General features: G+C 35.7%; 1 protein-coding gene across 4 annotated transcripts; it reads left to right on the top strand.

Annotated features, from left to right (window-relative positions):
- Nucleotides 1-65,247: 65,247 nt before the first annotated feature.
- LOC125053584 (rho guanine nucleotide exchange factor 10-like protein) lies at nucleotides 65,248-131,507 on the top strand. Of its 4 annotated transcripts, XM_047654994.1 has the most exons (14): nucleotides 65,248-65,713; nucleotides 67,763-67,866; nucleotides 90,167-90,269; nucleotides 109,219-109,429; nucleotides 117,723-117,899; nucleotides 121,331-121,490; nucleotides 121,966-122,195; nucleotides 122,722-122,844; nucleotides 123,229-123,375; nucleotides 123,693-123,891; nucleotides 124,446-124,654; nucleotides 125,419-125,676; nucleotides 126,552-126,728; nucleotides 127,897-131,507. In XM_047654994.1, exons 2-14 carry the CDS (start codon nucleotides 67,812-67,814, stop codon nucleotides 129,496-129,498), a joined length of 3,651 nt encoding a protein of 1,216 aa, XP_047510950.1. In that variant the 5' UTR covers nucleotides 65,248-65,713; nucleotides 67,763-67,811; the 3' UTR covers nucleotides 129,499-131,507. The 4 variants fall into 4 exon arrangements, with proteins under 4 accessions (XP_047510950.1, XP_047510948.1, XP_047510949.1 ...); XM_047654992.1 differs by lacking the exons at nucleotides 65,248-65,713; nucleotides 67,763-67,866 and adding an exon at nucleotides 69,876-69,990; XM_047654993.1 differs by lacking the exons at nucleotides 65,248-65,713; nucleotides 67,763-67,866 and adding an exon at nucleotides 87,696-87,838.
- Nucleotides 131,508-144,179: the final 12,672 nt, after the last annotated feature.

The raw sequence follows: 144,179 nt of genomic DNA, 5'->3' as shown, positions 1-144,179 counted from the left end.
AATTGTTACTAAGATAGTATCTGTATGATTGTTTTTACAATATTAAAAACTTTAAGTTAGGTGGGTATAAGGCATATTAGTTGTAAAAATATTCAAATTTTAAATACAATAATTTACCTAAATGTATATTAATCTCCACACAAAAAAACACTTAAAATTGACTTCATTATAAATTTATAGCACACTATTTTAACGCTTTGAATAATTATAATCAGTGCGATCTAGTCCCTGTGATTAAAAATCGCAGTGAAATTCACAGTTAAATCACTGTGAAAATTATTTGCCCGGCTGTGGTCACGGTAATTCGTTAATAGGCGTGACCGCCGCAATTTTAACCCGTTAAAATAGTTTTATTTTCCCTAACAATCGTGTTAATGTCATAACTGTTTCAACGTTGAAAATTAAACAATATTAAGGAAATGCTATATACAAGTTTAGCCTGTATATATGCATGTGTTCCTGAAACACAAACTAAAACTCCGAATTCATGAATGAGAAAACATGCAAACAAACAAATCATGACTTTAGTAAAAGATTTACTCAAAGATAGATTCAGTATTTTTAGCAATTTTCGCGTAAAGAGTCTTGTAAAATTGGTTCTTACGAAAATTATTTACTATTATTATACTTTATATTCAAGCTTTGTATTAAAAAGAAGGTAGTGTAGAAATAGTGTAAAAAACATACCCCATTTAAGTGGGTCTATTATCTGTGGGATACCTAATGATCCTTTGTTCATTATCTCTTGACACTACCGAGAAATGCAATAAAAAATAATTAATGGTTCTCTTATCTATGCCTGTTCACCGACTGTTATCTCGAATTGTCTGGTGCAAGCTTTGATGCCTCATCAATACAGAAAGATGCATTTATTTATTTATTTTTATCACCTTGCCAACGCTCGGCAATATAATACAATATATATAATCAAAAATCGGAATAAGGAAATCGATTTCAAAGTAAGGGGAGCAACTATGTATATCCAGACTTAGTTCGTTTCGTTCGAGGGACAAATGGGATGGCTGGGGTATCTAGAGGGTACAAGAAATTTAAATTTAGTTAAAGGGTGGGGCAATCAACCTGATTGTTAAATAAATTAAATGCAAACGATAATATATCAATTCATTTTCTACGATTCTCCAATGACAACATCTTAAATAGGGTTAGTCTGGTTTCGTATGTTGGCAACTCAACAAGCCGGCAACGCACTCGCGAGCTCTCTGGCATTGAGAGTCTCTATGGGCAGCGGTATCGCGTAACATCAGGTGAGCCTCCTGCTCGTTTGCCCTTTATAAAAAAAGTGCGTGCGAACAAAGTACACATGTCAGAAGTGAAACTTCTTTGGCAAACTAATTATAAGTCTTGTTCATATTTATATAAATCTAAAACTTTAGATTTCCGAGACTTAGAGGGAGGGAAAAGGGAAGATCTATTAGGAATTTAAACAATTTCATTATACATAATTAAAATATTAAAAGTGTCAAAAATTAATACAAATTATAAATATAGTTATATATTTTTATCTCCATGGCTATTTGCTTCATGCTACGTTTGCCCTTTCTCACTCTTTCTCAATCGGTCTCAATTTTACCCTCACCGAATCAACGCGACTGAATTCATCCTAGTGTGTAATGAATGGTCATGTTTTTCAAAGATACAAACACGACAATACACAAATTATAAAAAAAAAAACTTGCTTCTAATTCTTGTAAGCTTAATTAGCTTTTTACAACATCTATCAATCAATCGAAATCAATTTGTATGTTTCTGTTCTGGGCCATTGGCTTTCATCAACTAAATTATGTCAAACACATTTTAGGTTAAGTGCATCAGTCATTTCGTTTAATTCCGAGCATTAATCATAATTGACAGCGACTGCACTTTTACTCGATATAACTGGAAATGCTAATTAGAGCTAATCAACAATAATTAAATACTAAAAAAGTTCGATATTTTTGTATTCACAATGACATCGTAAATCTACGTGTAGGTACATATATTAATAATAATCGAGTAGCGCTACAACCCTCCAGTACCACATACTAGTATTACCAGTTAATAAAAACTAAACATTTTAAGGAGAATAATTTGAAGTCATTCAAACTCAAACTCAAAATATCTTTATTCATGTAGGTAAACAAGTACACTTATGAATTGTCAGAAAGAAGTTAAATTAATTGTAAATTTACATTTACTACCAGTTCGCAAGTCAAGGGCGTAGAGCGGGTAAGAAGAACTGGCAAGAAACTTTCCGCCACTATTTTTAATCGCCAAGTATTGTCACACAAATTGTTTGAACTGGAGCAAATCAATCCCAAGGATTAGGATCATTTGGTAGCATTTCATTATGTATTCAGACATGAGCTGCCGATTAAAGAGAGAGTGTCAAGGAGTAGTAATAACATTTTACTATTAACTTCTCGCAACAAAAAAAATTGTTCGTTAATATTATGATGACATTGAATTGCAAAATATATAGTGTGCAGGACAACCCACCCACAGGTAACCTTAGACAAAATTTACAAGTTAGCCATGAGTGGACACGATATCTTTTCTATCAGCTTCCGATGGCCAACACCCACTACATGACTCACAACTCACTGATATATTTTTGCATAGTTTGACCTTATAATAAGCATTTTATTATAAATGTCGACGGACATAGGAGGAATGGAGACCCACCCAATAACGAATATCTTAAACAGGAGAACTTGATTAATGCCTGATGATTAGTTCGCGGAACACAGATAAAAACTAATTTAGCTTCCAATTGGATCTGTGGTAAACTTTGTATATCTTCACTTATCGATATTCAAAATTTAAAAAAAACACTTTTTTACCGGATTGAAGTTATATACGTATATTAGAGAAAAATGGAGGGTTTTGGCAAAAATGGCTCACGGTGTCCTCTATTTTCGCGGATTGTTTTAGTCGATACCAACTCCGGGGAAATAAATATAGATAATGCAACTTTCTCTACAGCTGTGATACTTTTTGACATCCAACACCTTTTGTCTTCAGTCACCGTGACCACGCACGCTGTAAAGCACGCGAAACGTCGGATAAATTTAAAATCATGTTAAATAGTTGTAAATTTATAATAATACATAACTTCAATCCGGTCAAAAAGTTTTTTCTTTAAATGTGTAAAGGTTATGTCAATCAAAGACAATGTTATATATTAGTATAAATTTAAAATTATATAACCGACGTTTCGCGTGCTTTACAGCGTCCGATGCAATTTTTTAAGTATGCTCCAAAAATTTGCCTTTATCTTCATACATCACACACTTAATTCTCTGAGAGTAGGAATCAAAACATTCAATTTTCTTAAATAGGAGGCATACGGGCATGAGGCTCATCTGATGTTAAGAGATACCGCCCATGGTTACATTGCCAGAAGGGTCGCAAGTGCGTTGCCGGCTTTTTAAAAATTGGTAATTACTTATATTAACTAATTATTTATAATAATACAATGATGCACATAGACAACACTAATTATATTTGTACATTGACCTCAATAGCTTAATAACTATAACCCATGACACAATTAAGTGTATATCTCACACATATATATATGTACGTCCGGTAGTTCAGTCAGCACGTGCGAACCAAAATAACCGCCGCGATGCTGTTCACGTCACGCGCCCATTCATGTTGACGTGATGTTAATGTTTTTATATAGCTTATTAAAATTCGTGAACCTTTAACGGCTTTTTAGGCTGACGTAATGCCTTGACTTTGATCTTTAAGCGTACATTTCTGTGCAGGGGAAGCAAGAAGAAAGCATGAAGAAATAATGATTTTCGTGCTCAATAAAACACTCTATAGTATGTTTAAAGAGATAGACCACAACTTAACTATAAAAAAATCAATCATAATTTAAAGGGCTAACATTGTGACACAGTGGTATCGGAAGGATCACAAGGACGGCAATTGAGAGGACGATTTTAGTGTCATTATGTTATATATGGGATAGGCTTGAAAATGTATAAATGAAAGTAGTATATTCCGCGTGTAAATTTAATACATTTTTACAAAAACGATTCGTAGATAAAATCTGATAAAAGCCAATAGGCTGATTGCAGATGGTTAAAATTAAAAAAAAAACATGTGTGTTAGTTATATAATATATTGCTTGAAACAAAGGTTTTTTACTATTACGGTAACTATTAAATATTACGGGCTTATTACATGACGCTAAATTGTTTGGTCAAGAAAATAATAAGCTAAATTACTTTTTCGATATTTTAATAATCCAGTGTCAACACAAGTGTTCCTTAATAATTAAAGTTTATACCCACTCTCCTTTAGGTAAATTTAATTAATCTATTGTTTTCGTGGCCTACAACCTGCATGACAAAAGTTCCCATCTTTTCACTCAAAGTGAATGAACTGAACGTAACTCTAGTTTACGAAGGCTTAAGAGGGGCAGGGGACAGGGGGAATGATTCACCGAATAACGAATTTCATGTCAATGGAACAGGTCGCCCACTTTATACAGGTTATAGGTACTTATTTTTTGATTGCTGCGGTGTCTGTGGAAAATGGTTTTTGAATGTACTATAAGCAAAATTACTCTATTGCTTTATGTACTACAAAATAAAGGCTTAAGTTTTTGAATTTGTTAGCAATAATGCCCATTGCAGGACCTTTAAAAGAGTAAAGAAAAGAAACATATATTATTAAATAAAGTCCCCTATCTACTACATATATATGAACGCAATAAACTCAAAAACTACTACTACTATTTTTGTATGTTTTTCTCATTGGTCTCACTACAAGTACATATATGTATTGATATAAAATAAATCAGTGGCGCTACAACCTCGTTTAGGTCTGGGCCTCAGATTTCTGTATCTGTTTCATGATCATTTTTCAATCTAATAGGCAAGTAGTTGATCAGCCTGACACACACCGTCGACTTTTTGGGTCTAAGGCAAGCCGGGTTTCCTCACGATTTTTCCTTCACCGTTCGTTCGAATGTTAAATGCGCACATAGAAAGAAAGTCCATTGGTGCACAGCCAAGGATCGAACCTACGACCTCAGGGATGAGAGTCGCACGCTGAAGCCACTAGGCCAACACTGCTCACATGAGGAAGGTTTAAGTATATAGTTTATTATGATTTTAAATAAATTGCCTGAAATATAACTATTTTTATAGCAATAATAAGGTTGTTCCATAACAATCGCTCTGAATACGTCACTCAATTTTGTTTGCTGTATCGAGACAGTCCGATTTGATTCGGTGAACAACTGGGTAATTGAAATAGATTATAAAATTTTACTTTTACCTGTCATCTGATAATTAAAATAAAAGTAATCGATTAATATCAACGATGAAATGAAAGTTGTATTAAAGGTGTTAAAAGTATTTAAGTGGTAACTCATGTAAAAAATTACAATATAGAAGTAAGCTAATATTTGCACCGGTGACGTAAAGTAAAAAAAACGTCGTGAAATAAGCCTTTGACCCACAAATTGGAGCGTCAGGAACAGAAATCTGTTTATAACCTATTAATAAAACTAATCATGATAAAATCTACTGAAGTGTGATGTGTAAATTATGTTATGTGTAAAAAATATACCAATATTTTTCTGAGCAAAACATATTCTTCCGAATACCGAATACACACTAATATTTGCTCGCGTTTATCTCATCTTTTAGTTACTTTATTAAAGTGTGTATGTTTATTTAATGTACATTTTGACGCATACGGCCGATGATAAAATCAAAAATACAACCAAATAATTCATATTTATTTATCAAAAGTTTTTAAAGGAACATATATTATACATAACATACATCAATTCTTAATATGAGCGTTAGTTGTGTTTTTAGCGGTCTAGTAATGTATGGACCCTTGTAGGGTAAAAGCCTCCTCCATATTTTTCCATTTCTCTTTCTTTTTCTTTTTGTTCTGTTCTTCGTTTTTCATACGAAATAGTAGACATAATTCATATTAAACCTCTTCAAAGCGTCGTGACAAATCAATCACAACTTTCTAAAGTCAATACAAGCCCAACCCTCCGTGTGATTGTTCAATAATGTCCCATTTCCCGTCCTAAAATAGCTTTCCAGAAAGATGGGGTTATAACTAACAGTAAAAACAAACTGTCTGAGAGATTCTTAAAACTATTACGGATGTAGACATAACGATCGGACACTTGTTTGTATTGTACATTTTAATGGAGCAGTGTCAATGTTGTTACGCGATTTTCAACCCTGTGTTCTCCACCCCTTATGGTTAAGAGACACATCGTGGCAGCCATGAATTAGACTAGCGTGTCAAGCGTAAATCAAAAATATCAATGTAACTCTTAGAAAGCTGGTGTCTTGATGATGAATGGTTTACAGCGCGTTCATAATTCAATTGTTTACATTGTACAATTTATATTTGTTTTCTTACTATCTACTTGTTGTCTTCTTCATTGATCGGAACCACATCTTGGGTAAAGGCCTCCTCTTTCTCCTTCTTCCCCTTGGTCATCTCTATATAGTTGTCTGTGAAGTCTATTTTTTATGTGTACTTCTAATATTTATTATTAATAGATTAGTAATATATAGTAAACTAATATAGTAAACTCTATTGAGTTGTTAGGACTTTCTGACAGAACTAATTACCAATGTTCTCATTCCATTCCATTGCCCATTCATCTCATTCCAACATACCAGGGTCCTTCAAGAAAAGAGTACCTAGTCTTCAAAAGCCTCTGATAAGTGAATGCCTATAGGCGGTGGTATCTTAACATAAAAAAAACATTTAAACATACCATACGAGAATACGATTATTTTATTACTATAAACGCAGAAGAATTATTTATAAAATAGACACGGAGCTTCGTGTACACGTTCATTTTTATTAAGGTTTATGCTCGGCGTTGTTGTTAACTTTTACAATACATCTAATATATAAAATTCTCGTGTCACAGTTTTCGTTGCCATACTACTCCGAAACGGCTTGACCGATTTTGATGAAATTTTTTGTGCTTATCCGGTATCTATGAATATCGGCCAACATCTATTTTTCATCCCCCTAAATGTTAGGGGTAGTCCACCCCTAAATTTTATTTTTTATTTTTTAGACAAAATTTTTAATTTCTATTTTTTTATGATACAACAATAAAAAATACATACAACCCTTAACTTTCACCCTTCTACGATCAACCCCTATTTTTTAATTATAAATGATATACATAGCAAAACGACGTTTGCTGGGTCAGCTAGTTTTATATATAAATTTAGAAAATGTAGACATGTTTCCTAAATAGTGCTGCACAGCGTGGGTAGCAGGACCTTGATATGAGAGAGAATGTATGAATGAGCTTACCGCATCAGTTACTTAGTTGTTCCTGTGATTTATATCAGACTTAGTGATATATATTTCAGCTTGGTAGGAAGAAGCCTGGAAGATTACACAAGGGGATACCTACTTGCCTTTAACGTTCCATGTATGACCAATTCGGACTGTGACTTCAGACTGGAATTAATATACACGCTACACGCTCAATAACAAAGAAGTTTTTATATTTTTAAGACTAGGTCCCGTGTGTTGGAGACATTAAAAAAATATTATATACTAATTACCAACACACAAATAAACAGTATTTAAAATATTTTAACCTAAACTCAAACTCAAAATATCTTTATTCAAGTGGGTAACCAAGTACACTTTTGAATCGTCAAGTTAAATTAACCTTCAAGCGGGCGCGCGGTCATTTGTAACGGGAGCGGGCGCGCGTAACCGAAAAGACCCATCGGATGAATAAGAGAAAGAAAGCACTAATTACTCAATATTTATTTACTTATTTGTCCTTAGATATTTTATCATTGTCTTTAAACTCTAATTTGGCAAAAAAAGTAATTAAAAGTATGAAAAAGAAACAAATATTTCGAGTACTATCGGAAAGGTCATTTTCCTCGAAAGCCAACCATCATCTTATAAATTACAACGTTCTCTGCCACTGAATATGGCAATAGACAGTTTTGTGGAAACATATCTAAAATTTCTCATATTGGCGCAGCTTTGTCGACAGTACGACGAGCTTGTCGCGTAGTAGCATCATCAAACCGCAATGACTTCAGTAGAAATTATATTCTTTGCACTGACATAGTAGTAGGAAAAATAGGTCAAAGTATAAAATCTTCTAAATTGACGTGTGATGTCTGCAACAATTCGGAAAGTACTCGAATTTTCACCGCATCAGAAGTTTCAGAGCATTGGTCGCTGAGCTCTTATTTACTTTCTTCTTCGTCTTCTCTTAGTAATTCCTCGAGTATTGCACGTTGTGGTAACCGTCTGAATCATTTTATATAAAAAAATCCAAGCTTTATTCGATATTATTGAATGATGGGCAAAAAACTACTACGAGCGTGAACGAGGGTATGTGTCGTTGAGCGTCGCGCGTAACCTTTTCGACGACAGGCGCGTGTAGTCTTTTCGACGACTGCACTGGGACGAAAACAATTGAGATCTATGGAGTAGGGGGAGAGCCCCGAGCAACGGTTTATTCTTTATTTTACTCCCAATGATATAGCGACAGGCTACTATAAATGAGAAATAAATGTGATAGGTAATAATAATAATATCAACGAAAATGTACTAAGCGCGGTCGATTCGACTACGCGCGCCCGCTTGAAGGTTAATCGTAAATTTACATTTACTACCACTTCGCAAGTCAAGGGCGTAGAGCGGGTAAGAAGAACTGGCAAGAAACTTTCCGCCACTCTTTTTAATCGCCAAGTATTGTCATACAAATTGTTTGAACTGGAGCAAATCAATCCCAAGGATTAGGATCATTTAAGTAGTCCTCAAATTTATAAAAAGCTTTGTTGATTAATTTTCGTTTAACGAGGGCTTTGAATTTATTTAGTGATAATTCTCTAATTTCGCTTGGGAGTTTGTTGTAAAAACGAATACAATTTCCATATAAGGAGTGGTTTATCTTTTGGAGCCTGGTTGGTCGTACACTCAAATTAGTTCTATTTCGCGTATTATACTGGTGAAAGTCACCATTTGTTTTAAAATCGTTTATATTTTTTTGGACATACAACAAGGCTTCAAGAATATATTGACCAGATAGTGTCATAATATTTAATTCCTTAAACTTATTCCGTACTGACTCCCTCGGAGAAACACAACAAATACCCCGAACAGCCCGCTTCTGCAGCATAAATATGGATTGAACCTCTGCAGCAGCATATAACATATCAATCTACATATAACATATCAATTAAAAATTAAAAACAAATTTAAAAAGTTCCTTGTGGCAATGTACCTTTAACGCTGGCAGCATTTCCTCGATGTATTGTGATACTTATTCGTTGAGCGAGGAAAGCACCAGCTCTTAGGTCACCGGTACTATCTACCAGGCGCCATCTTAATTTTTTAATTACCGCCAGTGCACTTGAACTCCACGGGCCAAGTCTACTCCAAAGGGAATATTCAAAGATAAGAATACCGCCTGATCTGTGGATTTAAATTAAGTGATTATTACGATTAAGTCTTATTTGGTATTGTGTATACTTAATTCCTTAAGTCCAATGCTAACATCTTAATTACATTATCATGTTATTTTTTAATTAATGTACATAGCAAAATGATCCGCATTGCGTGCATATTTATAAATGCGGATAAAATTCTTTCGTGGTCTAGTGGTCGAACATGCAATATTATTAAAAACGTATTAATTTGTGAATTTCTTTGACGCTAAACGTTCCTGTAACCCCCTAATAAAAGCTATCAGTGTAATTGCATCATTTTCAATAAAATACTTTTTTGTCTCTTTCTGTCAAATTGTCTTTAAGCTGCAATAAGAAGGGACAAGGCCCTTTAGTACGGTGCTATGAGACTGGTTAGAATGGTTTAATTAATTAATTAGAATCCATTCATTTTGTTTTTAAATTTTTATTTTAGAGATTTTATCTAATTCAACGACATCATCCTAAGGTGACAGTAATTTATATATTTATTTCAATGTTTATTAATTTGCTTATGAGTATTTCTTACTTATTTTGTACCTTACTTGTTTTCATGACATGTAATGAACATAAGACATGCTTGAGTAATGTCGTTTCTAAATAGGCTAAAGATGATTACCTCACGACAACGAATTACAACAATGTTACCGTTGGAACAACAAAATTTATTTTTAACGATGGAAACACGAATTGCCTATGAGTTTAATAGTATTTACTATTATTATTAATAATCCAGTGGCGATACAATCCTATCCTATCCTTTTACAGATGCATCCGTTTCTTCGATAATTTTTTACACAACCATTGAACAGCCTGCATGTCGTTGGTTCCTCACGGCACCAAGAACGACAATTCCAGGCTCCAGCTGTGATTCGAACGGACGACCTCAGGGTTGAGGCTAAAGCCACTAGGTTTATACTGCTCAACTTACATTAACCCATTTTATAACGTAAAACATGCGCTTACGCAGGCCCGCGCCAGGGATGTGGGCGTGGAGCGAGACCCTACCCACTACCAAAACACCTCATACGCCCTTAAGATTGGCCCTCAAGGTTTGCCAAGGCATTCTTCCCAAGGAACTTACATTATCCCTAAATAAAATAATAGGCCACTAATTGTATGATTTTGACTGAATGTAAGCCATTTGAGAAGTGTATCCCCCATACGCTATTATACTATGATTTAAGAACTTACTTAGAGAGGATTTAATGGTTAGCAAAAGGATTTTGTAAAAGGGCTGTAAATAAAAAAAAATATGAATCAACAAAGCGCTCTGAGCGCAACAATTGTAACAAAATTGAAAATGATTCAAAAAATATAAAACATTGTGAAGCTTGTCAAGATAAATATAGAGAAAATCCGAAAATACATTTCGTTTAAAAATACTTACACTTTTATGAATCATATTTCTAAAGATGTCAACTGCGCAATTCTTAAAAGGCACATTCGTTTCCCCTCTTCCTATGGACAGGTACTTACAAACATGAATGGCGTGTGTCGGTCACGAAGTCCCCGGAACAAGGAGACAAGGGGACATGGCCGACACAGCAAAATAAAATGAAAACTGTAGATAATACAGTAGATATGATGTTTCCACCAATTACCTATTTTTTATTCTCTTTTGTAGAAGTTTTGGGATTTCTATTTGATTTTTTTCTGTTGATTTTCCGTAAGTTTTTGCCATTTATATTATGTTTTGCAATTTATTACTTATTTTGAAACATCTTTATACAAGTTTTAGATACGCGGATGTAGATACTTTGATTGTCATCTGTTTATACTTTAGTCTCCAATTTGAAACTGCCAAACAATGGAAGACAGTACATATATTTATCAGTTTTTACCCCACGTATTGATCACTTAAATTATTCTTCATACAAAATACTATTCTACACTTACTGGTCCCAACCTTGTCAAATTGTCTTTTGATCCAATTTAATAAGCAGTAGTTTCTATATAAATCGGTATCTACTGTTATAACAGTAAGTTCCACAGGCACTGGTCTTGACCGACAAACCACGAATCCGACAAAGCTCTCTATGGCCACGATTACTCACGCCGTTCAACGTACACAGAATAATAATGACAATTTACAATGACTGCTAGTTATACAAATTTTTGAAAAGAGAACATCCACAGCCATAAGAAAATTTTGACCTACCCTCTCTGTGATTTAAAATTAGATGAATCTTACTAAACTGTTTAGAAGGCCTTTAGTATTACAATAGTATTTTCTAGATATATTAATAATGAGTGTGGCCTTAAAATCTAATTAGGTATTTCATGAAAAGAGGGTACCAATTCTTAAAAGGCCGGGAACGCACTCGCGATGTAAATGGCCATCAATCAACATCACAGCCGTTTGCCCACTGTTCTATAAAAAAATAAAAATAAAAATTAATGGAATCCTCTTTCTAGGTGAGCAAAGAATACTTGTTCGTACGGTAGACATCGACATACATGTCTGCTGTACACAAAGTGTCAACGGTTGGGCAAATCTCGGATCTGTTTATACATCGCACTAATAATTCTGCATTGGAATTTCGATCCTTTGATCTGTACGAAATGCGACAATAGATTGTTGGCCTGCCACTGTTGTCTTCGTCTTCTTTTGATAACGCAACTGCCTTGTGGTGGTGGATTGTGTGGGACCCACTAAAACCTCACGCCACCAGCATTCTTCCAGCAGGACACTGTAACAACGTAGCCTTGTACGCATCCCGCCACGTGCAAAGCCAATTCAGTTGGCCCAACGGGTACCGCGGGCATAATGCCCAAGAGTTGAAGACAGAGTTTTCAGAGAAAAGGTTGCATGTAAGAGTACCTATTTTGATTACGTTATAAAGTTTCTAAGTAAACTGTTATAGTAGTTATTAATGAATTAAGTAATAAATCTCCAAAAAGGGCTTATAATTTAAAGCCATCAACTTTCTTTTTTACAAGCGTATAATAAACATTATATAGTAAGTAGTTTCACTTGCTAATAAATTATAATCGAACGTGTCAAATCGTAAATTGATTGGAAAATTATTTTTATAATCTATCATTTGTTTAATGTCGTTTAATTCAGTTTCTAAAATTTTCACACTTTTACATGTAAACGTACATATTTTAAATATACAATATCCAGGAGAAATTCGTGTGCTCGGGATACATTTTGTTTCGTTATAATTTTTCTTCTGCCTGGATCTCAAGGTCAAAAACGCTTTATGTAGTTTATTTATTTTATAAATATACCGTTATTATTGGACTAGTATTTTAATGGAAAACCAGATTTTTGTAACAACATACTAATAACATACATTTAAAACCAGTGACTCAAGTTTTAAACAGCTGATCGAATAAAGATACGAATTATGCAAAATACGTTTTCTAGTTCGCGTCTTCCCACATAATTAAAGTTATGACTCAGAGCTGAGGTCAAGAGCACGCCAACCTACCTGTTTGCGTGTGCCTTACAAAAATACCAACGCATGAGTATTCCTGGCAAGACGCCTAAAGAATGTCGAAAAGTCCTTCGTTCCGTTGGAAATACATAATTTCCCTAATTAAAAAACATTTCTATATCACTTTTTAAAAATGGTAAAAAAATTGTAATGTCAAGTCGATTACGTTTTATTTATTTACAGTTCATTGCAGTAATTCAGTAATACAATACAATCAAAATAATTAAATAAAAGTTAGTACTACTGGCGGTTTTATCGCTTTCAAGCGATTGCAGGCAACCAATGTAAGAAAACAAGAATTATATAATGTGAGTGCAAGAAGTACATACATAAGACATACAATTACTTAGACAAAGCTAATGAAACAAAGCAAAGCAATTAAAACATATTTAAACAGTGAAAGGGCCTATAATAAAAAATCACGTGAAAAAGAAAAAGGTTTTTTTTAAAGATACAATTGAATTGCTCCATTGGTTGGCAAACTACCAATAACTCGATTTGATATTACTACGCTTATAAGACCGTGAGAACTGAAAAGAACTGGAACGATTTCGCTGGATTTCTGATGTTAAGAGTGATGCGGCCTATAAGAAGACATACCGTTCAGGAGCCACCGCTTGAAACCCGTGTCATTCTCTAGGGAAGAAGGTGGCAAGGGGTTCCACTCCTTCACTGTACTTCACAAATTATTGTCTAGTCTAGGCCAAAGATAAGAGAAAAGACTTGTATATTTCTAGATTTAAGATATTATGATTAATTCCTCATTGTTTTCAAGCACATTGAAAGAAAATTCCTTATGTTAAATGGGTTCAAGAAATCAACTCTAGGATTGAGAAGCGCGCTAAACACTAGCTTGATACTGATGAAAAACGTAAAATTATAATAATATAAACTATTGGTAGACGTCCAAGTTTTTAAGGCTTTCTAGCTAAAATCGAGTTTTACCCGCTAAAACAGTGTCGTTCTAGTTATTTTAAGTGCAATACATTGTTAACTATCAGTAACGGTAACAGCATTAATTAACTTTAAAACTAAAATAATGATTCATTAAAATTTAATTGTATTAATTTCGTTTTTGTTTTAAAGTATATGTACAATTTTAATATACATCATTAAAATCATGGCATATTAGATAAGAACATACACGAAACTTTGTGTAACTTCTTTGTGTAAATTACTAGTAAAAACGGCTCAAATATCGTCTTTCCTCCAACTTCGATTTCGTTCCCTTTGGAGTAGAGACTCTTGGGCCGTGGAGTTCAAGTGCACAGGCGCTAATTACAGATTTAGGTTGGCGTCTGGTAGATATCACTGGTGACCCCAGAGCTGGTGCTTTCTTCGCTCAACGAATAAGTATCGCAATACAGCGAGGAAATGCTGTGAATTTAAAAATAAACTAAATTAATTTGTAAGAGGCATGAGGGTATCCCGGGATGGGCTATCCGACATGTTGAGCACGGAGACGCCCGGGCCCGGAGACGCCATGCTCACGCAAATAAAGTCCCTTTTTAGGTCAAAGATAGGCCTGATTGCGAGCCTGATGGATTACTTTGTTGAACAGAAAAAAATATTAATATTTTTAAAATATTTTTTATTTAATTTCAAGTTACGTACGTAGTAATAGAAAAAGTATGTTATCTATTTAATCAGTAATGGATATAATAAATTCCAAATTCCTCTGTTAATTAAGCGGCAATTAGTATGTCCACAAAATTAAATAACGTTCGATTAATTTCGTTCATAAGCGATGTCAATTCTCACGGTATTTCGGCGGTCACCCACGCATCAACTTTCATCTCGGGCCCAAAGCTCTACGTGAGTAGGAACACTGTAACACTGAAGGGCTACTTTGTAAAGACATCAATGTTCTTACAAAGCAACTAGTCGAGTCCTTTTTGTCGTTGTAGGTTGTGGAAAATTGATTCCAGAGCCTTTGAGCAATGGGCACTTAACATCAAATGACCGTTGCATTTTGTCCTGTTCGATAAAAGCCGATTCTAATAATAATCAATTAATTTAATGAGAAGGAAAATTTAAATCGGAATCGCTATTGAAATTAGGCCGATGGCTGGCCATGCATCATACTCGTGAACGGGTGCTACTTGTGGTGACTGGTCGGACTTGAATTCGTGTTGTTCCCACGAGAATGTAAGTGCGTGCTCCTATTTCACCATGCCTCCTGCTGATAGAGGACAAATCTTTGTTTTTAATTTATTTTATTATTATTAATTACTTAAGACGTCATGTGGAACATGATGTAAAAGTTGCAGCGCCTTACAAACATTGTGTAAAAAAACTTGGCGATTAAAAAAAGTGGCGGAGAGTTTATTGCCAGTTCTTCTCTGCTGTTCTACGCCCTTGATTTGAGAACTGACAGTAAGTAAGTGTAAAATTACAAGCATTTCATATATTTTTTTTTGACATTTTGTTACTTATATGAATAAATGATTTTATATAATTATGGAGGAATTCACAATTCCTGGTGGTGATTTGTTTTACGATAATATGATGTTGTTTTGTTCCCTTGAGTGACCAGTGAATACGTGAGAATCTTCAAAAGGATATGTGTAACTGCCACAATACATGCAGAAATGTATACCTCAAATAAAATATATGTACCTGTCTAACAGGGATATACCATTTTCCTTTGTATCCGATAACAGTTCACCTAAAGTATGAATTAGCTGTTCAGGTACTACAACGCACTAGACTACACGTCCACAAATGTATCTACAATTTGCGCTGGTAATCGAACCCGATACCCTTAGCTCCGGGCGTCGGCACGTTCTATGCACGTGTATTTACAGTTCAAATGGAGGTGATTGCGAGAATCAGGGGTGAACCTCCGAAACTGGAGCGCCGAAGATTACTTCGCAAGATAATCAAATGTCGAAAGATTACTATGAAACACTGTTACAAATACCACATACATGTGACATTATGAAACATAAATTATGTGACAAAATTGTGAGCTAGATTTTTATTTTATAACTGAATAGTTTCAACAATCTCTTTTCCGTATTTCAAGATACTAGGCTCTTACTGCATCTTTATTAATCACTTAACTATTATTAGATACAGAGAGACGGTTGAAGGACTAGCTTATGACCACACCTTACGCAGAGTTGGAGGTCTAGCATAAAGTTACATTACGCTCACTCATTCACTCACATGCACCCACACAGTCACGGGTGTTATGCGTCACGTACTAATGCTTTTTGTTAAAATTGGGAAAATATGTTGTAGTGTAATTGAAAAGACAAACAAAAATTTGTTATGGAATTAAGTATTAAGTTAGTTATGGAAGAGCGGGGAACCCTGACAGTTAGTTTCAAGAAAAGAGCGTACCAATTCTTGAAAGGCCGGCAACGCACTTGCGAGCCTTCTGGCATTGTGAGTGTCCATGGGCGGCGGTATCACTTAACATCAGGTGAGCCTCCTGCCCGTTTGCCTCCTATTACATAAAAAAAAAAAAACCTGTATCTTTATTTTACTAATAAGTCTCAGTTTTCCCTTTTTCGTTTTTAGTCGATTGGTAACGATTGTTAAGTTAAAATTCCATTCACCGTTGGATGAGCGGAGTACCCTGATGTAATGCCCCTGAATTAATTCCAAGGTGACCTGTGTCTCCCTTTTTTTTTATCCGAGGTGGAAATGCATTTGCGTATCCCCTGAACAGCGGTATGTGGGACTCGATCCACGCCAAAATCTCTGCTATTCAGAGACTGGGTGAGCAATACCCACTAAAACCACCTCGAGTAGTTCCGATAAAGCCGCGTTACAGAGGCTTCGGGGTCGCTGTCGCATTCTACCGGGACCAAACCTGTGTCTCCCTAGAACTGGTTCAGGGTCTCCAATATCTGCTAAAACAATGTATCTTGTTATTGAACAAAGTTATTCTAATATGTTTACAGTTGGTTTAGCAGTAAAAATTAATAAATATACTTAAATTGACTAATTTTTTCGGTCTATTAATAAAACGCCGTAAATCTAAAGTAGATATGAAAAAGTTGGTCAAAAAATTTCTATATAATAAATAATATTTAATTAATTACCATTTCTCAGGAGTATTTTAGGCACGTGCTATACTTTAAAAAACTTTCTCGCTTAAAATACTATTTGTGTAATCGATATTTATTGTTGACATAATCATTAATTACATGAATAAATTTAAATAAATTCTCGATCGTAAATTAGTATCAATTTGATAAAATTATCGCATCGTTTAAAATAAAATAAGATGTTTTTTTAAATGACTGGGCTGCGCTTCGCGGCTACTTCCGTGTTAATTTTATGAAAATGCTTTACGACCTAAGTATATATATAAATATCGGTTGTACCATTTAGAAGAAGGTCGAGCGTCGTTGAGTATTTAGTGACGCGAATACTAAAAAATATAAAATTTGATGATTCATACATTTCGTATATTTATGATGAAATGATAACTAGTATACAACTATACTTGACTTGACTTGTTATATTAAACATTTCTTTTTAACTACACTAAGGGTTATAATATAAAATAATATACATTGAAATAAATAACTAAACTTAACATAAACTAAAATATATCATTAAAAGGAGTCCCTTTAGGCAAGGTTCCGAAGATACTGGCAGCGTTCCCCCTTTGAATTGCTAGACTAATTCTTTGTCCGAGGTAGCTGCCAGATCTTCGGTCTCCTGTGATGTCGACTAACCTTTTTGAAATTTCTTTAAAAAGCCTTAAAGCGCTAGGACCCCACGGACCAAGGGTCTCGACACCGAATGGGACAAAATCATATTCAGAGCCCAGACCCCTGTATTTGCATGCTTTATTTTTTTCTGCCGCTTCACAAGCCGCACCAGCTCTGTAGTTGGTTCCATGTAGATGGGAAGGGGCCAGCGTGTCTGAACAGGTTGCATCCCATACCAGTACCCGACCCAACTTCCATGGAATCAAACTCATACCGTCCGGTCTCTTGCCATCGTCTCTTGCAATAAATATATAAAATAAATACATCACAGGAGACCGAAGATCTGGCAGCTACCTCGGACAAAGAATTAGTCTAGCAATTCAAAGGGGGAACGCTGCCAGTATCTTCGGAACCTTGCCTAAAGGGACTCCTTTTAATGATATATTTTAGTTTATGTTAAGTTTCGTTATTTATTTCAATGTATATTATTTTATTATTATTAGTTTATGTTTATAAGTTTAATTTTATTAATATTGTTGCTAATTACAAATTAGAAGTATTGAATATATAATATCTAATTATATATTACCTAAAATTTTCTAAAAATATCAATTTTAATTCATCTCAAAAATCCATTGAATAAAGTTTGTAATATTTTTGAATGGCTTTCTTGTAAGGGCAACGTGAAACCAGTTCGGCCACACATCTCGTCTCGAGATATTTATACAATAACTAGTTTGAAGGACATTGATCACTTTTATTGAGATGGTATGTTTGTTTTCGTTTTTTACTATGTTATTGTGGTCGAGACAAGTATTTCTTTGTTCACTTTCATCGAGCTTCCTGTGTAGATTATTACATTTTATTTAATGGTGTATTTATAGAACGCTGCAAAGTAGAATTTTGGCCTGTTAATTTGGAACTTCATGGAGCCAGTGCCGGATTAAGCCAGCGCGGGGCCTGTAGCAAATTCTGCCTAGGGGCCCTTGGTTTGGTTATAGGCTTATAGGTTTTTAAGTTAAGGGTATTTAATAAAACAAAACTGTTTCAAATAAACTTTTCTGGGTTTAATATGGGCAAATTTAGAGATAACACTATCAATATCGACTTCTTCAAGCAAATCATTCTCTATATTGAACAAAGTGAGATGATTAAGACGTTCTTGGCCCATCGAGTTCCTTAATTCATTTTTAATACCATTTAATCTTGAAAAAAAAAACGCTCGCCACTAAATTAATACTTGTTTTATTACGGTCAGACAGGCGTTGGAGCGCGGGGCCCCTAAATTCGCGGGGCCCGTAGCATTTGCTACTCTTGCTATATGGCTAATCCGACACTGGATGGAGCAGTGATGGTCTAGTGGCTTCAGCGTGCGACTCTCATCCCTGAGGTCGTAGATTCCCAGCTTTGCAGCAACGGACTGTCTATGTGCGCACTAAAGATTCGCTCGAACGGTGAAGAAAAACATCGTGAGGAAACCGGCTTGCCTTAGACCCAAACAGTCGACGGCGTGTATCAGGCACAGGAGTCTATTAGATTGATTCTAACAGATACAGAAATCTGAGGCCCAGACATAAAAAGGTTATAGATTTGGGACTTGAGGAAACGTTTTACTCAGGGAAACTTTCTGAGTAGGATATGATAATATGTTATATCCATGTCTTCAAATATAGGACGTAAATTTTACTTAGGGAAACTTAACATCACTTCTGATTAGGTTCCATTTCTATGTTATATCCATGTCTTCAAATATAGAACGTAAATATTATGGTAATTTATTACGTGCTATCGTCATCAAAATTCAGGTCAGGTTGTATGTATCTATTGCTTCATGTAGAATATGTTCTGAGTATTTCTCTTGTAAAATATTGAAATATATACCTAACTGTGAGCAATTTATATTATGTTAAGCTTACGCAATGCCTCCCACGTGTTATTAAAGTCATTGTAAAAGCACAGGTGTATCCAAAACAATGATGATAAGGTTATATTATATAAAAGTTATGAATTCACACGTAAGACCTAAAGAAGAGTGACTGATTAAGTGATTAATTTTACCTACAAGCATTGTTAAAAAGCCACTAATATTCGCTGTATTCGTAAACTGGATGCTGACGCAATCAGATTCCTGTAGTAAAATAACAGTAAATTAGAATTAACAGACACAAAAGGCCAAAAAATTAATAACAGAAATATATCTGACCCTATTTATGGATTCCGGCCTTCACCGATCTAGAAACGTACGATTTACAAGGATTCATAGGCGGTATAGACGTTAACTTGGCCTGTTTAAGCAAGTCTCTCAAGGCCTAAAGACAAAAGACTGTCTCTAGACAGTCCTTTTCTATATGCTCTCAATTCGCGAACTGTTGAGTCATCATAGAACAGATGGTACTCTCCCTTTATGACACACACATCCAGCCCAACAAAACCTTTCTAGATATATACTTTTGATGATGAGATGGATAGAATCTTTTCTAAACCATGTTCGTGGAAATATGAAATTTGCTTCGTAAACAATAATACTTCAAAGATATATCTGTACGAATTGATATCACTGCATAAGTAAATACCTTATTTTATTTCAGTTGCTTAGCTTTAAAAAATATACACAGAACTTATTGTTATCTGATAAGTCCAGTTGATTGACCACGAAAATCTAACCTTTGGGTGATAATTTATTATCAGTTTCATTATTTGAATTGTGTCTTTTATAAAGTGTTATATTGTATGAATTACAAATGTAATTTTTTTTTTGTATCTCACACACTGTTTTGTTGTGTTTTTTTTAATATTTTTATTACTCTTTAATGTTAATATTCTACGGTTTCGATATTTGTAAATATGTGAGAAACATGTATTCTAACTTTTTTAGTATAGTAGTTTATTCTAAGAGTACATTGTCTTCACATATAATTATTTAACAAATGTAACAAAATATTGTAAACCTATTTTAAAAGAGTAAGTGTGGAGTTTCTTGCCCATTCTTCTCCACACGAAACTACCTTTTGGAAGGGGCAACTACTGACGTTCAAAAGTGCCATTTTAGATGGTCTAATTGAAATAAATGATTTGACTTTGACTTTATGACACGGCAAGCAAAAACGCGGCACGTACATACCATTCTTTTCTCGAAACAGTTTAGGCCATTTTCGGCCCTAAAATTCCCCAGAAATATACTGGAAGTATTAAATTAATTCTTTTTCTTTTGGCGCCTGTCAATTACTGGAGGTTGGCCATCAGTGTCGTGAAGCGTGTCTTGTCTTGTACCAGATGCAGCAACTCTTCCGCAGTGGTAATACCTTTACGCTACGAAGCCATGATTTTTTACTTCTACCAACACACCAGGTACCCCATCGGTAAAATTTTGTACAGTAATCCTCCCGATCGCGGTATAGGAAATCCTGCATCCCGATTTCCTATAGAATCGTAAAACCGTTTTTTGAACAATTTAACAACTACAAACACTAATTTTGTAAAGTTATTAAGTTTAATTTATAACACAATTCAAACAGGTGCAAAGGTGCGCAAAACTAATTATGGACTTGACAAATCATTATACATTTCACACTACAGAAATCCCCATATAACTTGAGAAATCTCCGCGTTATATGGGAATTTACTGTATATTGTCACAATTCTCATTCACTTTCCTATTCGTTAAACGAGAATCATCTCTTAAATTAAGAATACGAAAGTCCATAAGTGGAATTCCTCACTGCAATCTCCACAACAAGGACATATCGTACCAGTAATGTATTAGAAATTTTTCTCACAAAACCTCCCACCGGCTGATCGTTTGATAAAATAAACTTGATGAATCGCCAGAAATTATGCAAACAGCGAGTAGGTTTAGTTCGCACACTTTCGCTGAGACAGTTTGTAGTTTCGTCATCACATGTGATACGCGACCAGTTTCAAAGAGCCTTCATCTCGCCATGTTTGATAGAGTTGTATGTTAAATAGACATGAGACACGGGTCTGTTTATTATGGTCGGATGTTCGACCACCCAGAGCGGTCAACTCTACAATTTTAAATCAACTTACTTATTGAATCTTCTTTGTTTGGGCACTTTCGTTTAAAGATAATCGTGGTTAATGAATCGCTATTATGTATTCTTGAATAAATTCTAGTTGAAGACGACATTGGTTCAATTTGTATAAGCATAATATAATCTATTGTATTTTATTTAGGAAATAACATGCATCATATCTCGGTTGTAAATTTATTCTATTTGTTTATTAAAAACTATTTCGGATTCGCGGTTCGAATTGTCATTATCGTCAACGAAACCAGTCACTTTCCAAGCGGCTTGATCCCTTGGCGTTGCGTAGAGATGTGGGGTATCTCTGCATCTTCTACTGCATTTAGAACAGTCAGAGGAGTTGATCAGATCAATACCTGCAGCTGAGTTTCATCATCGGACGTCAAGGCAGAATACAAAATACCATCCGTATCACCATGACGTCCGTCGTTCCACAACTGAGCGTTTGTTAAGGGAGTTTTGCTGCGTTCCACCATGTGGAGCCAGCTGCCCACTGAATTACCAATTCGACTTAGGGTCCTTCAAGAAAAGAGCGTACCAATTCTTGAAAGGCCGGCAACGCACATGCAGTGTGAGTTTCCATGGGCGGTGGTATCACTTAACATCAGGTTGCCTCCTATTACATAAAAAATGCCGGCAACGCACTTGCGAGCCTCGTGGCAATGTCACTTAACATCAGATGAACCTCCTGCCTAGTTAACCCCTGATAAATTAAAAAAAAGGATATAAAATACTCGAAAATCCGTACGGTTATTTATTAATATACCTAATAGATAAATATTCCTATACGTATTTCATTATTAAAATAAAAGACCACACAAAAACGTCAATGTTACACGGCGATGTCAATAAACATTCATCATTTAGCTTCACAGCGTTCAAGATCACGATTTTATCATTTATTTTGACACGCAAGTGTTTGTATACGATGTTAAAATGTTTGTAAAACGCTTTGCGAATATTCTGCTGTGCTAATGTTGATATACAATGTGTTTGATAAAGCTGCTTGTTCGGGTTCTTATTTTAAATACACTTAATAAAAAAGTGTATCTTTATCCAAATACTAGCTGACCCGACAGACGTTGTCCTGTCTTAACTATGAATATTGATTTCAAATTGGTATAATAATTGAAAAGTCCCATCGAAGCATTTGTTTTAAACGATATTCATTTTACTGACGATATTTGCAGCACGCATTCTATCAATGTTATGTCAAACGCCATAAGGTTATCAAAAAAGTTTCAATTGTAAAAGCACGAAACAAAAGTCAGGATGACTTAAAATGGTGATCAAGTATTCTTAAATTTTCTAATTTTCCAGGCAATTTTCTTAATTTCCATAAGAACCTTCTCCTGACAATAACAAACACGACAAAAAAAGAATTAGCAAAATCGGTCCAGCCGTTCACGCGTGATGACCAAGGGAAATAGGGATTCATTTTTATATATAAAGATAAATGTGTGACCTAGACGATATAGGACAAAAAAAGGTCAAGTAGCTTTTTTCATTTGTTATATTAATTAACTTATACCTTCCCTAAAATGGAAGAGAATTTATTATAGACATACTAGCTGACCCGGCAAACGTTTTTTGCCTATTATTTCTAGGATTTTTTTTAATAATAAAAAATAATGGTTGATCGTAGAGGGGTGAAAATTAGGGGTTGTATGTATTTTTGTATCATATTTGTTGTATCATAAAAAATAAATCATTTTTACTAAAAAAATTTTTTTTGGGATGGACACCCACTTAGGAGTTTGAAAGGTAGATAGTAGCCGATTTTCAGACTTACTAAATATGCATAAAAAATTTCATAAGAATCGGTCGAGCCGTTTCGAAGGAGTATGGGAACGAACATTGTATATACTTCAATGTTATGGGACTACATTCCATGAGACGCAAAACCACCTGATGTTGCCGCAGGCTGAAAACCGTTTCATTTATTTCTTATTAGAAATAGATGAACAGTTCGCAATGATTCTCCATGAACATTATGCGTTCGGAGTGTGACATTCAACTGGGACAAAGAATCTTTTGTTTGAGCCACGTTTGTTTTCTTCTCTAGCTCGTACCCATACACCGGATAGTCTACCAGCATTTACAGCGATGTTATTTCAGATTTGAGATGTTGCCCTGGCCGAAGTTTAAATCAGTGTAGATAACGTGCAAAAGGACCGTGACCTGTGATCATTTGAAACATACTAACCAAATATATATGTAGCAGCCAACTAGCTTAATTAGCCGTTCAATTAAAAGCCTAGCCTTTTAACTAAACGTCGCCGTTTAACTAGTTGCCTGAAACATATTCAGCCATAGCGTTTGTTACAACATTTAACAAACTGGCTGGCTAATGCTTAGGTCATTCGTACGATAGTCATTATTTGGCAAAAATAGAAAAGATGAAACATATGACATAAAAAATATTTCTTTTAAAATTAAATAGCTTGAGTCAAATTCACATTATTGTCACTACACACTTACTTTCATTGTACTTGAGAGTGGCAGAAAGTGGAATTAAATTTAAATTAACAGTCAATAGGCTAGGCAAGTAATGAAACGTCATCGATCCAAGTCATTTGCCTAGCTGTTTGATCTACTGGCTGAACATCTTTCAGGCCGCTAGTTAAACGGCTAGGCTGTTAAATGAATGCCTAATTAAGCTAGTTGGCTGCGACATATATACATAGTCAAAACAAAATACGTTACGGGCTTTAGGCTTTAATTGGAGTCTCTACCAATTAAAGCCTCATCTATCTCTTTCTCTACAGTAAAATCAATAAAAACAAGGCCAAGGTCAAAGCGTAACAAACTCATTTTCGCATGAATAATGCAAAGATTAATAGTTTAATAAAATATTGTTACATAAAACTTGTCGAAATACGAATACAGCCGTTCACAAATGATCGTGGGAAAGTATTGAAACATGGACAAATAAATTCGAATAGAAAGTAATGTTTTATGAAAAAAACATTTAAATGTTAATTTTATATGTGGATTTGTTGCCTGTGTCCTGTTATATTTTGTGTTACCGAAAAAAATATGATGTTTTTAATAATAAGAATTTATTTGCAAGAATATGGTACGAAAATGTTTTGGTGGTACAATCTAAAGTTCGCATATTCTGCCACACATAATGGCGTGCAAATCTTAAAAGGTAGAATAGAAGTAACATAATAGTCATATTATAATAGTCAATTCTTATATAAATAAGTATTTATTTAATGCTTCACGCAAATAATCATTAATAGAAACGTTACGAAAATTATAACCAATTCATGGTAAACTATGCATAATTTAAACAATAATATCTCAACTTACTGGTGACAATCGTGAAACAAGAAATAAATATAATTGCAGTTTAATATTAGCTAAGCTGACGTCATATCCGCGCTCGCTTCATTAATTTAAAACAAAGGTATCATTCAACTAATTCCGGCGTCGACTAATATCTACAAACGCAAAATATAAAATTCCATTATTTGGTAAAACATCCTGAGTTTCCTCAGAAGTTAGATCTAAAAATTTACAGCGAATGCGCAGAGCAGTGTCCTACCTGAGCTTAAGAAAAACCTTAAGGATGTCATGTGGAACATGGTGTAATGGTTGCAGCTCCTTACAAACATTTTGTAAAACAAAAAAAAGAGTGGCGGGGAGTTTATCGCCAGTTCTTCCCGTCTGTTCTACGCCCTTGATTTGAGAACTGGCAGTAAATGTAAAATTAGAAGCGTTTAATATGTAATTCTTTATTGACTTTCATAAGTGTACATTATGTCCAAGATGTCATGTGGAACAAGGTGTAATGGTTGCAGCTCCTTACAAACGTTGTGTAAAACAAAAAACTTGGCGATTAAAAAGAGTGGCGGAGAGTTTATTACCAGTTCTTCTCTTACATTCTACGCCGCTGATTTGAGAACTGGTAGTAAATGTAATATTAGAAGCATTTAATGTATATTTCTTTTTTGACGTTCATAAGTGTACATTGTGTTACCTAATGAATTAATGGTATTTGACTTTGACATTGTGTTACCTCAGTGATTTTGAATTTCGCCGGGTCGTTTTAGAAACCTTGCTGTGTTAATTTTTTGGCATTATTTATATTTTCTTCCTACTTAATTTTGTATTTACAGTGTATATTCGCAGATGCTTGGCGGACCCATGCGACTTCTTCATTACAAAGAGATCCCTCGTGAGTTGTGTGCTGCGATATTGCAGCTACTCGATTGAGAGGAAGCTGCATGGATCTGGTTAGCGATGTCTTAAGTTCTCGTGTCATATTCACACGTGTATATCCTTTCTATAACATATTTTCATAATCTGATTGTCCTCATTTTAATGTGTGATGTTTGTGAGCAAAAATAACCTTTAAATTTTAAACTCGTACGCGATTTTGAGTGCGGAGTCGAGATTTCCTTTTACTGTGTAGAGATTTTATGGATAATAGCTAGCTGGTTATGGTAATGGAATGCAGTAATCAAGTTTTGTACCATATAACGCCCGCAGGTGAGTTGCGTCAGTCGTAAGACGTATGCGCCGGCGCACTACCTCTCACTTAGGGCCCATTCAACATTTAGAACATAATTATATGACGTATACAGTATTTCCTATCTTCATAATTATGTTTTCAAACTATATTTTCTGTAAGGCTGTCTTAATGATTGACGTTACTTTTTTGTCCTTCGTAATAAAATCACGCTAAAGGATAAATGTTTCTAGTTAAATTGCAGTCAAGACTGATTACCTTGAAATTAGTTTTTTTTTATTTTGAACTTCTTAATTTTTATATTTCAGTGGGCAGCTGGTTCCAAATAGTGGTGATGCACGGAAAAAACTGCCTTAAGAATCAGCCAGTTGTGGAACGACGGACGTCGAGATGATACGGATGGTATATCTGTATTCTGCTTGACGTCCGATGATGAAACTCAACTGCCTAACATGAACAACACCTTTGAACCCTCATGGAAAATTTGGTATAAGATGCAGAGTTGATGTTAAACATTCTAAAACTACGTTTTAAGGTTTAAAAGTAATTATGCTTTCTTGCCTTTCACCGAAAAATAGTTTTTTATTGAAGGTCACAAGGTTATGTAAAATTGTAAAATGTAAATTGGTAAATGTAAAATTAGAAGCATTAATATGTATTTCTTTACTGACAAGTCATAAGTGTACATTATATTACCTATGTGATTAAATGATTTTTTACTTTTACTTTTATGCGTTCAATGGGACTCACTTATGTGACTAGGGTCTTTCAAGAAAAGAGTGTACCAATTTTAAAAGGCCGGCAACGCTCCTGCGAGCCCTCAGGGATTAAGAGTGTCCATGGGCGGCGGTATTACAAAACATCAGGTGAGCCTCCTTTCCCATTTGCCCCCTGTTCTATAAAAAATACTTAATTGTCTTTGTACAAACCGCAATTTCCGCTGTACATTAATTAAATTTTTATTTCATATATTGTTGTACTTAAATTATTGAGTCAAGGCCTATGCTTCCTCTGTACAAACTTTACGTTGTTTAATTTCAAAATTTGTTTACTCGACTTTCTAAATAACAGTTAATGATAAAGTACAATAAACACTATTGGGGAGAACAATTGAGTTTTTTAAATAAATGTTTGCGGCAGAAATATGTTACGTTAGTGCTTACTACTTTGTAAATCATAATTGCAAATCAGTTGACCAATCAGCAGAAAACGTGTTTAGGTTTTTCTTCAAAATGTATGAGCGCGAATTATCCTTCATTACGCAAAATCTGGCTGAGTTGCGTGCCTTATTATTGTATTATTATTCAATCAACAGCACAATGAAGAACAATATAAGGTGTTGCTGCAAAATTTCCCCGTGGTTTCCGTTATACTATATAATAGGTCATTACCACAAATGAAGAAATCACAGAATGACAGGTGTAGAACATATACAGTAGATAAATATTTATCTTTCAGTACTCGCTTGGCATCATTTAGCACATACGAAATTGTTTGCAAAGCTTCTTATACGTATCTCATGTTCATTCAATTAATGCTAAGAAACGATTGTTTCTTGCTAGTGTTGTTGAAGTTTCTTGACAGCTCTCCGTCCGTTCTACCCCCTTGATTTGATAACTTACATTGTTTTTTCAGATGTTTATGATTATACCTAGTCCAGCCACGAGTTCTGTCATAAATGAAAATGCATATTTTATAAAAGAAGTTATGTAATATTATTAAAATGTGTACCTACATATTTACTCATCTAAAAATTAAAAAAAAATATGTATTCGAAATATTAATAAATATTCTTTTATAATCTGTTTGGCCACGAATCTATGGATTTACGCACTGTTTCCAAGGGAAATTACGAGACTGCCTGCCTGAATTTGAAGTCTAAAGGGTTGCGATCTGGGATAGATGAGGGCCAGTCATCAGCTCTTATAAAGTCCGGAACGTTAATTTCAAGCCAGGCTTGGGTAGTTCGTGCCTTATGACCAGGTGCAGAATCCTACTGAAAGTTAATAAGTTGAAAAAAATAAAAGTTTTTATGTAACAGTATATATGGCTAGTCTAGTAGGTGGTCTAGTTACACACATATATTTTTATTTTTACAGCACACATACTCTAAATAAGTAGTAAAACATTTATTACTATTATTATGTAAAAGTAATTTAGATATGTCAATAAAAAACTTTTCCTAAACAAGTGAAGAAATTTAGTTGTCTTTGGTTTTACGCGAGTACTCAATTTAAATAAAACTGTATTTACAGATATTAATGCGAATTTTTGACCTTGTTTTAATAGACTTCCGCTACAACCGTGGTAAAGCATTTGAACATCCAATTTAAATTAAAAAAAAACACATTTATCAAGAGATACTAAAAAACGCTTAGGGTCGCTTAGGATTCGGCCGGGGTTTATCATCAGGCTTTAAGACTTTAAGTGATGAGTATACCGTCTCTTCTTACTCGTAGTATGGCATTCCCAAAGGAATTTGAAACATTTATAATTTTGTTAAAAATCAAACCACAGTTTGAGCTTGAAATCCGAGGCATCCATGAATAAAGTCAATAAATTCATCTGTCCATGACACAAAAAGTCAATTTGCGTAGTATTAATGTCATATGCACGACAAAAGTCACTTAAGTAGGCTTACACGCCTTTTACCGTTACCTGACACAGTGCAATAGACAATAGACAGAAGTCTAATTAAAAATGTAAGTGTTACCTCGAAATAAACAATAGCTTGAGATTCGGCAAATATGTTGACAAGAGTCGTAGAAAGCAATTGTTTTTGTAAATCTTTTGTACTAAACTTAGCAACCTAAGAATACCTAACCTAACCTAACCTAACCTGTTAAGAATATTGGCAATAAGGGCGGCGGCCATCTTTGTTTGATAGTCATTTGTCAAGAGCTTTTATTGAATCACAGACACACGATATTTCTTTGTTATAAGTTTTTGCCGCGCACCACCACTATGTGGAACCAGCTCCCCACTGAAATATTTTTGAACCAATTCGATTTAGGGTCCTCGAAGAAAATGAGCGTACCAATTCTTAAAAGCCGGCAACGCACTCGCGAGCCCTCTGGGATTGAGAGTGTCCATGGGCGGCGGTATCACTTAGCATCAGATGAGCCTCCTGCACATTAAAATAACCGGGATTTATTATTATTACTGTGTAAGCTCTTTATAACGAATTTCAAGGGACCGAGCATTTTTATACGTTATAGAGAAGTTTCGTTACAGGAAGGGAATTATTAATGTATGGGTATTGGGTTAAACCAAATAAATTTAAATTATTTTTACATTACAGAGTTGTTCCTTATAACGAAACTCTCTTTATAACGAAAATTCGGTATAAAGAGTTTATACTGTATAAATGTATTTTTTACCGATCTATATGATCACAGACTGATCAAAAACTAGTTTGGGACTCAGGCTGTCAAATAAAAAGTTTCACAATAAGGCGGTTCTGGTGAGATTTCATCTGTGTGACATTGGTGGGATTATTTATTTGTAACCTTGACCTTGGCGGCAGGTTTGCGCATTGCGAAAAGTAAATCCACCATTTCGATGCACCCACTGATTGCGCGGGCGCCATTTTGATCGCGAATTGGGACACGCCTGACCTTTTTAGTGGCCTCTTTAAATTCAAAGGTACTATGATTTTATTACGGAATTACGAAGTCGAATTTAAAGTAAATTGTTTTCCTGTTACAGAATAAGCGAGATTAAGAAAAATATTCATGGACAAGTTACTTTACATATAAAAAATTATTTATATTTCTATGAGTTATACCTGCTGTTTCATTTTATCAAAATTATTTCTGAACATATATATTTTCATTAAATACTTGTATAAGAAGTAAGAACTGAACGGAGCTGAGGCGATCATTATAATAGATCACGTGTTGCGCCATGACCTCTAACACCTCCTTCAATTAATTATAATAAGTAAAATCCAGGGTAAACGGCGTGTAGGAGGAAAAATCCATGGCTTCGCAACGTGGACGGGTATTGCAACTGCGGAAGAGTTGCTGCATCTGGCACAGGACAAGACTCGCTTCACCAGACAGACAGTAATGGAGAGGCACCAAAATAAGAAGGGATAGATCATAAACATTTGCTTTTTACTAAACAAATCATATAAAATAAATCATATGACCTTTTTTTGGTAATCAGCATGTCCTGTGGCACATAGGCCTCTTTCAGCTGCTTCCATTCTTTTCTGATGTTAGCTCTTCTTGTCCAAAGTGTGCCTCCTATTCCCTTTATATCTGCCCATCTTTTGCTCTGTCTTCCTCTTTCCATTGCGTGGGTGCCATTCTGCAATAGTTTTTGTCTATCCTGCTATCTCTCGTCATGTGCTCGGTCCAGCGCCGTTTCAACAAATTAAAAAAATATAATTGGCGATTAAATTTATTGCCATTCTAATTAGAATCAAGAACTGGCATTTTAGAGACATTTATGACTTTTATTAGCGTACTCGGTTAAGTTGGCTACTTTATTATGACATTTTCTTTCAAATAACAAAAAACAATAACTAACCTAAATTATAATAACTAAAATATATTATTAAAAGGGATCCTTTTATGCAAGGTTCGGAAGATAGTGGCAGCGTTCCCCCTTTGATTAGTGTACACATTTAAAGTTTTATATTTACTTGTAATAACGACTGCGTACTAAACTATTTCGTATTCAATAATTAATTTGACCCTGATTACACAACCCAAACGTTCACTGTATTCAATTGATTGATAAATTGACACGATTTAATAAACAAAATCAATCAAGATAACATGATAGTGCTAACTGTTTAATAGTAACATATTTGAATTACCTAATTGTCTGTAATTGTGCCAAGGTCAGACATGATCCTATACTGTATCGTGCCAAATGTTTAATTGATATTTGTCTGGTGGCCTTGTGTTCCATTTCCCGAAAAAGTTAACTGTAATAGCGTTTTAAGAGCTACTGTATTAATACCGTACAAAATCTCGGATTACTATTACTTGCTTTACAAAGCGACTTTGAAAATGAAAAAAAAAACAATTTTTCATAGACATAACATTTATTAGTCACGAAACACAAGCACAGTAACACACAAAATAATAATAATCAAAAAAGAAAGAAAATAAAAAACAATTTCTTTCACAAGGAAACAGGTACATTTTAAGTGTGTAATGTATACGTGTGTCGTGGTTGTAATTGGCCCTGGCTCAGCATTATGGTGTGGAGCAGACGTGTTCCGCAGCGCCGGTCATTCTGGCAGAGACCACAACAGTTAGTTGGCGCCTCAGACGTAAAAAAAATTTAGTAAAATTTTCATTACAATATTTAACCATATGTATAAAATTAGCGCTTTTTGTCTTCTGAGATTCAGGAACGAAACAGTGCGAACTATGATTCCCGTAGGTTTTAATACATTTTGGACGTACGGGAGGTTCGTTTCTAAATCTTAGGATGAAGCTGTTGAAGGTATTCTTCTCCATCGATCGATCGAAGAACGGGGATCAAACGGGCAGGAGGTTCAACTGATGTTAAATGATACCATGGACAATCTCAATGCCAGAGGACTCGCGAGTACTTGTTTGTTCTTGGACGATAAATCGATAAGTATTGGTATTGCAATTAAATCACAATTTTAATAAGCTTTATGTTATACTATATGTATATAATTTCATAAAATATAAGTTTTACTTTAAAAAAATATATAATAATATGTGAAGAGGAAGAATTGGTAGGCTCTTATTCGAAGGATATTAAATTAAAAATGTTTGTTTTAATTTAAAGAAAAAACTTTTTACCGGATTAAAGTTATGTATTATTATAAATTTACAATTATTTGACATAATTTTAAATTTATCCGACGTTTCGCGTGCTTTACAGCGTGCGTGGTCACGGTGAAAAGTTATTTCTTTAAATGTGTACAGGTTATGTTAGTCAAAGACAATACTTTGTTTTAATTTGTAAGACTGTTTGGATAAACTTCGTGCACCCTTAACACTTTAGTGTAACCATTGCCAATACAATATTAAGTGTCAAATCAATTTTATTGCAATTAAGTCCATAATGTTAAACGAACATTCGTTAATTAAGGTCCCTTTCATTACAGCACCCTCCAACCAATAAAACAATAATATTACCATATCTTACATAATAGTCGAAAGTGGTCCCATTCTTATAGGCACTTGTTGTTTATCAAGATTCCGATTGAGAATGTAAAAAGCTGTCTCGATTCTCCTAATTTAACTTCGATTACATTTGGCAATGCTTCAATGAAAACTGAACAGTATATTGTTTAAATAACGGTTCATATTCGCTTATAACAAGGTGCTATCCAACGACTTTTTTATCAGCCTGTAGGACATGGTTAATTTGAAATATAAAGCTTTAAAATCTGTGTTTTAAAAATCAATTTCTTTAGTTATTTATTTATAAGCAATCTTACAGCTAACACATATCCTTATAAGAAAAAAACTTAGACATAATATATGAAACACATATACATCTTAAGTTTGATACATCTCCCGTACCATCAACGAAATAATTGATGGTTAACACACTCTGAACTTAACGACAAGGTAACGAGTATATCCGCAAATATGAAGAGTGCTATCCAATATTAAGTGCACTAACCAAGGAACAATAGCAATGCTAACTAAAAAATTAGTTGTAGAAACAGTCAAGAACATAACACGCTTGTTAGAAAAACTTCATAAGTTCTTCATGGGACTAAATAAACGTGTATGTACTTATGTACACGTGTTAGAAGTTATAGTTTTTTGGCGTAACAAGATAAAAATCTTTCGCCTTATTCTACGTGTGTAGAAAACGACACTAACAATAGAAAAAAGGTATATAAATCATTGAAAGTTGTATTATAACGCATTATCTAGTTACATAAACAATTCTACATAATAAAATAAATGGTCACTTTTTATTTTAAAACGTTGACTATGCTAACTTTAAGGTGTCGGTTTTTTGTGACGCGCCAAAAGAAGTATGTACTTATAACTTCAAAAATGTTAAAAATTTGATTTATGTTTTAGAAAACGAAATAATTTGATTTATGAAGGACAGCTGCTAACCACTGCTGTCGCCGCACCCAGCCTGCACCACGTGACGCCTTGTTTAGCAAAACAAGAGCCGAATTCGCTTTCAATCAACAATGATCGAAAGTTCGTCCTGACCTTGAAGTAACGAGAGTCAAACGTGACTAGATCATAAAAGTACACAATGAAACCATTCGCGAATATGTAGTGAATAAATAGTGAAAGTTAATTGCAATACAACGCCCACATTTTCTTATCACATATATGCATAAATAAAATAAATTGCCGACATTTTATATCGCGATAACCACGGTCTAATCAAAAAGTAAAAGTGACATTAAATTGATTAACACTTTCGGTAGGTATCTATTAACTTTGTCAAAGTTTAGTAAATGAAATAACCGGGTCTCAAATTAACCTCTGTGGTCACGTCTTGAATTTTAGATGATTAACGACGAATAATCTATCGCTGACTAAGGAAGCGATCTATCTATTTAGCTTAAGTTTATTTATTAACTTTTGTTTGAAATTGCCAAAAAACATAACTTGTTTATAGCTAAGAACATTTTCGAGATAACCCCAGTAAGAAAAGAAGTTCTATTTTTTTATTTAATTAAACAAAAAATTTAAATTATTAACATTAATTAAAAAATATTTTTTGATTATTATTATTATATTTTGATAAACAAAGGTAGAGGCCATTACTAACGACTTTGTTTTTGTCTTAATTGTATACAATATTTGCCTTTTATTTTAGTTATAAATGGGCTCCATCCCTGAAGTCAGTAGTTCTGGCAGATACACATCATTTTGTTGTGTAAACCCCTTCTGATTCCCGAACATTACAGGTTAAGAACATTGTATATTCTTAGATATATAAACAAATTAGAGCAGTGTCGGCCTAGTGGCTTCATCGTGCGAAGGTTCGATCCCCTGCTGTGCTCTAATGGACTTTCTTTCTAAGTGCGCATTTAACATTCGGTCGAACGGTGAAGGAAAACATCGTGAGGCAACTTGCCTTAAACCCAAAAGTCGACAACGTGCGTCAGGCACAGGAGGGGAAGTACCCCATTAGATTTAAAACAGATACAGAAATCTGAGGCCCAGAGCTAAAGAGGTTGTAGTGCCACTGATTTATTTTATATAAACAAATTACACTATACAATAAACCTAATGTTTCGCAAAAATAATCTATTTCAATCTAAAATTTAATTAACTCAAAATGTGGCTGTCATTCTTTGTAGTTTCGCTACGAAGCTCCTGAACCAATGAAGCCATATGAAGTGATTTTCATCACCAAATTAAAAGCTCTCTACTAATTGAATACGATAGGTCTAGGGGGAGGTTAAAAGACAAGCGTTATTTGATATTATTTATATTTACAATATGAGAAAGTAGTATAAACTGATGACACTAGGTGGAGTTATATAAACTATTAGAAGCCTAGAATTTTCGATATATGTCAACTTTTTGAAATGATAAACACAAAATACAGCTATGAGGAAAATCGCTGTTGTTTTACTAAACGGTTACTCTAGCCTCGTTTAGTTATAATGCTAGTTCTTGATGAGAAACGTCTATCTGGACTTTGCCCTCAAAGCCAAGTTGTCACCGATTTGTAATCATGTATTCAATGCGAAATTTCATCACCATGTAAATTGTGAACTTTACACATCTTTGGCAAGAAGCAACAATAGCTAACACTTAGGTATTACGAACAATGGATAATATGTATGTGTAGATTGAAATTGCATACAAAATGCAATTATAAGCATTTGTTTTTCTTGTAATTATCTGCTATTCAATAGAATAGGACTTTTTGCAATCTCGATTAAATAAATAAAGTATTTGTTGTTAGTTTCTTTTGTACCAATTCACCAACGAAGATTTAATGCAAATTACGTTAATAATAAGCTGTATGAACTTAATTAATTGTTTGTAAAATATAATGGATTAAATGTAGTAAAAATTATAAATTCTAATTAATAATAAGACTAATGTTATAATAAAATTTACAGCTGTTTCAATACAATTACTGCTAAATTACTTATTGTATATTTAATTTCCTATAAAAATGCTAGTTTTATCCAGTGACCGCTTATTTTTCGTATTAGCAATTTATTTAACAATATAATATTTTATAATAGTGATCTCTATGACTATCTATGCCAAAATTTATAATGATCGATTCAGGTTAGATGAAAAACGAATTTATAATCTAGAGACCAGTCTTGGCACGGGTTTATTTTTTAAATAATTTGAAAATAAATATAGCCTAGTATGTTACTAACGGATAATTTTACATTTTGATGGTGACAGAACTCAAACAACGCTCATGTAGAAGTACGCTGGAGTTTCTCCCCTTCGTCGATCGTCGTTTCTTGTGAAAGCAGCAAAAGAGTGGAACTCTTTACCTGCTTCCATCGTCCCTCGAAATTTTAATATGGGTTCATTTATCGACTGTTAAATAGCCATCTTCTGGTGAGCGTGCCTTCCCGATGTTACATGAGGTGTGCCCAACATCTCACAAGGCAATATCTTACTTTACACCGGGTGGGATTTTGGCTAAAAAAAAGGAATTTTTGAAGTAGTTCCAGAAATTTTGAGCTTATTACAAACAAAAAAAACTAATCATTCTTTTTTATAGTATTATTCAAAGGCGATTCCAAGGCATCTCCCTATCCAATGTTCTCACGATGTATTCAACTTTTAAATTAGACAATTTTAATCTTACAGCTAACTTAAATTATATCTAACAAAAAACAAGTGTACTAAAGATAAAGCCAAATATATATAATATATACAAAAAGGTTCAAACAGGATTTTCGGATATAAACATAAAAGAATAAAGTTAGTATATAAGTCCAATTTTGCCTTAATTATTGCAGTGATTAAAGCATTTAAAACGCCGAAATTGGTCAAATTTGTGGAGCGTTAACTCCGTCGTGTTTTCACACAAAATTCGTTTGATGATTTCTCATGGATCTATGACTATTAAGATCGATTTAATCAATTACGTGAGTAATAAAATAAATTGAGGTCGTTGACCGATGTGTACATATACGTCGATCCTCGTAATCGAAAGAAAAACGCTCGGAGCCTTTTACCGCCTAAAGGCATATAGATAGAAATGATTTCTCCGTAACTTATTACGTAACATCATTTCAATTACGTTTTTAATAGAAACAGATAAATACCAATTTGCTATTCTTTAAATTCGGTAACTTTTACAATTCACGTACTTATTGTCGAAAGTGAAATACTGAATATGTAATGAGGAAAGTGAATGAGCTAATTTGAACGACTAAATGAAATTAGATAAAAGATTCATATTCATTGTCCGTTTAATGTTGTTATTAGTGTTTACATGGCAGAGAGTGGCACAATGCAGAGAGGAATGGTGGCATTTGGAGGCGGCCTTTCCCAAAAAAGGGCACACATATATCTAAAAGGAATTAGATAAAGATATAAAAGTGAAAAAGTACCTGAAATAAAATACTATTATTAGTATTAGTGTATAGGGAAGCTTTTGTCATAAAAGGGAAGAGATAGACATTTAGGAATAAATGTGATGATAGAAATATAAATGTATTTAAATGTAAAGTATCTGAGTAAAAGGATTTTAATATTATTATTAGTGTTTTAACAAATTATTCGTCTTTATGTCAAATTGTTTTCATGTAGTGATTGAAAGAGATAGATTTGTGCCTTAAGTAAGGTTTACAATTTAAAACTGTATCTATATTTTAAGCCCTCGTGATCGCATCATGAAATTAACTCTAACCCTGGTAAATGTAATACATATTAATAATGAAAAGAGCGTATTAATTCTTAAAATGCCGTCAACGTACTTGCGAACCTTCAGTGTGTGTCCATGGGCGGCGGTATTACTTAGCATCAAATTAGCTTACTGCGCTTTAGCCCTTTAAGTATAAAATATATCAAAATTGTTTATTTTACCCTTTGTCGAGTCTAGGAGCAGTTTTACCCATATTGCTCTTTTGAGGGTAGACCAATCAAAAGGTTTTTGAAATGAAACTTCTTTAAATAAACGCAATAATAATAATGTTAGCGTCACGAAAGTGTGCAGCGTTTATTTCGAAAAGAGGAAGAGAGCGATTGAGACCGATTGAGAGAGATTGAGAAGGCCGAATTACCTGATAGAAATTCTATTTTAAAAATTAAAATTTCGTTAAGAGAATTTATGAAATATATTTTATGCAAAATAATTTATTGTAATGTCAAATGACGAGATGTAAATTAAAATGCCTAAAGTAAAGTTTCAGATTTGTATAACTATGAACACGACTTAAAAATTAGTTTGCCAAAGCAGTTTCACTTCTGATATGTATACTTTGTACGTACGCACTTTTTTATTAGTGGCGGGGGCAAACGAGCTACGGTAGTCATTGCCTATTTTAGTCGGTGCGATGTCGGCCTTTGAGGGAGGAGTATTCATCCGAGGGAAGACTCCCACTGGGAGCACACAGCTCGCTAGTTCGCAAAAGAAGTTTGCTTTCTCTATAGTTGCAAAAGCATTTGAAACTTGTCACTTCCTTGGGTCCAGCCAGGACATACTCTTTCGTCAGAATAGCAATTTATCTCAAGCCATCAACGTGAAGTCTATTTATCAACGCTGCCATGTCGACATGCCTGTATTCAAATTAGCGGATCGTGACCATCCTTAACAATAAATGTTGCGGCTTGAACTTTCACCTCAGACCTATAATATACTATTGGTATATCGGACCTATTTGCCTGGATGGTGCCAAGATAGCCCTTACGTAAGTTCTGGTTTGGTAAATGAAAAGTTTAAGTGAACAGTGTTTTTTATAGAACGCTCAGGCAGGAGGCTCACCTGATAATAAGTGATACCGCGAATGTACACTCTCAATGCCAGAGGGCTCACGAGTGCGTTGCCGGCCGTTTAATAATTGGTACGTTTTTTTTTTAAAGAACCCTAAGTCTAATTGATTCGGAAATACTTGGATTTATCTTGGTTTTAATTTTTTTATTATTATTAATTACTTGATGTCATGTAGAATATGGTGTAATGGTTGCAGTTCCTTACAAACGTTGTGTAAAACAAAAACTTAGCGAATAAAAAGAGTGGCGGAGAGTTTATTCCCAGTTCTCCTCTTCCGTTCTACGCCCTTGATATGAGAACTGGCAGTAAATGTAAAATTAGAAGCATTTCATACATATTTATTTTTTGTCGTTCATAATAGTCTAGTCGACAAGTTGAAAATGGAACAAAATAGAGATACTACTCTTAAAATTATGTGCGATAGCTCATTGTAAAAAATCAATGCATCATAAAAAATTAATTATAGTGTTCAGAACACACCATAATTTTTTCAAATTTAAAAAAAAATATTCAATACCTTAAATAAATTAATTAATGTGCCGTAGTCGCTTTTGACGCCACGCGCGAATCCTAAAAATGTCACCCGCAGACCTATTTTCAGCGTTAAATTAACATTATACATAAATAATGGAGATAGAGTTCCGGGAGTCAGGAGTTTTTTATTGGAAATTTCCTCCTCTTTCAGAATCTTTATTTAAAATTTCTTAAATATTAATAGTTTATTAAATATTGGCAAAAAACTAAATGCCATTTTTTTTTCATCTTTAATTGTCTATAACTTTTGCAATTTTTTATGTGCTAATACACGCTTTTAGCACATTTTTCTAGACGTGATTCCGGATCCAATGAGCTATCGCACATAATTTTAAGAGTAGTATCTCTATTTTGTTCCATTTTCAACTTGTCGACTAGACTATTAGTGTTCATTGTGTTACCTATATGAATAAATGATTTTAATTTTAGCAAAATTCCTATAAGCTACCAAGTACTTTCATCACCATGGGCTTGAGACAAAATCACTCTGTGACGTGACCCACTAACCAAAGGAATTTGTATGGTCGCGTGAGGTAATGTCGTTCCCATACAAATTAGATTGTCGTTAGTGAGTCCTGCCTGTCGTTAACTTTGTCTCAGGTCTCAACTAAAATAAATAAATCAGTGGCGCTACAACCATCTTTAAGCCTGGGCCTCAGATTTCTGTATCTGTTTTTGTCAATCTAATCGGCAAGTAGGTGGATCAGCCGCTTGCTTACGATATTTTCCTTCACCGTTCGAGCGAATGTTAAATACGCACATAGAAAGTCCATTGGCACAGCCGAGGATCGAACCTACGACTTCAGGGATGAGAGTCACACGCTGAAGCCACTAATCCAATACTGTTCTCCTCAAAAACTATGGAACGCATAAAAACAGTTAAATTCTCTTGTGGTACTCTACTCATATTTTTCCCCTCATTCATAAAACCTAAGTAGAAAAGAAAACATCGTAAGGAAACTAGCGAAGGCTGAAGATCAGAAAAATTGTCTATTAGAAAAAACAAATGAACACGAAATCTGGGACCCATACCTAAAAAGACAGCGCTATTGTTTTTTTCTATAACTACATCACTTAATACAACTTACAAAAGCTTTCAGTCAACCATTACTCGTATACACAATTCGTATTTCGTTGTAGAGTACAAATCTGATAGTCAAATATCCGAACAGCTTGATCCCAGGTGAAAGTATTCTTGTTTAAGCTTGCAAGTTCAATGGCTTGATTATGGTTATGATGTATTCTTTGCTTTCAAGCGGCGCAGGTCAGTTGCGGTAATCGACGTAAGACAATTTTTTGCTCATTGCGATTTCCAAAAGCGGTTCTTATGTTTACAGCATATCCGGTTTTAATTAAAAGTCTTCTAAAACTCATGTAAGTGCAACCGTGGTTTTACATTTATATATTCCGTTATGTATATTTAAAAAAACGTGTGTGTACTTATGTACACGCGTTAGTTGATATACTTCTATGGCGTAACAATATAAAAATCTTTAAAAAAAAATTATTCTACATTTGTAGAAAAAACGACACTAACAATAGAAAAAAGGTATTTAATACATTTAATTATTATAAAGCATTATCCAGTTAAATAAACTTTATTTAAATATCACAAAAAAATTATTATGCCACTTATATATACATATTTACTATTTCAATCACGTTCAGTAACTAACTTATAGCTAACTTCAGGATGTCGGTTTGTGGCAGTATGCGCGCGCATTGTAAAAATATACTCTCATCATTTTTCCCTAACGCGCTAAAAGAAGTATAAGTTCAAAAACGTCGAAATCCATGGAGGTCATTAATTATTTCGATACATTGTGTCACGAGTGCCCTTTTCAAGCGGTTAACCTCCTGACCATATGACACATTTTTTTTATAAAACAAACGGGAAAAACGCTCATCTGATGGAGACTTTGTTCAGACTTTCTAAGAACAGAAGAAGAAAAATCTTTATTACACATAATAAAATATTAAAGAAGAGAAAGTGCCCCCCCCCACACATACACACACTAAGATTCCCTGTGTCATCGGCAGCTAGTCTCTTCCATTTGACATATCAATGACTAGGTACCAGGTCCAGTGGGGGGAAAAAGCGTTGGGCGAAGAGAGTGTACATATATGAAGCTTTGCGTTAGGGGGCGTCCATAAATTACGTGAGGTGTTTTTTTAAATTTTCTGTGACCCTCTCCCCCCCTGGTGAGATGTCGTGAGATTTTATTCAACCCCCTCCCCCATCCCCCAATCTCACGTGAGATTTTTCAAAATGTGGGTTTCTTACGTTAACGCGTTGGATTGTTATTGTAAAAAGAAGAAAAAAATTGCTTCGTGCTTTTATTTACGACTAAAACAAAATAAGTGAAATGTTGAGCGTTAAGGTATGGAGTTAGCGGGAAGTTGCAGAGATGGCCTTTAGGGTCAACCGTTTTCCAAATTTTTTTTTCAATCAGAAAAAAATTGCGTGATATTTGCCGAGACCCCCCCTCTCTCCAACGTGAGATTAAATGAGATTTGACTCTACCCCCTCCCCCCCTTAAACACCTCACGTAATTTATGGACGCCCCCTTATGTATGGTGTGGTCGGTGTTTGTATTGCACCTCAATATTAGACTTACGTACGACAGTAACTCTTGTTTAAAACCAAGTATGCGGTATTAAGAAACTACATATAAAATGCATAATTAATTTCAGTGCACTTAAATGTATGGAGAAAATAATGAAAGCTGAATGCAATTATTTGTACTTGTATTTTGACAAGTGAAACAAAAATCGGATGATTGAACGATCCGATAAGGTCAGAGAAAGATTTCATAAATAGCAGAGCAATACAATCTTTGTCTTTCGAATGTCTGCACAGGATCCGAATCGTAACGTGAGTTAATTTTGGTGGCGGTTGTTGTAGGGATATTTAAATTTTAAAGGAAACTTTTTGTTTGAAGCTGGTTGTTAACTGGCTTTAATCGTTTAAAACTTGAGCTAATACATACATACAGGTGCTAATTAAAGATTTAAAGCTGGTGATTTCCTCGCTCAAGGAATAAATATCGCAATAAAGCGAGGAAATGCTACCAGCGTTAAAGGTACACTACCACATGGGGGACCAACTTTTAATTATTTTTATTATTACTATGTAGGTTAAGAAAATTTTAAATACCTTATATTTGATTGTTATGTTCAGGTTTTAATAAACAATAGTACATAATATTAGGGGTAGTGGGGTTGTGACGCTAGACTAACAAAAAACTAACTTGACTTAAGAACATAAGTGTAGTCAACCTATTGGACATTATCGGAAACGAGAATGTCATATTACAATTTATGAGGGTAGAAAAAACTAAAGGCTCATTTTGGCTTCAAGTGTGCGATAATTGCTGACTGGTTTGGGCTTCTAATTATTAACTAAAATATATATATATATATATATATATATATATATATATATATACATATATGTAACTTAACTAATGTTAGGTTACATAACTCTTGGCACGTGCTAAAAATACTTTCTACACCTGTTAAAGTGCTTTTGAGTGTTACTACTTACTAAAAGATAAATAAAAAAACGGTTTCTAAGGCACAGCATACGTATGTACATTTATTTTATTTCTTTATTCTCTTAACAAACGGTTTATATAGTCGGAGTCACACCAGCACTTATAAAAAAATATTTTTTGATCGGACGTTGAGGCAAAATACGAAATTCCACCGTATCACCTCCACGTCCGTCCACAACAGAGCGTTTTCGGCAGTTTTTGCCGCGCTCTATTACTATGTGGAACCAGCTAACCACTGAAGTATTTACTAACTCTTAAAAGGCCGGCAACGCAACCGCGCCCTCTGGCATTGAGTGTCCATTAGCGGCGGTATCATTTAAGATCAGGTGAGCCTCCTGCCCGTTTGCTGCCTGTTCTATAAAAAAAACACCTTTTATATAGCTGTTTTGTGATGTCTTCTATAACAGCTGTAGTAATTACAGTCATAATGTTTGGTGCGTTTGATGTGCTGAATCTATTGGATATTTTGTGCGTATCAAAGTATTCCTAGAAAGGAATGCGAGGCATGCCACACACGTCGTCAGATATACGTTTTTAAAGTACCGGCTGTCAACGTTCAGATTAGATGGTAACACTGATCACAGACCCTAACGGTCCTAGTTACGGCAAGTGTTTTTTGATGGTCGAAACGAAAAGTTCGTATGGAAACGCAATTCTGAGAAGACATTGTCAAGCTAGCATTCGATATTTGAATTTCACAATCACTGAGAATTCAGCAGCTTACACAAGACTGAAGGACGTAGAGGGATTAATAATATTATATTGACTTACTGACTTAACTGCCTACGTAGGTTTACCACTAAGAGTGTTCAAAGGAGTTGATAGGATTAATATAGTTTGATTTTACTCTGTTTGTTTCGGTAATCTTCTAGTTTCAAGCGAGTGACAGGCTTGTTCGGTTCTGGTCTAGAGCGTTCAGATCTGATTTTCGTCACAGAATGCCTTTTCTCTACATTCTCAGATCAGCCGCAGCTTGGTTCTGGCAGTTTCCAGGAGTACCACGTGGACGTAAATGACTTGATTATATTATACAGACATAATTGTTTGTTAAAGTTCGTTTCTGTCATATACTGATATTTTATGGTAGAAATTAGAAGTTGAAATGTGATTCCCGGGTAATATCTAGTTGGTGTACATATGTTACTGTAAAAGCTCGTACTACGGTTAATCTTAAGATTTAAGTGTAAGTCTTAGGATTTACCGACATGAGTTGGTAAATGTAAGTATTTCGAACCATTCGAATTCAGTATATGCTAGGTTTTACCACTGTCAGCCGGTAGATGTTGGTTTTAGGTATAAAACAATGAGTAATTATACATTACAAGTATATATACATATACTTAGGCAAGCTGACGATAATGTTGTATGCTTTTGAAACTTGCCTCATGTTTAATTAGGCAGACATTAAACGAAGTAAAAACATTAGTTGTGTGTTTAATAGTAGTAAAATTGTACTGTTACTGCGTAATGTAACGATAGTACGGTATCTCACTGTCGTATTAATAGCTTAGTGGTTATGTAAATGGCATAAAAGTGGAAGGTATTCAATTCACTTACAATACTTTTGGGAACAGAACGCTAATCACCTATTTACCCTATATATATAACCATTGACAGACCTAATGAGATCCATGCGTTTGGAATTTGAATTAACAATAGAGTACCTTACTGTTTGATTCAGTCGTGAACAAAAAGGAAATTTTAAACACAGATACTGACATCAAACTTGTGCTGAAGTCAAAAATAATTATTGACATGATTGTTGTCTAAAAAGTTGGGTGTGAAATACACATTTTATTATTCCTACTAAGTACCTGTTCAACCTCACTTACACCGCTAGCTCTGCAACCCAAAAAGTGTGTTCGCCTCCGAAATGAGAAACTTACAGCGCCTGTCCTTCGGTCTGAATACAAATAACCCTGACCCCACTGACTTCATATTACGTCAAAGTAACATCAGCGTTACGCTCTTGTTTATTTTAACTTCTAAATTATGTATTTATGAGTTGAACAAATCGGTAATTCTCAGGCAATCTGTTCTAATGACGTAATTTTACGTTTATTTCTGATAATAGTGTTGTCCTATTGGCTTAAACGTGTGGACCAGAACCCGGCAGTGAACCAAAAGACCCTTCTTTCTATGTACGCATTGAAAGGACCAAGGGGAAGAAGAAGAAGAGGGCCCCCTAGAAAAAGGTGGATAGAACCTTAGTCGAATTGATTCGGAAATACTTCAGTGGGCAGTTGATTCTACATAGGGGTGGTGCGCAAAAACTGGCTTAAGAAACGCTCAGTTGTAGAACGGACGTCGAGGTGATACGGATAGTATTTCGTATCCTGCCTTGACATCTGATGCTGGAGAAAATCTGGTGGAGGCATTTATAAGTAAAGGGGTTCCGATCAATGGTACTGAAGGATGTTAGGATATCGAGAAACATGAAAAAAATTTATAACAAACTAGCAGACCGGCCAAGCGTTGCTGTGGCTAAGGTTTTTGTTATATAACATAGTAGCAAACTATTCAAGGGAAACGGTAGGAGAACACCAGTCATGGGGTCCACCATGCTTTTTGGTGGTTATGCCATTAAATGGTAGCTTATAACGTTTCACACGTTGGTACTTTCAACACAGCGCCATCTGTTAGAATTGTGACTATCAAACAATAAACAAATATTTTGCAATAAAATAATATTGCGGGTATAATTTGAGATGTAAGCTATTGAATCAAACTACACACGTTGTGCAAATTTGATTGATATCGGTTCGGTAGTTTAGGAGTCCATAGCGGACAAACAACGTGAAACGTAATTTATATATATTAAGATTTAAACTGTAGATTGTATAAGGCCAAGGGTTTTAACGCCACTGTATAATAAGTAGGAGTAGTAGTAGTACATTAGTGTTGACGTAATCCCTACACAAGTATGTTAGACCTTTTTCGTGCTAGAAAGGAGACAACAAGGTCACAGCGCCTTTGCCGTCGAAACGCGTACAAACACAAATTACATTATTGCATTCACGTAGTTGTAAAGATAACTAGATTGATGATATTCGTCTTTTACTGTAAACAAACAGATTTAACGGTCATTGACATAACTGAAGCGATTGCGTTGCCGGCATTCAATTATCTTAATGGAATAATCTAAACTGCAAATTAGTTTCCACTTACCTATTATTCTTCGATTACCGAACAGTGATGGCCTTGTGGCTTCAGCGGGTGACTCTCTCTTTAAGGTCGAAGGTACGATCGCCTGCTGTGCACCAATGGACTTTCTATGTGCGCATTTACCTTCGCTCGTAGGAAAACATCGTGAGGAAACCTTGCCTTGCTGATCATATACTTTCCTATTAGATTGACAAATGATCATAAAACAGATACAGAAGTAAGAGGACCTAAAACGGTTGCAGCGCCACGGTTTTTTATTTTATAATTCTTCGATTACTATTACATCCTATACAAAAGCGGGAAAGAAAGTTATTTTTATCTCATTAGCAAATTACGATGGTGTTTCCGGTAAAACGTATAGTCATTGTCTTACGTTTCGTAACATCGACCCACGAACTTAAGTTATCTAATTGTTCTGACAGTGTACTTTTTTTGTTATTAGATAACATGCTAACGAGTTTGTCAGCCATTCATAAAAATTAAGCCTGTCGTCCAAACCAAAATTTCGAATCTGTAACCCGACATACTGGGGTGCATTAATTTTGATCTGTGAATCTCGTGTTAGCGAAGAGCTTAATATAGAAATATTCCGTTGAAGGAAGGTCCGACTGGTCAGACTGGCAGATTATGAGCTAAGATAGAGTCACCTGGAAAGGAGGCTTTCACCCAAGAGGGGTCCATATCCAAAGGCGACTAACATATAATAATAATAATAATAGTCTTTATTGCTGTAAAATACCTATCCTAGTAAATAACAATGTGAAGTACTATAACCGTACTATTAGAGTTGTCCTTGGACATAGGCCTCCTCTAAGAGCCTCCACTCTTCTCAGTGTCTAGCTTTACATAGCCACATAGGGCCAGATCTACTTGTATTATCTACCCCATTTTCTTTTTTTCGTAGCGAAGATGCCATTCCGTCACTTGTTTCGTCTATTTACCTTTGTCTTCACTCGGAATCTGTCCTGTGCATTTCCATGTCCATCTTTAACTAGAAGTAACAGCATTTTTAAACTTTGTCATGTCTTTTATTACTTCTAGTTATACTCTACCTTTCAATTCCAGACCTATACTCCGATACTATATTGACATAGGTACTCTTAGTTTGTTTTCTTGTTTATCAGTGAGTGACCAGGTTTGACATGCGAAAATCAGGCACGGTAATATTCAGGATTCAAATACTTTTCTCTTGTAAAACATTTTCAAGTTACAATAAATACTAACAACGCTACTAACTACATTTGAAATGGAAATTAAGGATATGGAAATAAAAAAGGCTTTATTATTATTAAACTTGTTTTTAAATGTATCACCATTTTATAATACTATAAAATTTCCATTTCAAAGACATAATACGTTGTTACATAATAAAGTTGCCATCATAAAATTATAGTAATCTATAGCCGTAGCTAGTCTATTCTACAGATTATATTTATTAACCTTTGATATTCATAAATAATATTGTTATGATACATAATTATCATTGCTTTAGAAATTTATAGTAATAAATCAATGGAAAATTATTTTTTATCGTCTTAACTTGCCGGTTTTAGAACGCTTTAAAAATCTCATCAAAATTAGTAAGTTAGTCCAGCCGACTAATATGAAAACTATTAAGATTATTTTTTTTATAGAACGGGCATACGGCTGATGTTAAGTAATACCACCGTCCATGGCCTTTCAAGAATTGGTACGCTCTTTTCTTGAAGGGCCCTAAGTCGAATTGGTTTTGAAATACTTCAGTGGGCAGCTGGTTCCGCAGTGGTGGTGCGCGGCAAAAACTGCCTTAAGACGCGCTTAGTTGTGGAAGTGAGTGGAACGACGTACGTCGAGGTGATACGGGTGGAATTTCGTATTCTGCCTCGACGTCCGATGATGAAACTCAGCTGCAGGTATTAATCCGAACAACTCCTCTGAACACTCTCCATGCTAAATGCGTTAGAAGATGCAGAGTGACCCCAGAAAATTTTAATAGTCGTAAGAGAGCTTCTAGTCAATACCATAGGGTCTCAGATCTCTGTATCTGTTTATTGATCATAAGTTTTACTAATGGGCAAGTAGATTGAACACTCAATCTTCTGTGTCTGAGGCCATGCCGGTTTCCTCGCGATGTTTTCCGCCACTGTCTGAGTAAATGCTAAATACGCACATACTAAAAGTCCATTGGTGCACGGGATTAAACCTTAACCTCAGGGGATGAGATTCTGCTGTTTAATATTACCTTTATTCCAGTTTCAAAACTTAGCGATTAAAAAGAGTGGCGGAATGTTTCTTGCCAGTTCTTCTTGCCCGCTCTACGCCCTTGACTTGCGAACTGGTAGTAAATGTAAATTTACAATTAATTTAACTTTTTTTTGACGTTCATAAGTGTACTTGTTTACCTATATGAATAAAGATATTTTGAGTTTATTATAAGGTATTTTTTAAAATGGAAAATCATTAGGAATGTCGTGTTAGCCTTTGTCCTTGAGAACACCATCTTTAAACACCCGTTCGCGAATGTTGTCGTAGATATGTAGACGGCTGGTTTTGTATTAATTGTGACTTAACTATGAATTTCATTACCGTATTAATAATTAATTGGCAATCATAATAACTTTATCTAGCTGTCTTGTTAAGCTCAACAATGCTATAAAAATTAACAGCGCGTTTTATGCTTTAATTGTACAATAATTGGTTTCTTAAAATGGTAATCTTGCTTAACATAATAAATTTTTACCGATAAGGCCTGAACATGCATACAACAATCAACAATGTTTTCGTGTTCGGTATTAACATTGTAATTAATAATATAAACTTTTTAATTTTTGTATAGTGCGGAGAATTTCATTGTTTATTAACAGTCGGAGACCGGAGACGTCAAGTAGTGTCTAACAAACTTATTCTGTTAATTATTCATATTATGACAGTTCGTCTAAACCAAAAATCTTTTATTATGTTGTAATCTTATATATTATATGGATTTCATTTATTATTTCCTTGAAAATACTATCTATGGGATGTTATAATATATTTCAATTTGGGATGGATGAAGGCAGGTTTAACCTAAAATTTAAATTTATACTAAATATGAAAATGAATCGCTATTCGAGCGAAACATTGGGCTATTTAATAACACTTAACGATAAAATAAAATTTTCATATCAGTCAGTTGTTTCTAAATGTCACATATTGATAGAATACGCTCTGAAATTATCGTTTAACACAGATTTCCTAGTGGGAGTGCCATGCTGTTGCCTTCGGGCTTCAGCCAAATGGGCAGGCACGACCGGGGCAGTACCACTGTCTCTCTCAGAAAACCGGCGTGAAGTGATGCAATAAGTTTTCCTTATTGTACTCGCGTTTCGTGCGGTGAGAGAGACTCCCGGAGCCCATTCCCCCCCCCCCCCCCCCACAAGTAATATGAAGGTGCAGAAAAAAAAACAGAATCTACCCCAGGGGGGTACCACACGCGCTCGCGGTGGAGAATCCCCCTCTGGGCGTCCAACACCGGGACACTCTGCGCCCGGTGGTGGACGCACAGGCTGCCCTTCGTATTCTGGGGGGGGCAATTCTGCGCTCAAAAAAAATTACATTAATCGTTCTCGGGGCAAACGGAGCAATCCTACAAAGGCACCCCCGTCCACACTCGCCGTGGACTTCACAAATGTTAGGGGGCTCAATACCAATATCAACGCAGTCCACTACCATTTAGAGACTGCGAAGCCGGCCTTGCTCTTTCTTACCGAGACTCAGATTTCCTCCCCGGCTGATACTTCCTACCTCTCCTACCCGGGGTACAAATTGGAACATTCGTTTGTGCCGCGGGCGGGAGTTTGCGTGTACGTCAGAGAGGATATCTGTTCTCGTCGCCTCGGGACGCTTGAAGGAAGGGACCTATCTAACCTCTGGCTGCGCGTAGACTGCGATGACCATCCGCGATTCTACGCATGCCTGTATAGGTCCCATAGCGGAAATACCGAAACTGACCGACTCATTGAGCACATTCAAATGGCTACAGATTCCCTGCTCGAAAGGGTTCCTACCGCTGAAATCGTGATACTTGGCGATTTTAACGCCCACCATGCCGATTGGCTCGGCTCTGAAACTACCGATCACGCGGGAAGATCCTTTCACGACTTTGCTTTAGCCTACGACCTGACACAAATGGTCCCTGCGATTACGCGAATACCAGATGTGGATGGTCATAAACCCTCTTTGTTGGACCTTCTGCTGACTTCACATCCGGAGAACTATCAAGTCTCTGTTGACCCGCCATTGGGTTCATCAGATCATTGTGTGGTCCGGAGTACTGTGCCATCTACGCGCCCTTCACGGCCCCGCTTTATGGGTTGTCGCCGTATTTGGCACTATAAGTCAGCAGATTGGGACGGGATGCGGTCTTTCTTTGCGTCCTACCCTTGGGGGCCTATGTGCTTTTCGCCGGAAGCTCCAGATTCCGTCGCCGCCTCTGTCGCCGAAGTGGTTCTGCAGGGCATGGAACTCTTTATTCCATTTTCTGCGGTGCCGATCGGTGGCAAGTCTCAGCCCTGGTTTAAACGTTCTTGCAAGGCGGCCTCGCGTCGAAAGCGAGAATGCTTTAAGGCATGGGCGGAAGCGGCGAAATCTCGTGATGCCAATACCAGCGAACTTAAAACAGCATATAACTCAGCCTCCAGGTCCTTCAAACGGGAAATCACTAAGGCAAAGTCAGAGCACATTGCCAGATTTGGCGAGAGATTGGCCCAACTCCCTTCAGGGACTCGAGCCTTCTGGTCTCTCGCCAAAGCTGTCCAGGGGAATTTTTGTCAGCCCTCCATTCCGCCACTGCACAGGGAGGATGACTCTCTGGCCCACACTGCGAAGGAGAAGGCCGACCTTTTGGGCTGTCTCTTCGCGTCCAACTCGACTTTGGATGACCGAGGGAGATCACCACCGACCATTTCGCGGTGTGATTCCTCGATGCCGGAAATCACATTCCGGCAACGTGCTGTCCGCAAAGCACTATCTTCCTTGGACATTCATAAGTCGAGCGGGCCGGATGGTATCCCCCCAATTGTGCTGCGTACTTGTGCTCCTGAGTTGGCTCCAGTCTTAACGCGCCTTTTCCGGTACCTGTACTCGCTCGGCACTGTCCCGAAGTGCTGGAAGACCGCTTCGATACATCCGATCCCAAAAAAAAGGGGTCGCTCTGATCCGTCCAACTATCGCCCAATAGCTATAACCTCCTTGTTCTCCAAAATAATGGAAACCATTATTAATTGCCAGCTCTTGAGTTATCTAGAAGGCCACCAGTTGATTAGCGATTCTCAGTACGGCTTTCGTCGTGGTCGCTCAGCTGGTGACCTCCTTGTATACCTTACCCATAGGTGGGCAGAGGCAATTGAGTCCAAGGGGGAGGCGCTGGCGGTAAGTTTGGACATAGCGAAAGCCTTCGATCGGGTGTGGCACAGAGCACTGCTCTCGAAGCTTCCAGCCTATGGGCTTCCCGAGAAATTATGCGATTGGATCTCCAGCTTTCTGGCCGATCGGAGCATCAAGGTCGTCATCGACGGAGCATGTTCCGACCTTAAACCCGTGAACGCTGGGGTCCCACAAGGCTGTGTTCTATCCCCGACCCTATTTCTTCTGCATATCAATGATATGTTGCAACTTAGCAACATTCACTGCTATGCGTATGACAGCACTGGGGATATTCTTTACACTGGCCGGGCAGGTATTTCTCGGGCAGGTGTTGATGAGTACCGGAACAAACTTGTGTCTGAAGTCGAAACTCTACTACGTGGAGTCTCAGACTGGGGCAGACAAAACCTAGTCCAATTTAACCCCAAGAAGACACAAGTTTGCGCGTTTTCCGCTAAAAAAACACCCTTTGTCGCTACTCCTCTTTTCGAAAACACTCTTCTTAAAGCCACAGCCAACATTGGAATACTTGGCGTTGACATATCGAACGACGTTCAGTTTCGCGGTCACTTGGAGGGAAAGGCTAAATTAGCCTCCAAAAAGCTTGGTGTGCTCAGCAAGGCGAGGCGGTACTTCACTCCGGGCCACCGCATGCAACTATATAAAGCGCAAATTCGGCCCCACATGGAATACTGCTCTCACCTCTGGGCGGGGGCTCCCCAGTACCAGCTCCTTCCACTTGACCGTATACAACGCAGAGCGGTTCGAATCGTCGACGACCAATCCCTCTCCGAGCGGCTTGATCCTTTGGCGTTGCGTAGAGATGTGGGGTCACTCTGCATCTTCTACCGCATTTACCATGGAGAGTGTTCAGAGGAGTTGTTCGGATTAATACCTGCAGCTGAATTTCATCATCGGACGTCGAGACAGAATACGAAATTCCACCCGTATCACCTCGACGTCCGCCGTTCCACAACTGAGCGTTTTTCAAGGCAGTTTTTGCCGCGCACAACCTCTATGTGGAACCAGCTGCCCACTGAAGTATTTCCGAACCAATTCGACTTAGGGTCCTTCAAGAAAAGAGCGTACCTATTCTTAAAAGGCCGGCAACGCACTCGCGAGCCCTCTGGCACTGAGAGTGTCCATGGGCGGCGGTATCACTTAACATCAGGTGAGCCTCCTGCCCGTTTGCCGCCCGTTCTATAAAAAAAAAAAAAAAAGATTATAGAACTATTTAGGACAACTTTCGGATCAGCTAGTACTGAATAAAATTGGGAAAGTTCCTTGAGAGATTTTGAGGATAGGAAAATATTGTCAAATAACGCGAGTAGGTAGACCTCTAAATAAATTTAATATTAACTAAAATGTATTACATTAATTACATACCTTCAAAGACAGTAAATAAATACCAGTATATAATAAATTTCGTCAGCAAAACCTACATACGATAAAGCAGATACAAATGTCCCCTATATATTATATACGTAATCCTAAAGTCTGGATTCGGCTTTTAAACTTCCCGATTCCCTTGCCAGGGCGATCATAATAAAATCAATACAAAATCACTAAAACAACAATGAGAAAGGTGTATTGACCTTTCAGTTGATATTGTCAGTAGTCAACATCATGTAGGGTTGCCATGATTTTATCATAATACATAGTCTGTAGTTTATATATCTATTATCTATACCGAAGGCAAACAAATATATTCTAATGAAACATTAATGTTTGAATCTATATACATTGTCTGAAGTAACTTATATCTAACTAATTATTAATTACTGAATCTATTTGCAATTTTGCTAGACTACCAAAAAATATTGTACGATAAAATTTATATAAATTTTTGTTTTTAAACCTTGACTGATCTATTATTTTATAAAGTAGTGTTATTACAGTTTAAATTAATTATTAAAAAATCACAGAAACTTGTTGCGTTCGTCTATATTTGTCCATTTTAATAAAATGTATGGCAACCCCCGATCAAATGAGCCGTATAGCCATAAACCTATAACAAATAACAATGCTCTCCCATTGATATACACCATTCAATTCGCTAAACCCCCTTTAATTGGCTCAATGATTTGTATCCGGTACAAATTGTCTGACTGAATATCATTGAATTTGAATTTATAACACTTATCGTTATCATGTAACCGTAAAATCATGTAAAAACAATAAAAAATTAAGTGACATAAACGTGGATTGAATTATAAGTTTAAAGTAATTATCGTTACTGAAAGACTACTCCATAAAATATTGTCTCACTCACTCACTCACTTCGCTGGCTGCTGCTCACCTGCTGCAGCTGAAAGCTAGCGATTGGCAGGTGGTACAGGACAGGCGTTGGAAGATTCTCATTTCGGAGGACAAGACACTTTTTGGTTCACAAAGCGAGCAGAATGAGTGTGAATAATATATTCAAGTAAAACTTAGTCTAGTAAAACTTTATCCATTAACTTGGTTTTTTTTCAATCTACATGCATACATAAGGTGTTGCCAACAAACTCTAGCTCAGAAAGTTTAAATGACCTCACAAGCCGCGTGCTTTCGAGGAGCATTCACGTAACAATTAGGAGTTACATATAGTCCAGCTCTATAGGTAATATTTACGGTGAAATTCAGAATCGAGACTTACCTAAGTTTGACTCGCGTACGTTAAGAATATATTGAATTTCCACAGTCATAGTTTGCACTAAGTTGCGTTTTCTCAAGTGTACAATTACATACGGTCTTAGCTAAATCTGACTGAAACTTAGCCTAAAGATATAGTATGACGCATACTTAAGACTAACTACAGTACAAAAACCTAAAATATTATTAATAACCTGGTTTCTATATTTCTCACGCTATATTTAAAATTCTTTAAAAAACAATAAAGGAGAAGAGAATCAAATCACAATTCGTTTTCAAAGCACTTCAGAAAGAAGCCAAAATCGCAAATTTACGATGTTCTGACACAATAAATTTGTATTATACGCGTTATGGTCAAAGCGCTTTTATGTGGTCCCTGGTTCTGATAAATATGTTTCGAACGCAATATAATAGCGACCTATTGCGGCCTCGCTAGCTGGAAAATTGTGTTTTTAATAGTTTGAAGTGAAACTTCTATAAGCGCATGAGGATATAATTTTTACGGATGAACCGCCATAATAATAATATTATCGTCACAAAGATGTGCAGCGTTTTTGTCGAAGAAAAGGGAGAGAGCGATTGAGACCGATAGAGAGAGAATGAGAAGGGCTAATTACTTTATAGAAATTCAATTAAAATTTCGAAAAGAGATTTTATGAAATATTAGTATTTTATATTTTACTAGCGACCCGCCCCGGCTTCGCACGGATGCAATGCTGATACTAAATTCAAAGTGCTATAGAGTATAGGGAGAACCGCGGCCTCCGACGCGCTGCGTCCCGCAATTATTAAATTTGTAATACCATCGCAAATATTCATTTAAATCATATGCTGTAAAGGGCCATATAAATCTATATTAAATCAACAATTTATTTAAGGTATTTAATTGGATAAGGATTTATGCTGTATTGGTTAAAATCGCTTCGAAAATTAGCCATTATTTGTCGTAAAAAGTAAATGACAAAAAAAAGTTATTGTGGGTTATCCATAAGAGATAGACATATACCATCACGGACTTTTCTGTAGACCTTTTCAATGTGTACAATACTTAGTACATTATTTTGATAAAACTCGTAGGGTTCAGCCTGCGTTTGCAATGTAAGCGGAAAAAATGTAATTATTTACGACATCACATTAGAAACCTCAAAAATAACAGTACTTCTCCACTATTTAATGGATGTTATTATACATATAAACCTTGCTCTTGAATTCATTCTTCATTCTATCTATTAAAAAAAACTGCATCAAAATCCGTTGGGTAGTTTCAAAGATTTAAGCATACAAAGGGACATAGGGACAGAGAAAGCGACTTTGTTTTATACTATGTAGTGATGCTAAATATTTTATTGAAATCTCAAATGACGAATTGAAAATTAAAATGCCACATGTTTTTATTATCGAAGAAATAAATTTAAAAATTAAATATATAATTTTCATTAATTTTCGACACTTTTAATATTTTAATGACAAATAAATTGCTAACATAATATCTTCCTTTTTCCCTCCCTCTAAGTCTAGGAAATCTGAAGTTTTAGATTTGTATAAATATGAACAAGACTTAAAAATGAGTTTGCCAAAGAAATTTCACTTCTGACATGTGTACTTTGTTTTATAATAAATATAGCCTATGATACTTATATAACTTACATTACCTCTAATGGTAACATAATTTTTGAAATCCGTCAAGTTATTTAGCAATTAGTTATCAGTTTATTTCTTACAAATGTACAGAAATATTTCCGCTTTATAATATTGTTATACTCTCAGAGCAAATGAGGCGAACGAAAAACACTAATTGCGTATTATTCGACTTAAAGTGAAGGTTAATTTCAATGTCTCTTTATCCACTAATCCGTAATTAATTGCACATAAAATGATTACATGAAATTAATGTTTCGCCAATTTTATTACGAATAAAGTTGTGAATAAATGACGTTCTAAAGTACTTAAGGGGTCAGTGAATCGGCGGAAGTTGCAGATATTTTAAGCGTGGCATTCGGTAACACTCAAAAACAAGACACAATTAGCATACAATGAGTAAATTTCGTAGAGATTCAGCAGTCTGTGGAAAATTTCAGATTGGGGAAAAATAGATGGCGTTATGGCAACATTTTAAAAGACTTCAATCATTATTATGAATTTTTTATCTGTCAACTTGACGTGGGAATCTCACTGACCATGAAAATCATTCAAAACGTCGATTTCCGTAAATACAATATATAATTAAATTCGCGTAAAATAAGTTTTTTAAACGATTTATATATAATTACAATGTTGAACCCACCTTTAGTTACCTAGACAAACCGTTTTAATTAAATAAATATGTTCTTTTAGTATGTTTAATTCTAACAAATCAAATTATAAACAATGGGTTTTGGATGTTGGCATCTTTAATCTAAGCACGTTCCCAGGAGGATATCCGTTAGAATTCTGAATACACTCGCGTGTTAACAGTAACTTAAAGCAAAATTCAAATATGGAACTTACATCGAATCGGATATTACAGTATAGAAATACAGAATAATCTGGTAATCATCAGCATCACCTTGATGGCTGGAAGTCTTCCTCGGTCCGCTTCTCAAGAAACTTTATGTGGAATCTACTCCCAGACGACATCTTCCCTGGGAGATATTATCTCCAATTATTCAAATAAAGAGTATACTCCTCCTAGCCGGCTACGCTACCCACTAAAATAGGTGTCCATGAGCGATTACTGTTTTTTGGGCGTCCCATAAGCTCGTAAAATAAAAATCAATAACAATATCCGTGCTGTATGCACAAGTTTTATAATTAGGAAAAAATACCGATAAGGTTTTGATACTACTTTGAGCTATTTAACGAAATACCTACTACTAACTGCAAGCAAATTTCGAAGTCACATTCAAAAATTAAATGAAACGTTCAGTTCTAGCTAAATAATAAACATACCTAAATAACAAATAAACTATGATTATCCCTACTAATATTATAAATGCGAAAGTAACTCTGTCTGTCTGTCTGTCTGTTACCTTTTCACGCCTAAACCGCTGAACCGATTTTGATGAATTTTGGTATAGAGATAGATGGAACCTTGGGAAAGGACATAGGGTACTTTTTATCCAGATCCTGATCCCGATCCCGGAATTATACGGGTGGAAACGCAGAGTGCAGTTGTGTATCGTATATCCCTACTAAATGAATTTTGGTATAGAGATAGATGGAACCTTGGAAAAGGACAAAGGCAACCTTTTATCCCGATCCCGATCCCGATCCCGTAATTATGCGAGTGATAGATAACGCAGGGTGCAGTTATGTATCGTATATGCCTACTAAATGAATTTTGGTATAGAGATAGATGGAACCTTGGGGAAAGACATAGACAGTCTGTCTGTTTCGTTTTCACGCCTAAACCGCTGAACCGATTTTGATGAATTTTGGTATAGAGATAGATGGAACCTTGGGAAAGGACATCTTTACTTTTTATCCCGATCCCGATCCCGGAATTATGCGGGTGAAAACGCGGGGTGCAGTTATGTATCGCATAATTCAAATACTCCTAGCCAGCTTTTAGAATACTTTCTGCCTGATATGTCCATCAGGCCCATCGGCCTATACACTATGAATGTGTGAGTGTGACGATGAATGGTGTGGTGTGGCGGGGCTGGCGGGCGCGGGCGCGCTGCGCGGCGCGGCGGCAAAGACGTGCGGGGGACGCGGATGGCTCGGTGGGAAGAGTGTAGATCACAAAGTATGCTTACCCGAACGGGCAGACACGTGAGGGCAGACGTCGTTGGCGGACGCATGCGATATCTACAATTTTGAGCTGCAACGTATTCGCTTTCTTTACGTTTTCATTGGTGTTTAGGGTTTCTTGGATAAGCATTTTGTGTTATTTACTTAGTTGTTTTGGTTGTTATTATTAGTTTAGCATAAGTTAGTAGTAGGTAGAATTATAGTTAATAGGTAAAATAAATACTTTAATTCATTTTTTAGGATAGGTATAAAATTGTAGTAATCTACTACAATTTTATACCGTAGTAGGCAGGTTTTTTTAAGTTTTTTCACATTTAGTAAGTAGTTACGGTACCTAAGAAGGTCAGCATAGTTTTTATTGAGTATTAATAGGTAAGTAATGTTGTTTTGTGAATAAAATAGTTCCAGTAGTTTCGCATATAATTTTATCGATTCATTTTGTTTTTATTCCATGTGGATAGTATATTTTTTTTAACATTTAGTTTTAGTTTAGCAATTCGTTTTGTTTTTGTTTTATTTCATGTGTATAAGTACCTACCTTAAGTATAGTTTCGTACTCAGTACCTTTAACTAAATTTTTTTGTCAGCTAAAGAATTTTTTTTTTGCATAAGTACTTACCTGTTTTTATTACTTTAGGTAGGTAACTGGTTAAGTAATATGCCTCGCAAGCGTAAATCTAATTTAGCGCGTAGCTCTAAAAGAGCTCGAACTGCGCAAGTAGCTAGATCCCAAGAATCTGAGGAGCAGACTCAGGCCCGGCAGATTTTAGATGCTGAGCGACACGCAACGCAAAGAGCTGCCGAGACCTATGAACAAACTCAGGCCCGGCAGATTTTAGATGCTGAGCGACACGCAACGCAAAGAGCTGCCCCGACCTATAAACAGACTCAGGCCCGGCAGATTTTAGATGCTGAGCGACACGCAACGCAAAGAGCTGCCGAAACCTATGAACAGACTCAGGCCCGGCAGATTATAGATGCTGAGCGACACGCAACGCAAAGAGCTGCCGAGACCTATGAACAGACTCAGGCCCGGCAGATTTTAGATGCTGAGCGACACGCATCATTGATAGCTGCAGAGATGCCAGAAGAATCCCAAAGACGACGTGTGTTAAATGCTGAACGGCAGTCAGAAAGGAGAAATGCGTTTACAATGTATACATGGGGAGCATTCCACAATGCTGCTTTTGATTATGACCCATCGATTGAGTATAATAACCATCGATTACTTCTCATAGGTGGAATGGATAAAAAATGTATACATTGTGAAGCACTCAAGTGGAAAGAAGAAACTCCGGGTATGTGTTGTTCTGGTGGCAAGGTTTCAATTCCAATACTTGGAGAACCAGAGGAACCATTGAAGTCTTTACTTTTAGGTGATAACAACGAATCGCGGCGTTTTTTAATCAAAATAAGGAAATATAATTCATGCTTTCAAATGACGTCATTTGGTGTAGAAAATGAGGTGGTTATGCCTGGGTTTTCATCTACTTTTACAATCCAAGGTCAAATCTATCATAGGATTGGTTCTTTGCTTCCTACAAATAATGAGCAACCAAAATTTTTACAGATTTATTTTATGGGAAATGAAAACGACGAGGTTGACCGCAGGTGTCAAAACATTCAATTAGTAGAAAAGGATATTGTCTTAAAGATTCAGAGAATGTTGCATGAACATAACCGCCTAATAAACACTTTCACAACAGCCTTAGAAAGAATGCCGGGAGATGATTATAAGTTGGTGATTCACCCAGATCGTACACCAAGTGGGGAACACGAAAGACGATATAATGCACCTTTAATAAATGAAGTCGCAGCCATGGTTTGTGGTGAACAGTTTGCTTCCCGTGATATAGTTTTACATGCCCGTGATAACACACTAACTAGGGTGCCGGATACACATAAATTTTACGATGCGTTACAATATCCGCTAATATTTAGCAAAGGGCAAGAAGGGTATCACTTTCAAATTCCACAAGTCGATCCTGTAACTGGCCTGCCCTTGCCTAACAAAAAGGTATCATGTATGGACTTTTATGCCTTTCATATCATGATTAGAGAAAATGATTTTAATATTATATCACGATGCAGGCAACTGGCCAATCAGTTTTATGTTGATATGTACGTTAAGGTAGAAAGTGAACGATTACGATACATAACATTAAATCAAACTAAATTAAGAGCAGAAAATTATATCCACCTTCAAGACGCAGTAGCGAATGACGCTAATCTAAATCCAAATGATATTGGTAGAATGATAATTTTACCGTCTTCATTTGTAAATAGTCCGAGGTACTTACACGAATATACTCAGGATGCGTTTGCTTATGTACGTACATATGGTCGCCCTGACTTATTCGTTACGTTTACTTGCAACCCAGCATGGCCGGAAATAGTAAATGAATTAATGCCGGGTCAAAGCGCGATTGATAGGCATGATGTAGTCGCAAGAGTTTTTAGGTTGAAAGTTAAAAAACTTATGTCTGTTATTTCCAAAGGCAGAATATTTGGAGAAGTGATCTGCTTTATGTATTCCATAGAGTGGCAGAAGCGTGGCCTACCACATGTCCACATATTATTGTGGTTAAAAGACAAGTTGAGACCCGATCAAATTGATAATATTATCAGCGCAGAAATACCCGATCCAAGCACTGACAAGACACTTCATGATATTATAGTTAAAAATATGATTCATGGTCCATGTGGACCTGAAAATCCTCAGTGCCCTTGCATGAAAGATGGAAAATGCACAAAGAAATTTCCTCGCAAATTACACAAAGACACTGTCCACAGTGAAAACGGATACCCACTCTATCGTAGAAGATCACCAGCAGACGGAGGTCGAACGGCATCTGTGAAACTACGAAATGGGAGTTACGTCACTATTGATAATAGTTGGGTGGTCCCTTATTCCGCTATTCTATTAAAAATATTTAACGCCCATATAAATGTTGAAGCTTGCAGTTCAGTGCGCGCTATCAAATATATCTGCAAATATATTAACAAAGGCAGTGACCAAGCTATTTTCAATTTTAGGAGCACAGAGCTTGCAAATCGCGTAAATGAAGTACATACATATCAATCTGGTCGTTATGTTAGCAGCAACGAAGCCGTGTGGCGGTTATTAGGGTTCCCGTTGCACGAAAGGCACCCCACCGTTACACATCTAAGTGTACACTTAGAGAACGGTGAACGAGTTTATTTTACAGAAGATAATTTCCACGAGCGACTATCTACTCGACCAAAAACCACCCTTACAGCTTTTTTTGAACTTTGCATAAGAGATGAGTTTGCAAGAACTCTTATGTATGCTGAGGTACCGAGATATTACACATGGGACGCAACCAGAAAAACTTGGAAACGCCGAATTCAAGGAACTTCGGTTCAGAACTGGCCTGGTGTCAAATCTGGAGATGCCTTAGGACGGGTTTACACAGTCCATGTTACTAACATGGAATGTTTTTGTTTAAGGATGCTTCTACACCATGTGCGTGGGCCAACCTCTTTCAATGATCTCAAAAAATACAACAATCAAGAATTTTCAACATTTCGAGAGGCATGTGAGGCAAGAGGATTATTGGAGGATGACAATCATTGGAATATAACACTGGAAGAGGCTGCACAATGTAGATCAGCGGCCAAGGTGAGAATGCTTTTTGCTATACTAATAGCGACATGTGGGCTTTCAAACCCTCAACAACTGTGGGAAAGGTACAAAATTCAAATGGCCGACGATATTTTACACAGAGTACAACATCATAATCCAAACGTTACATACAATGATTTCATTTTTAATGAAGCCCTAACAAAGATAGAAGACCAAGTCATAACTATAACTGGGAAAGATTTGTCAGATTTTGGGTTGAGCAGGCCGCAAAGAACTGGGGAAGTTTGCAGTGATATAATAAGAGAATTGAGTTACGATGCTGCTTCTTTACAACAACAAATAACTGAGTCTGTTCCGCGTCTAAACCCAGAACAAAGATTAGTTTTTGAGAATGTTGTGCAAAAAATCGAAAGTGGCGAAGGTGGTTTATTCTTTTTGGATGCGCCAGGAGGCACGGGTAAAACATTTCTTTTAAATTTACTTTTAGCCCAAATTCGTAAAGATAAAGGAGTTGCTGTTGCTGTAGCTTCTTCTGGAATAGCAGCTACGTTACTTAATGGTGGCCGAACGGCACATTCAGTACTTAAACTGCCATTGAACTTAGCTCATGAGGAAATGCCAGTTTGTAACATTACTAAAAATAGTGACCGTGGACGAATGTTACAGCAATGTAAGCTGTTGGTTTGGGATGAATGTACCATGTCCCACAAAAGAGCGATAGAAGCACTAGATCGGACCATAAAAGATATTAAGAGTAACCAAAGTATCATGGGTGGTATGGTGGTACTTTTAGCTGGCGATTTTAGACAGACTCTGCCGGTAATTACTAGAGGCACGCCGGCAGATGAAATAAATGCATGTTTAAAAGCGTCTCCATTATGGGTGCATGTAAAAAATTTTTGTCTGACTACAAATATGCGAGTACAACTGCACAGTGATACACAATTGGTGCAATATGCGGATAATCTTCTGAAAATCGGAGAAGACCGTATGGAAACAAATAGTGACGGAATGATTACATTGAATAGTGAATTTTGTAATGTTGTCTGTAACATGGATGACTTAAAGAACAACGTCTATCCCGATCTTGCAACCAATATGAAGAACAGACAATGGCTGTGCGAAAGGGCAATTTTAGCACCGACAAACGAAGTAGTGGGGCAGATCAACGAACAAATCATGTCAGATGTGGAAGGTGATTTTGTTGAGTATCTGTCCGTAGACAATGTCATGGACACTGAGCAAGTGACATCGTTCCCTGTAGAATTTCTTAACTCCTTAGAAATATCGGAATATCTTAACCTAAAAGTAGGTGTCCCGGTCCTGTTGATGCGAAATCTTGACGCACCAAGAATGTGTAATGGCACACGTCTACAAATTACACACCTGGGACGCAATATTGTGAGAGCAATAATTATGACAGGAACAGCAAAGGGAGAAGAAGTGTTAATTCCCCGTATTCCAATAATCCCTACCGATTTGCCATTCCAATTCAAAAGAGTACAATTTCCCCTGAAAGCAGCATTCGCTATGACGATAAACAAAGCTCAAGGACAGACACTCAAAGTAGCTGGTGTTCATTTAGAAAAAAACTGTTTCTCCCATGGGCAACTGTATGTGGCGTGCTCACGAGTATCGAGTCCACAAAACCTACATGTTTTGACCAAAGAAGGAAAAACAAAAAATGTCGTATACAAAAACGTATTAAACTAAGTTAAGTCAGGGATCAGGGTCAGGAAAAGTCTACCTATGTTAATCTCAATAATTCAATGTGCCGGCTTCATTAGAATCGTTTCATTATAGTTTCAGAGCCTATTCAGTCCAAACAAATTTACACGAAGTAGTAGTTCTACGCAGACGAAGTCGCGGGTAACAGCTAGTAATAAATAACAGTTAAATGATATATTAATTAATATTCATCCAAATCATATTCACGACATATTGACGAATACTTAAATGATCCTAATCCTTGGGATTGATTTGCTCCAGTTCAAACAATTTGTATGACTCAAAACTTAGCGATTAAAAAGAGTGGCGGAATGTTTCTTGCCAGTTCTTCTTGCCCGCTCTACGCCCTTGACTTGCATTTTTTTTTTCTTTTTTGACGTTCATTCGTGTACTTGTTTACCTATATGTTAAAAGATATTAAAAAAACCATATTAAATGACAGACATATATAATAAATAAACATATATTTTCAAAATATTAACTAAAACCTATGCAATATGGTTCATTAAGCCTACCTGTAGTGCAAGACAAAATGGATAATAATTTCCGGCGGCATTCATAAGCTCAAGGACGCACCCAGTCAGCGCCCCACTTCCGTTACTGAATCGGGGTAGAGCCGAGTTGAACAAAAACATAAGCAGATGGGATGATACGGGCAAATCAGCTGTTTACAATATTTTTAAGAGTATCTGTACACCTATCTATATATTTTGCTGCATTCGAACAATCGTACGTGTACCTGTGGTTTTGTAAAGAATCGATAGATCTGTTTTGTTTCTTTAACTATGTAGTTTATATACTCTGTGCATAATTCAAGATTTTAAACTCAGAACAGAAGACAATATTTTTTTATTCTGGTAGATTATCGGATTATGTTTCTGTGCGGAACATAATTTTCTATTCTTTTAATGTTGACCGTTGAGGTTTTAACTGAAGTTATGTGACTTGTGATGATAGTATATAAACATTTATATTTAGTTTTGTCTACAGTAATATATGACAGAATTAACTAGAAAACATTGTCAATGTTGGTACCAAATACCGATTGGATCGTATCGAAAATGCGTAATCAGTATTATACTGTCGAGACGTCATTAATCGTCTCATTACTAAAGTAGGTAATATAGTTTATTGAAAGTAGAGTTTACAACGCGGAATGCTTCCCGGTTCGTGGCCTGCAGTGGCGATACGCTATGATCAACCTGTCGCATTCTTCACTTTCACCAGAATTTCAAGCATTTACTCATCTTCCGACAAAGTGTATGTAATTACAGGGGTTGAGGCCTCCCTTTGCGGAGAAACCTTCCTTGATAGATCGATGATGGATGACTTTCTCGAAAATTGAACGAAAGTGTGTCGTGCGAAAACTCTTGTTTTTTGCATGGAATTTACTTACAGATTTATGATCACGCGTGCACTTTCCTTTGCAGAAAATCATAACTTAAGGATTAACATTTAACAAGATGTGTTTGTAGATGAAGTTACTGTTGATGGACAAAGACGAGACTTTAATAAATAGTGTGTACCTATGACGCAAACAGTACCTATCTAATAGTTACATAAGACTTTTAGAACAAAAAAATTACAGTTTACCGTTTTCATATTAATTGTAAAATTATTACAGTCAAAATGTTAGAATTTTACCCCTATTCATTTATTTGAATAAATAATCTATATATATATAATGAAAATGGTCTTCGTTTGAGGCTCAATCACGCCTAAACCACTGATCGTATCGACATGAAACTACCACCATTCGATGCGAATTTTTTCCTAGATGGTTTATGGCTATTTATTTTCGAATTCTAACGGTCCTTCATTTTTTTATTGCTGTTTTACTTTTATGAAAATTTATCCATACGGACTTCACCGCGGAAACATTCGGGGAGGCTTCCTAGAACCTCTAAACGTCAACATCTGTTAAAAACTCGATTTTCGAAATATTTCAATTTTCTTAGCGGGAAGTTTAAAAGAAGAATAATAAGAATATGAAAAAAAATAAAATAATGAAACATAAAATTTATTTTAATTCGTCCAGCAAAGCGGGCGCGAAACGGCTAGTGATAATATAAACAATAGACTTTTAAAAAAAGCCAAGCTATTTCTTCCATGTTCCACAAATAAGAGAAACAGTAAAAAAATAAATGTAAATGTTCATGAGTTCGAAACATAATTTAAAATAGAATAAAAACATGCAAAGATGTTAAATTTCGTATTAGGTAGGTACGTAAGACTTTCAGTGTTTAAAGATTATAGCAAGTGAAGTGAGGTTAATTACTAGGTTTAATGTCGTAATTAGCAGGTATAGGTTTAACATGTAGTTAGGAACCTAATTAATTATGTAGTCCCAATCTCATAATGTCGAGACTTGACTTGCCCTCTAGTTATTAATTAAACTCTGCTAATTTAAAGGTATCGGTAGTAATTACACTAATTATAACTACCAATTTCTAAAATTAATTTACCAAAGTTCAGAGAAATACTTAGCAGTAAAATATAGTAACAGATAGACAGGTCCTAATTCGGACCGTCCTTATCATATATCCGCATAATAGCGACATTGTTTATTTTGCTTAATCCTAGTGCGATAAAGATTTAAAAAAAAATCGAAGATACAATAGCCAGGAGCTCGGTATGTTTTTTATAAGTATAAAGTAGGTGCCCAAATCTCAGCACATTTCCATTTTTGTTACATACCTACCGAACAAAGGTATTTATTAATTTTGTATAAAAGTAAATGTACTTAATCGAAAAGTAATGCACACTGCATTTTGAATCAAAGCAAGAAACGCAAAACAAATTACTGCATGTCGAGAGTCGAGACAGCGACTGGGGGGCGCTGCAAGCGCGGCCCCTCTACCCGCCTGCTCCCCGCATCATACCCGTATTGAAGCGAGAGGCGATAGCTTGCCAGCTGCGCGTTCTTGCTTGTGTTTTTCGGATGTCGTAGTAGAATTGACGTTTCTTTCATATTCTTTTGTGTAAAACAAACAAATATAACCGTTTTTACATACGCGTGTGAACATTTCCCGATGACATTGTTTAAACATTTTGAATCAAAACATATTACCGTTGTGGACGTTTTCAACCGTACCAGTGTGCATTACTCGGATTCCCAGTGTATTTTGTCTAAGTGAATAAAACCAAGAGTGGTGCTATTTTGAGTTCCTGTCAGGTACCGTGGACACCAGTGATCAGTGATTGTTGTCGTGGCCGGTTTCCGTTGTGGAAACTTTCATAACGTGCATATTTCTGTGGGTAATGCTTTCCTAGCGAATGCGAGCCAAGCCTGCACGCATTCCTCAGGGAAGCAAGTGCCGGCAATAAGCATTTTACGGTGAGTAAAGCGCGCCTAAGTTCATCGTACTTTGACCCAATATTGTTGAACGTAACCTGTGGTTTGCATGTGAAACCGATGTTGATGTTGAATGCAGTTTGAAACGATCTTAGATAGAAAATTATAGGCAGGATATCTGGGACAATTTGATAGCAATCTATTATGATCAGCCTTTGTAACAATTCCCCAGTCCATTTGTGATAAAGGATATGCTTAACTCATTTACATGAAACATAAAGTCTTAAACCTTATAAAACCTAAAAAATATACAATAATCATTTTGTGCTTAGTTTGGAGGTCAATGTAACCTAAAGTGATTTTATTTAGTTATCTTTAAATTAATGATGCTATAATTAAGTGCAAAGCAAAAAGTTAATAGTCATTAAAATTTGAATACAGTAATTTTTAATTCAATGTATAGATCTTAAAATCATTTCTGTGATAATTAAAATCAGATGAAATCTAAATATATGATACTATTTTATCTAATATATCATAAATTATCTAACTATTGTTTGTCTACCTACTAGTTACGATGAGACAAACAAAAGATCTATTGTAAATTACAACTTGGGTTTTCTAAATTTTGTTTTTGTTAAGGAATAGGTCATCCAATGTTATGTTGAGAATAACATTTAAAACTAATACTTTATGACAGCTTTGTTTAATCATCCTATAAACGTATGAATATTGTTTATATTTACAAGTCAAACACAATCAGGCTTTATGTATTATGATCACAAATGTATATAATTGTCTCTATCTATGAATTAAACATTTCAATCATTAGGCATACTTATAGTCTATTCAGTATATTGTTATAGTAGAATAGTGATTTGTATAGTAGATTTATACTTCAATGATATTATATAAAATGGAGTACATGAACTATTACCACAATAGGTCAAGGTTTTATGATGTTAGAATTTTTTGTACTTTTAAGTTTCAAAAGTGATTTTGGCATTAAAATATTCGAATGAATGTTTTGACTTATTATTTTATTTGACTTATTATTAATTGCGTTTTCACTTACACCTTCACAAAAAAAAAATCGATATTAGTAGCACAACATTTCTATGAATTTCTAATTACCAATAAAATCACCAAAGTCTATAAAAAATTTAATTATAATTAAATTCAAATAATAATTGGAAACATGTTCACATATTTGTTTTTTTATATAATTGATTTTCATGAGTTAGCAGACCATCTATTTCTTCTGCTTGTGTGTATTTACTTATTATGCTAAAGATCTTTTTATATAGCCATTGTGTAGTTTACATTCTAAAATTAAAAGTTATTTATATATTTTTTATATCATTGAGAAATAAATTGAATGAATTATGGTTATTGACATAAAAAAGGGAATCATGATTTTATCTCTAATACATTTAATAATAAAGTATTATCAATAAAAATATCATTAGCTTACATTTCAAAAACCAAACATGCTTTTATATTATCCAAGTTATAAAATTTAATTGGTGTTATTTTGTTATAAAATAGAGGAAATAGCAATCTAAGCTGCGTAGATATTTGTACATAATTCCCTCTTTCTCTTAAAAAAATAAACCAGTCTTATTGCACTGTTTTTATTATAATTACTAATCTGTTTTTTTGCTACACAATTCTACACAGCACAACTCAATTATAGAAAGAGAAAAAATAGTACTTTAGTTAAAAGACTGTAATAAGATTGATATTTTTATCATTGTGTTGCAATTTATATAATGTTATTTACAGTTTCCATTGCTGTTTTTGTTATGTACTTTTAAACTGAAGTCCTGTAACCTGTAGGGTTTTGTGTTTGATGAGACATTTATAACTATTGGGAATAACATCGGTTTTGTAGAGAGCAAATACTGCCAGTATCAAGTAGTAGAGATTAAAACAGTATCCATGTATGTGCAATATCTTCTACAATATTTATTATTGATTTCTTAAGTACTAAAATTGTTAATTGTATTACAATTTTAAAATTCTAAGGCTTATGCTGACTTTAAGATAAAGTATATGTATAGTTTTTGACAATGTGCCGTTCTTTTACAGGGAAGCAGGAGGCGTGGGTGGCGGGGCCGGCAGCGGAGGGCTGCTGGCCATGAACGCCACCCAGGTGCAGTGCGAGCCACATGACTCGGTCGTACTTATAAAATGTAAGTGACATATTTGTCAGTAGTTGTATACATTTAGGGTCTTTTTCACAATGTACAGATAAGTTCTACATAAGTTCCAAATTAGCTATTTATTACTTATTGGTAGGATAAACACTATTGTTGCGTTTCACGACTGTCAGATAGCGCTATTCGTCACATAAAGTCCATCATAAGTTATGAGTCCGATGAAGTGTCAAATAGCACATTTATCTTTCAAATAATTTATGTGAAGCATAGCTATTTGGTACTTTATCCATACATTGTGAAACAGACCCTTAGTCTTTGTAGGTCTTCTTAACGTAAATAATTCGTCTAATTGTAAACCTCTCTTATAACAACTGAGTCCATTGATAAGGTTGGAACTTGGAAGGACCTTTGCTAGAATTCTGGCACCCAAGGGCAGAATCTTTGTCATATTATGGTTGGTTTACATATTGTGATTGTGTGTTGTATTCTTACCTATATTTTATGACAACATAACATTGTCATTACAAAGCTTTATAATATGAAGCTTATATAATGCAATTTTTTTTTATTGAAATTTTTTTTAAATCTTTTAAGACTACACACATACACTTATACAAAAGCTAACAAACTACGAAAATAATTCAGAAATATGCAATGCGAAGTGGATTAATTATACAATGATTTAAAATTTCTCTTCAACTGTTAATTATTAAATTAGTTGCACTTTCTTTGTTATCTAAGGCTAATAGCCATTAAATTTGCAAATTGTAGTAGGAAATTGAAATATTAAACCGTTTTATTAAGATTTTAGAGTCTCTGGATTCAATCTATAATTCTGAAACTGTTTACGAACACATTGCCAATTGCTAATCTGGAGAATCTATGTATATATTTTGTATATGTACATTCTAAAATTGTAGGTGTTTGGATTGGGACTGGTCAATGACTATATATATGGAATGCTTCATATCTCGTATGAATACATAGGTAGGGCCATATATACATAGGTCTCGTTCTATATATACATAGGTACGGCCGAAAATATATCATCGCATAAATATTGCACTTTAGGTACTAAAATGATAAGGATAACATTTGTTAAATAATAAATAGTTTATTTAGTAATTAAAGTAATTTAAGTGATATTTTTTGAATATTGGTGCAGTTTTTTATAATAATGAGTATGTTAGTAGATGTTAACCATTTTAAACTATTTAATAGGACAGTCAAACGAGTACAAATGGCCCTAATTAAAACTGCCAGGCTATTTGTCACGTCAAATATTAGTATAAACAATGTGAGTTCTGTGCGTTGTTAATACTTTGTCAAACGTTTGAGCAAAAGTATCCAGACTAAATGAATTTCATGATCGTATTACGATAGCCATTTCCAGGAATAGTTGTTTATATTTGTCCTCGTATGCTCTCCCGTTGGGCCGCGCATCAGCGGGAGTCGTGTTTACAATTAACGCTTAGTTCGCACTACGGTACAGGCGCAATTTAATCGCGAGAGTTTAAATTGTGAATATCTCCTGCATATAAAATAATTGGAGTAATTTTTCTTTAGCTTGCCAAGGCACACTAATACATTGTTACTTAAAAAATAAACTACAAGATTTAATGTGACAAACACTTAGGGCCGTAGTATTACGTAAGCAGATTTATGGTTATCCAGACCTAGCTCGTTTATCAGAATGCTAAATCTGGATATCGGTGACTTCTGGTGCCGGTGCCAAAACGCATTCTTCTGAAACGAGGCAGTTTATGTCAAAGAATACACAAACGGACTTATAAAACATGGACTAACGTAGAACATCGTAATTATAAGCACGCTACAAGAAGCTTTCAAAGCTTATTAGTAAAGCGCTTTATTGCTACACATTGTAAGTTTGAAGTTTATAATTATCATTAGTTCTCTAAGGATTATTCACGGATGACTGTTGTGCGGTAGACTTTTAATTGTCTCTTCCGTCAGTTGTAGGCACATTAATTGACGGAATTATGTTAATAAGTTTAGTTGAAAACGCTCTTTACAGCGGATTGCACGTTATGCATTCCAGTGATAGTGTGTGAAAGTGTATTATGCAGTTCACGTTTGTGATTGTGGTAAACAGAGTTCAGCTATGCCCGCTCACGGAGGAACCTCTCAAACGAATAGGTCGGTCCCACCTCGCTTATATGAATCATTGAATTTATCGATAAGACTTATGAATAACCACATGAATGGAAATGTATGTAATACATTTGTATGGTAATTATGCGGTTTGGTAATTTCAAATTAATATGTTTGTAGAAAAATGTCCGTTTGGTGAACAGTTCACATTTGGGTCATGCCTTTCTAAAATCCTTGCTCTATGTAACATAGGTAATTTTTATTGTTTTAAAATTGAATAATTAATTTCGACGCTTAAATGATATGTTTTAAGAAGAAATTACTAGGTAATTGTTAACGGAACACAGTAAGTAATATTTTCAAAACATAGTGGAAAAACTATAATAATAATTCCGAATAATTTTAATAAATCGAATAGCCTTATCAATCAAATTGCCCCCTGTGGGGCACGTTGGATAACACTGATATATACAAAAACTATTTGTATTGTATCTTATCTTTGGTAACATAGTCATTAAGTGTAACACTTCACAGTGTAATACTGCACAAATTATAGGCTTGATAAACTAAACCTTGTTTTACTGTGTTAAAAAATAAAGTTTCGTATAATAACAATAAATAACTATCTTTTATACATATAACAAATTGACACATTACAATAATTAGTTTCAAAGGAAAGTGTTATAAATAATAAGAAATGCATTTAGCTATTGCTCCATTATCACCAACTGGTAATAATTTATCTGAAGGCTGTTAGAACCTGTGCAGAACCTTAATAATAATGAAATCTCATTTAATTTCCAATAAAGACAAAAAAAAAATTGTTTTTTACATGTTATGCATTATTTGTATCTTGATATCCTATATCTAAGCTACCTTCAGTACCGTCGATCGGAACCCCTTCACGGGTCTCGTCCAGCTTTATCCAACTGACTCTATGGCTTTTTTCTTTTCATTCGCTTCCTGCTACCGCTTCTATTTCTTCTATCCACCTTTTTTTGGGGCGCCCTCTTCTCCTTCCCGTTGGTCCTTTCCATATAGTTGTTTTTTGGGTAACGAACCCAGGACCTTAAATTTATTAAATGTGCGTGACCAATTGAGCCACGGATATAGTTAATTGTGCTAATTTATATATGAAGTAGAGTAAAATTAATTGTTCCTCTCAAAAGTGTTAGGAAATTCGAATTAGCTGGATTCAACAGAAAATTTTACTATGACAATGTTTCACTCGCCAATATGCACAAATATTAGATTTTGTTTATGTAAAAAATTGTAACGAATTTGTTATTTTACTAAAGGTTTTTGAAGTGAAACTTATGAGGGTAAAATTTTTACGGATGAAAGAAACGCAATAATAATTATTAGCGTCACGAAGATGTGCAGCGTTTTTGTCGAAGAAAAGGGAGAGAGCGATTGAGACCGATTGAGAGAGAGTGAGAATGGGCGAACGTAGCATGAAGCTAGTTTTAAAAATTAAAATTATAATTTGTGTTATAACGACATCGAAGGGACTACTCATTTTTGGTCGTAATAACCGATAGTCGTAACAGCCGATGTCGTTATTAAGAACCTAATACATAGAATTCAGCCGGGGATAACCTATGTCGTCGTAAACAGTTTTGACTGTAATAGTGAAAATGTGGATAATACCTATTGTTTTATGAACGCATTGAGCAACCAATTATAACTTTATTATAAGTGACGGATTATATAAAGCTAATTGAACAATTTCCATCAACCCATTGCCCTTTGCCTAGTTAGTCGATAGCAGCTGAAGTTGATTCAATTCAATATAATGGTCACATCCATTGTCTTATTTATATACTAGCTGACCCGGCAAACGTTGTTTTGCCATGTACATATATTATTTCTAGGAAACATTTTTTTAGTTGAATAAAAATAACTATCTACAATATTAAAAAAAATAGGGGTTGATCGTAGAGGGTTGACAATTAAGGGTTGTATGTATTTTTAATGCTACATAATAAAAAGGAATAAAAAAAATTATCCAAAAAGTAAAAATATTTTTTTTTGGGGTGGACAGTGGACACATCACTTAGGAGTTTGAAAGATAGTTAATAGCCGATTCTTAGACTTACCGAATATGCATAAAAAATTAATAAGAATCGGTCGAGCCGTTTCGAAGGAGTATGGGATCGAACATTGTGACACGAGAATTTTATATATTAGATATATAGCTTAATTTATTTGGAATTGAAAGTTCAAATAAATAATTGCGTTGCTCTAAAAACTAAGTTTTTGAAGTTATACTTCTTATAGTGCGTTAGAGAAAAATGATAAATTTTTCGATGCGCGCGCACACCGTCACATAAAACCGACACCCTGAAGTAAGCTATAGTAAGCTTTAGTTTTTTCTACAAACGTAGAATAAAATTGTTGAAAAGATTTTTATCTCGTTACGCCAAAGAAGTATAACTTCTAACGCGTGTACATAAGTACACACAGGTTTTTATTAAATCCTTAAAAAGCTTTTTACAATAACCTCGTAATTAAACTATCGAATTCACGGAGACTTCGACTTCTGTCAACTACAAACCAACTGTTTTGCCAACCGCGGTGGCTGCTAGCGCCATCTAGTATATAATAACGAAAATAGTTTCTTTTAATATACATTGTATACCTATAATTCACAACACAATTACACATTGAATATCGTGGTTGAAGATCTGACTTATCGTAAGTACTAGTGATGTTCTAGTTATTGCCGGACAATACACACAGGACAAAGATATGTTGGCGATCAAAGAAGGCAATTGCGCTTAATGCCTGGTCGCTTGTAGACCTAGTTAGAATGCTTAAAGGCTTGTAAAAGATATAAAACCATTTATTGGAGATATCAACGATGCGACAAACATTTAGGTCTGACCCTCAGATTTGTGTATCTGTTTCGGGTCATCAACCTTATGTGCCTGACACACACCATCGATTTTTTGGGTCTAAGGCGTCCCGGTTTTCTGACGCCGTTTTCCTGCCATTCACAAACTCGAACAAAACTCTTCTTTTATATTTCGACTATGTATTTCCTATTTCTCCTATTTCACCATGCCTCCTGCTGATAGAGGACAAATCTTTGTTTTTAATTTATTTTATTATTATTACATAAGATGTCATATGGAACATGGTGTAATAGATGCATTTCCTTACAAACGTTGTGTAAAATAAAAAACATGGCGATTAAAAAGAGTGGCGGTGAGTTTATTGCCAGTTCTTCTCTTCCGTTCTACACTGACTTGAGAACTGGCAGTAAATGTAAAATTAGAAGCATTAATATGTATTTCTTTATTGACGAGTCATAAGTGTATATTATGTTACCTATATGATTAAATGATTTTTTACTTTACTTTACATATATTATTGCAATTTTTTCATCATTATTATTATCTATATATACGTAGAAAAGAAAAAAAGTCAATGAATTGGTCAATTCTTATATTATTTGTATCGTACCTACATATCATATCATACGTTATGAAATTTATATCAACTACAGTGTCTCACGCAAATAACCATTTACTGAATAGTAAATTTTTCCAAAAGTAATACACCAAGTCGTGAGTAGTCGGACGGTTGCTCGCGGCGCAACTACCTACATAGGCTCCGTGCTGTCTTTCTTTTAAAAAATACTGCTTGTGATCAATGCGACTTTAATAATTGTTAAAACGTTTAATAAAACTACTAAGTAATAGATAAATGTATAATCAGTGCTCAAGAGAACGAAACACATCAGGATTTTAAAGTGTTTTAACGAGGCTTCAACTGACGTGCCACGCTTTCAACAATCAAACGGATTCATGACACTGTTGAATTTTTGTGAGGTTGTGACGTCTAGTGCTAAAAGTGACTAAAGTGTCTTCTAAAAAATCTTAGTGCAAAACGAAATACAAATATTAAACAGACATTAGTCATCCATACGAACTGGTTACAAAATTATCTACTATACCAAACATTGGTTCAGTTCATCATAGTCTCAGATAGCCACTTATATAAGGGTATCGACTACGTGATAAGCGGTCCAAGTTCGAATAATCTGACTTACACTATTTATGGATTTTATTTGCTCCTGTAAAACAAATATTGTAAGACAAATACGTCAAAACGCCCCCATCTAGTAAAATATCTAGAATTAGGAAAATATAAATTTATCGATAATAATTTTAACTTCGTTGAAAACTTCATATTTCTTCGGATAGAGGGCACTGATACACTATGGAAGAAATTCATCAAATGTTACTGAACTTACAGCAAGACATCAAACAACAAAAACAAGATATGCTGGACATGAAAGAGGATTTAAAAAACATAATAATTAACAACATTCACGAGAAATTTGCAAACCTTGAATTGAAAAACGAACAATTAGAGAAAACTATTGAAGAACAAAAAGTCAAATTAAATAACTTAGAAAGGCATTCACGACGAAAGAACCTAGTCATGTTCGGAGTAGAAGAGAGTGAGAATAATTATTTTGAATTAGAGAATATTATAGTAAATATAATAAACATGTTCTTTGAACTTCAATGTGACAAAAATAACATTGAACTTGTCAGAAGGTTGGGAAAGAAAGGTGACAACATAAGACCAGTTGTTATAACGTTTAACAGCATGAGTTACAAGATACATATTCTGAAAAAAAAATCCTGTCTAGAAAATACGCAGTATTACATAAAAGAGGACTATCCGATTGAAGTCCTTAACAGGCGGAAGGAACTCCAAGTCCAGTTACAGAAAGAAAAAGAGAAAGGCTATACTGCCTTCATAAGATACGATAAACTTATAGTATTAAAAGGCATATTTGAAAAAGAGAACCCCACCAAGAAGGTACTAGAAACTAGAAAACAACTACAGCCAAAAACAGAGGAAGAATGGAAAAAGGGAAACAAATCTTTTTTGAGAAGAGACCAATTGGTGACTAAAAAGCTGCAGGATAACCAGCGCGAAAAAAGGAAGAGAGATAAAACTGTATCTCCCAACTTGTCTACACAGAAAAAACAGAACACATCTAACAAGTTTGAAAACACATCGACTAAAACAAACAATGTAGGACAAAAAGAAAAATTACAACCAAACATACCACAATATATAGGAAGAGATAGATCGTTTTCGACCTCCGACATTTCAAAAAACTAACAAACATACGCGAGCAACCTATCAAAACAAAAACAACAACAAGTAAAACCGGAAAAGCAAAACAAATATGGAAGAAACACATTCTAAAACAACCTAATCAAGAAGCCTTCCCACCACGGTTGGTCGCCGCGGGAAGATCAGACCACCACCCTCTAACAAAAAAACATAATATATATATAGCAACGCTTAATACTAGGACTTTAAGAACTCCCGAATCACTATCTCAGCTTGAAGTTGCGCTGAAAGACCTTAAATGGGACGTATTGGGACTAAGTGAAGTGCGCAGACCAGGAAATTCAATCGAAGAACATGAAGATTATATAATGTTCCATAAAGGCGAAATCGGAGGCCAAAGAGGAGTTGGTTTTTTAGTTAAAACCCACTTAAAAAACTCCATAGAAGATTTCATCGGTATGACGGAAAGAATAGCCATACTGCATTTAAAAATACCCTTCTTCTTCAGCTTCAAAAAAATATGGTCAATCATCCAAGTCTACGCACCAACTGAACAAGCTGATGAACTAGAACATACATCCTTTTATAATTCACTATCTCAAATCATATATGACTACTCTTAACAATATTATCATCCTGATGGGGGATTTCAATGCGCAAGTAGGCGCTAGACAAAACGATGACGAATACATATTGGGAGAATTCGGCTACGGAAGAAGAAGCATCAATGGCCAAAGATTAATAGATCTCCTTCTAGAACATAATCTTACAATTATGAACAGCATCTTTAAGAAGAATAAAAACAACAAGTGGACATGGGTCTCCCCTGATGGAAAGTACAGAAATGAAATAGATTATATTATAAGTAGCCACCCAAAGCTATTTACAGACACCACAGTCATTTCTAGGTTAAATTTCAATACTAACCATCGCATGGTTAGAGCATCGCTCAAAATGACGCCTCCTAAGATCCGTAGAAAGCACATTAACTTGCATAGCAGAACCGATATCGCGGAAACTAACGAAACAACATCATACCCACTAGCAACTCAGACCAGAGAAATCGAAGAAACAGAAGGACTTGACATAAGAAACAAATACACCAGATTTCAAAATCAACTTCGCTATGCTAATACTAGAAAAGAGAAGAAACAAAAATATATTTTGAGTGATTCTACCATGCAGCTTATAAATAAAAGAAAAAGTCTAATTGCGAACAAAAACGGCAAACGGAATCTGAGAGAAATAGCCGAAATAAGCAAGGGAATAAGGAAGGGCATACGCAAGGACAGGAAAACAAGGAGAATACAAACACTCGAAAAACACATAATTGAATCAGGCGGAACCAAAAAAGCTCTTAAAGAACTTCGTGAAGCGACTCCTTGGGTACCTAATCTCAAAAGAAATCAAATTAACATCACGAACCGCAAAAGTATAGTAAAGACAGCATCAGATTTTTACAGAAATCTATACTCCAACCCAGCTATCGCAGGAAACGAACAATGCAACAACTACAAAACGACCATACACCCTCCAAACTTAGAACCAGATATATTACAAAGTGAAGTCAGGAAAGCTATATTAAGCCAAAAGTCAGATAAGGCACCAGGTCCAGACAAGATCACGAACGAATTACTGAAAGGAACCCTAAAAGAACTGGTGCCCATTATGACAAAAATCTTTAACGACATCCTAACATCAGAACAGATTCCTGAACAATGGCAAACCTCGCACATAATTCTTATATACAAAAAAGGCTCAAAGGAAGACTTATCCAACTATAGACCAATAAGCCTGATGTCAAACATATAAAGGGTATTTCAACAAGAAGTTTGTTTTTCAATTGTGGCAACACCGAGAACGTGATAGTTTTGACATTTAGTTTTTGGCGGTATTCGTAGCAGGTGCTTTGGCAATTATTACAATGAATTCAATTTTGCTCGAAAATCGCATTAAAATAATTCAAATCCACTATAAAAATGGTGGTTCTGTTAAAGTTACATTTCGTAAAATTCGTGATATTTTCGGCCAGCATAATCGTCCTTCTGAGACCGCTGTTAAGAATTTGGTCGCGAAATTTGAGTCGACAGGCTCGGTACAAAATGTGCCAACACCAACACGTGTTCGACCGGGTCGTTCAACAGAAAACATCGCCGCCGTGAGCCACAGTGTTGAAGAAGATCAAAATTTGTCAATTTCACGACGTTCTCAACAATTGGGGTTATCCAAAAGCACAACATGGCGAATTTTGCGAAAGGATTTGGCTTTGAAGCCTTACAAGATTCAACTGGTGCAGGAATTAAAGCTGATCGACCATTCAAATCGCCGCAGATTCGCTCAGTTCATTCAGGAACAACCTGCTGGTTTTTCTGAAAAAATCATTTTTTCAGACGAAGCCCATTTTCATTTGTCAGGGTACGTCAACAAGCAAAATTGTCGCATTTGGGCTTCTGAAAATCCTAAAGCAATTATTGAGAAGGCTTTGCATACTCAACGTGTTACTGTGTGGTGCACTATGTGGTCTGGAGGCGTGATTGGGCCGTTTTTTTTCGAAGATGAGGCTGGAAATGCGGTAACAGTCAATGGATCACGGTATCGCGAGATGTTAACCACTAAATTTTGGCCTATTATTAATGACATGGATATCACTGAAATGTGGTTTCAACAGGACGGTGCCACATGTCACACAGCCAATGAAACGATCAATTTATTGCAAACCAAATTTCCCGAGCGCATAATTTCGCGAAATTCAGCTGTTAAGTGGCCAGCCAGATCGTGTGATTTAACACCACTGGATTATTTTTTGTGGGGCTATGTTAAAGACAGAGTCTATACGGAGCCAATCGAATCGATTGCAGCCTTAAAACTCAAAATCCGTGATGTCATTAACGAAATAGACCCTCCATTTTGCCAAAAAGTGATTAAAAATTTTGATGAAAGAATCAACATCTGTCAGCGTGGTCGTGGTGGACATTTGCCAGATATCATTTTTCATTCATAATTGCCAAACTTTTCTCTTTGTAATACAATAAAAATTTTATTCATTTTCCTCTAAATTCTTTGTTTTATTTTGTTTTAGAAAACAAAGTTCTTGTTGAAAAACCCTTTATAAGGTTTTCTCCAAGATATTACTAGATCGATTAAGCGCCACATTAGACGAGAGCCAACCAATGGAACAGGCTGGATTTAGGAAAAACTTCGCAACGATAGATCATATACACACAGTCAAACAAATCATAGAAAAATACAGTGAATATAACAAAACAGTGTATATGGCTTTTATAGATTACACCAAAGCTTTTGACAGCATCAAACATGAAGTGATATGGGAAAGCTTAGAAAACCAAGGAGTATCCGGGGCCTATATAAACATCATAAAACAAATATATGCTAACTGCAATGCAAGAATACAAATGGAAACACTCGGAAAGACATTTAAAATCGAAAGAGGTGTCAGACAAGGGGACCCATTATCTCCAAAGCTATTTTCTGCTGTGCTCGAAAACATATTCCGAAAACTAGAATGGAATGAATTTGGACTAAATATAGATGGGAGAAAACTACATCATCTTCGATTTGCAGACGACATTGTATTGTTCGAAGAGAACCCTCATAAACTTGAAGAAATGATACAAGACTTAAACAAAGAAAGTGAGAAAGTAGGCCTGGAAATGAACACAAGCAAAACAAAGCTACTATCAAATTCAATCCCATACGAAATAAAACTTAATAATCAACCTCTAGAATATGTTGAAGAGTACATTTATCTGGGGCAAATTATCTCTATAACTGATATAACCACCAAAGAGATCAAAAGAAGAATAGCAAATGGATGGAAAAGATATTGGTCACTGAGGGAGATCATGAAAACAACAGATTTCAGCAAGAAAATAAAGAGAAAAGTCTTTAACACATGTATCCTACCCTGCCTTACCTATGGCTGCGAAACTTGGGCACTATCTAACCAGCACAGGGATATGCTATCACACTGCCAAAGAGCCATGGAAAGAAGCATGCTGAGCATAAGAAAATTAGATAAACAAATAAACGCAGACATAAGAGCTAGAACAGGTGTGACAGACATTCTCACTAAGATTGACCAAATGAAATGGAGATGGACGGGTCATATGCTACGGAGCTCTCATGAAAAATGGAGCAAAATAGTGACGGAATGGTACCCTAGAGACGGAAAACGAAGAAGAGGTCGACCACGCAAGAGATGGGAGGACGAACTGAAACTAACAGCAGGCTACAACTGGAGAAGAGTCGCAAAAGATAGAGAACAGTGGAAAGGGTTAGAGGAGGCCTTTGCCAAGAGGCAAACCGAACTCCGAGATATACTGGAGTGAAAATATATTAAAGTTTAGATATATAAAGTGACAGAGTTTCGGAATTTAAAGGCTATATTATTATTTATTATTATTATTAATACACCAAGTCGACTTTTAAAGACTAGTCGGAAGATCTTTTAATTCTTTTGGTAAATTATTGTAAAACTTAATGCGGTGGATAAATAACTTAAACCATTTGAGAATGCAGAATTTGAATTATTAACTTGGCAAATTGATAAATACGTGTCCTAAATAACTTGCCCTACTAATGAAAGGCGGTGCAAGTCAGAGATAAGATTAATTTCCAAGTATGGAACGTAATCCTGTTGCGGTTTTGGACGCGTTTAATTTATTACGTCTTTACCTTCGAGTTTACCGTGACCCGTTTTATGTCGAGGAATAAAATCTATACTAATGTCGCTGAAGAATGGGCGAATCTCCAAGTAATTGTTTGAATGTGTTGGATAGTTCATTTATTAAGGAATGCTAACGATATGTCCGAATTAAAGCGCGTGCAATAGTAAGCTAAAAGTATTTGAATAGTAAATATTTTAGCAGTATTTCTCATGCCTGAGGTGGTAGGTTCGATCCCCGGCTGTGCACCAATGGACTTTCTTTATATGTGCGCATTTAACATTTGCTCGAACGGCGAAGGAAATCATCGCGAGGAAACCGGCCTGCCCAAAAAGTCAACGACGTGCGTCAGGAACAGGAGGCTACTTGCCCATTAGATTATGATTATGAAACAAATATAGAAGTCTGAGCCCAGACCTAAAAAGGTTGTAGCGCCACTGATTTATTTAAATATAAATATATTTTAAATTATTAAAAATTATATTAAATATTAAATATTTTTTTTAATTGGTGGCAAACGGCTCATCTGATGTTAAATGATACCGCCATCATGGACATGCTCAATGCCAGAGGGCTCACGAGTACGTTGCCAGCTTTCTAAGAATTGGTACGCTCTTTTCTTGAAGTATCCTATGTCGAATTGGTTCGGAAATACTTGTATATGTTAAGTACATTAGAAAACAGTTGTGGTTTGTATAAATGTAAACATAGCAGTCTTGTTTAGCAACGCGACAAATTCATATAAAAATAGTTTTTCAGTTTACTTTTTATGTAAGTTAACGTTAGGCCATGGAATAACTGACTGGGTAGCCCATTTATTAGCCGCAGCAGCAAATAGCTCAACGTTCTCTCGCCATAGACGTTGTTTGCTCTCGATGTACAGAGCCAAACTTGGGCTACCGTTTGTGTCTATAAGGCATGCTCAACTCGTTTATTATGTCATCTAGAAAAAAGTTGTTGTCATTGTTACGATGTTTTGTTGGTAACCATGGTAACACGCGAAATTTTGGTTCTCGATTGTTATATGGATAAAGCAAGCAAGACTGATAAAACATTACTTACGCTACTATTCACAAGAATTAGGTGTGTGATAATGAAAATGAATGAACGTATCCAAGTAAATACAAGACGTTGGCGTACAAAATCTTCCGGTAAATTTCGTCTATTCATTGTGGTTGGACTTTGTGATGTGTTTTTACACAGACGTCATGTACACGTCGAACGCAGTAAATGAGCAATAATTGTAAAGTTGTTTGGGTAATTTTGTAATTTTGTACATATGTACAACAATATATGTGAGGAAGGATAACTAAAGTCACTTAGCACCGAATAATATTAGATCCTTACATATGAAATTGACGTTTTGTCGTACTGGCCCCTTTGACCTCAAATCCTCTTTGGATATGAATTCGAAATTCAATTTTTTACTTTTGCATTTGTTTTTCGAAAACCATGATTCATTTCATTTTCCCGCTTTTTTGCATCACTATCAAAAGTGCATAGATAGCAATGGTACATACCGTGATTAGTTAAATACATTCTATTTAAAAAAATCTACTTTTTGTTCCTCCCATACAAAACTCCAATTTCATATACGTAAGGACCTAACATAATAATAATAAAAGCTCCTTTAATTTTCAATCGTAACAAAAGAAGAATATACAGTTTAGATTTGTTATATATACATTTTCTTGTTATCCTTATATCCTAGCTTCCTTCAGTACCATTGATCGGAACCCCTTCACGGGTAATGGCCTCCTCTATCCAAATAACTCTGTCTATGGCTTTCTTTCTCCGTTCGCTTCCTGCTAACGCTTCTTCTGAGCGCTTATGCTTTCTAAATTTAGTTGCTTTTTTATCATTTTTATGATAAAAGAATAAAGAAGACTTGCCTGACGATATACGACGTATTCTGGATACAATTTTTGACCATTTTGTTAATAATTTTCTTGTTAAAGACATATTGGTGACTAACATGCCGACTCGCTTATCTGCTACTTTTAATGGTCCAGTGAATAGGCTATCTCGCTCTTACAACTTGATTACTAACATTAATGAAAATATTGATGTGTTTTACTACAATCTTCCAACTTACCGTAATTTTGTTTATCACGCTCTTAATGTGCTTAAGTTTCTATTTAGTTTTAGATTTTTAGTTCGAAATTATTATGTTCTAATGTAATTGATGTGTATGTGTTTGTGTGACGTCATATTTTTTTGTATCTTTTAAATATACATGTTATTTTTAAATGAATAAATAAATAGTTTCTTGAATTATACGGTAAGGTTAGTCGACAGCTGGAAAGCAATTACTTTCCTCAATTTGTTCAAATTGTATTCGATACACGTTTCTGTTTCGTTCCAAATAGGCTTAGGTTTTCATACAAAACTCTATTGTTATTCTTTTCTTAAGCATTGTGTTTTCATGTTTATAATTTGTTAGTTTTTTCGTCTTATGTGTGATTTTCTATATATTGTATTGTCTACGTGACTTTCTTTGATGTCTATATATAATTTTTCTTTTTTGTTGTAGAATATATTCAAGACTCTACAGTTTATTTGTCTTTTTGTTCATATTAAAGTCTGTTTCCTGATAAATATAGTTTTATTCCTTAACTATTCGATTTTACTTGATTTTACCGTCTGCTGTCATGGAATTTGTCTTTAACAGTTTCCTGATAAATTTACTATACCTTAACCTTATTTTCTGACAATAGAACTCTTATTATTATTAATGATTCATTAATTAATTCATATAAAAATTGTTTAGTTTACATTTATTAGTATAAATTCTAAAAAATAAGGTTTTAGGGTAAAATCCTCCTCTTTATTTTGAGCACCATTCATCCAGTTTATCCCCGCTAGTTCTAGATATCTGTCGTATCGTTGTGTCGTCCTACACATCTCTTTCCAGTAGGTCCAAGGTTGGTCGCTCTGTACTGTCTTACGGGACATCATTTTCGTTTCTTTGAAATGTTTACCCTATTACATTTATCGCTAACGGAATCATGTCAACGACATAAATCATGTTGGTTCATGGTTGCCCGCCCTATTTGCTGTATTCTTATCAGAAACTGCAATGTTATGAATCATAAAGATCTCGAACAATGAGTGTATGAGTGACGGGGCGTGTTTGACGGCGCCTCTGATCTCGAACCGCTAACACAGAAAGATTGCCTGGGTTGATTCGTTGCGCCATCTGTATATTACTATCTCTATAAAATTTGTGGGAAATTCAGTCGAAGTAAATAGGGTGATTAAGGCTCCAAAAAATGTATTAGAGCAATTTGTGGAACAAACTATTTTGATAGTTGCGTACCTTTGTTTAAGAGGCTTAAAATTTTATCTCTTCTCTGTATGTATATTTTAGAAATATCCTTATTCGTTCACAAAAACATAATTATTTTTAACTCAACGGGAATTGAGAACAGTCGAAGTAGACATGGGAGAAATTGGCCATGCTAAAAAATGTATCTGGAATTGTATAGGAAAAACACCTTTTGTATGGCAATTAAGGTTTATAATAATCTTCCAAAAACCCTTCAAAGGTCTTCCTACTAGAGAAAGTAGAGTTTAAAAATCGACTTAATATAATTCATATATATATATGTAATATACATTACAAATCGAGTCCAGTTATAAAAATATCTGTGGCTGTACCCTTTCGGTCTTGGCATAAGATTTATGTATCTGTTCCGTGATCTTTTAATTTTCTTAACCCAGCAATGCCCAGTTTCTTTTTAAATTATTATTTTTGTATTTGATGCAATAACCTCACTTAAAATAACATTAATAAAGAGAAAAACAAGTTGTTTTAAAAAAAAGTTGTTTATTTTGCGAAAAATTAAACGTGTCCATATGGACACGCTAAGCGTTAAGGTGTACAAATTAAATTATATCTTCACTAATTTAAATAACAAATAGAAAAACAAAAAAACAAGAAAGGACTTAGTTGTTTTTGTGGTAATCCCTAAATTAGTCGACGCAAAGGCAAACAGTACATTTGCAGCAAGCTTTTCGAACTGCAGAAGATTTAGTCTTGCAGTACGGACTCACACATCTCCTCTTTTTTCTGTTTTAGTAACAAAATGTTTCATTTTGTTAAAGCGCGAAGTGTTCGCTATCGCTGAACTAGAAGTACTAGATCTCCCTAGCCCTTTGGGCATAGAGTTATATTTGCTCTAATAATGTAACACAATCTCCCTTCTGAAATCAAGCTGTGCCACTTTAGCACCTGCTTTCCATTGTAGTTGCCAAGCGTTGTGAATGCAAGTACCCAGCCTCCAGCTGAATAGGGCCCAATACCATTTTTTGCTTCTAATGTGTATTCGATACATATTTATATTCTCGTCAAAACGATCGACGCCTCCCATGAACCGATTATATTTACCAAAAAGATGAGGACGTGGGACCTGTAGGTACATTCGTTTATCTTTCTGTGAATAACGCTTCACAGTACTCATGGGTACCCCCAGATTACTAGAAGCAATAAACACTATACGCCATCTTCTTTGCTTATCGCTGACTCATAATACTCTCATTTCTCTTTTTTATTTGCTTGTTTGTGGTGAGCTTCGGGCATTTTCTCAAACGATTTTCACGTACGGAACTTGTCGCGCCATAGCCATAGCTTTATCGAAGATAATTGATCAACTTCAGACTTGTGAAGAGGCATTCAAAATATCACTCAATGTTCTTTGGTTTTTGAATATTCCATAATCCATATACCTGATAACAAGAAAGCGGAAGCAAAGTAATGTCAGCTCATTCAAGTGCTTAGCGTGTCCATATGGACACGCGAACAAATTTGTTCTAAAAGTCGATTGAAACAATGTTTTCACTTAGGTTATCATTTCAAACGTCAGATAACACTATTGACCACAATCCTATGCAAAAAGCAGTTAGCGTTTAAAATAATTTATAAGAAAAATTACTTACTTTCCACTGCCATCCATGTTTTTTCCAAAGATCAAAATCAAACTAAAACTAGAACCTTATTTTACACTCAATACTCACTCGGGCTAAAAATAAATGTCATTTGATACTTTGATAGTAGTTACATGGCATTACCAAAATAAGAAAACAGTTAGTCTGACTACAGTCATCGCTTAAATTTTCTACTTACTGCGTGTCCATATGGACACGCTGGGCATTGCTGGGTTAATATCCATGTAGGTGATCAGCCTACTGTACGGGCTGTACCTGAACGCCGTCGATATTGGGTTTTCTTATGCAAAAGTAGGCAAACGGGCAGGAGGCTCACCTGATGTAAAGTGATATCGCCGCCCATGGACACTCACATTCCCAGAAGGCTCCCAAGTGTATTGCCGGCCTTTCAAGAGTTGGTACGCTCTTTTCTTGAATGACCCTAAGTCTTATTGGTTCGGAAATACTCCAGTGGGCAGCTGGTTCCACATAGTAGTGGGGCGCGGCAAAAACTGCCTTAAGAAACGCTGGCTTATGGAACGACGGACTTCGAGGTGATACGGATGATATTTTGTATTCTGCCTTGACGCCCGATAATGAAACTTAGCTGCAGGTATTAGTCCGAACAACGCTAAGAAATGCCGATTTCTTGCTTCGCTGTAGTGTGAAATGCGTATGGAAAAATCCATCAGTGCACACCTTTAGAGCCTCAGAGTTTGAAGGTGCACGCTCCAGCCACTATGCCACGACTCAGTGATTGTTATAGATAATATTGATTCTCTAAGAATCATTGTTTTGATAACATCGAAGATTCCACGAACAGTTTTTAAACAAAACTATTTCTATGCGGACCAGTGTTGGCCTAGCGTCAGCGTGCGACTCTCATACCTGAGGTCGTAGGTTCGATCCCCGGCTGTGCACCAATGGACATTCTTTCTTTGTGCACATTTATTTTGATTATCTACTTGCCTATTAGATTTCTAAATGATTATGAAACAGATTCAGAAATCTGAGGCCAAGACCTAAAGAGGTTGTAGCACCACTGATTTATTTTATTTTTTAATATGTACTGTACTGTACAGATTAGTACATTAGGAACGAGAGAATTCGTACCAAGTTTCACTTTTACCTGACCCACAGCGGGTGTTCATCTAATCAGGCTATCAGTGCTTGTATTAACGTGTGCCCTCAATGTACCATTATGCCTTCAATGTTTCGAAATGTTATTGATTTTACGCTATCTTTGTGTGCTTCACTTTCATATTACAACCGTTATGTTTTTGTATTTGCTACTCTGGATAATTAAAAAAAAAATCATGTCTCTTGATAAATACTCGATTCTTTTTATTTTTTTGCGCCTGAGGCGGAAACTAGCTGATGTGGTCTCTGGGAGAATGCTGTGGAACAGTCTGCTCCACAGCATAATGCTGAGCCAGAGCCAATTACAACCACAGCACACACGCATTCTCAACAGTTAGTTTTTGAAATTAAAATTTGTGAATAATTGTATTATTGTATTTAATTGTTATAACACAATAAATTAGAAATAATAAATCACGAATTATGATCAAACTCTTATTTACTTAAGTTGCATTAAAACGCTTGTTATTTTTAACTCTTGTAATTTGAAATTTATCTCCATTTAAAATTGTCGAGCGTTTTTGCTATTCACACGTAATATTTTGTTTGCTTAATAGTAGTAATTTATTTTGTATTAAATCTATAGCACATCTTAATAGAAGCTGATTAAATTACTTAAATTAAGGATGAGACTCTCTTTTCATTAGCGCGAACTAGGCTTTCAGTATGCCAAAAAGAAATTACGTACGGGAGACCAGACTTAGGCTCCTAATTTCTTTTCTGAATCCATACCCTTAATATTTCAGCTGTGTTTATTAAGCGGCCTATCAAAAATTTATTTTAAATACTCCTAGGGTACTTTACGAGTTTAACGACTCGATCGCATATTAATAAGTCAATAAAACAGATTAATATTAATAAAAACTAAATCAGTGTTATTGCACCCTTAAAGTCTTTTGTCTCGTTCCGTGAGATAGATGAGGAATAATTAAAACTAAGTATTTCCATGTGATTGTGATGTGACGGTGCTTTAAAAGATTCCTTTGTAATTTATATTAATTTCGTAGTTCTTTTATTGATTTAGAAAGAACGTGATAAAAATTAGAAGTTTGCGTGTACAAATATATACTATCTGTAAATAAATATATGCTTGTCAGTTAATGTAAATAAAATTATCATATAGATAGTGGCGCTACCAAATTTCATTGTCAATATTACTAATTAACCATTACTAAATATTATTTGCATAAATTAAATATTTGTAATACCATTATGATAATTTTGATTGCAAAAAAGGGTTTTAATAATAAATAAAAACGTAGAGAGAACAATAAAGTCATCCAAAATCCAATTGTATGACAAGTTGGAGCTATCCAGGCTTCCCACGGCTGGATTTTTCATAATTATTGGAAATTAGCTTATTTACATCATTGAGCACACATACACGCATTTACGTAAATACTCTCACTTTCACACCATCACACAACACATGTATTACGTATTTAATATTTTTTATTCATTTTTTCCTTTAATGTGCCTTTATATATATTATTCCATCCTTGGCTATATGTTTTGTATAATTGTTTTTTGTTTTATATAATTTGTGTTAGCTGCAGGATTACGTAATGAATAAAGTAATATATAATCTATATATATAACGTATCATTTTATTAATGATGAATTATTTTTTTAATTAAATGCAGGTTGATTTTATTTAAACATACAGAAATACAAATTTGTCATTCTATATATATATATAATTATACTTTATGGGTTTTTTCACATATAGCCTTAAATTATATGTACATATATAAAACTATTTAAACTATTTATTTAATTACCGTAAAATGAATTTAACTACAAGTTACCAAATGTTATCGCATTTGATGCTCATACATGTGATTGTGTGTCACCTACATGTGTGCGTTAAGATATTCGTTTAGTGATACATGCCGATGTTTAGAGTTAACATGTGTGTATTGTTTCGTGGAGTGTAGGTTATGAACTTAGGGGCAAAGTTGCATAACAGATTGTAGAAATGAAAACCAGGAAATGGGATAGAATAAAATTTAGACATAGACTGATCAAGAAGTGGAAATGTATGTATTTGTTTTGTATGTTCCTCTTATATCTCTCACAATTATGTCCATGCTTTATGCGAGTGCTAGGTACATATATGCACTATTACTTTAATATAAACGCGAATTTATTAATACATATATATATATATATATACAAGTTGGCTTTTCAGCAATCGTCAAAGTTTTGTATAAAATATAAATCCTTATATACTATGTATGTATTATGTATATTGTATATAGCAAAATATACACGCGGGCATAGTATACGTAGACGGGGCCTTCAAATGTGACGTTAATTATATGCTAAGTAATACATTAACATAGCGGATGTAAGTAAAGTGGTTAAAAATTATAATTGTCAAATTTGTGTCACATATTATATATATGTTGTATATTATATATACGTATAGAAAACGTAAAGCGAAAACGTGATATGCCACCCACATGCTGGTGTCAATGTTACAAAGGATTTTGTGCATACAGCTTTAAACTATGATTATATTAACAATATGAACTACTTTACTGGATTGAGGTTATTATTTATATAACGTAACATCATTTAAAACTAAATATGTTTTAAACTCCAACGGTATTCTTTAACGGCCGATTTCTATAAAAAAGTAAACCTTTTTAGGTCTGTGCCTCAGATTTCTGTATCTGTTTCATGATCATTTGTCTTATAGGCAAGTAGGTGATTAGCCTCCTGTGCCGGACACACGCCGTCGACTTTTTGGGTCTAAGGCAAGCCGGGTTTCCTCACGATGTTTTCTTTCACCATTCGAACGAATGTTAAATTCGCAAATAGAAAGTCCAATGGTGCACAGCCGGGAATCGAACCTACGACCTCAGGGATGAGAGTCGCACGCTGAAGCCGCTAGGCCAACACTGCTCTATACTCGATCTATAATCTAAAATTATTTCCAATCGAGATTTTTTACGACGAGCGTTCGTCAATCGTAAGTCTGGCTATTCCTAACCATAGTTGACGCGATCTCAAGACAAGTAAATAAAAAAACCGTTGAGAACAGAGATTGATATCTATTCCTTTTAATCCGAATGTAAACTAAATTTTTCGTAACTGATTTAGTTTTTATCATAAGCAAGGTCATTTTAATTGCTTCCATCTTTAATATATATATATATTTAAATAAATCTAAACTGTATAATAACGAAATAGTAATATAATATGTTTTTGTTTAATGCTTCCAAAGGTTAGGGTAAGTGTTTTTGTGATTGTCTCTGGCTTTGACATTGTGTGTGTCTCCTATTCAATTATTTTTTTAAATATAATTGTACTTTACGTCTGAACTCCTCCTTAACAGATGAACTGATTTGAATAAATGATTCCATATGCGTTTGGGTGGCGCCCTGGATGGTTAAGATTCACAAATCAGCCCGGCAGATGGCGCTGCAGTCGGTACTTTCATACTTTGAACCGGAACGCATTATCGCGTAATCTCATTCTGGGAACACGAATTTAAGGTGCAAAGTTACGAAAAAATAATTATGGACTTGACGAATCAATATTAATTTCACACTACAGAAATGTAACTTGAGAAATCTCCGCGTTATAAGGGGGAAATACCGGGACGGATTCGCGTTAGGGAGCGTTCAAGTATTACGTAACGAATTTTGGGAGGGGGAGATCCTCTTGAAAAACGTTACGATGCGGGGCGGGCACTAAATTACGCGTTGTTGTTAATGTTATTTTCGACTTTCCAGTACTGAACACCACGTAATGATTACTTTTAGGTAAACGTTTTACTATTGGATACAGAAAAAACGTTACGGCGTGTTACTTGGGGGGGGGGGGTGTCATTAATCTCCAAAAATTGCGTAACGTAATACTTGAACGCTCCCTTATACGAACTTGTAGGTGGGATTACTACTTGCTTACATTTTGTTCTGTCTGGGCTTAGATACGTTAGAATTTTATTTATTAGAAATTATTGTTATTTAGACAGCAGAAAAAACTCGCATTATGTCTGATGAAGATGAATTATTGTTCGGGGTTCAACGTATCTTGTCGAGTAAACAAAATAATTAGGTAATCTAAACGACCCCTAAGGATAATAATACATTATTTAAAATTAATTTATGGGGCATGGAATAGAAAGAAAAAGAACTAAAAAAGAATGAAACTGAAATACAAATGGTCAAATAATATGTATTGTTTCGTATATAATATACACTATATGTATCTTCCATCATATAAATGAAACATATCGATTTTTATTTAAAAACGCGATGTTTATAAGATTTAATTGGTGCCAGGCCCCTTTTTAACTCTTCTGGAACATATGACCCAAGTGATGTAGAATACAGCTGATAGTCAAGTATTTTCAGATGAACATCGATCAGCGGGCGGCAGCTGGGAGGAGCCAGTGAGCGCGGTCAGAAACGCTCCTTTGAGACGCTCCCAACGGCTCAACTCCACGCTGGACTCAAGGTAAACCAAAATTTTAATGTTGGTAATATCCGGTTGGTGTGCAGGACTAGCATAATTGCTAGTATGGAGACGTAAAGACTGAACTGGTTCCATTGCATCGTTTTTCTGTCTCTTTCCATCACAGCGTAAACAGCTTGAATAGAAGGAGACAGTTTGTAGTGGTTGTTGAATTAGTGTAGACTATTTTGCTTTTTGTATGAGTTATGTTAAGGTTTTCTCGACAGTTTGAATGAAAGAAGGACGTCTTTCGAAGTAGATAACAAACGGGTCTTTAATCGCAAAGAACGTATTAACATTTTAATATAAAGCGTAAATTAGACATTCTTCAGATTCCAAAACAATTGTTATAAACAAAATGTTGACAAACATTAATAAGCGTTCCGAAGAACTCAAAAATTTCATCATCGGATATCAAGAATGAATGCAAAATTCCACACGCTCCTTGACGTGAGGCGTTTCACGACATAGTGCTTCTTAAAGACACTTTTTGTCTCCACCACTTAGGATTCAGCTGCCATTCCACGTATTTCCGAACTGTTACGACTTACGACCCATCAAAAGAAGTGCGTACCATTACCTTAAAGGCCGGCAACGTCCTGGTGTCCATGGGCGGCGGTAAACACATCATACTGTGATCCGCCGTTCGCTCTCATCCCAATTAATATATTTAAAACAAACAATACTTTTAATCTTGATATAGTCAGTATAAGATGTTCTTAGGTTAGATAATTACGAAATAACTTAAAACAAAGGTGAGAAGAACTGCGTTATGAGACTTTAACAAGTTATGTTTTTGATGGCATTTACGTGATATTCAATATATTTCACTTCATTTGTAAAACAAAGGAAGTTGACTAGTAACATTTGAACTAAGTAAGATTGATGACTATTCCGAAATTAGAATCAATTGCTATAGGGGAGCTTAAGTGTTTCAACGTGCTGTGTTTTTTGTATTTATTGTAAATGAATCCCCTTAGACAGCGTGTGTTGTGAACGTATTAAACTTTCTGTCACGTAATAATAATCCAGTCTTAATAGCAACCCTGTACCCAGGCGTCAGATTGTATTAGTCGTTCTGTCTGACGCACTTCATCGATTTTTCGATTGGAGACATGATGGTTTCCTGACTGTTTTCTTCACCGTAAGAGAAAGTGTTCGATGCGCATATAGACCAAATGTCCATTGGTAGTTGGTACCCAGGCGGGAATAGAACCTACGAATTCGGGGATGATAATCTAACGCTGAACTGCGGCCAACACTGTTTTCTGTCAGTCCTAAGAAGCCCAGGATAATTTTACCTGGTCTCCTTAGGACTGACAGAATCGAATTCGACAGAATTATCATACTCGTGAACGTGAAGTTGTGGTGACTGGTCGGACTTGAATTCGTGTATGCGGTGATGTTAGTTATTTCGACTATGTATTTGTGTTTTGTTCCCACGAGAATGTATGTGCGTGCTCCTATTTCACTTTGCCTACTGCTGATAGTGGACAAATCTTTGTTTTTAATTTAATTTATTATTATTAATTAATAAGTATTATTTAAGATGTCATGTGGAACATGATGTAATGGTTGCAGCTCCTTACAAACGTTGTGTAAAACAAAAAACATGGCGATTAAAAAGAGTGGCGGAGAGTTTATTGCCAGTTCTTCTCTTCCGTTCTACGCCCTTGAATCGAGAACTGGCAGTAAATGTGAAATTAGAAGCATTTCATATATATTTTTCTTTTTTGACGTTCATAAGTGTACATTGTGTTACCTATATGAATAAATGATTTTGAATTATGAATACAGTCGAGGTAGAGGATTGATGGTTCGGCCTTTTTTTTTTTTTTTTTTTTTAACGTCAGGAAATGCTTTTACGCATATCCCTGCTGAATTTTACTCCAGCAGGGATTATGTGGGACTCAGACATAATACCTACCCACTAAAACCTGACGGATGCCTTCGGCTCGCCAAAGGGCGGAGGCAGGTAACAGCTGTGCCCTATCCTTACCCCCGCCAAACGCGAATGCCACAATATCAACGTGACTCCTCCCACGAACAAATCATCAGCATCTTAACTTAGGGCAGACGTGCGAAAGCACGGCGTCGCTGCCCCAGTCGTCGTTTTCTTACCGGCGGAGCATCAGAATTGTTTTCGCGCTGACGCTCCGCATTCTCTTTCTCAGTCATGACGGCCTCACAAAAAGCCTTGAAGGCATTCCATGGGCCGTCATTGTCAGCTTCCACCATTCTTTGGATAATTAGTGGAAGCGACAGATTGCCAACAATGCTATCAGCAAGGACCGAGCGAAAGCCGTCCCAAGCCGGACACTCCTCAACAGTGTGCCTCACCGTATCCTCTCTACAGTCACAATGATGACAAGCAGGTGTCGCCTCTCTCCCAACGATTCGATGCAGGTAACTCCCAAAGCATCCATGCCCAGAGAGAACCTGAACGAGCCGATAGGAAAGCGATCCCCACCGTCGGTCCACCCAGTGTTTCAAGAAGGGACGAATAAGATCAACGGTTTGTAAACCAAACCGACATTCACTTAACTCATCCCTCCATTCTAGCAAAATTAGGCGGCGATACTCCTCCTTCCAGACCTTGACTACCTCCAGAGGTGGGTCAAAACCACCACTCCTGGCTTCAGCTCGTCTCCAAAAAATTTCACCCAAAGCCAAAGCTTCCAAATGCCAAGGCGGAGTGGCGGCTATGACACATGCCGCGTCACAGGATACGGTACGGTATGCCCTAGCAATTCTTATGGCAACTTTACGCTGTGACCGTCTCAGTAAAGCCTTGTTGTAAAAAGACAACTTATCTGCCCATATCGGACACCCATAAAGCGCCTTTGCACGCACCACACCAGCATAAAGGAGCCTACAGCCCCCGCCTGGCCCACCGATATTTGGCATTATACGACCCAATGCCATTGCAGTTGAATCAAGCTTGGGTTCCAGGGCAGCAAAATGAGCCTTGAAAGTCCATCGGGCGTCAAGAACCAACCCGAGGTATTTCAACGTCGACTTTAATGCCATATGAACACCATCCACTATTATCTCAGCGCCTCTAGGTGGTGACCTCCTAGCGAAACATATGACATCTGATTTTTGTAGAGCGACTCGAAGACCAAGTTGTCTTATACGAGTCACTACTTCTTCCACTCCAGCAGTAACTAACAAACTCGCCTCCTGATAATTACATCCCTTGGCCGTCACAAGTGTATCATCCGCATAACATATTAAACCTACTCCTGGCATCAGTCTACCTCGAAGGACTGCATCAAATCCAATGTTCCACAAAAGGGGCCCAAGAACAGACCCCTGTGGAACTCCACATCGAACCTGATAGCATCTCCAACCTTCCCGACTTGGATAAATGATCGATCGATCAGAGAGATAAGTTCCTACTACGTGACGTAAGTACACAGGCACACCATGATAAAGGAGACCATCCATAATCGCTCTCCAGGGAATAGTATTGAACGCATTCGCAATATCTAGCGAAACCGCCAACACAACCCCACCCCCAGAGACAGTTTCTTCGCACAAGTCCCTTAACTTAGCTAAAGCGTCAATTGTAGAGCGACCACGCCGAAAACCGAATTGAGTATCAGACAGATTTGGGCCAATAGTCTGAAGATGCTTCTCGAGGCGCGAGACAATTATTCGCTCAAACAGTTTGCCCACCTCAGGAAGTAAAACAATAGGTCGATAGGCCGAAGGTGAATCTACCGGTTTCCCGAACTTCCTAAGAAGAAGCAATTGTCCAACTTTCCAGCTATTAGGGAATATGCCTTTCCTCAAAAGATCAGAAAGGAGATCTCGAAATCTGTTAAATAAGCCATTATTAAGAGATTGCGCCCAAACCGTTCCATGCAATCCATCTGGACCAGGAGCGGTTTTTTTGTTTTGAATTTTAAAAACACCAGCCCCTAACTCACCCTCTGACACCTCAGGAATATCTTCTGAATGATCGAAGTCAACATTAATAAAAGGAGTAGAATCACAAGGAAACAACGATGTAACAACCATCCCCAGAAACGTCGGCTCCATTGTGGATGTTAGCGGCGGCCTCCAGGGACGGAGTTTACTCATGACAATATTGTACGGTCGCCCCCAAGGATCACGATCCAAAGAGTTCAGGAGCTCCTTCCATGCCCTATCCTTTGCTTCAGCTATTTCCAACCGAAGAGCCCTTTTTGCTTCTTGATAAGAAGTATATAAACTTGCCTCTTCGTCCGGATCACGATAACTGAGATGCCTTCTTCTAAAACGCGTGTAACGGCGACGCGCCTTAACACACTCCATTCGTAGTCGGGCTAGTTCAGATGACCACCAATAGACGCTTTGCTTGGGTGAGATGGGACCGATCCGGGGCATAGCAACGTTACTGATACGAGTCAGTGAGTCCCTAAACCATTCTACCTCAGAATCAATTGTAAAATTTGAAGGTTTGGAATTCCAAGCCTCTACTAAGGATACCTCGGTAAGCGCATCTTTGTCTAGATATTTTCGGGACCATCTAGGACCTATCTCAGATGGAGCAGGACCCGGTAAGCTTACAGTGGAATCGAGGATATCAAAACGAATGTACTTGTGGTCTGATAAAGTTTCAACTTCTGACAACACCCTCCATCCATAAACACGACTTGCAAGAGCAGGACTTGAAAAAGTAACGTCCACAATAGAGCCACCATTCATACGTACACAAGTCTGAACATTACCCCGATTCAGTGACACTAAATTTTGAGCTGCTAGCCAATCCAACAAAGCGTCACCACGTTCGTCAGATACTGGAGACCCCCACACTGTAGATTTAGCATTGAAATCTCCAGCGACTATAAGATCGAGGGGTCGACACCATGAAACCAGACAGCCCAGTTCGGACAAAAACGTTTCAAATTCAGCAAGCGTTTTATTTGGGGAAAAATAAACACCAATAACTGCAATTCTGCCAATTTTTAAAGCAACGCAACCTCTACCCTGCATTGTAGAAGCAACTGACAGCAAGTTGACATCATTTATAAAAACCGCAACAAGACCATCACGGTCACCGACCCAGTTGTTTTTATCTGGAACCATGTATGGTTCTGAAACAATCCCTATATTAACGATCCACTGTGTCAAACTCTGAATTAAAAGATCTTGAGCACTTGCACAGTGGTTCAGGTTAGATTGAATAAAGCGTAGATCCATACTAACTTATTACAATTTCTTGGGTCTCCATTATGTCACCGCTTAAGGTTGGTTCTACTGAAACCTTCGTGTTGAATCTTCTCGGCATCTTTTGACTGGGAGCCGTACAAGCTTTCCCCCCCAGTCGATGATCAGCTGTTTTACCTGCCGCAATACACAGAGGACATTGTGGTTTGGATGAACAAACAGAAGCACGATGGCCTGGCTGGCCACACCGGTAACAAGACTTACTACGGTCTATTTCCGCCGTACAACGAGCTGCAACATGACCAGCTTGCAAACAGCGGAAGCACCTAAGTTCTCGTTGTTGCAGCACCGTCACCCTAGCTGAAGTCCAGCCTACAAGCAGACGACCTTCAGACAATTTCTTTGCAGCTTCCACCGGGCATTTCACCCACACCGCAAAGAGACCTGACTTATCCTGACGAACTTCGCCAACTCTAACATGATCGGATGAGCACTCCCCTTTTTTACACACAGCGAATTTTACTTCGTCAGCAGTAACAGAATCGTCTAAGCCTGATACTCTTACCTCAACAGATTTAACAGGCCTCGATACAAGGATGCCCTTCGTACCATACAACTCCCTTAATTTTTTAGCCAAAACATCTGCTTTATCTCCTCCACCTTCACCAGTGACTTGTATAATGGCAGCACCAGTTGCGGCACGTCTAAACCTAACTGCTTCAATTCCCAACTCTTCTAGCCTAATCTGGCCTTTCGCTTCTTTAATAGCCTCCGCATATGTTACGCCTTTTTTCTGAATTTCCGCCGGGACAGTTACAACAACAGCAGCTGTTCGGGGAGTACGCAGTCTTGGCTTTTTAACTGGTGCCTGAAAACCTGTTACAGTTGGTTGAGCCAACACAGCACCTGACCTTTCCCTTTTCTTCCTTTTCCTTTTCTTTCTTTTCCCAACAATCAACCAATGTTCCTTAGAAAGGTTGGAAGCCGATTGCAGAGGCGAGGGCTGAGTAATAGCAGATACCTTTTCAATGGCCAATATTTCCTCTCCTGCAATTCTTTTATTTTTCTTCTTTTTTGAAATAGAGGATGGTCCTTGGGGCAAAGCAGTAGATGCTGCTTGCACCAAGCTTCTACTATTCACCTGTCTATTATCCTGGGATTGACCTGACTCAAATCTAGGGGGCCCAACGACCTTGCGTCGGTCCGCGGCTAGAGAAGGTCTTAATACAGGTGCAGGATTAAGCCTAGGCTCTAGACTCTCAAACCGTGCATTTAATCTATCCCCGATACGGCGCATCAGATTTGCCTCAAACTCCTCGAGGAGAGAAGGAGTGAGCGGTGGCTCCTTTGAATTAACTCCAACATGTTTCCGAAGATCCGTCATATCCTGCTGGAGTATCTCAATTTGCTTTTTGAGGCGCTCGTTGTCTTCACGCAGAGATCGAGTTTCCTCAGAAACTGAACGTTTAGCAAGCACCCCAATATCCTTCCGCATGTCCGCAATGGCATTTTTAGCCATATGGACCCATTGTCCTTTGATATTGGACGATTTTGTGGCGACCTTTTCAACAACTCCCAGGCTAGCCTCAATCCTCTTTACTAAATCCAATGACATATCCTCGCCCTGTTCCGACACCAAGACAGAAGATAGAGTACATTGTGTTTCTCGAGCTTTAATTTCCAAGGCCAAAAGCTCTTCTTCCTCGCGAGCCTTTTTCTCAGCTCTAGTTTCTTTCAACTTGGCAGATTTATTAGCAGGAACCGGATCCACATTCTCGCCCTTAGTGGATGGCCGACCTCTGCCTTTACGCCGCGTTATCTTTGAAGTCGCCTCTCTAGCGATATCTGAATCAGTGTCAGCGACTTCTCTGAAACGCTTCCGGGAGCTCCAAAACCGCGATGAAACTGTCAAAGACTCCCTTGCTTCAACACCTGAGTATGTGGAAGAATCCGACATCTCAGGGCACTCCAACATAATATCACTGGGGGGCGCTGGCAAAACAAACTGATCGCCCGCCGTTGCCACTCCAGCCTCCTGCTCAGCCGCATCACACGGCATCTCCACACTAACATCTTCTTTTGATTTGGTTTTTTTGTTTATTAGATTATTTATTGTTGTCATTTCATAAATTATTTTCCATGGGGGAAATACACAGTCCACCCAGGTGGTGCCCCCTGCACCTAGGTAACCCTTATACCACTCGGAGGACGGGTGGTATCCGAGGGCTGGCCGCTAGCGACTGACTTTACTCACCAGCCACCTGTAAATACAGGTAACCGACACCGCGCAAAACCTACAAGGCGCCCCAATGTCGGGAATTTAAGGGTTTTTTTATTGAGATTTTCCTTTCTCTCAGGGCCGGCCAATAAAGGCAAGCCCCCCTGGCCACAAGCATGCCGCTAGACATGACAACGACACACGCCGGAGGTAACAGGTTGCCCGACGGAGAGTCGAAACCCACCCAGAAACTGCTTATCGCAGTCACCAGATCCGTCGCGCCATTGACCTAGAAGGTCATCTACAATATGCAGAAGCTACTGAGCATTACAAATGTAAAAAGACACGCAAGCTCTTCACCAACTCAACGCAAAAATATGCGCTCAACACCGGTCGTTACCGATTCAAAATGAACCGGGGGCACGCCCTGAGCCCACCAGTTTTGGTCCACGCCAGTTGGATGTCGGAAGTCCAACCGGTACCCCCGCGGGCGAGTGCGAGGACCCCTATTCGCCACCTGGGGTCGTGATCTATGGAAGTCTGGCAACTCCACAAGTTTCAAATACAGTGTGCCAAGAGCAATGCTCTTGATATTCACAAACGCCAGTTATACGAGCTGGCCATCCCACGTACGCAATAAAACGCACCTCTTGCCTTTAAAGGCTACTACAAAAGTTCGGTCGATACATTTCCCCAAGGTGCTGGCTTACACCCCAGATAACATGATACACCAAAAACGCTGGCTTTGCAAGCCGGCCATCCCACGTGCGAAAATAGATGACGCACACCTTCCCTCAAAGAACACTACTTCTACGTGCTTCACGCGCCTGTTGTTCATCAAGTTTCTTCTATTTAAAGAAGCCTACTGAGAACCTTCCCATCGGTCCAATCAGCTTCCCTAAAGTGCTGGCTTGCACTCCAAGTACTAGAGCCCCCCCGCCACGTCAAGGCTTGGACCTTGGGGGGGTTGATGGTTCGGCCTAGTCCAACCGACAGAGCAAGTAGAGGGAATACTTTAGTCCATCCTTAGCGTTCCTTTGCGGCACTGCTAACTTCTCTCTGGAACTAGGCTAAAGCTGTTATAAACCGATACAATGTGGCGTTAAGATTATTTTCTAAATGCCTCTGATATTCACGAGTCAATTGATAATTTACAATAAGCCATAAAACTAAAATGGTTACGAATAAAATGAAAATGCGCTAGCTTAATGAATGTGTACGTAAGGTGATTATGAAATTGCAACACAAGTAAGAGATAAGCGCGGCTATATCTTAGTTGATATTATGGCTAGGCTCATAATCCGTGTGATATTTTAAGCTAATTCAAAAAGCGCTTCGTATCATTAGCGTCGGAATTTGTGTCGTCAGGGCTGGTACAAGTTATTTTTAAGCTCAATGCAATGGCTCCAAGCAACAAGATATTGTTCTGTGGCATTTAAAATTAAAGTGTAAATTCAATTTTCGAAAAGAGAAAGATGTTTAAGCTCAATGCAATGGCTCGAAGTCCTTCGAGAAAAGAGCGTAGCGATTCTTAAAAGGCCGGCAACGCACTCGTGAGCCCTCTTGCGCCTCCTACCCGTTTGCCGCCTGTTCTACAAAAAAAACATCAAAAGTTAAAGTTTCAAAAGATAGCACAGTTTTAAGGTTTTTTAAGGTCTGTTATTAAGATAAAGCAAGAAACCCATTGGTTATTTTGATGCGACTTTTTCAGGCTTGATAATGGACGTTAATTAACATACATACAGAACATATACAATATAGAAACAGGAAATTTCCTTTTTTTTTTTTAAAGAATTTTCTCTTTAATTTAGACAAACACCATTTTGTAACCGTATTATTAACGTCTTATCAACAAAATTCAAGTTTCTTATTAGGTTAACTTGAGTTTAATATTACTCAAGTACAAGTAGAATTTTTAAATTTGGAAACTAAGTTTTCTGCTTATTTGAAAACTAAAAATATACAAGTGGTAACCCTGAAGTAGTGACACAACACACTTCCTCTGCTTTGTGGTGTGGTCCTGTCGCACTCGACAATTATTAGCGGCCGTCGCGTCGCATAGTCAATTAACACAAATTTCCTGTGTACTGAGGGCACTGGCTTCCAGTGACACGGCTCCGAGAAATACAGTAGTTTTTCCGAGAAAATTCAGTAGATTTTTTTTGTCGTATTATTAATAAAAAATAGCCTCTTCATCACAGTGAAAACATTTTGACCTTTTTAGTTAAAAGTATGTAATTAGAACGATTCAGTTTTAAGTCAAGGAATCCTCGTGTATTGCATTACAATGTACTGTGATGTTGGAGTGAAGGAAAATTTATATACATCTATTATCAACGCCAAGGTTAAACATCTACTCCATAAATCTGCCCCGACAAGCAGTGCCGAGTATTCAACACATCATCATCAGCCTCTTTATTGTGTCTATTTCTGGACGTAGGCCTCCTCTGGAGCCAACCTCCTTGACCATGTCGTCAGTCCACCGTCCATCTAGTCGCCGCGCAGTTTTGGTCTGACGAGGTTTCCATTCAAGGAGACATACAAGAGCGATATGCAACCTAAAACTTCGTACAGTCCGCGCTAAAATGTATATATGTATATAGAGAACGAACAACCTCAATATACAATACAATATTGTTCCGCGTTAATAGTTTGCCTTCAAATCTCTAAATAACACCCGAAAATTGCAAGGTATTTTTTTGTTCAACCTGGGACGTGTTTGCTTGGCTCCATAATTTAAGTAATTGTATGGTATATCTCGGTTTTTTTTATGTTTTCGTTTCGTTTTGTATTGATTGTAACTCTTTACTCTTTAGTGTTCTTTTAAAGTATCGATTTGGCGAAAGACACAGCGAATCTACAGTAATAAAAATCTGTTTTGTTGTAAAAATACAGGAAACTTCTGTAATTGCTGTGGGTCTGTAAGCACTATACCTCCCTAAGTGAGCGTTCACCTCGGAACATATAAGCCTATGTTAACACGCGCTATTGTTTTGCTTTCCGAGCACGTTTAATTTACTTAAAACTTTACCTTATAATTAACAGAATGTGTTGAGGCGTTTGCCAAATGGAGTATTTAAGTTCTGAAACGGGACTTTAGTACGTCAAATGTATTGAAATATTTGTGCAAGTCATGTTTTTGTTTCCTTAAGACTACGTTCTTCACGATGCACAGCTTACGTTGTAAATAACCTTTTCATATATATATAACAAAAAGTGCGTGCGTACAAAGTACACATGTCAGATGTGAAACTTATTTTTAAGTCTTGTTCATATTTATACAAATCTAAAACTTTAGATTTCCGAGACTTAGATGGAGGGAGGGAAAAGGGAAGATATGTTAGGAATTTAAAGAATTTAATTGTTATTAAAATATTAAGTGTCGAAAATTAATACAAATAATAAATTTAATTTGTTTCTTCGATAATAAAAACAAGTGGCATTTTAATTTACAATTCATTTGAGATTTTAATAAATTATTTTTCATTAAATATAAAATACTAATATTTCATAAATTATCTTTGCGAAATTTTAATTTTAAAAATAGAATTTCTATAAGGTAATTCTCCCTTCTCACTTTCACAGCGACAAAACCGCTGCACATCTTCGTGACGTTTTTTAAAAATTATACCCTCATGCGCCTAAAGAAGTTTCACTTCAAAAATTGGTATTTGAATTACACTATTAGGGTAACAACAATGATTGCCATAAAACACTCCCCTTGTTTTTCCAATTAATGTCAAACATGAAACTACGTTAAGTGTAATTTATAACCCTATTCTTTCTGTTATGATAAGCATTTTAATTGATTTTATATAGGCCAATATTACCTTTAAATATATCATCATCATCAGAATCATCATCATCAATGGCCGTACTGACCTTTGTGGGCCTTAATCTCCGCAAGTATATGTCGTCATCGTAATCTTGTGCTTCTGTCGTCGAACTTCAATCACTGAGCTTTTTGTTGATTTCGAGATCCTTGACATCTACATCTGACCAAGCCTCTGTCTACCGGTTTTTCTATTGCCACCAGGTTGTGAGTTCAGTAAGGACATATATCCCGACCACTTGAGCATGTATTTTATGTATTGGAAGATGTTGGCGTCGTCAAGGATGTTATAAAGTTCTTCATTGAATACGCGCAACACAGTCGTTGCATACAGGGCCAAAAAATGCTTAGGAGAATCTTCCGCTCGAAAAGTTGGAAGCTTGTCCTTCTTTATAAGGGGCCAGGTTTCAGAACCATAAGTGAGCACTGCTCGCAGCAGAGTTTTTTACAAAACAAGCTAGGTATTCTGTATGAGAAGCCATTCTTGTAATATACTTTTGTTGTATTTTATTATTAACATTGTTTAGCGCTATGTAATATCTGATTCTTACGTTTAGGCCCACTCAACAGCATGTTTCAGGCACAGAAGACTGATCATTAGTAAAAAGAAGAAATCTGAGGCCCATATAAATTTGTAGCGACATAGATAAGAGGACTAACGGTGCGTTACCATGGTTACCATTCTAGGTAACAAACACGGTGCCATGTAGTCCACGTTTTATAAGGTTTAAGAAAGTAATTCAACAAAGGGTGTTCCATTATTTACACTTTCCACTTTGACCCATGAGTGTCATTTTGTATTGTAAAATTGTGAGTCAAATATTGACTATAGTGAAAGTGAAATTGATAAGTTATGAGTAACACAGGAAAAGATTTTTATTATAAGGAAAGTAGCTTTAACTTTTTACGTAAATTAAACTAATATTATGTTATGTGCATGTGTAATCGCCGTATTATTTGCAGGAGTTAATAATATTTTATATAGCTTGTTTATTTCGTAATCCCTATCATACTGTCTAGGCAAGGTGGAAAGGGGCAAGGAGTTCCACTGCATAGCTGTTTTATTATGAACCGACGATCCAAATCGAGCAGTGCGCGGCACTTGTGGATGGCACAACGAAGGGGCGAAACTCCAGCGTGCTTCTAGATTAGCGTTGTTTAGATTTTGTAGTTCTATGGAGCATTCTTCGGAGTGCAATCTGTAGAAGACTGAAAGGCAGACAACTGAACGTCGATTGTTGATCTCTATGGTTGAGGTCTATAATTCGCTTAGCCCGTCGCACAATAGCATTCAAGGCACTCAGATGACATTGGGCAGCACCGCTATAAATATGCTATACTAACTTTAATGTAAATAAATATTGCTAAAATTAAGTAAGGAGGTCTTATACAAGGGCAAACAACTACTATCACTGGTTTTAGTAAATTTATTCAAGAAAAAGAATGTCAAGGCAGTACGCACGTTCTGATAATGATAATTTGTAGGTGCGGAGTAATTACTAGGCCCCCATTGTTACTATGTAGGCTGTAATTTGAAAGATGTAGGCAATGAGTCTGACACACGATGTTGTTACTTACCTTATGAAATTATAACAGCTGTTGGAATCGTGTTTGAAAATGAAGTTTTTAGCATATAATATTTATTATTGCTACTCATGTAATCGTGAAAAGTCACTCGTTCATATTAAAATCTGATGTACCTACTAACATAAGATTTTTGTTTTCAAAGTTTCATCATCGGACGTCAATACAAAATACCATCCGTATCACTTCGACGTCCGTCGTTCCACAACTGAGCGTTTCTTAAGGCAATTCCTGCACCAACACTATGTCGAAGCTGCCCACTAAAGTATTTCCGAAACAATTCTTCTTCTGGCAGTGTGAGTGTCCATGGGCGGGCGGTATTACTTAACATCAGATGAGCCTCCTGCCCGTTTGCCTCCTGTAACCGGAAAGTTACTAAAATTAATATTCCAGTGACGCACTTCATATAAAGTCAAGAAAGATGACCCCTATTTAAATGATAGAGATAATACTAAAGATTTGAGTACATGTAGTGCCTCTACCGATTTGTGCCGTTGCCATATAAACTTAGCCTAGCTTTAAACTGTTTAAATTTTTCTTACCTATAAACTCGTATTGTGGGCCTTAATTATATGCCGGTTCAAGAGTGACGGAGAGTATTAGAGGCTCTCATTAGGAGTTCCTACGCTCTTGATTCGTGAACTATCAGTAAATGTAAATTTATAAGCATTAAATTTTATAAGTGTACAAAGATGATATTTTCATAATCTCTAATATTCAAAGTAAAGTTATTTTAATTCATTGTAATTAAAATACTACACAGCCTAAATATCGGCCGTCTTGTTTATACATAAGTTCCGAGGTTATAACTTTGAATTAAATTTGTTTTGACGCTGAATTTGGTGTTATCGGTGAATTATTTTAAATATCGTTTAAAAGTCTAGAGTCGAGGTCTGTAGTATCAAATTTCATTATAGTTACGATAAAAGAGTATCATAGTCTACTATTACTACATATTTCAGTTAAAGGTTCTTATTTATACATTCCTTTTAACGTATATAATATATATAATAAATATACTAATGTATATAACGAAAGTCAAAACGATGACGCGTTTCGGATTGCAACTATGACTATTGCGTAAAGTATTTGTTATAAAAATCTTTGTCTTACCTATACAAAATGTTTCATAGACAATATTTAATATTTGTACGCATAGTATAAAGAAAAGTTACAAGATAAACTTTTTTTATTGATAAAAGCTTGCCAACGAAAGCAAGCACTTATAGGCAAACAAGACATACACGAAGATATAATACAAATATTAAACAAAATTTATTTACAATTAATAAAGCTAGCTAAACAATAACATAAATATGTATTGTTCTTTTTTTGACTAATTAATAGTATTTTCTTCAAGCTATTCTCTAGACCTGTATAAGTTTGATGTTGAAATTTCAACCTAATATTTAACATTGCAGGTTTTGTACTAAATTCCTATTGCTAGTGCACACGAAATTGGCCCTTATAAACCAAAGCACGCGGACTATCGGCTATACAAAGTGCCTTTCTAAATATTTGTAAAAGCTAAAATTTTAATATGTAGGCGTAAGTGATTTAGATTGAACATTTCATTCCCAAATTCCGATTTCGTTATGACTAATGAATTACATCTGTGTTGCAACAGATGGTAAAGTTGACCGAATGAACTATTGTATAAATAATAATACTGCCAATGAAACAACGGATGATAAACAAATGTTTGGCCCTCGTGTTTAAACAGATAAAATTGAAATAATTCGGTACTAAATGCCAGATTTGTCTAAAATTCTTAAACATTTTAAGGCTGTTTTGTAATGGATGCTCTATTAGAACTAGGTCATGTTGAATTAACGTGAAATAATTTGTGAATATTAAATCTGTAATACACACCTTTAACGAAGGGATAGGTTTTACTTGGAGCTTTTCTTGCTTCCTTCCTGGCATCATCTCTTGTTATTGTTTTACCATTGTCTTCTCTAGTACATCCTGGATTCGGTCCTGGTATGAACAAGGCCCTCCCCGACGCGACCTTACCATCCACGGTTGCCTTAGCCAGACATACCTCACTTGCTTTCATGACATTTACTCCTTGGTTACGGGGACTATTGACCTCGTCTCTAGGACGGCCAGGATTTGGTCCAGGTATAAACAAGGCCTATCCGACCCGACTCTACCCTTGCCTGCCTTTATATCTCTTCGTTCTGCATCAACCCATCTAAGCATTCTCTTTCGTCTTTACAAAATACACGCCTTTATTAAATATTCGTTCAAATTATTTAGTTATTATTAGTATTAAGTATTATTTCCGTAATTTTATATAAAATGTATACTTAATAATAGTGCAATTTTAGCCTTATGAGGCGTGTGGTATTATCGATTCCCAGCTGTGCTCCGCATCAATGGATTGGTATGCGTACTTCAAAATTTAAAAGGTGAAGGATAATATTATGTGGAAACCAGCAGATCTCAAACAGTTTACAGTGCGATAGCACATAGTAAACCTGTCGAAATTGAGGGTTGTTATGCCATAATTTATTGAATAATCGCAGGATTGTTACGTTATTGTTTGTTGTTTAGTTCTGTCTGTTATCTAAAGTGGTTATAGGTCACACAGTTTAGATAAAGAGATGCGCTCATAGACAGTACGACGACTGTTTTGTTTACTTCACTTTAATGTACTAATGTAATCAATAATTTCTAGATAGAGATATAGTCCACACCAATTATTCTTTTTCCTTATAGTTATATATTATAAGTATTGTTTTTCTTAATCTACGTTAGCCGATTCTGTGTGCCTACGAACAAAGGCCTCCCCCATTGTCCTCCATTTTTCCTTATTGTATACCAATCTCGTCCAGGTCTTAGTCTTTCCATCCATTTCCATGAATTCATCAGCCCACCTTTTAGATTGCCTTCGTCTGTTTCTTTTATGGCCTAAGTGTTACAATTTTGCTCCATTTATCTGCTCTTCTTATAGTATGTCCAGCCCATTTCAATTTTAGTTCTTTTGTTTTATATGCAACGTCAGCAAATCCTGTTTTATCTCTTAAATTCTTGGTACTTATTTTGTCTCCCACCTTATCTTTCTTCTTAATCGTGCACTCTTTTCGCAGTGGTTGTGGTCGGTTTCTTGTCGACATCGTTGTTTGTCCCGGAATGTCCGATTATGTTTCGTCTTCAAGTTAAAAATTATTAATTTTACCTTTTTGTATTTTTCTCAAACTGTATTTACGCTGTGATGAAAAGAGATAGAGTGAGTAAAACGGTATAAGACGACATGAACCCCACTTTAGACCCAATCAGTGTGTATCAGGCTTAGAAGGTTGATCCTATTAGAAATGATCACTGAACAGATACCGAAATCTGAGGCCGAGACCTAAAAGATTGTTGCGCCATTGGTATATCTACGTGAATATATACGTGAAACATGGTAATAATTTTAGATAATTAATGTTCGATTTGAAGTTGGTATTTGGTATTTCGTGTGACATACCAATAGAGCGTGGGCGATTCACACCACTCAACAGTAACTGTTCTCTCAAGGTTTCACGAAACTTGCGACATAGAATTTATTAACCTGTCTCTAATTAACATTTGTGTTAACTTTGATAATGGTTCTGGGAACCTTTAGAAGTATTTGTATCTGGATAGTGTTATTATTGATTTGATTCCAATACGATGTATAATTTGACTATTAAATTGTGATAATAGACAATCTGTGAGAATGTTTTTGTGGATGACACACCAGCACAACTTGGGACAGAATTTAATGGGCTCATAATTGACAGGTTTTTTTTTAGATAGGGGCAAACAAGCCTACGAGACGCCCAAAAAGGGCAGTCATCGCAGCCGTTGGACACCCATTTTTAGTGGGTGCATTGCCGGCCTTTGAGGGAGGAGTATACTCTTACTTTGAAAAGTTGAAGGTCGTATCTTCTATGGAAGACCCCCACCGGGATGCGATTCATGATGACAAATGAATCGGATTTTTTTTAGATCGGAAAGGGATTTTTGTGAATTAACTAGCAGAATGGCTGACTCATTTAAAATTTATCTTTTGATTTCATTTATTTACAAAAAAAAAATTATAAAAGTATATTTATTTAAGTACAGTCTAACATTATAAAAATCACAAATCAAAAGCGTAGACGAGAACTCCCCGTCACTATTACTCTTTATAAACCAATATATATAAGTATGTTAATCAAAGTTTCTAGCAAGTTAACTTTTAACTTAGGTTTATAAATGCACAAATACCACACACACACAAACTGTTAAAGCAATATTTCTAGGAACTATAACTTTATATCGTTTTAATACGTAATTCTTATTCCAGTCTCGCTTTACGCAGCTAGCAATATAACCTTGGATGATGTAATGGTGTCTCTACGATTTGATCAAATGACAAGAATGAATTCTGAAATATAGTAGAACATTACTCATATTGCATACAATGGCATATCGTTCATCATTACCGAATATATTAATAGACAATTGTTTGTGTCGTCTTTGTTTTGTGTAATTTTGTTTGATTGTCTTTTGTCAAATATTAGCTAATACGTCCTTGGTAAGTGCGGAGTGATCACATTGATTATAGTCACTTCACACCTGAAGTCAGAATAAATATTGTTTTATAATTTATTTACAACATACGTTTACAATATTACAATCATAGTAATAATAATAATGAATATTATTAGATATAATAATATATATATATCCAATCAAAAGCAAAAAAAAGATTATCAGTTTTTCTAAGTGTTCAAAATTCAGTCCTTTGTGAGATATGAGTTCTTGGGATGAAGGGGATTCATTTATTTCCGATTTTTGAAATTACTTTTATTTAACTCTTTAGTTGATAACTTGTGGTGACTGGTCGTACTTGAATTCGTATAGGCGATGATATTAGTTATTTCGACTACGCATTTGCGTGTTGTTCCCACGAGAATGTAAGTGCGTGCTCCTATTTCACCATGCCTCCTGCTGATAGAGGACAAATCATTGTTTTTAATTTATTTTATTATTATTAATTACTTAAGATGTCATTTGAAACTTGGTTGCCAGTTCTTCTCTTCCGTTCTACGCCCTTAATTTGAGAACTGGCTGTAAATGTAAAATTAGAAGCATTTCATGTACATTTCTGTTTTTGTACATAAGTGTACATTCTGTTACCTATATAAATAAATGATTTTGAATTCGAATTTAGAGAAATATTATTTTAAGAGCAATATCTTTCATAATCTCAGATAAATAATAGTTTAATTACAAGAAAGTCTAACAATCAAGTTTCTTTCTAGCTGTACCGCTATCGGCTATTTTGATTTCCACGCTGAATTGATGTTCTTCCGCATTAATTGTCCATATCCTATCCATAATGATACATAATGTGGCATAATTCGCTTGGAATATTTCGCTTCAATTGATGCTTGAAGCTTTCATAGGCGGGTCCTATTATTCCTTTTAAGATTTTCGCATTTTCTTTTCCACTTTCAATCAAGGTCGTTACGGTTAGATATGGAAAGTTATGTTACGTCTAAAATGGAGAGTTGAGGGTTTTCATCGAGAGCACTCTTTATACGACCCATGTAGAGTCACTATAGTCATCGGGGTGCTTTAAATAATAGATTTTAGTTTTACTCTCTATATTAACCACTCGCGTACAACAATAGAATATAAGTGAAATAATGAAATGTTAATTGCTATGTTACGAATTAATGTAACAGTTGAAGAGACTGCCTACGTCCTACTCTCGAAGCGTAACTCCGACGATTTAGGAACCCGCCACGCTTATAGAACTAAGAAAGCCTGAGTGAGCAAAATGTACAGCGTTGGCTTGTACATTAGAATAACTTTTTGAGATATGTTGATACTCATGTCGGATTCCCCAGCCGAATTCCAAGCGACTGGGGTTGTAGCTTAGGCAGCGTTGGTTGGTTTACTTGGTATTGTTCAGGTTCTTTGCAGCAGAAGACATGTCTTAAAGCGTTACCTGTTTGGACAAATATTTTAGCTGTGTTGCACCGTTATTCTAAAGTTTTTAGAATAATAAAAAAATATTCTAAATTTACATTAAGTCTAAGTGATCAAGTTTTTTGTTTTACAGGATGCTTGTAAAGATACAGCTCCTTATGTATTTGTTTTATAGAATACATAATATATATTTTTGACCGTTGTTACAGAAGCACTGGGCAGCTTCGGAATACGCTGAGCCGCGCTCGTGAGTTGTGCGAGCGATGGCGCAGTGGAAGCAACGCGCCTTCGCCGCCCACGCCCGCCCCGGACGACGAAGGCGGAGGGCGGCTGGCGCGATGGTTCAGCGTACGACGTGGTTCTACACATCAGTATGATATGCACACACATGAGACGGATAAAATGCCCAAGTTGCCGGAGGTATGTTTTTCATGAAAATTAAATATATGTATATTTTTGTATTATAAGGAATTAGTTTCTAAGAAGATGTGCCGTTCTTTGCCTTTCGTAAATCGAATCCAGCATCATCATATTAACCTAATTTATTTATTTATTAAAGTTTGCCAACACTCGGCACACTGATACATCGGTACAAGAAAAATACAATACAAATACAAATAAAGCCAAACATAGCATACAAGAGATAATAAAAAGAAGTTAAACAAAACAATAATTATAATTTATATATTAATTATTTATTTATGTAAGCAGACAATCATAAGTCCATGTGGTGTTTCTTGTGTTAGTTACAATATTGTCGTAAATATGATGTTAGTAGTTAGCTTTAAGGTATATTAAAAAAATAATGAACCAAATGTAAATGCAAAAACATATAATAATATTTTACTCATGATGATAAATCATTTATAAGCTTTTTATTTCTATAGAAGATTTTACGTAATGTAGCTTGCTTAGTTGTAAATAACCAACGTGAACTATTCTGGACCCCATTCTTATTACTGGAAGTAGTTTGTGGCTGTTTATAAAAACAGGTGTAAAATCTTTTTATAGAAACCCGGGAATAATTTATTCTATAGGAATTTTAAGAAATTCGCGTAAGGTTACCTTTCATAACATTAAGTCTATTGAACCCCGGCTTTGTACAAATGTTTACATCATATGGTGAAGGATATGTGGACTGATTTACTTGCCTATTTAAAAAAAACGAAACATACTGAAATCTTAGTCCCGGACCACTGGTTTTTTATCCATTTTGAATAGTGTAAAGCATTTTTGACTATATTGGATATAATTGTAGAAATTGCTTGTAAAATTTTATTGATAAAATATATATATATAAAGGGTTGTGGACTTGTGGCGCAATTTCTTTTATTCTTCAGAAATGTATAGGAACACGGCGCCGCTAAATTTAACTGGGTCGGTACATCCCACAGTTAACCTTGCATACCAAATATTGTGCTAGAAACGCATCAGGCAAAATAACATGAAATGCTTTTCAACAAGTTTCCTTATATTAAGGAGTTCAGTAATACTTCAATATTTTTGTAGGCAACGGGGCAAACGGGTAGGAGGCTCACCTGATGTTAAAAGATATCGCCGCCCATGGACACTCATATTGCCAGAAGTGTCGCAAATGCGTTGCCAGCCTTTTAAGAATTGGTACGCCCTTTTCTTGAAGGACCCTAAATCGAGTTGGTTCGGTTTGATACTTTATTTTCCTAAATAATTACACGTGAACCTAAACCTTAATCAGCCAATTAGGGAGCGTTTAAGTATAACGTCACGCAATTTTTGGAGATTATTGACACCCCCCCCATGTAACGCGCCGTAACGTTTTTTTGTACCCAAGTATAGTAAAACGTTTCGTAACCACCTAGTGACTGTTTATACCTAAGTTACCATTATGTGGTATAAAGTACTGGAAAGTCGATAATAATATTAAAAATAACGCGTAATTCAATCCCCGCCCCGCATCGTAACGTTTTACAAAAGGTGATTCTAAAAACCCCAAATATTCGTTACGTAACACTAGAACGCTCCCTTTCGCACAAAGCCACGAAAGTGATATATAATATATTTATATATGCAGAATCAGGTAGAAAAAGGTTCGAATGCATCATCAGATAAAAATTCATAACATTGCACAGAATCGCGAAGCCGGTTCATGCATGACGGTAACAGGGTCGCATAAGGCAAGATCAGCATTCTTTGAATAGATTTATATGTGAGAAGTTCATTCCGGTACTGTTACAAATGGGATCGTTTATATTGTTAGATTATATGTAAAGGCTAAAATTTTGTGAATTTTTAAAGGATGTTTAATTCTTTATTTATTAACACTTCGTTGCATACAGACATATTACAGTTGACATAATTATATGAAGATAAGGGCTTTATCGCTTTCGAGCGATTTCTTCCAAGAAATGAAAAAATACATAAGATAAATCGACAAAACGAATGGAACAAAACAAAGAAATTAAGCATATGTAAACAATGAACAGGACAATATTTAAAAAAAAAGACACATAAAAAACAAAAAGTGAACATGAATCACGCTAATTTTAGATCAGTTTCATATCAGTTAGTAGGAAATTTAGAAATTTAAAGGAAGATAAAGAAGGAGCTAAGCGAATAGAGACGGGAAGTGAACTCCATAGCCTCACTGCAAAGACCTTAAAGGATTTGCAAAAATAGAAAGAGTTATGAGATTTTAATTGTAACTAAAAGTCGTCGTAAAATATTGACTAATTTTCCATAACTATTGACATTAAAGTAAAGTAAACCTGACTGTTTAAGGTTTGAATTAATAATTTTAAGTGCTAATCAGTGTAAAAATAGTGTATATAGTGTATAGTGGTAAAAATTTTACACAAGAACAGAGTGTCTTTAGTAGAGACTGTTAGTAGTACTATTGGACACTGTCTTTTGTAAAATATCCTTTTTAAATTAGGTTAGTTTTTAATTACTTATTAGTCTTATGTTATGCTCGATGGTAATGTTAAATTGTGTCTAATTTAAAAAAAAAAAACTATTAGATCATCGTGACACATTCTTTGTGTAAAACAGATGACAATTCAATTCTAATTGAAACAGCTGCACATTGAAGTATTTCCGAACCAATTAGACGTAGGGTCCATCAAGAAAAGAGCGTACCAATTCTAAAAGACCGGCATGTTTAGTTATATCACATGTCCATGGTGATTTAAAATAACATCAGATGAGCCTTTTAAAAAATTTAATCCCATCTCAAATTTTTTATCATTAATTGTCTCTGCACAGAGACGTTATTTAACTTTACGATTTAGCCTAACTTCAAGCGAGATATCGATCCATGGTTAAAACCGCCGTCCCAAATCACGTCTCAACGGTATATTTGAAATAAGGTTGGTAACGGTTGTGCATATAGCATAACATTTTGCAATGAATTTAAAACAAATTCGCCTTATTTTATTAACATTCGTAAAACCCTCGACTCTCATACCTGAGGTCGTAGGTTCGATCCCCGGCTGTCCAATGGACTTTCTTTCTATGTGCGCATTTAACATTTGCTCGAACGGTGAAGGAAAACATCGTGAGGAAACCGACATTTCTTAGACCCAAACAGTCGACGGCGTGGCACTGGAGGCTGATCGCCTACTTGCCTATTTTAAAAATGATCATGAAACAGATTCAGTAATCTTAGGCCAAGACCTAAAGAGGTTGTAGCGCCTTTATTTATTTTAAAACCCTAACGGTCGTTCACATGGGACTCGTCTCTTCAATTAAAATAGTATGATTCATTGAATGATCGCAGTCAATAAGATGGCGTGACGAGTCTAGGTACTGTCCGCGTCCACGCTACAAGTATACAATTGTAATTTTTACATCAGTATATTTTTAGTTGTCATGTGTAACGTGCATGTGGTAAAGAGTGAACTATGTTTTGTGTTAGAATTCTTCATGACAAGGCGGAGTATTCGATGCTGTTTGACGTAAGTCACTTGGGAGATGTGTTTGATAACAAATATTCATACAACTGTTTGATACTTACTCATGGTGATGGCGTCATGTACCGAGGGGTTTCGTGTCGCTAGTTGCAGACTTTTGGACGCTTATAATCTGTCAGTAGAGGATGGAAATGTGTTTATAAAATGTATCTGAATTAAAGGTTATCATTATAATCTGTTGTAACATTACATACATTTCACAAAAAATTTCTCTACTGTTTAAGACCTCGATCCGAGGTGGTGGAGGCCTGATGACCTGTAACACAGGTACTCTTATCTTTCGCTGGCATCAGTCTCACACAAGCATTTTCCCTAAATAGAAGAAAGACAATTATTTATTTATAATAGTATATAACTGTCACTTGTTTATGTACTAAGTTTTTGTGAGAAAAATGAATAAAGATTATTATTATACATTACGTTGTTATATAATAATAATTAAGCCTCATTTAATCCATGAAAAATTCATCCATCTTTAGAAAATATACACCTTAATAACTATAAATCATAATAATAAAATTCCAAGGACCTTCCATTGATAGGCCTTCTCTCTATCTTGAGTATTTTTCTCCCATCTCCAATCTTCTTTGTTGTTTATATATCTTATAATGGCAGCATGTTTAATTCCTCCGACTTCCAGTCTGCCTGTGAACTGCGAGTGTGGTATTTCGTAATACTAAATGACGTCAGCCGTGGTTACGACCGGTTTATATGCATTAGTTACCGCGTGCCAACATTGAGAAAAATACTATGGAAGTATGTATTTTACGGTTAACATGCTTTTGTCTTGTTTGTAATTATAATTATGTTCAAGGCCGAGATGATCCTTCAACGATTGTGCATTCAATCTATTGTAAAATCGTATAACAAGAATAGCTATGTTTATTTATTTATAAGTAAAACATATATGCATAAAATAAAAAGAAAATATGACTGCACAAATTTTACACACATACACATCAATTATATTAGAACATACGAAATCTAGCAAGGGAAACAATTAAATGAGCAACCATAAAGTAACAACTAAAAACAATAAGAACTATTAAACCTCATCAAGAGTACGATAAACAAACTTACGGTAGATTGTTGTAAAATACATCAATATTTTCATTAATTTTAGTAATTAAATTGTAAGAGCGAGATAGCCTATTCACTGGAGCATTAAAAGTAGCAAATAAGCGTTTGTATAGGACATTTGTATTTCTAAATTAAAAAAAAAAAACAAAAAAATTCAAATTCTTTTATTCAATAACAAGTTAAATTTTTAGTAGATATTGGAGCCCCTGAACTAAGTCTAGGGAGACCTGTACATCAGGGTACTCTGCTCTTCCAATGGTTTAATGAAATGGTAGGTAGATACCTACTATCTAACAATAATTGAAACCAAAATTCTATATTATAAAGAAAAACAGAAAGCCTAATTACTAAACTAAAGGTATATTAAATAAATTATATAGGACTTAATTTGTAAGAGGCTGGAGCCCTCTGGTAACTTGTCACACTGGTCATCGTGGATAGGAAATGGATGAAGGTAGAATTCAAGCATGCCGCGAATATATGAATCAAATTATAAGACGTTTCTGCTATATACCTTTGTTTATTTTACTTTAACAAGAAGGTGATTGTTCCTTTGTGTTATTGTTTATTTTTGAATCTTAATAGTATGATTCAGAATCGAAACTTAGCGCTCAGTCTAGTGCTGAATCTTACCCCAAAACATGTCGGTTTCCGCACGTTAATCCGATAATTTCGGATAAACCCTCTTTGACATATGGGATATTGTCAAAATCTTTGCTACACTTAATAATAATAATATAGCCTTTAACTTCCGAAACTTTGTAATTTTATATATATGAACTTTAATATATTTTCACTCCAGTATATCTCGGAGTTCGGTGTGCCTCTAACCTCTAACCCTTTCCACTGTTCTCTTTTGCGACTCTTCTCCAGTTGTAGCCTGCTGTTACGTTCAGGTCGTCCTCCCATCTCTTGCGTAGTCGACCACTTCTTCGTTTTTTCCGTCAATATTTTGCTCCATTTTTCTAAATAGTATGTCTAACGCAAGAACTCATCAGTACCAATCTAGTGGATATTATGAAAAAGATACAGGATGTAGATATTTTCGTATTTTAATAAGAATTAGTAAAAAAAGTCAATTTTCTTATAAAAACGCAAAATAAATTATAACTCTGCAGGGGTTGAGCTTAGAGAACTCCCGTAGAACAATTTTTTTCAGCTGATGACCTCATCTACCTATACCCTATTTGCGTTTGATCCACGAGTTTTTGGCCACCCAGTATATAAGTTAAAATAAAAATACCAAAAAGTTTTGTTAAGCATATAAAAAATTACCAGCGAGGTTCTAGATAGGCACTTAACAATGCTTTATTAATTGTTTAATGTATATTTAAATGTTCAGTATTTCTTGAGTTTGTATAGAGAAACAAACATTTATTCAGACACATCACATAACATTCATTATCACATTCTTAGCATAGGTTACTTATTAAAAATATAACTTCCATAAGCAGTAAGTGATTAGGCTAAATGAGATAGAAACAATTGCGCCAGAAACGCAACGCCGATTTTTAGTGCTCCTCAAGTTAGAAACAGGTTGTTTTTTTTAAATTGTGAATAAAAAGAAAATTGGACTTGTGGATAGATGTGTGTGTAGACAATGTCTCCCTATATTTCACAGACCAGTTGCTTATAACAAAATTCAGCCAGACAAGAGAATTAGTCAACAGCTGTTATTCATGCGGTTAGGAATTATAGGGAAACTTGAATAGCTTCCATTGTCATTGTTATCCGAAATTTTACGTACAACGCATGACTATATATTAGTGATTTCTGAGTGAGAATTGCGTGACAATATTGCGTTTAATTGTGATTAGTGAATTTGTGCTTCATGTATCAATTTTATATTGTTGTAAAAACTGTTGTAAGTAACTTTTCGAACTGTTTTTGAATATACCAGATTATAGTGCTGGCGACTCTATAAATATAAATTTAAGTTGCAGTTATAAGTTAAATAAGAACATGTACATAATTTAAGTGAGAAATATGGTTAAATTAGGAATGTAAATGAATGAAGTTCAACTTTTCTGTTTGGGCATTAATGGTAATTCAGTCGGTCGAGATTACTTATTTTCCTTGTGTTGCAAAAATATTTATTTTTAGAAACAGTATTTAGAGTTTGCTATTTCAGTTGAAAATCACTTTTATCCTATTTCTTTTACAATCAATCCAAAATGTACTTACAACAAATACTTCGTATTCAAATTAAAATGACTAACACATGCATAGACAAACAAAACTAGCGTCTTTTCCACAGAGTAACAAACAAAATTAATGGATACCTGTAAAAACAAAATAGATAATTAATAATCTAATTTAAGAAATATAATTATTTACACATTTTGAATAAATAATGTTATAGACTTTTTGAAATCGTTCAAATATCCCAGTAGTTGTTGACTTTACGAGTGTTGATGGGCCTACCTTTGTACCAACCAACAATTTTCTTTTTTTACTTCTTCGTGTATGTTTGCTTATAAGTGCTTGTCACATTAAAATGTATTTTTCTTGTACTAATGTACCAGTGTGCCGAGCGTTGGCAAGCTTTTATACCTAAAGAAAAAATTGGCGTTTATTCAGTTCGAAATCTTTTTGAATATCAGTATAGAATACTATTAAAATTACAACGCTGTAACTGATCGAAGCGTGGGAGCGTGATTGAATTTCTTTTTTGATAATTATAAAATTGTTATAAGCGTTTATATAATCTTTATTTTTAAATATAGTCGTTACATATATTAAACACGCAAACACGTTTATTTATTACTACTAAAATGTTATGTAGACGGAATTATTATACACGAAAAGTAATTAAATCTTTAATTAATTAAAAGAAAGTAATCGTAATATTTCCTATTTATTAGATTAGTAGGTATTTATAAAATAATAATACATAACATTTTAGTGATGGTCGACATTCATTACAATAGTATTGTCAGAACAAGAGCAGTGTTGGCCTAACGGCTTCAGCGTGTGACTCTCATCCCTGAGGTCGTAGGTTTGATCCCCGGCTATGCCCTAGGACTTTATATCTATGTGCGCATTTAACATTCGCTCGAACTGTGAAGGAAAACATCGTGAGGAAACCGCTATGTCTTAGACCCAAAAAAGTCGGCGTGTGTCAGGCACAGATGGCTGATCATCTACCCATTAGATTAACAAATGATCGTGAAACAGATTCTAATCTAAGCCCAGACCTAAAAAGGTTGGTCGGTCGAAGTCGCCTTTTGACATTCTAGTAAAGTTCTTGAATAATTTATTATCAAGGCTTATTTCTAGACTCAAATTGTCTACAGTTTCATGCCTATTTAAGTAGGTAAGGTCGAATCCACAACCTCTTTTTTTTTGTTTCTTTTTTAAAACAATATAAGCTGCTGCGACAAGTGTGATTTCGTCAGCCATTGTTGCCGGTTTGTGTAGCCCGTTTAGGAGTCTGCATCATGGGCCATACTATTGCAGACATATTGCAAGACATTGACCAGCCATAGATTGCTCGGCCATCAACTGCATTAAAATATTTTTATAATGGCCGGGCAATTAGTTGCCAACAGTGCAGCCATCAATTGCAGCAAAACATAGCCCGTTTAGAAGCCCCATTTAAATCTTAACTTTCACCGAACAAGCAGTTCTTACCATAGAGACATCACCCGAATGTCAAACTTACGAATAAATAATTCTTATTCTAGCTCGAGGAGGATATGTTCTCCTGCGGGGGCGAACTCCGCGGCGGTCGGACACCACCACCTACCCTGGGTCCACCTCCGGATTCCCTGACACCCGTGCAGCTCCGACGGCGTCACGTGGTAGCTGCTATTATACACAGCGAGAATTCATATGTCGCCACACTACAGAGACTTATAATTGTAAGTACATTTCTGATTTTTACATCTCTGTAGCATTGTTTTAATCGCAAAAACAATTAAAAATCTGTACTTTTCAAAGGTATAAATGAATATCAAAAATTTAAATAGTAAAAATTAAAATTGTGCCTATGTAAAGTCGAGAGCCGTTAGTAATTACTCAGAACGAATTTGCAGCGGAAGTGCGCAGTGGCAATTATTCATGCTTTTTAATTGTTATGTAATTAAATAGAATTTTTTGTCAAGGCATGATCAAATTGCGAAATCATTCACCAAAAAACCAATTTACAACTATGCGTTATGTAGTCTGATTATTATGCAGGAGAATAAAATGATTGAGATTTACGGTTGTTTTTAAGTACCGATTTCAAAAGTTCACGATTGGCCTTCTGAATTTTGTTGCATTATTACTAAAATTCTTTTCTTTACAAAACAATATCATTTTTTTTTAAAACAAATGTCTATTATAATATACTAGAGTATTTATAATAAAACAAAGTTTTGTGTATTTTGCTTTACATTTTCTAATAAATTGTTATATTTATTTCCTAATAACTATCAACTGTTTTTTAATGTGCGGAATGCACATTAATAACAAGTATATCTGTATTTTTTGACTTGTTTTGTTCATATCTTGCGATATTGAGGCATCTTCGTGATAAAGCACGTGCAAGCAATCCCAGTTTGTATACAAAAGAACGGAACGAATTTCTTAAAAATTTCGGGACGTATGATGCCGACAGTCGAGTTTGACAAAAGAACGTACACAGTTCAGCAGTTTTAACTAATTTCGGAAACTTAAAAAATACTTTTTATTATTAATTTGTGGTGAGGGTGGGTGTAATGCTATGTGTATCATTGTATGGAAGTTAAGCTAAACCAACCAAAGCCGACTGATTTCGACCCTTTAGAGGGTTTTTCGTTATATCGAACGTCGTTATATGGAGTCTACACTGTATGCCTAATCTGAGAAAGGTCAGTAGGTCTAATTACAAGTCTAGCTAAGTTTTCTAATCTTTTGTTTTACGGGAAAGCTGAGTCGAAAAACAAACACGAGACAAATGACCTACTTGTATTGTTCATAGATTTGCATATTAGGAAGTACATAGTAGCAACTGCGAGGTCACCGTTTTATTAATTGGTGTCCTGTTTGCGCTGATAAATGCGTTATTATGCGGTGCATACACCCATTCTTTATAGGTTTTAGTACTATACGTGTTTTTATATAATTGGATTGGTTGCCATGGCAAATGATTTATTAATTTGGTCACTATTTTATAAAATATGCGATTATTTTGTACACACAGAGAATAGATGTGTTGCCATGGCAACTCGTTATTGATTAATTTGGTCACTATTTTATAAAAAAATGCGATTATTTTGTACACATTTAAACAATTTTATTCTTGACACTTTTCTTTGAACTGTTTTCGCGTGTTTAGAATGTATTTCTTTTACTATATTTAATCATTTAAATTATTAGTCGCAATGCCGACTGGAAACTTTGCGAGTGACACTTTGACATTTGTCCGTAACCTGTGAAGGCATAAAAAGCCATAGATAAACTCTATGACAATAGACGTTCTATATTTGACCTTAAAATGTCAAAATACTGCATTGCTTCTTGCACAATGGTGTAAAGAGAATTGGGTTAATAACTTGTGAAGTTGTTACTATAAAGTTAATAGATTTACGCAAATCAAGTCCGTGCACAACAAATTAAATGTATTAATGGTGGTTGGCTGTTACGTAGCTGCCTTATATTTAGATGAAACTCGATACTAGTTTCGCTTCAGATGACAGTCGTAGGGAATACATTGTGTCTGCTAGGGAATTTTTATCACAAGAGGCAAGCACTTAGCATAAACTTCCGAATGTGTTGCCAGTGTTTGAGGGATTGTCTCCTGTCAGTTGTAATACCGTTTTTTATGTAGCGTAACGAAATATAGTGAAAATAGTCGAATTTTTACTCTAGATAAAATTTTGACTGATAAATATGTAAGGTCAATTTTGTAGTAGTCACGGTTCGAGTTTAGGTTCAAATTGGTAATTTATATAGCTCAAGTGATGATTATATATATGGTATATAAAATATAAGGATTTGTAATATGCTGCCTAAAGTTTTATCAAAAGAATAACGAAATGCACTAAAAAAACATGTTTACACAGTAATTAACTATGCTGAGCGAAGTATAGGGCGTTTTTCTTTAATAATTTTATTTAAAAAAACCTATAACGCTACAACCTTTTAGATCTCATATTGATGTCTGTTTCGTGATTATTTGTTTTTTTTTAATAGACAATTAAGTCATCAGCCTTCTGTGCCTAACACCGTCGACTTTATGTCTAAGGCTGGGTTTCCTCGCCGTCTTTTTCTTCACTAAAGTTACTTTATAAAGTCCATTCTGGGATGAAAGTCGTATACTGAAGCCAGATCAACACTGCTCATTAAATTGTATTTACGTTTAAATTTTTGCTTGAACGTGCGAATCGTAGCTTCGATGCCCGGCTTTGCACCGACGGACATTCTGACTAAGTGCGCATATAACATTCGCTCGAACGGTGAAGGAAATCATCGTTAGGAAATCGTCGCGGCTTAGATCCAAAAAGTCGATCACGTGTGTCAGGCACAGGAGGCTACTACTGGCCAGTTAGATTGACAAATGATCATGAAACAGATACCACTGAAAATGTTAGCCACTGATTTATTTTATAGTTTTATTTACTGTGTAGACAAAATATTTGATTTGACTTTGCTTGTATATAATAATGTTTACATAAATCAAATAAGAGCTATATTCAGAGATGACGCGATGGCAAGTTTTTATTGCGTGTCAAATCTCAATGTTATACGTTGTTAAAATTCAAATAACATCACAATCTGTGTGATGGATCACTTTAATGTATCTTTCTGTTTAAAATCATATTTTTCTCGAATTATATTGTCTATGATAAATTACGATTATGTATTTAATTTTTTGTTTTGTTTTTAATGTGTCTTTATCTACTTACTTTACTAGCCTCACTTCAGACTAATAAGTAATTAAAATCTAACCTAATTTACTAATAAGGATATTTAACACAAGAAAGTGTCCAATAACTGTGTGCACGTTGCCCTAACACTAATTCACTAGGTCAAATGGATTGTCCTTCTTGTCAAATGGACTTGATGGTAGCTAACAATTAATTCATAATCTTAATTCAGGAATTAATTGTAATAATTTTAGGTGTATGATTTTTCCCTGATTTTTAATTTTAATTCATTTTACGACCATAACAAAATATATTTGCTTATAAACTTTTTTCTCTAATTTAGACGTTTTTGTTTATTGTAACTTTTTATGTTATGTATAATTCATTTTTAAAACCGTCCCTATATTATACATTGTCTAACTCTTCTAATTAATTAATAAAGTTTTGAATTTTACTTTCAGGACTACAAGAAACCCCTAGAGGAGAGCAGTCCAGCGATTCTAAATGGCAGCAAAATACAGACACTCTTTCACCGGCTTCCGGATATACTGCAATGTCATTTACACTTTCGCACCGCACTTGCCGACTGCGCGCGGACATGGGACCGCGATGAAAAGATAGGTGAGGGTTTTGGTTTTTAATAAATTAAATTCTTCATAAAAAATATTTTTAATTGAGTCTAAAAGCGATTTCGTAAACCAAAATTTAAGTATAAGTACTTATTATTTCCCAGATTTTCGTTTATATCATTGTATTTTTAGAGGATTTTCTGGATCAAAGTAAATAATGTAATGTACTGGCATTACCAATTATAATTTAATAGCTGCCCTTTGATAAAATATGTCAGAATGACACGATTGTCAACTGTCAAAGATTAGATATTTCGATATTTTGTTAATTGCAGACATAGATAACATATTGTTAATGGGTTTTTGTATGATGTCGACAATAATATAAAATTACTCATGCAGTGAATATTGTAAGTACACCAGCACATATATATATATATATATTACCAGAGAAACTATCAAATAATATGAAGAAGGAAGAAATTTTGGGCCAGGATTTTTAATTATTGATTTTCTTATTATTTCAGGCGAGGTCTTCTTAAACGCGTTCTCAAAGGCAGTAGTGCTTGATGTATATTCGGACTTTATAAATAACTTCTCCGTCGCAATGGAGTTGGCCAAAATGGAGTCGAAGAGGAAATCCGCTCTGGCTGACTTCTTCAAAGTGAAGCAGATCAGCGCACACGATAGACTCTCCTTCTTTGGGCTTATGGTGAAACCGGTGCAGCGGTTTCCGCAGTTCATCATGTTTTTACAGGTGAGTTTTTAAATTAGCGCCATCTAGTTTAACAATGATAATTTTCTTTTTACCGACTTAGCCATCAAGAATTCTCGAATTGAATATTTTGAGGAATTAATTTAAAGCCATTATTATTAAGCTATTGCATAGATTTTATCGCGGGCTTTGAGCGTGGCGACCGAATCAAGAAATTCCGTAACGAAATAAACCTAACACACGATGACGTAATATAGGTGCGGCCAATACGCGTTAGAGCGGGACAACGCATACTGCGTCTCACATCGGTTTAGCGTGACCGGATAGGCGTGTTAGTCTGAGTCTGGTAGAGTGGTAGTTTGAATTAATATCAAAGAAAAAAAATACTGCAAAAATTAAATAAATAATTATATTGCATTAGTTTATAATGCAATAGCTTTACCGCGGCAGACCCCGAGTGCCACACATATTTTTTTCTATATCGGTACTTCTCTTGTGTTTCTCAAGCGAAATAAGTTTTTACAATTTCTGACCATACACCATTGATTTTTTCTACAACTGATTTCAGGATCTCCTAAAACACACACCTCCTGGTCATATAGACCGTGTAGCACTACAACGTGCTTTGACGAGGCTTGAAGCGATGGCCGACGCCCTCAATGAGAGGAAACGGGAGGCTGAGAGGACACAGGTAAGGATATTATGCCATATTTATGTATGCAATAGTAGCTTTACGGTATATTATGGTAGCTTTTGAATGAATATTAAAAATAGTATGGTTTATATTTCAATCTGTAGCTCAAGTTAATAATTTTAGATTCAATATAAAGGAACACAATATAATTTCTAGTTAATTTCTTTGCTTCACAATATAACGTTTTTATTTTATTAACCTGAATATCCTAAGTCCGATTTCCGGCGAAAAACTTTAGTACAAAATTCGACCAAACTTTAATTTTGAATTCCTTTAAATTAACTTTTGAATGCGAATTAATCATATTTACTCGACTTTTCGGTTAAAAACAGATAAATATGTACATAAAACGAAGGATCTAAATTATTTCCTTAATGTTAGGCTTTCCGCGGTGCCCTCCGTCGTTTGACTCGCGGCGGTGTAGGCGCAGGTGGCGCAGGGGGCGCGGCCAGATTTGGCGCAGCCCGACTCCTCGCTTCGAGAGCCGATAAGCGGCATCTACTACGGCAAGACGATCTCTTACAACTGGTAAGTTTTTTATTTATTTATAAAGGACAGCAATGTAGCAGGCACTGCAATACAAATTCACTTTTGGTACAGTTCATTCATTATACAGTATAACGCGGTAGACCCGGACTGCGTTATAAGAAATCGCGTTGTAGGCGTATTCGTGTAAAAAAGGTGGTGGCTTGTCGTGAAAATAAAATAAATATAAATTTCAAGACATAATAATAATAATAATAATAATAATATAAACTAGTTGGCTGCGACATATACATATGTTTCTGTAAGGTGATTCCTAGTTCATCGGGTCATATATTAATATATATTTTTGTTGTTTACAGGAATTTAATCAATCAGGCACACTGACAAAATGCAAGCCGCGTCGCTTGTTATTACTAAACGATCTGGTTGTTTGTGTGTCTGTGGGTGCTGGGGGAGAGGAGACGGAAAGACTTGGCCTCAAATGGGCGCACCCTGTGCAGGACGTCGAAGTACTCGATACGGGGACTTCGCCCACGCTCAGTCGAGTACTTGCTCAGGGTAAGTTATATTAGTTAATTTTTATGATCTTCAAGTTGCCGGGGGCCGTTCAAGTATTACGTAATACTTACGTAACGTATACGTAACACTATAGGGTGAGTCTTTGATTTTCTTATTTGGTGATTATATCAACAGTAACTACAGTAGAAACCGGATGTAACGACTTCGCTTGTGTTTCATTAGCACGTATACGGTGTGTCACATATCCATTGCACTCCTTTTGCCCGGTATAACCAATACCTGTAAAAAGGAAATGGACACGCGCACCGGCTGCACTGGCCGCGCTTACGTTACGTCACCGATCTCGTCAGAGAGATGTGAATACGCAGTATGCGTTCTGTCCCACTCTAACGCACCTGCGCTACGTCACCGATCAGGCCAGACCTATGTGAGACGCAGTATGCGTTCTGTCCCGCTCTAACGTGCATTGGCCGCACCTATATTACGTAATAGTGTGTTAGGTTTATTTTCGTTACGGAATTTCTTGATTCGGTCGCCGCGCTCAAAGCCCGCGATAAAATCTATGCAATAGCTTAAAAACTATTTTTTCCCAGGTATGAATCGTAGTGGAAGTCTACGTTCCAACTCGAGTAGCGGCACCACCGCCGGCGATTCACTCTGCAATGAGATGTCGGCGTTGATGCACGACTACGAGACCGTATCGAGGATGGCAGATCTCGCTGCTTCACTGAAGACGCCGTATGCTGAAGTGGCTCCGGAAATGTTTAGGACGCTCTTGCAAAATATACAGCAGAGTATACAGGTTAGTTCAAAATAGTTGCAGAGTTCTTGCACCCATCATATTTCTTTTTTTAGTTTTTTTCCTTAAAATAAAGCCGCCCGTTGCATCTATTATAATTTTTCTGTATTATGATATTTGTTTTTCTATAAATGTAACGAAATGTAAATAATTAAAATAAAAAATAGTTCTCAGGCAGGTTCACGGGTGAAATTGTGTTTAAAGAATTTAAAAATAAAAAAATGATATCATACATCTCTGCTGTTATATCTGTATTAACTAGAACGTTGCACGATGTTATCTGTAAATATACTTTTAAATGCAATTTTTTTTTCGCTATACATGTAGTATCGAGAACTTTTTAGTAGATATTGAGGTCTTCTATAAAACTGTAGTACATGACTTTGCTCTATTGTCAATGGTTTCCGCATAGTACGCGATTTTGGAATTTTTATTAGTCTGTTTCACACTCTGGGTTACACTATCGCAATTTCATACTGAACTATTTTTTTTATTTTTTTAAGTTTTTTTTGGAAATATTCTATAGCCTGAGTTTATCAGGGTTCCATTGGTGAACTAATTTTTCAAAACAGCGCTGTAATTTTAGAGCCTATTAAATGCAAATAATTAAATATCTCCTTTATAATGTTAATAGAGACCAGCGGACCCGACAAACGTTGAACAAAAAGCCACGTTATCAAAATCGGTCCAGCCGTTTTAGAAGTAGTTTCATTACAAACGAAAGGTTTGATAGAAATAGTAAATAAATTAGATTTTTTAAATTCCAGAAAAAAGATGACGAGATGGCCTGGGTGGATTCCTGCTGCCTCCAACTCACAATCAGAGGTCGCGAAGAGCCGATCACCTTCAGGGCTAACGAACCAGGGGCGAGGCGGGCTTGGGCCACTGAATTAAGGTTGGCCCAGCTTGCGCAGGCGCGGGCCAACGGTCCAGCTTGGAGGTTGCCGGCCAGTACCACACCACCACATAAGATGCCCTTGTATGTGACAGCTGCGCCTGTTTACTCTTCGAATTCTCTTACTGAGGTATGTTTTAATTTATTACATTCCTAGTAATTTTTTACCGACAAGCACTATGTATATTTATTTATAAATTCACCACTTCATATATAATGCTATATCTACAGTATATGTTACAAGTTATCTTTCTAAAATATATGACAATTATGATAAACATAAATGTTACGAAAAATCAAAAAGTTTAAATAATAAAAATATTATTCTTCCATTTTTAGATTGTACTAATAATTTTTTGCTTATTAAACAAAATAGCGTATTAGGTATCAGATAGGCATTCAACAATGCTTTTTTTTAAATTGATCAGCCCTCTACCGAATATATCAAGTTCTGAATACGTAGCCTTCATTATATTGCATGAAGAATTCGAATGAGAGGTGCCTATGTTGGTTATATTGTTAATAATAAAATATTTAATTTAGGTTGATTTCTGTTAACATTAAAAAGGACACTGTAACTTTAATTATAACGAACAGCGGATTCAGGGCACCAATATCACTTTTAATCACAATCTACTGGACCCAACTCAGACCTCTCATCACCACAATGCTCCACTGAATACTCAATCAGAACTTTCCTGCGTTTTCTGTACACTGTCAAAAGTCAAGATGGCGCCTCGACCCCACACGAAGCATTTGGTCTGCTCTGATTGGTCGTAACAATATTCGTTTCTAACTAACTAACTTTAACTATGAAGCAATAAAATAATAACAAATAAAATCAAAATAAATTATGATTTTAAAAAATAATAGAAGAAATCTCAATAATTAAACCAAAATTATTTTGTTTATAGTACAAAGTTTGGGTGGTAGTCCTATCATAAGCCTACATCAACAGCAATTACATTGATGTAAGTTTAAAATCAAATTAATAAAAATTTGCAGGTGAAATGCGGCTGCTTCTACTCGAGCACGGGCTGCAGTAATGGTGGCACTCGTCGTCGCGCCAGGTCTCTCCTGTGGGTCTGCGCAGGCGGCGGAAGTGACAGTCACGTTTCCGTGCTGACCCATCGGGCTGCTACGCTCAAAACGCTTGTTACGCTCGATCTGCCAGATATTAGGGTGAGTATCTGCTAGAGATTACAAAAAATGTTTCATGTTCGACTCTCGCTAATCAATATTTGATATGAATTTGTTAATAGAAAAGAGCAGTGTTGGCCTAGTGGCTTCAGCGTGCGACTCTCATGCCTGAGGTCGTAGGTTCGAATCCCGGCTGTGCACCAATGGACTTTTTTTCTATTTGCGCATTTAAAATTCGCTCAAACGGTGAAGGAAAACATCGTGAAACCGAGCACTGGAAGCTGATCTCCTACTTGCATATTAGATTTAAAAATGATCATGAAACAGATTTAGAAATCTGAGGCCAAGACCTAAACTGGTTGTAGCGCCACTGATTTTTTTTTGTTAATAGAAAAATACTTCAATTTTTTAAAGTATAAAATTCTTTTGTTTTACGATTTGTCATAGCGAGGAAGCCATTTCATCACTTTTTTCGTCCATTTATTTTTGTCTTCTTTCATAATGTGTCCATTTCCATTTCAGTTCTTTACTAGAAGTAACAGTATTTCTAAACTTTGTCTAGTCTTTTTTTTTAGTTTTACTCAATCTTTCAGTTTCAGACCTAGAACTGAGAACACTCCTTTCGATATTTTGACATACTATCTGTTTGTTATCTTGTTAGCCAGTGAGTATTACGTAACGAATTTTTTTCCTTTTGCAAAACGTTACGATGTGGGGCGGGGATTGAATTACGTGTTAATAGTTATATTATTTTCGACTTTCCAGTTTTCACCACATAAAGGTAACTTTTAGGTATATAAAGAGTTACTGGATGGTCACGAAACGTTTTACTATTACACACACAGGGTATAGAAAAACGTTACGGCGCGTAACATGGGGGGGGGGGATGTCAATAATCTCCAAAAATTGCGTGACGTACTTGAACGCTCCCTAATATACAGGCATCAAAAACTTTTCGCTTGTAAAACATTTTCAAGTTTCTGTTTGTCATTACTTCTGACATCTTCTCCAAGTATTTGTAAGTCTACGGTCCAGTTCTTTGCCCATACAGTCTTTATTAGCTATTAGATGTATAGTATAGTAGATATACTCATTTACATATTCAACTTGATCTTCGTTCACGTTTATGGGCACTTCTATTGAATTTATCATCACTTCACTACTCACTAATTAGTAAATGAGCATACTAATAATGTATTGAATTCTCCAGGTATCATCAATAGAATACGCAAAAGGAGTGAGGCAAGTGACCACACTGTGCGGCGACACAGTCTGGCTCGGCACTGAGGACAAGAAAATCATCATATTCTCGGGCGTCGAACCCGAGAAGCAGGAGAAACTGAACGAGGTCCCCACTGTAGCGGCAGTCACGCAGATCCGTTACCACTGCGATTCAATGTTCGTGGGTCTTTCCAATGGAAGGATATCAGTGTTCAGAAGGAATCACGACGACTCCTGGGCGTTGCAAGAACCGATCGCAATAGAGCTCGGAGACCAACCGGTTCACTGCATTCTACCAGTCGATGGCATCATCTACGCCACTTGCGCCAAACGGGTCTTCGCCATCAACGCCTTGACCGCTGAAATCATGCGCATCATAGAACTCAAAGGCGAAGGAGATCGCTCGGTCAAGTATTTGGCACATTCCGGAGTCGGTCTTTGGGCAGCTTTCTCAGATTCCACATACGTCAGCTTATACCACACGGAGACTCTGGAACATCTCCAGAATATAGACATAGCCGCCGATGTGGCCAAAACTATCGGAGCCAGAGAAGGCAGCAAACCGGCTCACGTGTCTTCCCTATTGGCGGTTCAAGGTCTCCTCTGGGTCGGAACCACCGCCGGAGTAAGCGTCACAGTGCCTCTGCCAAAACTAGAAGGTCTACCCTTAATCGGAGGCCACACCGCGGTCTCCTACCACGCCCATGCTGGTCCAGTTACATTCCTCCTCGCGCTGAACCCGGATGCAAAGGACGTCGACGTCAATGTCGTCAGGCGCAACCTGTCGAACGCTCGCGCTCTGGCCGACACCGTTCACGAGTACAAAGAAGAAGAGGAGAAGAATAAACTCGAACGGCGTATCTCCGAAGAAATGAGCCCATATAGGCCGCAACGCGTCCAATCCGCTGTCATTAGAAGGAAGAAACCGGGCGACGTACGTCTAAGCAAAACTCTGCCAAAGTGCGCGAATCTCAATGCGTGTGATGTGTACGGACTTTTCGGTGATTTAATGTTTGTGAAGGACTGTGTGGGGGAAGCTGACGTTAGTGGTTCTGGAGGGGAGACCTTACGACGGAGTGATCCTGAATTAGCGGCGATTCCATTCCGCGTCAGTACCTTGGACAGACGGCTGCGAATGAGGGCGGGTAGACCGAGGAGTTTGGACTTGTCGAGCTGGTCCGTAGACTCGCGAGCTTCAAGTCTATGCACGTCATCTGGGAGCGAGGAATCGATGGCTCTACGGGGTGTGTCTCGAACCAGTTCGGGCGCATCCGGGGCAGCTAGCTTGGTGCCATTGGCCGTGTCCACTCCGGACTCGGGAAAATCGAGCGCCTCCGAACGGTCAATTTCTAGAAGCGATTCGGCGAATCAGCCTGAGCTGAGACAGAAGAAGCCGGAAAGGAACGCCGTGAGGAGTTTACGTGGAACGGATTACATCGTGGAGAATAGCAGAAGGTCGATAGTGACAATTATGGGCGGGCGAGGGTATGTCGACTGGAGGCAAACCGCTGATGCGGCGGAACGGCCAGTGCCGGCGGCTGACCCCAATCCCAAAGACGCCCATCTCATTATGTGGGAAATGCGCTTGTAATGAACACCATTTATAAACTTCAATCGATGTCTCGTTTGAATATAGAGGGTGTTCAAAGTAGACCTTACAAGTCTAGTAGACGAATTGAGTCTCTTCTATATTGGTGTCATATGTAAATAAATGGTGCATGTAGATAAATGTAAATAAGCTAATAACTGCATTTCACAGACTGTAACGGCTGGCCTTACACACAATCAGTTATTAACCGTTGAAAAGTCAGTGAATAGAGGATCTGAATTATTAGTTTCCGCGAATTTTGAGTCTTTCCATACATTTGTGTTAGTGAAATATATGAAATGACTCGAATAAATATTTTCATAAAAGGTTTGTAAACGCCTTTGCGATTAGCTTTAAATTATTTTTCGATATCATTTAAATCTAATTATTTGTGATGGACTTAAGAAAACAGGTCACATGATATATCACATGGGGTCTATTCTCACGATTTAAGAAAAGTTTAGAATATTTGTCTTAACAAAATTTGATTTTGTATACAATTAAATTTAATGTAATTGAGAGTAAAGTGGGGATTTTTAACACCATCTGGCAATACTGAAAATATATATAGAAACTTCATTGAAGGAAGAAACAACTAATAGAAAATCGCTTAGTTTTATCTTTCTATGGAATGTTTGAATGAAATTAATTTGAATTTTCATGGGTTCGATTCCCGGGTGGTGTTAAAAAATTCCGCCTTATATTGAAATCCAAATCGTTGCAACCGCCATATTAACATAGATTATTTACTGTTTTACGTAAATTAATTACGGTCTTATTAGAAAACGTTGACTAAATATTGATGTCGGTTGCCATGGCAACGTCTTTTAAATTGTTACCATGGCAACGAGCGGTATCTAATCTACGTTTTATAAGGATTAAGTTACTGTTATACAGCCCCGGGTTCACTGGCGCTTTAACGGCCTGTTTATATAAAATTAACTAACCGTTTAAGCGTTGGCAAGTTAACGGGCATTATTACGTTATAGTTAACTGTTAAATCGACTTATTTAAAATCGTTGAACTGAGCACAAATTGATTCGAAATTCTATATTAACGTCCGTCTCTTTCGTACTTAGTAAGAGTGAGGGAGACGGCTAGTGTCCTATACCTAGTGGCCTTATTTTTCAGTGTTATAGCATTTGTTTAAGCTAAATCGCTTTAAGAATTAGACTGATTTAAATTAAGCGTTTAAATTTAATATTTTACGAAAACGAAACGAGTTTTGTGACTTTGAGCGCAATATTTATTGTATTTGGCACGATTTTGCTGTCAAAATGTGTGTTTGTTTGATTCTGTATATTAATCACATTCTGTTAGCGCTTAATACTTTAATCTGGAACACAAATTCAAATTTCTATTTTTTACTCAAAAAATATTTTTTTTTATTAAATTTCAACTTCAAGTAAAAATACTTAATTTTTAGTAAAATCACAAAACTTTCTTTGACTAAAGGCTTATTCATGAACTTAAGATTAAATATTGTCATCTGTTTCTTTCAAATTGTGTTTACAATGAGATAAAAAGAGACAAACTTAGCAATTCTCTTTTCGACTGCCATAACTGAAGAACTAGAAGCAAGCAAGACTGCAGGGTTAGTCCGTAAAACTAAATCGGCAAAAGTTTGTTCTCTATACTTAATATAAATCAATTTTGAAGTAATGAATTATTCGCAACATGTACTAGCGTAATACGAAAACAATCGTTTTAAAGCTACGGGGTAAGCCTGCTGATTTGTACGCACAACTTTTAAGTTTTCTAAGTATTTGTAAAAATGTATAGGATGATAGAAAATGGAAGAAAATGCATTACATTTAAATTAAAAACAATTTTTAAAATATCCATTAAAGCTGTTAAACACGCGACAATTTAAAAAATGTTTTTAAGTTAAATCTCCGAATCCGTGCCAAACTGTTCCGTTAATTCGAATGTAACATTCAAACATTGTTCAAATTTATGTCACAAAATAATTAAGGTGTAAATAAATTTAAGTTTATATGTATACACCGGTATATCGTCTTTTATTTTATCACCTTTCCTCTGCTGGGACTGGAACCCATGACATCAGGGTTGACAGTCACGCCAAGCAACTAACTCAAACTTCAACTAACTTTATTCATATGGGTAAACCACTTATGAACGTCAACAGAAAAGATTATAAATTGATTCTAAATTTACATTTACTACCAGTTCGCAAGTCAAGGGCGTAGAGCGGGCAAGAAAAACTGACAAGAAACTCTCCGCCACTCTTTTTAATCGCTAAGTTTTGAGCCATACTAGTTTGAACTGGAGCAAATCACTCCCAAGGATTAGGATCATTTAAATATTCGTCAATTTTATAAAAGCTTTATTGATTAATTTACGTTTAACGATAGCTTTGAATTTATTTAGTGATAATTCTCTAATTTCGCTTGGGAGTTTGTTGTAAAAACGAATAGAATTTAATTAAAGGAGTGGTTTATCTTCTGGAGCCTGGTTGGTCTACTACTACTAGACTGTTCCTTCGTTCGTTCTAGTAGAGACCGGATTATATGCACGAAAATTGGCAGCAGCAAAAAATATGAAAAGAATGTTTTATTTTTTGTTTATAAATCAGCACAAGTAGTCATTAACTTGGATAGCTGATATCATAGGTAACATGACATTAAAATTATTTATTCCGAAAGCTAACATAAATTATATATATAACAAAAAACAATTCAAGATATATCCAAAGATGGAATAGATAATATTTTTTTTTATACAACAGGGGCAAACGGGCAGGAGGCTCACCTGATGTTAAGTGATACCGCCGCCCATGGACACTCTCAATGCCAGGAGGCTCGCGAGTGCGTTGCCGGCCTTTTAAGAATTGGTACGCTCTTTTTTTGAAGGACCCTAAGTCGAATTGTTTCGGAAATACTTCAGTGGGCAGCTGGTTCCACATAGTGGTGGAATAAATACAAAAAGGTACAAACATTTACTAAAGGTATAAATCGATACAGTATAATTATTAAATACGTAATACCTAATTCGGTCTGCTGTGTGAAAGTTCGTGAGGGTATGTGGGGTGTGCTCATGATGGAGGTGATTTAGCGCTATGGATATTTTAAATACTCCTTTTAAGCATATTCCGCGATAGCTTAAACAAGTCAAGGCTTAAATATTGGTCGTTGTATGTCTGAGTTGCGCGATACAAAACTGAGTTTTTGTCATAGTGTTGATGAGAGGAATGTGAAACAAAGCAAGAATACGAGTCTGGTAGGTAGGAACATGAAAGTGCTTTGTTATGTTGAAAGCAATCAAGTATTGTCCTAAATTTTCAGTGGTAGTAACGGCAGAATTTGATACTTGGAAGCTATTTTCTGGTAAAAGTTCTGCCGCCTCATTAATGAAACTACCAGTTTGACAAACTGCAACCATTACACCATGTTCCACATGACATCTTAAGTAATAAATTATAATAATATGAATTAAAAACTTAGATTTGTCCTCTATCAGCAGGAGGCATGGTGAAATAGGAGCACGCAAATATATAGTTGAAATAACTAACATAACATAACATAATCGTGCAAATAGATTGTAGATTATTCTCTCTGCAGTGAAGTGACTCATACCTCAACGTAACCAGCAAAAAACGCGAATGGGGTCCATCTTATTGGACAAAAAATTCAAACTACAAAATGCACTTAACAATAAAACAATTAAATATCATAAATCTATCTGAAAATCGAGTAGCTATCCTTTATTATCATAATTAATACGTTAATATATCGTCTTACGTAAATTATATAGTTTCCAAAAAAGAGATCTTTAAATCTGTTATTATATTACATTACTTTACAAAATTTTAAATTAATAATCCCTGAGAGAGCCAAATCCATTTCCAAATCGAGAGCCTCCGTTCTGATATCCGTTGTATCCGTTTCCACCGAAGCCTACACTTCCGTCAGCGGATCCAGCATCGATGTTGGTCAAACCGGAATCGACTGCCTGATTTATCTGGAGAACGTATTTGTTAATATAATATAGGTTTGAAATAAGCTAATTATAAAATATTATTATATTTCACCGTTATTTCATTGTTTTGATTTGAGAAGTGGCAGTATATGTAAAATTAGAATTTAATATGTATTTATGTTTTGAAGTTCATAAGTACATTGTGTTACCTATATGAATAAATGATTTTGACTTTAACTTTTATGGATATAATATTGTGCAGTATTGTTTGTATACATTATGATAACTTTCCTTTTCAAAATCAGATTTTTATAGAAGCTTACAATATATTGCTTGAGGTCAGCTTGAAATTGCAAGATAATGTGTCTAAAATTGTTTAGTTCTTTTATATACGTACAGAAACAAAGCTCCGAGATTATGCATCCGTTAATTATTTAAATAAATGAATGGTTTTTTACATTTACAAAAAAAAACAATTTACATTTTTATCGAAACACAAACTCTCTCTGTTTAATGATTATAAATGTGCATTATACAGGTCGTGACTGTATAACACTAAGTTCGTAATACACCAGAATTCTGATAACCCAGATTTCCAATCCCACTTGCCACCAAAGCCTTTATGTATTTTTTTAAAGATTTTGAACTTATTTGAACTGAAATATTATTCCGTTTCTTATTAGTTTACTAGGTGATTAAATTTTTTTTCATCGAGACGTCGACCTAAGACTAAAAAGGGGCTTATCTTAGCACCAGGTAATCATACCCATTACAAACTATTAATATTGCATCTAACTAAAACATATCTCTGTTATTGTGCTATTTTATTTCTTAATATGAATAATCTAAGATTTATATGATTAATGGAATAAAAATGTTAGTTTTAATAAATAATTTATTTTCATGTAACTTATATACAAAAATAGAAAAGTCAAATGTCAAGATTCCTCGTATAAAATATTAAATAATTACTCATATCATCATTCCTTGGCTACCGGAACCAAAACCATTTCCGAATTGGGAACCACCGTTCTGAAATCCGTTGAAACCATTTGTACCATAACCGCCATTGTTCATCGCTGATCCACCGCCGATGTTATGCAACCCGGAGTTTTCAGCTTGGTTTATCTAAAAATAAAATAAACTTAATAAGCACTCATGAATTTGGTTCTTCCTAATCTATAAAAAACAAAAAATAAAATCAAAAGTTATTATTTCTAAGTAGTTTAAATTATTAAGTCAGCGATAAGTATTGGACAAATTATAAAAATTATAAGCCTTTTCAGGTGTTTACCAAGATAAAATAATAAAGCATAATATACTTACGGATGTAACTTTATTGTGATGAGCACCAACGTTGTGAAAGCCACCCGCTCCGGCATTCTGGTAACCTAGGCTTCCGACACCACTTGCACCACTGCCATAACCAGCACCGCCATATCCGCCACCGTTGGCGTAGCCTCCCCCCATTCCACCCATGCCGAGACCTCCTAGGCCCATCCCTCCCATTCCGAGACCTCCTAGACCTATTCCCCCCATGCCTAGACCACCTAGCCTACCTAGACCAAGGCCAGACCCTAAGCCTAGTCTTCCCAGACCAAGACCTACGCCAAATGGTTGAGCATTTAGTGCTACAGCACAAGATAGAACGATGATTACCTGAAAGAAAAATATATTTTTTAAGTCTTGATTTCGACATTTTTTTCATGATCTTAGACCAATTGACTGATACACATTTTCGATTTTTGAGCTTTATTTCACCGTGTAAGCAGGTATCAGTTAAGCAATAGAATTGGCCATGATTTCATGACCAAAAATTAAATATACTTACAATACACTTCATGTTGTTAACTGTTGAATAAATCTGCGTTAATGATAAAAAATTGCTTTACGCGCATATTTATATTGAACCATACTAATTTGGAAACGCATTATTAATTATGTTTGAATGGAGCTATTGTAAATGACAGTTGAATCGTCATTGATGACGTACAAAACTACGGAAACCCTTATTTCTATAATTACGTCATTAAGAAATTAAATTTTAATTTATAAGTCTAATTGAAGCCGTGTACTTTCCTAATCACTTTTTTATGGAGATTTAAAGTAATTTAGGAGTGGAACATTTAATGAGAATATTAAGAATGTTCCAATAAATTTCCAGATTTCGAAAAGTTCTGTTCCTTCTCAGAGATTCTAATTGATGAATGTCGTTAAATCATTGTCCATAGACAATTATGCTAAATTATAATTTATTTCTCGAAGTTAACTGTTAAACACATATATATATATGTTATATATGAAGATCCTGTGTTTATGTGGAAAGACATAATTCATTAGTCATTTGTTGAAGGTACTTCCGAATGGTCATCAAGGCAAGTTGTAACTATGTAAAGAAGTTGATGATCGTAATCGTTACACAATGATTTTTGGTACCGACGTCCAAAAAAATAGTTTCATTGATCAGATTTTTTTTAAATTTCCCTAAGATATTAAATATTATTAATATCATAATAGAGGCACGGAAAGAACTAATATCGTGCCACGTTTGTTTGCGTTTTAAAAAATATAAATACCAATCCTATCTCATTTAAAAGTACAAAAAGTGAAGCAGAAGTGCGTAATCAAGCAGTGGAAGTGTTAACTCACTAATTATATCACAAATCCACGAAATTTTAACACATGTACAACGCTTCGTCAGTTGCTTTTAAAGAAGTTTTACACAATAAAGAAGATTAAGAATTAAAACGAAATATATGTGTATGTACTGGGATTGCTGTATGTGTAACCAAGGAACTATCAAGAAACGTGTAGAAAATCAATGTGATGAAATAATTTTATTATTCGTGAACAAAGTGCACGCAGTAAACAACTGTGAGTCAGCTTTAACTTAGCGCGACTTACGAAGTCATATGAACATTAATTTCAATTGATATTTCTAACGACGCGTGGCTCGGAGAGACACGTAGTGGTTACATGCACTCCGAAGTCGGGGTTCCAATCCGTCTTAGTCCTAAATTTATATTTTTATTTTTTATTTTTTCATTGTTTTTATACAATATTCCTAAATAAAATTATAATAAAAATTGGAACTGAAGAATACAAAACAAAATGGAAATTGATATGAAGGAATTTTTGAGTAAGATTAAAGAGGAAATGGCAACACAAACCAAAGACATTACAATAGCAGTAACCAAAAATATCACTGAAATGCTTGAAGAAAAATTGCAGATATTGATAGATGAAAACAGCTTGCTGAAAACTCAAGTAGATAAGTTAGAAAACAAAGTTAAACATCTAGAAGAATACGAAAAACGGAATAACCTTATAGTATATGGACTAAAAGAAGACCAAACCCAAAACTCTACAGTAGAAACCATCGTATCCACCCTACGTAAAATAGTTACAATAGAAAGTAACGAAATTAACAACGCTTTTAGAATCGGAAAAGAACAACGGCAACGTGATAAACCCAGGCCTATTCTTGTCTCATTTGTTACATGCTGGAAAAGAAATGAGATAATTAAGAATAAGAAAAATCTACCTCCTTTTATATATATCGAAGAGGACTTTACAAAAGAAACTTTAGAAAAAAGAAAACAACTTTTGCCGAAATTAAAAGAAGAAAGAAGGAATGGGAGGATTGCATTTCTTAGGGGAGATAATCTCATAGTAAAGGACTTCGGCGGTGGAAAAAGGAAAAGAAATAATTCTGAGTCGCCTCCTAAACAACTAAGCATATCTCCAGCGCCAACTGCAAAGAAGAAAAATAACCAAAATTTACTCAACTTTATAAGGAGAGAAAACGTACAAACCAATACAGAACGACCAAAAAACTAACAACTGAAACCATTATCAATAACAACAAAAAAATAAAAAACTACCTCACTCCCCCAACTAATCTTCCAAGCCGGCCGGTCACCGAGGAAGATCACGACCAAAACCCTCCAGAGAAAATTAAAACAAACAGTACAAAAAACAGTCATCATAATACCCTATACATAATAACATACAATGTTAGAACTTTGTCGACATACTCACGATTATTGGAATTAACAGAGTGTTTGAAAAATATAAAGTTTGATATTATTGGTCTATCAGAAACTAGAAAACTTGGAAACAAGATTGAAGAACACGACGAGTTTATTTTATACTACATTGGAGAAACGCCAGGATTGTATGGAGTAGGATTTATTGTCAAAAAACATCTAAAACGATACATCATAAGCTTCACAGGACTATCAGAAAGAGTAGCGTTGCTAAGGATGAATATCAATAACTTAAAATTAAGTATCATTCAAGTTTACGCTCCAACGGAGGCGTCGACCGACGAGGAGTCGGAATTTTTCTACAGTACTGTCGACAAAGCTATACAACTCTCAGATAACAATATCATAGTCATGGGAGATTTTAACGCCAAAATAGGACAAACCAATCCTAATGAAGCCGCTACTGGCAACCACGGCTACGGAGATAGAAACTGTAGAGGAGATAGACTCATTGATTTTGCGCACGAGAATAATCTGTCTATCATGAACACCTTCTTCAAAAAAAATAGTAAACAAAGATGGACTTGGAGATCTCCTAATGGCAAAACAAAAAACGAAATAGACTATATCTTGACAACTTTACACAAAAACATATCCAACATACAGTCTTTAAACATCACTTACCCCTCGGATCACAGACCTATGAGAGCGACACTTAACATTCTTCCCTTAACAAAAAGTCGGTGTATGTTCGGCCAATGCTCCAGATCCAAATTAAAAAACGAAGAAGAAATACAAGCCTACAAACAAACGCTGAATAGTTGCATAACAAACTTACTTAAGAACTGGAGAGACGAGGACACCGTTCAAAATCACTACGATAATATTATAAACGCAATAGACACCAGCCTAAAAAAAGCCTACGAGGTTTCACCCAATACAAATCAAGGGAAAAACCAGATACTATCAGCACGCACAAAGTCCTTAATTTATAGAAGACAAGAATTACAAAAGACAAAACCAAAATCAAGAGCCATGAAAAACGAACTAAAAGCACTCTACAAACTCATTAGTAAATGTATCTACTTAGACTACAAGGCGCACCGCACAAGAACCTTCGAAAAACACCTTAATATTTCAAACAGCGTCAAGAAGGCATACAAAGAACTGAGAACACATAAACTATGGATTGAAGAGTTGAAAGATAAAACAAAAAATACCCAAAATAGATCAGATATACTGAAAATAGCAACAACATTCTATAAGAAACTATACAGCACACCGAGCCAATATGGATATAAATTACCAGACACAAATAGAGGAGAGACGAGAGCAAGCATAGAAGATTCTGAAGTGATTAAAGGGATTAAAACACTAAAAACGGAGAAAAGCCCAGGCCCCGACGGTATCGCCAACGAAATTATAACAACTGGATGCGAGTTCCTAGCAAAACCACTAACTCTACTGTTTAACCAGATACTGAACAGCTCAAATACACCTCGGCAATGGTCAGAGTCTAACATTATATTGCTTTATAAAAAAGGAGACCCTAGTAGCATAAATAACTACAGACCGATAAGCCTACTACCTTCACTATATAAACTGTTCTCCTCAATAATCGAGAAAAAGATAAAAGAAAGCACAGAAAAATACCAACCTATAGAACAGGCCGGCTTTAGAAGAAATTTTTCAACAGTGGATCACATACATTCGCTAGAGATGTTGATAGAAAAATACCAAGAGTTCAAAAGACCACTCTATATTGCCTTTATCGATTACCAAAAAGCGTTTGACTCTCTGTTCCATTCATCAATTTGGGATACGCTACTCTCTCAAGAAGTACCACTAGACTACATAAAAGTCATAAAAAATATCTATGATAACAGTACTAGCAGAGTCAAGCTAGAGACTACAGGACCACCCATACAAATAAGCAGAGGTGTACGGCAGGGAGACCCACTCTCGCCAACTATCTTCATAGCGGTGCTACAGGCCATCATTGGTAAACTAGTTTGGGAAAAAGTTGGCATAAATATAAAAGGACGTTACTTGAGTCATTTAAGATTTGCTGACGATATAGTCCTGCTCTCAGAAAATACAAACCAACTACAAGGAATGATTAACGCTCTACACGAAGAAAGTCGTAAAGTGGGCTTGGAAATCAACCTAACAAAAACTAACGTCATGACGAACCATACTGAAAGACCAATATACCTGGAAAACTCACCCCTAACATATGTAAACGCCTACATTTACCTGGGAAAGCAAATTTCATTTAGCCAAAAAAATAACGAACAAGAAGTAGAGAGAAGAATCAACATCACATGGAAAAAGTTCTGGAGCTTCAAAGAAATACTCAAAAGTAAAATGACTATACGAAAGAAAACGAAAGTTATGAACACCTGCCTACTGCCCTCATTAACATACGCCTGCCAAACTTGGAAATTTACTAGAAAAGTAAAAAATAAAATTATATCCAGCCAAAGGAGTATGGAGAGGAGCATTCTGAAAATAAGGAAAATCCAAAAGATCCGCCACACTCATATAAGACAGAAAACTCAAGCCATTGACGCCCTCAATTACTCACAAAAGCTCAAATGGCGATGGGCGGGTCACGTAGCGAGGCTAAGCGATAATAGATGGACAAGAGAGACAACACAATGGACAGGCCCACTAGGACAAAGAAAGAGAGGAAGACCAAATGCACGCTGGGTAGACGACATCACAAAAGTGGCAGGCACTCATTGGTTACGAGCGGCAGAGAACAGAGATTACTGGTCTTCTCTGGAGGAGGCCTTTACCTTTCATGGAGAGGGTTCTTGCTAAAAAAACATTAAATTAAATATTGTTATGAAATTGTAATACTTTTAGTAAGCAAGAAATAAAAGGCTTTTTATTTTATTTTTATTTTATTTATTAATATCATAATAACTTAACATTATGCATATTATATGCACCAACGTAGGCATATGTTCAAATAAAAATCGAATATAGGTTAATAAACCATCTTCTCATTCATATGACTTTTTGTTTTTTGTGTACGACGTTTTTGTTGAATTGTATTATGTTATAAAGATATATAATCTTTATATATATAATTCTTTTGTGAGTGTGTATGTCACTGAACTTCTCTCAAACGACTGGACCGATTTTGATGAATTTTTTTGTGTATGTTCAAATGGATCTGGGAATGGTTTAGATTCACAAATCAGCCCGCCAGATGGCGCTGTAGTCGGTACTTTCATACTTTGCTTTACTAATTGCTTGAAATATCATGCAGGACAACGTCTGTCGGGTCCACTAGTTATATATAAAAATAAGGAACAAAGTTTCGAAAATGGTTCAATAACTTTCGGATTTAATTAATTGTTTCTAACTTGAATATTATTGAATTAATTAAAAAAGGTATTATAAATCTCTAGTGTCTGGGGTGGTATTTCCTTCACACAGATGGCAACACCAACAAAGTTTATTTTGAGCTTCTTTATAATTCAATGTATGGTTATAAGCTTTGAAGTCTCAAATTTATGTAGTTGAAAAATGAAAATGACGGTCTCTTCCAAGTCATGGACTATTTTTTTCGTTTCTGGGTCATAATGGTGAAGCCATGTTTCGTCCATAGTTATACTCGAGCCAATAAACGGTCAGAATGCATTCAGAAACCTCAGTGCGATGACACTTTTTTCACACCCAAATTCTTCTGCTATAAAACAAAAATTATTTGTTACAATCATTTGTTCAGTCACCAATCTGTCTTCCAATGTAGGGAGTCGTCGTTAAAGGAAGTCCTCCTTCGCTTGAGGAGCATGTACCAACCGACCATTTTACTTTCAAGTCTTGATTTACCAGCTCTAGTTAAATACTAGCAGCTATTAGTAAAATATTTTAAGCAGAGATATTCTATTACCGCGTGAACTTAAATTTTACCCATTTTTAAGAAGACGTTTCAAAACTACGCAAACAAATAACTTATATTTAATTTTTTTAATACTATTTTTTTATATGAAACTTCCTGATAGTAATATTTTTTTTATTTTCCAACAAACATTGAATATAGTGAATATAGTGGCTAACCCAGAATAAAATATAAGTTCATTTCTAAATTACGTCTTGAAGTACTTAGTTCAATTAGGCTTTATTATAGAAATTTTAAATACAACTTTAATTTCCAAATGACGACGTCATTATAAATATTAGGGTTTTTGTATGTTTTTACGTCATCGATGACATTTCAACTATTATTAATAATAGTTCCATTCGAACGTTATTAGATCGATGCCTCCAATTAACACTACTCTAACTCGAAATTCGTAGGTTTACAGGAGAAGCAATTGAATGAAAAAACTTGATAAAATCTTTATTATTACAGACATATTTATGATTTTTTTAATGTGACTAGCTGATTTACTCTTGCTTCAAACCCCATTAATAAAATATTGTTAATCTTTTTGGTTTTAAAGTTAGCACCAGTTAGCGGAATGTAACACGTAAAACTCCAGTTCAAGATGAGAATACATTCCGCTAACTCACACTTGGCGGAATATATTAGAAAATGTTAGATAATACAGAAAAATAAATGAAATCCTATGAATAATAAAAAACAATATATTAGTTATGTCAAAAATCGAATTTGTAACTTGTTTCCATTATTTTATCCAATATTTTCTCCTAATAACACCGATTTATATCAATTTATAGAAGTTGGAGTTTTGTAGTTTGGAATAAAAAGAAAATCTTCTGCCGTGTTACAAGCTGCTAATAAATATATAGCGTAATGTAACTCATAGTGTGTATGGACTTAGCGTTTTGTATTAGTAGATATCAAAGAAAAACAGGATTTTATCCAACTATTTTTGTTTTAAAATAGACAATTAAAACATGTACCTAATATTTATAATACTTCTGAAACACATTGTAAAAATTTTATTCTAATTATGTAGCAGGAATGTATAAAATATGGAAACAAAGTTTACTTTAAATAGATATTTATTTATTTTGATTATAAATATCTATTTAACACATTATGTACAGAGGTAAGAATATAATTATTAATTTAACTTAAAACTTCTAGAAATGAATATTCTTATACAATAAATCACAGTAGGAACTTAATATAAAGAGATGTTGAGGTCAAGCAAGAAGCCATTGACATTTTGTACTATTATAATTATAAAATAACAATTAAAAGTTCAGTTCAAACTTTAATTGTTTACGTAACTACAAGTATTTTTTCCGGCCCCGTCTAGGACCCAATTTTTTAAAGGATTCAATCTGCTGCCTTTCTTCATCACCTAAGCTATAAGCATGAGCATAACTCGGAACTCCTTGACTATCTGGAGAAGCTTCGATCTCTTTTATTTTATTCCAAGAAACTTTAACTTTACTAAAGTTCTTGGTACAATTTTTTGCAACAATGCCTTTTTTAAAGCTTATATAGTAGTTTTCGCTTATATTTCCATGCGGTGCGCTTAACACTTTCTGGAAATCGAAAACAGTGCATGCTTTTTTGTTGTCATTACCAGCTTTTAATTTGTTTTCCAGCTTTAGCATTCGAGCATATTCCTTCTCCTTCTGATGTTTTTCGTATATCTGGAGTTGCTCGTCAGTAACTGCAGGCGTGTTCTTAAATTGATGGCAGAGGTCACATTGATCTTTTTTAGGAACATGAAAGCCAATCTTTATATTATAATTTACTATATCTTTATATTGCCTTACAGTCTGCACTTTACTATTATAACCATTTTCTGTACACCATTCTGAATACATGTTAAATATTTTTGAAAATGATAATGAGGGATCTAAATATTTGATGGTTGAATTTTTCTAACATAGTAAGATTGCATCGGTACAAAAGAATTAACATGATCTAAAACACTTTGTTTCATTTCGTCTGTAACTACTTACGGTGATGTTTATGCCATCAAAAAAAGTATCAAAATCATTTGATTCATGGTTTTTTTGTAGAGCAGTATAAACAAAATCGTTACTTATGGAAAAAGTATTCAGGAACATATTTTTACATACTTTTTTAATGCTACTTTGTTTGTTTTGTTTGATTTAATTGGTAATGCAAAGTGTGTAATCGACGAACGTGTACATTTTCAAGATTCGTACAAAGTTTTTTACTTTTCTTAAAATAATTTTGCGCGTATTTCTTCAGTGAAAGTCATATAACAATTCAAACGACAACTGTTAGCACAACTTCCTTTCATCTGTCTTGCTTTTTTACAGACCCTCTCTTAGAAATATATTCCTGTCCCAAATTACATAAACGTTTTCTTTTTGTAGTTACCCAGTCTTCTACATATATGTTGCGCTTACGCCCCGTGTCAGATCTTATCTTTGATTTTCTTTTACTTTTTGGGGTACTGGTCTCATTTCCTAAAGAAAAGGATTCATTGGATATCAAAGACGTAGCAACAGATAGAGGATTCACATCTAACTCTGAATTTTGTTCATTTGAAATTGTACGCAGAGGTGTGTCAGTTGTTAAATCTTCTTCGGAACCCTGTATTAGCGTAAAGTCTTTAACAGTTGTCGACTGCTCTAAAGTGTCATCAACGTTGTCAGAACAATGACTAAAGTTACAATAAGGTGAAGGCATTGGAGTACGTTCATTATCATATTCACAATTTTCTGCGCCACATGAAATGAGGGATTTTGTTAAGTCTTCGTTGTTGTCTGGTCCATAGTTTTCTACGAACGGACTGTGAAGTCAGTATTATCGGAGATGGTTTTTGAATAACAAAAACTAAA

Source organism: Pieris napi, chromosome 11, assembly GCF_905475465.1.
Source record: "Pieris napi chromosome 11, ilPieNapi1.2, whole genome shotgun sequence".
Taxonomy (NCBI): domain Eukaryota; kingdom Metazoa; phylum Arthropoda; class Insecta; order Lepidoptera; family Pieridae; genus Pieris; species Pieris napi.
This window is presented reverse-complemented; position numbering and strand designations above follow the sequence as displayed.

What these genes read in the sequence shown, in the direction of transcription:
- LOC125053584 (XM_047654992.1), top strand. Translation starts at nt 69,915, where the DNA reads ATGCAGTTCACGTTTGTGATTGTGGTAAACAGAGTTCAGCTATGCCCG. An exon ending in AACTCCACGCTGGACTCAAG is followed by an intron (nt 90,270 to 109,218) that starts GTAAACCAAAAT and finishes CCGTTGTTACAG; the next exon opens with AAGCACTGGGCAGCTTCGGA. An exon ending in GGGAGGCTGAGAGGACACAG is followed by an intron (nt 122,845 to 123,228) that starts GTAAGGATATTA and finishes CCTTAATGTTAG; the next exon opens with GCTTTCCGCGGTGCCCTCCG.